Here is a 144,179-nt window from a genome sequence, read left to right as displayed (position 1 = left end):
TTTTTTTTTTTTTCCATTATGCAGCACTGCTGCAATCCTCTCCTGTAGATGTCATGACTCCTCCCATCCTGTTCCTGCACAGAGAGAGAGCTACCTGGGTGGCTGGCCACTATCCAATAACAGAGTGTGGGTGGGTCGCCAAGGGAAAGGGGCTGGACAGCTTCAGCACGTGTACTCCCAGTTGTATTCCCCCTAGCATGTATGATGCATGCATATTCTTAGCCCCCAAGTGCATAACTTTACATTTTTCAACATTAAACCCCATCTGCGACATAGTCGCCCAATTAGACAGAGCATTGAGGTCAGCTTGTAAATTGGAGACATCCTGTAAGGACGTTATTCCACTGCATAGCTTGGTGTCATCTCTAAACACGGAAATGTTACTTTTGATCCCAGACCCAATATCATTTATAAAGATATTAAAAAGTAAGGGTCCCAACACTGAACCTTGGGGTACACCACTGATAACCTTAGACCATTCAGAGTAAGAATCATTAACCACTACTCTCTGAATTCTGTCTTTTAGCCAGTTTTCTATCCATTTACAAACTGATATTTCCAAACCTGTAGACTTTACCTTACACATGAGCCATGTGTGCAGAACTGTATCGAACGCTTTTGCAAAATCCAAATATATCACGTCCACCGCCACCCCTCTGTCCAAGGTTTTACTTACCACCTCATAAAAAGAAATCAGGTTTGTCTGACAACTTCTGTCTTTCATGAATCCATGCTGTCTGTTGCTCAAAATATTTTTATCCTGCAAGAACTCATCTATGTGGTCTTTCATTAATCCCTCCAGTATCTTCCCAACTATAGAAGTTAAACTAACGGGTCTATAATTACTTGGTAAAGACTTTGTTCCCTTTTTAAATATAGGGACCACATTGTCCCTGCGCCAATCCAGTGGTACTATTCCTGTCATTAATGAGTCCCTAAAAAGTAGATACAATGGCTTTGAAATTACAGAGCTCAATTCTTTTAGGATTTGTGGGTGGATGCCATCAGGTCCAGGTGCTTTATCCACCTTTATTCTGTCCAAATATTTCTGGACCATATCACTTTTGAGCCAGAACTTTTAAAAAGTTGCCTACCTCTAAGGAACTGGCTTCCATTTTTGCTCCGGTTTTGCTTGGGCTACCCAAGGTGATTATCACGGACAGGGGCAGTCAGTTTGTCTCTCGATTCTGGTGAGCCTTTTGTGCACAGTTGGGAATCCAGCTTGCGTTCTCTTCTGCGTATCACCCACAGACTAATGGGGCCACAGAGCGAGCCAATCAGTCCTTGGAGCAATTCCTATGCTGCTATATTTCTGACCATCATAACAACTGGTCTGACCTATTACCATGGGCAGAGTTTGCTCAAAACAGTGCCTTGCATTCTGCCTCCCGATTGTCTCCATTTATAGCGAATTATGGTTTCCAACCTTCCATGTTGCCTGACTCGTTTGTTCCGCAGAGTATTCCTGCATTGCAGGAGCATCTCTGTGGTCTTCGTTCCACTTGAGTACAAGTCCAGGAGGCTTTGCATCATGCAAATGATAGGTACAGACTCCATGCTGACCGCAGACGCCTGCCTGCACCTTCCTACCACCAGGTTGGGGACAGGGTCTGGCTGTCATCTCGCAACCTCCGGCTTTGGATTCCCTCACTGAAGTTTGCAACTCGGTTTATTGGGCCTTTCCGTATCCTTTGCAGGATTAACCCAGTGGCTTACGCGTTGGACCTTCCTCCTAGTATGCGCATCTCAAATGTGTTTCATGTCTCCTTATTGAAACTATTGGTCTGTATCCGATTTACCACCTCAGTGCCACGTCCTCATCCTATTCTGGTTGAGAACCATGAGGAGTATCAGGTACAATCCATTGTTGACTCCCGTAGGTTCAGTGGGCGCATACAGTACCTGGTGCATTCAAAGGGGTACAGTCCGGAGGAACGCTCCTGGGTTTCATCCTCGGACGTACATGCCCCTGTCCTCCTCCGTGAGTTCCATAAATGTTTTCCCCTCAAGCCCGGTGGTCCTCTGAGGGAGAGGGGTCATTGAGGGGGTATTGTCAGGGCTGGCTTAGCCCTTCCTTCTCTGGGATGGCTGCTCAGCTGTCAGCTAATTACCAGCTCTCATCTCTCTCCACAGTTATCAGCTGTTCCTTATCCAGCTTGTCTGACCTGCCTACTTAAAGCTGTCCAGCTCACTTCATATCTGCCTTTGCCTTGGCCACATCACAAGAAACCATCTCCTGCGGTTCTGTTTAAGACTGGATTGCTGACATCCCTTCTGGCTCCTTATCCTGCTTGCTGTTGCTCCACTTGGATCCCTGACTTCTGGCCTGGCTGATTACCTGATCTGGTTATTGAACTCTGGACTGGCTGACTATTTGATCCGTTTACTGGACTCTGGCTATGCTTTGAATACACTTTCTCTATTTACCTTTTTATTTTTATTAATAAACAAGTGTGATTTAATTGTACTTCTGTCTCAGTCTGATTCATGGTTTCTGAAATAATACAGTGCAGGCGATGTACACAGTATATAATACAGTGCGTACAGTTTCTAATACACTTCAGATGGTGTACACAGCATATAATACACTGTAGCCGGTTCACAGTATATAATACAGAAAATGAATTGACTCTCATAGTTTGGCGTGTAAATTGCTATCATTCCTTACACATTTTAAAGAATAAAAACCTAAAAAATTGGATTTTTAAGGCAATTAAACAGAAAATATTTATATAGAAAAATTTAAAATGTGATTTTATAAATACACAAATTGTATAAAATTCTTATGGAAGAAACCACAAGAAAAACCATATGTACATATAGTACAATATTATACAAAAATGGACAGAAGTGGCAAAAAATCCTACTGCAATCATGAAACCATCCAAACCGATGACAGAAGATGAAAAGTAGTAGAAAAAATCCAATGCGTTTCGAAAAGTGCATACAAAATCTTCATCAGGGTCCGTAACCACCTCTGAAATTGTAAATTATAATATGAATATACAAGATAGACAGTTTTACAAATAAAACATAATGACAAAAAATCTATTACGACGTGTCATACCCACCTAACAATATCTTTAATGGACTTACATTACAGATCATCCTACAAGCCTGTATAGGCCCTTCATCACACATGGGGGCCAAAGGGTAAAAGACCCAACAAGGGCACACAAAAAGGAGTCCCATAAATATTCCCTCAGCCACTAATGGGAGAGCCTACAAAATGATATGTAATTACAATGTGCACATGATAGATTAATTGTAGTGATGTTATAAGGGGACAGAAACCAAGGATCCAAGCTGGGAAATCCAAGGAATACAGCCTACATATCCAAAGGGAGGCTGAATCCTCAAAAAATCCTTTGACCAAGGGCCAGCATCTGAACCCCCCCCCCCCCAAAATTATAATAGATAATGAGGACCGCACTTACACACTAAGGCAGGGTTGTCCAAACTTTTTTCAAAGAGGGCCAGATTTGATGAAGTGAACATGTGCGAGGGCCGACCATTTTGCCTGCCATTCTTTGAACCATTAAAATTTGGTCTAAGTGTGTGTGTTCGAGCACTAATACACTGACCAACAAGATTTCTCTTGCCTTTGTGGCTGTGTGTGGTGAAGAGATGAACTCAGGTGTATTATTTGGATATATCGTATTTATTGGTGTATAGCACGCACCTTCACTTTAAGAGGGAGGTTTCAGGGAAAAAAAACTAAACATTTTAAAAGAACTGTGAAGCAAAATAAGGGTCAGTGCCCATCTGCAGACCCACCATTTCTAGGAATGCAGCGCCCCCCATTTCTAGGAATGCACTCGCCATTGCCAACAATGCAGCCCCACCATTGCCAGGAATGCACTCGCCATTGCCAGGAATGCACTCACTCACCATTGCCAGGATGCAGCCACCATTGCCAGGAATGCAGCCCCACAATTGCCAGGAATGCACTCACCATTACCATCAATGCAGCCTTGGAGGGGACATGGAGGGGGCAGGGCGAGCACCAAAGACATCCTACAGGAGAATCTCCTGTTTACACAGCGGCCTCTTTAAGAGAAAATCCTGCCTCCTTTGATGGACAGAACAGTCGTCCAATGGCAGCGCCTGAGATGGGACTTCCTATTACAGAGGCTGCCGTTTAAACAGGAAATACTCTTCCTGTGTGCATGGCCCTCCTTCGAGACAGCCAGCCTATATATCTTTTGTGGCCCAGACACTGGGAGATTTGTCAGGGGCCACAAAAGATATACATGTTTAAATAACCAGGCGGGCCGTTCAAAACCGGACCTCGGGCAGCGATTGGCCCGCGGGCTGGACTTTGGATATGCCTGCACTAAGGTGATGGCAAATTCCAAATCCAAGGACGGAGTTTGCAAAGGAGCCCCCCCAAAGAAGACACAGGTGGTCCAAACAGCAAAGAGGCACACCTGAAAGTATGTTGGAAGGCTGGCCGCAGGCTAGCCTGAATTTGTAGGCGTCTGAGGGCTTTAAATCCCTCCTCCTCCTTCAGAGCCTTCGTCGGCTCATTTCTGGGTTGTGAGCCGGTTTCTCGCTCAGGCACCACTGGAGAGTCTGCCCATCCTCCATCACCCCGTTCCACGAGGGGGCCTCCTGCCTGTTCACGGGAGGGGGGGTTTCGGCCGCCCATCAGCTCTCTCTGCCGCATTGATCTGGCTCCCTGAGGGGGCCGCCCCATCCGCCCGCTTCTCCCACTGGGAGAGGGGGGTTTTGGCTGCCCGCCGGCTCCCCTGTCCTGGGGGGGAGGTCTGGCTCCACAAGGGGGCGGCCTGCCCTTTTCTCCCACTGTTCCGCTGGGAGAGGGGGGGTTTTGGCTGCCCGCCGGCTCCCCTGTCCTGGGGGAGTCTGGCTCCATGAGGGGGCCGCCCGCCCACTTCTCCCATTTTCCGCCGGGAGAGGGGGGGTGGGTGGTTTTTCGGCTGCCGCCAGCTCCCGATGTGTTCCGCCGGGAGAGAGGGGGGGTTGGCCGGCCGCCCGCCCGCTCCCCTGTCCTGGGAGGATCTGGTGGCAGGAGGGAGCCCCCTGGCCGCTTCTCCCCATATGTTCAGCCAGGTGAGGGGGGGGGGGGTAGTGGCCGCCGGCCAGCTCCACTTGCATGTAATTCTGGTTGGGGGGGGCTCCGTCCTCCCTGCCGCTCACCTGGGTTCAGGGGGGCGTCCCCCACTCATCCGGGCTCAGGCGGTCATTATGGAGGCTGGGTACACGTTTGTGTGTGTGTGTGTGTGTGTGTATGTATATGTATATATATATATATATAATATATATATATATATATATATATATATATATATATATATATATAATTTTTTTTTTGCATCGTGCAGATCTGAGAGCCATTCACAGAGGGGTATGGTACTCCCAGTGATCAGAGGCATGTGGGTGTAGCTGTTGTCTGGGAATGGATGGGGGGATGTTTGCATCACTGCAGGGAATGCTGGTATTCTCTGCGACTGGTGTTTTTTACATGTTGGTTTATGTGTCATGGCATGGCTCGGGAGCCTGGGAAGCAGGTGGTCGAGACTTGCTTGACATTTCTGACTACTTGGGGACACAGAGCTAGGGGTAGAGGGGGCAGCCGAGCAGGTGGGGGACGGTTCATGGGGTAGCTCCACTGCCATGGTCATTTTTTGTTTCATGCCTCACGTCTTTGGCGTGTTCTGTCACAACGGTTGTTCTGTGTTTTTAGTATGTTCTGTCTCAGCGGTTGTTCTGTGTTTTTAGCATGTTCTGTCGCAGCGGTTGTTCTGTCTTTAGCGTGTTCTGTCACAGCGGTTCTGTCATTTGCGTGTTCTGTCAACAGATCGGTTGAGCAGCGTGACCTGTTGTAACGGTTTCTGTCGTCTATGTGGGTCTTTTCAGCGGGTCTGTCACTATGGTGTTCCATCTGAGCTTTTCGTTCGTAGCATTCAGTTTTCCTGTCGCAGCATTTTCCTGTTGTCGTTTTTCATGTTTTTTTTTTATTTTTTTTTCCTGTTGTAGCTTTTCATTTCCCGGTTGTAGCGTTTTCCTTGCCTAGCATTTTCCCTGCTGTAGCATTGTCCTGTCACAGCGTTTTCATTCGTGGCTTTTCCTGTCGCTGCATTTCATTTTGCAGCATTTCCGGTCATAGCTTTTCTGTTGCCGTAGTTGTCGTAGGTTTCCTGTCATAGCTATTCTCATTCGTTGCTTTTCATTCACAGTTCTTTCCAGTCATAGGTTTTCTGTAAGCTAGTGCTCACATCAGGATCTGTCACGTCTGCGGATCCTTACGGGCTGTGGTTTGTTTATCTGTTTGTCGTCCCGCAATTTTCTCATCCGTGCGTCATACGGTACATGCTCATTTCGTTACACTTGTACGTCTACCCACCTCGGTCTGTGGGGATACTAGCCCTGAGGTTTGTCTTGCTACCTGTCGCTTTTTCTGCCGTTGTATTTCACTTATAGCATTTCCGTTAGCAGGGGTTACATCCAGGGTCTGTCACGCCTACCGACCCATACGGGCTGAGGTTTCGTTGTTAATTGATTGTCGTCCCACAATCTTCTCACCCATATACCGTACGTTGCACGCTTATTTCATCACTCTTGTACGTCTACCCACCACGGTCCGCGGGTACACCAGCCCGGAGGGTTTGTTTGCTATGTGTCTCTGTTGTTCTGTCATAGCTTTTCGTTCGTAACTTTCATGTCATAGCTTGTTGTTCGTAGCATGTCTGTTAGCTAGGGCTCACATCCAGGGTCCGTCACGTCCATGGACCCATACGGGCTGAGGTTTCGTTTTTAATTGATTGTCGTCCCACAATCTTCTCGCCCGTATACAATACGTCATACGTGCACGTTCACCATACCTTTACTACTACCCCAGCTCTGAGTGTTAGTTTTTAATTGCCTGTCTTGGCGCCGCAGGTTGCTCGGGCTCGCTCACTACATACACTAGGGTTGTGTCAGCATTAGGTTCACATTCACGTGCTGTTGGTCTTGTCATTTCTGCACTTACATCCTCATACTTGTTAGGTACGTAGGGCTGTTGTTGTTTTGTGGGTTGGTTGTCTGTTCTCATTTCCCCAGTTTTGTTTCTCTGTTAGGTCATGGGGTGGGTTGCAGAGGAGGCCGGTTCACATTTCATCACTCCACCGTCGCATGGGGGGTTCAGTGCATGGTAGCACCCCATCGTTGGGGATGGAACCATTCCAAACTCTTAGCTGAGTTTATTGCCGGGGTACCCCTTTCCCAGCCTCAGCTGGGGGGCAGTTTTTAGGTAGTTATTCCCAACTCTGTTACAACCTCTTCCATCCACCAGCACAGCGCATGTTTCTGTGCAGGATTCTTCAACCCAGTTCATGCGGTTCTCTATGTGCTTTGTATTTTTAATCAGGATGGTGGGGTTCATAGCCCGTTTGGCTTACACTGAGGTTCAGATGAGGTTCCTGTTCTTCTCAGTGCGCCTTCAGGTGATGTTGGAATTCCTCACGGTGGCATGCAGTACTGGGGGCAGTGTGGGCTCAGGTAATCGATCTGACCAATGGTTCTTATCCAAATTATTTCCGTGGGCTTCTCACAAAGGCGGGATGGTCTCATAGGTTCAGGTTTATGGCTTTTGCTGTTATTGCATTGGCAATTTGGCCTCATCTGCCAATTCCATGAAGTATCTGTCAGGTGACCAGTTTTCAGGACCTAAAAATTCCTGTCAGTCCATTTTTTTTGCGGCTCACCCTCTACCCGGCAAGGGGGGGAAGTCGGGGATGTTCTCTTTGGCATGGCTACCAGTTACCGGCCAGGTTTTCATGGTGTTTCAGACTTCCTGTCTCCTTCCCATGGCACAGTTCCCAGTTAGTTCTCTAGGCAGTTCTCTCTTACCACACTTACAACTTCCCCTTCGTTTGGTATTGATGGGGCTTGTGGTTATATTTCTGTACCATAAGTCATGATGTCGGGTAAAGTATGTTGGCCTTCTCTGCAACATACCTTGGGTCTGCTCTTTCTCCATCCTCTCACTACAACAGTTCGTTCTCATGTTCAGGTTTACTTGCCAAACCAGGCTTATATCCTAACCCCTTTTCTGCATATTCATCTGGTTCCTGGGAAACTCGTGTAGGTCCCACACAGGGGGTCTGCAGGAGTTAGTGGGTGTTTTGTGCCTCCAGCACAATATACACTACCCAATTGCTGGTTTTCCCATCTCCCTTAAGGCCATTACCATGTCTGGAGGCCAACAAGGAAAGGCAGACCGGCACGAGCCAATAAAAGAGGGCAAGCAGGCTCTGTCTAGAGTGCTGGTCGTGGATGCGCTGCATCATCAGCACGTGGCCATGGGACATGCTTATCCTTATTTTCGGCAGCTGGATGTGTTGAACTGCATCATGTCGAAGACTTGGTAGAGTGGATGATCAAGCCCTCTTCATCCTCCTCATCCTCTCACCCAGGCTCAGGGTACTAGCAAAGCCGCTGCCAACGCATCCTCTTCCCTCGTCTCAATGTCATCAGTGACTCCTTCCCTAGACCCACCACGTCCTCCTGAGGAGTCCCCCAACCTCATTGAGCACAGTTTTGTAGGCTCTGATGGTGATACTCAGCTAGAGGAAGGCAGTAGCGTGAGCGCAGAGAGAGGGTGCTCAAGAAGGACAGCAATTTAGCAGTCATGTTCCACAAGTTGCAGCATACTGCAGGGTTTGCTCCAGTGATGAAGAGGTAGGGGATGATGAGGGCACTGACTCCATGGGGTGCCTGGTAGGAGAGAGCAGGAGGAGGAGGAAGAGGAGGAGGCACATCTCCAACGAGGCAGGATGCCCTCCGGGGGCCAGCTTAGGGGCAGCACACCGAATGAATCACACCGCAGAGCTCCGCCTGTGCAGGGCGCTGCCTCTGTGCGTTATTCTAAAAGTTCTTTGGTGTGGGCCTTTTTTTGAGACCAGTGCATCAGATCGCACCGCTGCTATTTGCAACATATGCCTCAAGCGTATCTCGCATGGCCAAAACATCAGCCGCTTGGGCACCACATGCTTGACCAGACATATGTTGACCTGCCATGCAGCTCGTTGGCAAGCTTACCTCAAAGACCCACACCAAAGAACAAAGCAGACATTTCCTTGCTCCTCATCAGCTGGGATCTACAACCCCACTAGACCTTCAGTCCACTCTGAAACCTGCATTGAGAGGAATGAAGGTGTAGAATTAGGTGTGTCACAGCCAAGTGTTTGCGGGCACTCTGCTAGCAATACACCCACGTCCGATTGTAGCAGGCAAATTTCCCTGCCCCAGCTGCTGGACCGTAGAAAGAAATTCACTCCCAGCCATCCACATGCCCAGCGGTTGAATGCTAGCTTGGCTAAATTGCTAGCACTTCAACTGCTACCTTTTCAGTTGGTAGACTCGGCCCCCTTCTGTGAGTTTGTGCAATGTGCGGTTCCTCAGTGGCAGGTCCCCAAAACGCCACTTTTTCTCATGGAAGGCGATTCCGGCTCTCTACCGGCATGTGGAAGGCAATGTCCTTGCCTCGCTGGACAGGGCAGTCAGCGGTAAGGTGAATATTACCGCTGACTCATGGTCCAGCAGGCATGGACAGGGACGTTACCTGTCTTTCATGGCCCATTGGGCCACTCTTCTGGCAGCTGGGAAGGATGCAGGACAAGGTGCAGTAGTGTTGGAGGTTGTTCCACCACCACGCCTCCAAAATGCTACTACTGGTTGTGACACACCTCTCTCCTCCACCCTCTTCTTCTTCTTTCTCCATGGCCTCTTCCAGTGCTCTGTCCTCGGAATCAGCGGTGCTCCGTAAGCGTTCAAGGGGCTACGCAAGCACGCAGGCAAAAAAATGCCATGCTGTGCTTGCGCTGTTTTTTTTGGGGGACAGGAGTCACACTGGGGCATAGATTTTGTCAGCTCTGCAGGGGCAGGCAGAGAGGTGGTTGACACCATGCCAGCTTAAGCTAGAATTGGTGGTTTGCAACAATGGCACCAACCTCCTCCTCGCCCTCCGACAGGGACAACTAAACCATGTGCCCTGTCTCATGTCCTTAACCTGGTGGTGCAGTGGTTCTTGGGCAGGTACCCGGGCTTACAGGATGTCCCGAAGCAGGCCAGGAAAGTCTGTGTGCATTTCCGCAGATCATATAATGCCTGTGCTCGGCTGGCTGAGCTCCAAAAGGAGTTGAACCTACCCAAGAACCGCCTTATATCTGACATGCCCACCAGGTGGAACTCAACATTGGCCATGCTGCAGCGGCTGCACACACAGCAGAGGGCCATCAATGAGTACGACTACGGCACCAGGAAAGGGTCAGGGGAGCTAGATTTCTTCTCACCATGCCAGTGGGGCATGATCAAGGATGCATGCACTGTCCTGTCACCGTTTGAGGAGGCCACAAGGATGGTGAGCAGTGACAGTGTATGCATCAGTGACACTGTACCTCTTGTCCACCTGTTGGAGCATACGCTGCATGGAATAATGGACAGGGCACTTGAGGCAGAACAGAGGCAGGAAGAGGAGGATTTCCTTGCTTCTCAAGGCCCCCTTTATCCAGACAGTGTTCCTGCTGTCCCACCCATCACAGAGGAAGAAGACAAGGAGGAGGATGATTGTGTCAGCATGGAGGTGGAGCCTGGCACTCAGCATCAGCAGTCTTGTAGGGATGATTTACAGTCCCAAGAAACCCGTGGACTTGTACGTGGCTGGGAGGAGGTAGCTGTTGTCCTAAGTGACCCAGAGGACTCCGGACCGAATGCCTCAGCTAACCTATGCTGCATGGCCTCCCTGATCCCGCAAAGCCTGCGGAAGGATCCTCGTATTCTTCGGATCAAGGAGAGGGGCCATTACTGGCTGGCCCCTCTCCTTGATCCACGGTACAAAGGTAAGGTTGCGGACCTTACCTTGCTGTCGCAGAGGGAGCAGAGGATGAGACATCTCCGGGAGGCCTTGCAGAAAGGTCTGTGCAATGTGTTCCCAGAGACTGGGAGGTTACAAACTCCTGGTCCTGGACAACATGTTGCTGAGGCATCGGTCAGAAGGAGCGGTGGAGAAGGTGGCCGTCTGACCGATGCGTTCAGACAATTTTTTAGTCCGCAGCCCCAAGGTATGATCGGTTCCAGCAACCATCGCCAGCGTCTGATTTACATGGTGCAGGAATACCTAGGGGCACGGTCAGACTTGGACACCTTTCCCACCAAAAATCCTCTGGCTTACTGGGTCTTGAGGATGGATCACTGGCCAGAGCTTGCACGGTATGTAATTGAGCTACCGGCCTGTCCTGCATCCAGCTTTCTTTCGGAACGCACCTTCAGTGCTGCTGGTGGCTTTGTAACCAATCACAGGGTGCTCCTGTCCACTGACTCGGTTGATCGACTGACCTTCATAAAGATGAATCAGTCTTGGATCACCACCAGCTACCAAGCACCTGAAGCTGATGTAACCGAATCATTTTTTTTTAAATATCACATCCCTTCAACACTGTCTATGCTGAGTGACTGTCCTGTTATGTTGACTGTCTGTCCTCTTCCTCCTCCGCTGATATCTTGCAAGAACAGTTTTGGTTCTGGGTGATGCCACCAGCCCAATTTTTTAGCCCCTGTTTAACAGGGACATGTAATTACAATTTTTGATGCAATGCTTTGCAGCAGGGCTCATTCCTGCACTACAAATGGAGTATATGGGAGAGGTTGCAGTGTCGTGGCACCAGCACCAGTGCCTAAGGCCCAATTTTTCAGCCCCTGTTTAACAGGGGCATGTAATTACATTGATATAATATTTCACAGCAGGGCCCGTTCCTGTACTTACCGAGAGTAACTGTGAGGACTTACAGTGTTGTGGCACCAGCACCACTACCACAACCACCAAAGGCCCTATTTTTCTACCACTGTTCAACAATGGCATGTAATTACAATTCTTGATATAATTGTTCACAGCAGGGCTCTCCAGCGCCTACCAAGAGTCACTTTGAGGGCTTACAGTGTTGTGGCAACACCAACACCTTAGGCGCAAATTTCTGCAGAGCATATAGGGCAGGCCCCTACTTTCAAACATCCAACTTACAAACGTCTCCTACTTGCAAACGGAAGTGAGATGAAAGAAAGATGGACGGCAAAACAAATTATACAGGGGTGATAACCCTTCCCTATGTTTTCCAAAAAGCTTAAAAAATTTTTTGACTGGAGCTACACTTTAAAAATGTACCAGTTCAAAATTACAAACAGATTCTACTTAACACAATAAACTTACACAGTCCCTGTCTTGTTTGCACTGCCTGTATACTCCTGTTCTGAGTATATAGGGTCTGGGGGCACCACGTCTTTCCTTTTTTTTAATATGGGTATGGGGTTCCCCTTAATATCTGCACAAGACCCAAAGTGGCTGGTAATGGGCAGGGGGGCTACCTATGCCATTTTTCTCAATGATTTTCATCCATATTGCCAGAACCAGATATTACATTAAGGCTAGGTTCACATTGCTGCGATGCAGGAACGCCGCGAATCCGCAGCGTTTTCCCGCATCGCATAGCTCCCGCCGGCAGTTCACACTGCCCTATGCGGACGGCTGGGGGTGTCAATGTTATGTTAATGACACCCCCAGATCCGTCGGCATATCGCAGTGCGATCTGCCGACTCGCACAGGAATCGGATCGCATGGTGTGAACCCCCATGCGATCCGATTCCGTTGCGGACCCAAAAAAGGGTCCCGTGCGAGTTTGCTGCGGGACCGCTGCGAGTTCAGCCATACTATCTGTATGGCTGAACTCGCAGCGCTACGGAGATCGGATGTGATTTGCTGTGCGAATCACATCCGGTTCTCCCCCTGCAGCGGTGTGAACCCAGCCTAAAACCGCAAACTATTTTAAATGACTTTTTTTCTGTTAAATGTCATTTTGTGCAGGGACTGTTCTAAACACGGGAAACACGTGCCACTTTACATGCATACTATAGACACCCCCCAGGCATGATATTTAAAGGAATATTTCACCTTTTTTTTCAGACCAGACCAATTTTTGTGATTCGGCACTACCTCGCTTTAACTGTGGCTCCCAAACAAATTTGACGTCCTTTTTTCCCCACAAATAGAGCTTTCTTTTGGTGGTATTTGGGACCTGGCTCCTTCCCCAGGGAACATGAGTCAATGCCTAAAATGTTTTTAAAAATTGATGTTTTTCCGGGAGCACTGATTTTAACCGGTTCCCGACCAGTGCACGCCGATGTAGGCCGGCAGAATGGCACGGGCAGGCAAATGGGCGTACCTGTACATCCATTTAAATTTGCCGCCCTGCCATCATGAGCGCGCCGCCGGCAGTGCGCTCGCGTGCTGGTCAGGACCCTCGTGAGTCCAGTCGTTCGAGTTCCATAGACTTCAATGGGGTTCTAAAGTTCGCACAAATTTTTGGTCCGTTCAAAAGTTCTAAGGTGAACTGGGGGGGGAGGGGGGTGTTCGGCTCATCCCTATTGTTGGAATTCTTCTAAGGTGGTGCAAGTGTCTAAGTCTGAAATCCAGCTCCGTTTTTTTATGTCCTCCGCTAGGCAACTGATACCTGCCTATTGGAAGACGACGACCACCCCCCCATTGTCACGGTGGGTATCGATTATGAATGACACCATGAGAATGGAGGAGATGTTGGCACTGGACAATGACACTTACGCCAAATTTGTTTCTCAGTGGTCGATCTGGCTCCGCTTCTCTTCTTCTGACACTTTAATGAACCAAATCTTAAACGCATAAGGCCGCTGTGGGCTATCCCTTACCCTACCCCCCCTATCCAATTGCTTCCCCCTCCCCCCCTTCCTCCCCCTTTTCCTTCCTCTCCTCTTGCTATTTAGCTTTCCCCTATACTGCCTTGCTCCTCTTTACTTTGCTCTTTTCTCTTCTCTCTTCCTTTCTGTCTTTTCTTTTTTATGTTCTTATCTAAAAACTGCGTCATGTAGTAACCCATGGGTGCTTCTCCCCTACTGTGACCTTAGGGACCGGAGCACAGGCCGTCTTTTCTACCCTCCAAGCTTCCTGTCAGGGACCGGCTATGGTCGATTGTCGTTAGCCGATCTCCTGTAATTGTACCTCTGTCACTGTTCCTGTCTGTATATGCCTCATGATGGTTACTGTTTATTGTTTTTACTTGACATGTCTTAATAAAAATATTTTCAACACTAAATCTGAAATCCAGCATTTGGAGTATAAATTTGTTGAATTTCCACTCCGTTGTTGCCTTTTGTTGTGAAATGCGACTAACTGCAGCCACCCCCAAGTCGTGGGGAATGCTGTGGTACAGTGACTTGAGGTCTATTGTGACCAGAAATGCAGAGTTAGGAATCTCCATTTTTTTTCCAACATTTGCAGTAGGCGAATTATGTCTTTCGTATAAGACGCAAACTCAAGAACATGTGGTCTTAGATGTTGATCAATGACCTAACTGATGCCCTCTGTGATACTGCCATTTCCTGAGATAGTGGGTCTCCCCGGGGGTTCAGTAGGTCCTTGTGCACTTTGGGGAGCGCATACATTGTGGGAATACGGGGATGTAATATTTTTTCCAGATTGGATGAGCAAGATCACCGCATGGATCAGTTTGCCTTGGCATTACAAACGCTCCTGAATCGCACGGCTCACCTGGAATCCCCCACGGTGGCTGTTCCGGTACAACCTGAGTCGCAGGCTGTCCCTGCTGCTGCGCCAGTCTCTGTGCAGGCACCCGCCTCGAGTATTACCTCTATAAGAGGTATGTCTGGTTCTGCTCTGCTTCCCCAGCGATTTGGGGGCGATCCAGTTCAATGCAGAGGGTTTCTCAATCAGATTGAGATATACTTCAAAATTCTGCCCTAGGCGTTTCCCACAGACAGAAGCAAAGCAGGTTTTGTGATTTCTTTGCTTTCTGAGAGAGCCTTGGCCTGGGCTAACCCTCTATGGGAGATGCAAAAACCTGTTGTCTTGAGTTACCCTCAGTTTGTGGCCTCCTTTAAAGGGGTTTTTGACATTCCTGCACGCTCCGCTTCTGCTGCCAAGTGCCTCATGTCCATCAGAGTATGAGAACTGTTGCTGACTACGCCATTGAATTCCGTACTCTGGCAGCAGAGGTTGCTTAGAACAATGAGGCCCTCGTGGCTGCTTTTTCTCATGGTCTCTCGGATTCCATCAAGGATGCGATAGCAGCCCGAGATATATCCACTGAGCTGGAGAGCTTGATCTCATTTGCCATCCTCATTGACTCCAGACTCGGAGAAAGGCTTTCTCTTAAGGATCTCTTGCGGAAGCCTTCTGTACGTTTGCCTCCGAGCTTTGTAGTCCCACCCATGCCTCCCTCACCTCCCATGCCTCCTGGTACCAAGTTGGTCAGTGAAGATGAACCCATGCACCTGGGCTTCTAGTGCCTCTCTGTGGATGAGAGAGCCTTTAGGAGGAGGGAGAGATTGTGCCTTTATTGTGGTCAGGCAGGTCACTTTTTGAAGTCTTGTCCTACCCGTCCAGGAAATGCCCGAACCTTGAGGTCCTGTCATGGACAGACCTTAGGTGGCGTTGTTTCGTTATCCAGAAGGATAAGCCCCTGGTTTCGGTCACCCTTTCTTGGGCTGAGTCATCCATCAAGATACAGGCTCTAATCGACTCTGGGGCTGCAGGCCTGTTCATTGATGCTGCATTTGTTTCGCAGCACTCGATTCCGCTGCAGCTGCGTGACACTCCACTTGCCATTGAGGCTCTTGACGGGAGACCTTTACAGCCTGCCCATGTGACTCATGAGACGGTTCCGTTGTCCATGGCCGTGGGGGCTCTTCACCATGAGATAATCCTCATAATCCAAATTTTTTGTGTCTTTCAAGTAAGCCTTAGTAGACGTCACACTTGCCTGTAAAAAGGTGTCCAGATATTCACCCAACCTAGCCGAGACAGAACCAATCCCATTAACAATGGGGTTCTGGGGGTTTTTGTGTATTTTTGGGAGGGTATAAATAGTAGGTATCCGGCTGAAGCTGGGGGTTAGAGATCTTTTTTCCTTTACTGTCAACACATATGTCCGATATCCAACATCAATCAATGCTTCCAGTTCCATTCTGTATTGGTTAGTGGGGTCACCCTCCAATCTCTGAAAGGTGTCCTTATCTGATAATAGTTCAACTAACTGATCAATGTAATGGTGTTTAGACATAACCCCTACCCCTCCTCGTTTGTCTGCGGGTCTAATTATTAGTCCCTTTCTGGACTCAAGGTTTTCTATTCATTCTTTAATGTGCTTGGGGTTGACTTTTTTTTTTTTTTTTTTTTTTTTTAGGTTTTATTGTTTCTAGATCACGTAGGACCAGACTCTTAAAGACCTCCAGATGATATGTGGCAGTATTTGGTAGATTAAACAATGATTTATTTTTTAAACCACTGTTCACTGCCATGGACATACCCCCACTTTGACTTACTGGATTAGATGTTTTGTTCAAAAAAATTTTTATACTAATCTTTCTCATAAATTTGTGAACGTCAATATATGCATCAAACTTCCTCACCGGTCTTTTCAGCCCACATTTGACACCTTGATGCAATATATTGATTTCTTTATGAGAAAGTGTTTCACCACTAAGATTAAAGATCCCACTCATTCTGTTTCCCTCCTTCTTTTTTTGGGTCCGGGATCCTGCCCTACAGCCCCTAGTGTGTCTCCCTTTTGTCCTTGATCGGGTACTCGCTGCCAGTAAGGTTGTTCCCTCCACTGGGAGTCTACTGTAATTCGGGGTCCCTCGACCCCCCCCTCCATTGCCCCCCTCTGCCCCTCCCTAAAAAAGAATGAGGAATTAAATTTCCGTTGTCCACATTATAATCCCATAATGGTTCTTATCTATTGCTCGTAGAGACTGCATAGTTTATTGTTATGCATAGGGTTTTGTGAGTTTATTTGTCCCCCTCTCATTTTACCTCGAATATTAGTACCCCCTCTAGGTGTTCTAGGGGGATCCTGCTGAACTTTTTTCTTTACCTGGGGTCTTTGTTGAATTCTGGGGTTGAGGAGTGGGGTTAGTCGCTCTAGATGTTTTTTGTGATGGGTGTATACTACTATTCTCCATAACTTCTTCAGAAATCGCAGGTTCCACATGTTTTTGCCATGAATAGATAGAATCAGATTGAAAGTCCTTTATATCCCTAAAAAACTTTTTAACTTTTTTCTTTTGAGTATCTGTCTATCTTCTCTAGTTTTTTAGTAACTCTATTGTTAAAATCTGCAAACTGTTGAGTGTCCATAATGGGGTCGAGCTGCAGTCGCAGTTCTGTGATCAGAGTCTCCAATTTGGTCATTTTCAGCTTTTTTCTTTGTAATACTACCTCCTGCAACGTCAGTCTGATTCCATTAAAGAACCCTAACCATTCTCCCATGGATTCTCCGTCATCTAGTCCATCTTGGGGGGCAACATCCCACCTCAAACTCCGGACTACAACACGTATGGAGGATTTTGGTGTGGAGTGCACTTATTATTTATTAACATCCACGAAACTCACCTTTTTATAGCCTTCTCACAGACTTGTTCGATCTATTAGCACATGTGTTTTAAGCATATTAATTTTGTAGCAGCACTATTTGGAGTATATGGGAATATATACAGTTTAACTATGTATATGTATGTCAATGTGTTAAGTTGATTGGAGCGCTGCTTAGATTATTGAAATCTGATTGCCTTTTTATAAGTTGAAAAAGTTTTCTAATCATTTACATGTTCTTATTAAGATACTGTCTTTGAAGTAGCTGCTATTTAGGTACAAACCAACAATTATTATATGTTGAGTGTGAGTCTTGAACCTGTAGCGCTGAGGTGGGAGGAATCAAGTAGCAATTTTATTTATTTTTCTTCCCTTGTGTGTGTTTATATGCTCTGTATAACTTTTTGATTGTTAAAAATTACTTTTATATAAATTTTTCATTACTTTCGATTGACCTTTATTATTAAGTACCGAGATAGTCCAAAAACCTCCCATAAATCTTGTAGGTACAGCCTCAAACTGTCTGGGTGGTCCTATAACCTCTTGTCTTTAAAAATTGGCAGAGTGATTGACTGGTGCAGACATAGCCCCTGTACACACGGTCGGACATTCTGCCAACCAAATCCATCGGATTTTGTCCGACTGTGTCCGAAACTGTTGCATACACACGGTCGGACCAAGTTGTCTGATTTAGCGGTTGCCAAGAATGCGGTGACGTACGGCGGGACTAGAAAAGGGAAGTTCAGCACCACGTCCGGCACCCTTTGGGCTCCTTCTGCTGATCTCGGTGTCTATCGCGTGTTAGTAGAAGTTTGGTGAGAGACGATTCGCGCTTTTCAGATTTGTGATTCAGATCGCTATCGCTCTTCAGTTTTTGCTTGTCTTTGCGTATCTGATAATCAGTGCGTGCAGTCATTTAAGTATTTGTTTCTCATTGTGGACTATATCTTGGTATAGTACGCTTTGAAAGGCATTTTTTATTGTCTGCTTGCTTCTGCTATTCAGGTCGTTCTTTCAGGCCTTGCTGTTTATCGGTGCTTTCTGGTGAATGAATGAAATACTTGTATAGCGCACAATGCGAACTGAATCGCCTCTAGGCGCTGTGGCGAGCTTTGATTATCTGCTAAAAGAGGAAGGTCTTGAGTTTTTTCCTAAAAGCCAGGTGATTTTCTTCCAGGCGGATGTTGATTGGTAGAGCATTCCATAGCCAAGGCCCTTGGACAGTGAATCTCCGATCACCCTTGGATTTATACCGGGCTTTGGGCACGAGGAGGAGGTTTTTGTTGGCTGATCGAAGACTGCGGTTTGGTGTGTAATGATTTATTTTCTCCATTAGGTATTGCGGAGCTTCTCTATGCACGCATTTGTGGGTGAGGCAAAGGGTCTTGAACGTGATCCGATTTTTTTTTTTTTACGGTTAGCCAATGTAAGCTCCTCAGCGAAGGAGAGATGGATTCCCAGGGTTTTTTTCCTGTTATCAGCCTTGCCGCCGTGTTTTGGATCAGTTGTAATCGCACAAGTTGATATTGGGGTAATCCTATGAATTAATGATTGTTCCAACTACCACTGCTTTGTCATTCTATGGGATAAAAGGGATGAGTCTGCGAAGCATGCGCAGCAGATGGTGAGATCCACTGACAACAGATCCTATTTGCGCATCCATTGACATTTGTGCATCTAAAATAACCCCGAGACTCTTCGCTTTGGTCTTTGGGGAGATGGTCTGCCCAAAGACGGTTGGTGGAGACCAGGAGGTTTTGGTTGCGGGCTTATGATTTGGGTGTAAGATAAGAAGCTCTGTCTTTGATTCGTTCAGCTGGAGGGAGTTAGTGGTCATCCAGTCCTCTATTGATTTGAGGCAGTTTTCAAGCTGTTGTTGTTGGTGGTCTTTTTTTCCATTGATCCGGAAATAAAGTTGCGTGTCGTCAGCGTAAGAGCGGAAGCAGAGATCTGAGCATCTGATGATTTGAAGGAGTGGGCGAATGTAAATGTTGAAGAGAACGGGTGACAAAGGAGAGCCTTGAGGGACTCCGCAGGTGACTGCCCGAGTTTCAGAGAGGAATTTTCTTAGTTTCACTGTCTGTGACCGATTTCCTAGGAAGAACGCGAACCATTGGAGATCTATGTCTTGGACTCCGGCTACTTCTGTGAGGCGGACGAGTAGAGTATTGTGATCTACTGTATCAAACGCTGCACTTAAGTCTAGCAGTACGAGGAGACACGGCTCTTCATCATCTGTTGCTTTGAGGGCGTCATCCCAAATCTTGAGGAGAGCTGTTTCTGTTCCATGACCCGGGCGGAAGCCTGATTGCAGCGGGTCCAGGAGTTTGTGAGTATCCAGGTGAAGTTGTAGCTGATGTACTACAGCTTTCTCCATGATCTTTCGAAATGGTGTTGAGGCTCGTAATTGGCCTACGTTTTTTTGGATCCTGAGGGTCCAGGTTTGGTTTCTTGAGTAGAGGTTTGACGATGCCTTGTTTGAGAATGCTGGGAACAATCCCTTTGTGAAATGATCGGTTTATGAGGTGGGTTATGGTTGGTGCCACGATGTCGGAGCATTCTTTCAGTAGTTTTGTGGGGATGATGTCAATAGGTGAGGTACTGTCACGCAGTTTATTAATGTTTTTTGCGGTGTCTACGGTAATTGGGGATAGTGAAAATTTCGGCGGTTGCGGTATGTTTGTGCAGACATCCTCTTTATGTATTTGCTGGCTGAGGTTGGATGTTTTCTTCTGACAAATTGTTTCCCTGATGGTTTTGACTTTATTAATGAAAAAAATCCGACAGTTTGTCACAGTAATCCTGGGATTCACTTTCTGGGGGTTCTAGGCACACCGGATTCATTGATTGATTGATTAACCAGTTTAAACAGTTCCCGTGGTTGGTTTGCGGCCGTTGAGATTGTATATGAGAAGTGGTCCTTTTTGGCTTTGAAGATTGCTTTCTGATAATTCTCTGTGAGACCTTTGTAGTTAAAGTGGTTTTCCTCGTGGTATTTCTTCTCCGTTCTTTCCGCTCTTCTGCGTTCTTGCTTTAGTACGGCGAGGGAGCTATTAAACCATCTAGAGTTTTTCTTCCGGATGAGAGCCCTGCGTTTTGGTGCTACCGAGTCTGCTGATTGCAGCAATGCCCTGTTCAGGGAGTTGAGTGTTTCCTCCGTAGAGTGGTTTAAGGTTATTGTAGTTATCTTGTTGGACAGTGGATTTGAAGGATTCTGAGTACAGTTTTTTATGCGATCTGGTCCAGTGCGTTGTTACAGGATTCAGTTTTTCGTTGGTGATGTTGGTAGCGATTTTGAATTTGATGGCGTGGTGATCCGTCCATGGCAATGTTATGTTGTCGAGTATGTTGACGTCAATGTTCTGTTTGAAAATGAGGTCCAGGGTGTGTCCTGACCCATGCGTGGGAGTCTTTATCAGTTGCTGGAGACCCAGTTCTTCTAGTTGATTGATGCAGGCAGTCGCGATGGGGTCTTTGAGATTTCAACCTTTGGGCAAACGAGCCCAGAGTGCCAGAAGATTTTTGAATTTTAGGGTGTGCATTGCAAAGGATTCCGTGAGGGGTGAAAGAAGATTGGACTTTGGTCCCGGTGGTCTGTAGCACAGTAGAATATGAGTGGTGTCATGGGGTGTTGGTTGAAGATGTAGCGTCAGGGTTTCCATAAAAGGCACTGGGTTCTGAGATGATGGTTTAGTGAGATCCAGGTGACCTTTAAAGATCACTGCTAGGCCTCCTCCTTTTTTCCCTATCCGGTGTTCGGTTAGGATCCTGTAGTTTTCCGGCACCAATTCGGTGAGGATGGTGTTGCAGTCAGAGGTTATTCAGCTTTCGGTGATGAAGAGGCAGTCTACATTGTTCTCAATGATGAAGTCGTGTACTTCCAGTCTATGTTTGACTGCAGACCTGGCGTTAATCAAGGCGCAATCTAATTGTAGAGGTTGAGTAGTGGTGTCCGTTCTGACCAGCCGACCGTTTTCAAACCTTGTTTCGTCTACGTACTTGTCGTACAGTTTGTGCTGTGCAGGGGCTTCCTGCTAGGGTTCTTACTTTGACACAAGCCCAGTCCATGAACAGGGAGGGGAGGCGTTTGTGGACCAAGAATTGGTTGCACCAGCGTCACCAGTTCTCTCACATACCTTTGCTCCTTGAGATCCGCGAGAATAATCCTGATCATTTCAGGAATTTTCTCAGGATGACGGACCCCGTTTTTCACCGTCTGCTGGCTTTGCTGACCCCTTATATCAGTAGGCAGGATACCTGCATGTGGCAAGCCATCACTCCAGAGCAGAGGCTTATCGCCACGTTGCGCTACTTGGCAACAGGGAGAAGTCTACAGGCATCTCCCCCCAGGCTCTGGGGATCATTATTCCAGAGACATGTTCTGCCATCATTCAGCTCCTGCAGAAGGACTATATTATGCTAAGTTTTATCCTTAAACATCACATTCTCTGTATTTCATGATTGCTAATGTCTTGCATTTCTTTCCTCATTCCCTAATTACCATCATTGCAATATGCTCTAATTCATATACTCTGCCCCTTTGTCCTCATGCATATTTGCCTCACTAACTTCCCCATCATGCTCTTCTTGGCCCATAAAACTATAGTCTAGTCACTCAACAATGTCTTTTGGCAGCTCCATAGTATTGCTTTCCCCTAAACACCCCCTAAAATCTCTACAAATGTGATGTGTGTGCTTCAATTCATGCAAAGTGACCTTTTATTTTATTTTTGGAGTTGTGCCAAACTCATTAGTAACCCCCCTCTCCCCAACTGCTAGCTCAGCTGATAGCAATCTTCTATCTGATGACTTGACCAAACCCAATACACACTATACCTACCTTTTTCATGATCACATTTATGGACGAATTCACCAAAGCATGTAGTGTAAGGGCCTGCCTCAATACTTTCAAATGCTATTTTTAATTTTTTAACACATTAATTTTCTTGCTATGTACTAGCAGAATGTCAAAATGTGCTTCCATTTAGTTATTATGACACTTATTACCTGTCCGGTGGGCTGCCAATAGTGTAAGTAAGGAGGGGCTTCCCAAAGTATCACACATTATTTAGGCATTCAGCTCTCAATCAAGTGGAGAGGGTTACCTGGCCTAAACATCCCCCCTCATTTTTTAGCAAGGGCCCATCATATGGGGGGGGGGGGGGGTGGGGGGGGGTTATGACTCTCATAAGGGGACCTTATACTTTAGGCTTTAAATACTCAGTTCACAAAATGTTATACTAATTTTTACCAAAAATGTTGGTGTCTAATCTGCTTGCAATGTTGATTTGTCAAATTACTAGTTTTCGTTCTTGTTTCACTACAGTGTCCAACGCCATAGGAATGGCAGACTGTGGCCTCCCACTTTGCCAGTTTTTTTTAAGTTGTGCCTTTTTCACCAACAGTGCAAACCCAAGTTCAGAGCGAGATGAGGGGACAGTCTCTTGTTCAGATAATCTTATGTTGTGGGTCTGCTACACACACCTTGTTTTTGTTGACTAATGTATGTAGTGAATTACTGACCAAAATCGTGCTCATTTTCAGCACCATGGCAGGAAAATGGCATGATTGTCCAAATTTACACCTCACTGTGGGTGTTTTTTACTAAAGGCACATCCACTATGCACTACAAGTGCACTGCAAAAGTACACTTGAAACTGCACTTGGAGTGCAAAGTGGAGTTGCCTTTAGTAAATCACACTCCTTCTCAGCACAAACTAAAATTTTACTCCAAATACATTTTATGTGCAATGAAAAAGTAAGCCACACATTGTTGATAATTAAACTTTTTAATACAAGCACATTCACATGTGCGTTTTGAAAAGGTTTTTACAACAAACCAAGAGATTTTGTGTATCCAAAACAGAGTTTAATCAGATTTTTTTTCCCTTGTTGTTTTTGTGTAAACAGGCATGTATCAAAGCGTAAAATATAGAACACAGGAACTTACAAAGTTCAACTTTGAAAAGTGAAGACAATATCAGACTTGAGTATGTACAAACTGGGCTGATATTGCCTTCATCAAATGGGGTGTCACCCCTGAAAACTCCAAATTTGGAAGATGCACACAGTGTGTCAACATGTGCTATATCCCATCATGGGGATCAATGTACATGCTTAGGGGCTGCAACCCCTTCATCTCAGACACTTTACACAAAACATGTACATTGATCCCCCATGATGGGAGATAGCGCATGTTTACACACTCTGTGCATCTTCCAAATTTGGAATTTCGCAAAATACAACTTATTTTTGCTATTAAAAAAAAAAAAAAACCCTATCTAGTTTTTGTTGTTTCACACTCTCTCTCCAAAACATCAATGATATTCTTCATTTATTTTTAACCACTTCCCACCCGGCCAATGCACATATACGGCCGGGTGGGAGCCGTCTACTCCTGATAGGACGTTCAGGAACGTCCATCAGAAGGAGCGGGATCGCGCGCGTGCCCGCCTAGTGGCGCGATCCCGATGCACCCGTGTCATCCGGACACGACGCATCTCAGATCGGCAGGAGGGCTCTGTGATTGGCCCTCCTGATCACATGACGGCAGTGTCCAATCACGGCCGTCATGTGATGTAAACAAACAGCCGGTTGCTAGGCAATCGGCTCCTCCTCTCCTCACACAGAAGTCATCGCTGAGGAGAGGAGAGCAGATCGCTGCAGCCGGCTGATGATCAGTGAGTATGAGCTGTTTTTTACAGCTTTTTACTCACTGATCACCAGTCTAGTGTACACACAAATCACCACACAGTATAAACCCAATGTCCCCACACATGTCCCCAAAACATACATGTCCCTAATAATAAAAACATGTCCCACTAAAATCACATGTCCCAATGATTATCTGCACACATATGTACGTGATCACCTGCACACATATGTACATGATCATTTGTGTACATACAGTGGTGTGAAAAAGTGTTTGCCCCCTTCCTCATTTCCTGTTCCTTTGCATGTTTGTCACACTTAAGTGTTTCGGAACATCAAACCAATTTAAACAATAGTCAAGGACAACACAAGTAAACACAAAATGCAATTTGTAAATGAAGGTGTTTATTATTAAAGGTGAAAAAAAATCCAAACCATCATGGCCCTGTGTGAAAAAGTGATTGCCCCCTAAACCTAATAACTGGTTGGGCCACCCTTAGCGGCAACAACTGCAACCAAGCGTTTGCGATAACGTGCAATGAGTCTTTTACAGCGTCCTGGAGGAATTTTGGCCCACTCATCTTTGCAGAATTGTCCTAATTCAGTTACATTAGAGGGTTTTCGAGCATGAACGGCCTTTTTAAGGTCATACCACAACATCTCAATAGGATTCAGGTCAGGACTTTGGCTAGGCCACTCCAAAGTCTTCATTTTGTTTTTCTTCAGCCATTCGGTGGTGGACTTGCTGGTGTGTTTAGGATCATTGTCCTGCTGCAGAACCCAAGTTCGTTTCAGCTTGAGTACACGAACAGATGGTCGGACATTCTCCTTCAGGATCTCTTGGTAGACAGCAGAATTCATAGTTCCTTTTATCACGGCAAGTCTTCCAGGTCCTGAAGCAGCAAAACAGCCCCAGACCATCACACTACCACCACCATATTTTACTGTTGGTATAATGTTCTTTTTATGAAATGCAGTGTTCCTTCTACGCCAGATATACTTGGACACACACCTTCCAAAGAGTTCCACTTTTGTCTCATCGGTCCACAGAATGTGGTCCCAAAAGTCTTGGGGATCATCAAGATGTGTTGTGGAGAAATTGAGACGAGCTTTGATGTTGTTTTTGCTCAGCAGTGGTTTTCTCCTTGGAACTCTGCCATGCAGGCCATTTTTGCCCAGTCTTTTCCTGATGGTGGAGGCATGAACGCTGACCTTAACTGAGGCAAGTGAGGCCTGCAGTTCCTTGGACGTTGTTGTGGGGTCTTTTGTGACCTCTTGGATGAGTCATCGCTGCGCTCTTGGGGTAAATTTGGGCGGCCGGCCACTCCTGGGAAGGTTCACCACTGTTCCATGTCTTCGCCATTTGTGGATAATGGCTCTCACTGTGGTTCGCTGGATTCCCAAAGCTTTGGAAATGGCTTTATAACCCTTTCCAGACTAATAGATCTCAATTACTTTCTTTCTCAATTGGTCCTGAATTTCTTTGGGTCTCGGCATGTGTAGCTTTTAAGGATCTTCTGGTGGACCTTACTGTGTCAAGCAGCTCCTATTTAAGTGATGCCTTGATTGTGAACAGGTGTGGCAATAATCAGGCCTGGATGTGGCTAGAGAAATTGAACTCAGGTGTGGACAACCACAGTTATAATAGGTTTTAACAAGGGGGGCAATCACTTTTTCACACAGGGCCATGATGGTTTGGATTTTTTTTGTGTTTACTTGTGTTGTCCTTGACTATTGTTTAAATTGGTTTGATGTTCCGAAACACTTAAGTGTGACAAACATGCAAAGGAACAGGAAATGAGGAAGGGGGCAAACACTTTTTCACACCACTGTATGTCCGTGATCACACAAACCAATTATTATACACTTAACGGAATTTTTTTTACCAAAAACATGTAGCAGAATACATTTTGGCTTAAATTTATGACAAAATTAGATTTTATTGGATTTCTTTTAAAATAGAAAAAAGAAAATATTGTTTTTTTTTTCCAAATTTCCGCTTTTTTGCGCTTGTATCGCAAAAAATAAAAAACGGAGTCGTGAATAAATAACACCAAAATAAAGCTCTATTTGTGCGAACAAAATGATAAAAATTTCATTTGGGTACAGTGTAGCATGACTGCGCAATTGTCACTGAAAGCGCTAGAGCGCTGAAAGCTGAAAATTGGGCTGGGAAGGAAGGGGGCGAAAGTGCCCTGTATTGAAGTGGTTAACATCATTGATGATTTGTTGGACAATTTCCAAATCCCGATTGCACCCCATTATCTCCTCGATCAAGATCTTGGCACTTTCACTGGTAAAAGGGAATCTTCTTCCAAACAAACAAAGCAAACAAACACACCATGTAATCCAAATATGGTGATATACACTGATGAGCTTACCGGAAGCGGTGTTCTCCGACACTCACCTGTTGTGGTGACAATTTGTCCAACCTCCACGATCTCTCCCTCCTCCTCCTCCTCTGTTTCTGCTTTTGGAAGTTGCCCTTCTTTGGGAGGGGTGTGGTCCCTGGTGTCCTCATACTTGCCGAGTCTTCTCTCCCTATGAGAATGTAAACAAAGATTAATTGGCACACAGAGGGCCGAAATAGGAATCAGAAACATTGCTTGGAAGTGTTGTACAATTGTGTTTTTGGGCCGAGTTACAAGGTGAGAACATTATTGGGGACACTTTGTTAAGCTGGAATACTTCCCTGCAGAACAATGTTTCATACGAACGAAACCATGACCTTGAAAGTGGCCATTTTAAAATGCACAACATGAAATCAAAGCACATGGAGCAGTATGCAAGCAAGAATAATCATATGAACACACGACAACTACTTACTTTTTTAAGAACACGCTTGATCCTTAGGTACTGCTCGTGCTCCCTCAGTTTCAGGTCTGACCAGCGTTTTCTCAGTTGATCCTTGGATCGGTGTACCCCAAAATTCTTTAGAAGACTCTTCACAACTTTATTCATGATCTTGGCCTTTCTGATATTTGGGTTTGAGTAAGGTCCACACTTCCCATCATAGTCGGTCCTGTTCAATATGTCCACCATCTCCAGCATCTCTCCAAAAGACATATATTTGAGGCCTTAAATCTTGTCTTCCTGGATCGGGATGTTTCAGGCTCCGGGCTTTCCTCACCCTCCTCCTCGTTAGTGGAGCTATTATTAGTGCGCACCTGCGTTCTCTCCACCATGTGCTCTCCCCACTGCGCGGGAAGCGAAGGGGCGGGGCAAAGTCTGGAAAGAATGTCAGGGACGGGCGGAGTTTCACGCATGCGCACTGTATATAAAATGCAACACGCGTGTATCGTCCGTACGATCTGGGAAGAGAGTGAGGCGCGGACGCGACAAACGTGGAAACGAAGGCAACATTTTTAACTTGGTGCTTCACTAGACTGCTTCTATCTAGGCCGATGTTGGGACAAGATTAGGAGGGTTTTTAATGGCATTATTAGTATTTGAGGGTTTGTCTTGTGTTGTGTCTTGCAGACAATATGGATCCTTTCGCAAATGAAAACTTTATGGGGCTATTCATAGAACTGTACATGGAGATGCCCTGCCTGTGGCAGTTCCACAACAAGTTTTATACTGACAGAACAAAGAGGAACGCAGAACTGGAGAAACTGCTTGCTTTGTTGTGGATCATGGTCCCCACGGCAGACATGGCCTATCTGAATCGGAAAATTGGGGCCATGAAGCTTTGCATATCTCAGGGAGAGAAAGAAGCACCTGGAGTCCTTGAGAGCAGGAGATACAGATGCTGTTTATTACCCCAGGATGGTTCACTTTGACAGGCTGCATTTTCTGGTAGACCAAGGGGTATCCAGGCCACCACTCAAGCCACCACTCTCCAGGCTTCCTTCAAGGCATCCTTTACCCCCAGCTGAGGCTTCTGATGTCCAACCTGGGCCTTCCAGGCAGCAACATGTGGTGGGGCCCAGCTTGGGACAGGAATTGCATTGTTGAACATATTTCTTGTGTTACATTTAATGATGTTAAATAGATGTTCTTATTGATCAGTAAGTTGTGCTTTCTCAAAGTGGTTTACATCTCAATAGACAGTAGTGACCAAAAATGATTGGGACGGGAAAGAAAAATGCTGGTCTCAGAATGATAGTCTGTTCTATTTGGTAACATTCAATTTGCAAAAGCCAGGAGCACAAAATAGTGTGATGATCAAAAAATTAAAACTATGTCCCCTTTTCATACACAGGAAGACCTCAGTCGGGGGGAGGCTGTGGCAAGTGGCAGCCAGGAGGTCGACCAACACCCTCCTCCTCCTGCCCCAGCTACAGGAGCCCAGCCACAGCCTGGAAGGATGCCTGGTGGGAAGTGCCGAAGGAAGACGAGAGAGTGATGGCCTGGGTTGAGTCTGGTCTGCCAGAAGATGCAGCCTCTTGAAGGTCCACATCCTGGGGACAGAAATGGCATCTGAATTTCCTGCTCTCTAGGACTTTGGGACCAGGCTTCTCTCCCTGAGATATCTACTCCTCAGGCTACCAATTTTTTCAAATAGAATTTGTTCATGTCTGCCCTGGGGGGCCAAAGGCTGTACCAAAGTTAAGAAGTTTCTCCAGTGCTGCGTTCCTGTTTTTAGTTTCTAGCGACCAAAATAAAGGTTTTTTTTGTTTGATGAAATACTTGTGTAATGTGTTTTCCTTCCAAAAGGCCAGTTTATTTGTGAGTAGGCAGGTACATTTCAAAAATACAAAGTGAAATGAATAACAAGGGGTACCAACACTAAACAACCTCCTGTAGATTAAAAAAAAACAAAGATAAAAAATAAAATGTTGTTGTAAGTTTACACTCAAAAAAACACAAAAAAAGGAGAAATGAGCAAACTGTCTTTAAAGGAGATTTTTAGGGAATCCCCCCAAAAAAAATCAAAAAAAGAAAAAAACAAATCTAAAATTGTGTAGATGTGACGCAAACTAAAATTGTATTGCTGAAATGGTTAAAGGGTAATGAAATCCATTCGGGAGAAGTGTGTGTGTGTGTGTGACTATGAGCATCAAAATGACCAGTTACTTACCGGTAACGGCTTTTCTAGGAAATCTTCCAGGACGGCAGGCCTGAGAGATGACTGGTCCACCTGACAGGAAACACAATCAACAACAAGTTTAAAAGTCCCCACCCCTCCCTCAGACCCCCAGTTATGGTAAAGAAAAGCCCACACCGGTGTCAGAGGGAACATTCTGTGAGGAATCAATATACCACACCAATAAAACAAGGGTAGGGAAGTAGGCCTGCCGTCCTGGAAGATTTCCTAGAAAAGCCGTTACCGGTAAGTGTAACTGGTCATTTTCTCCAGTCATCTTCCAGGACGGCACACCTGAGACGATAAGCAAGAAGTTCAGGCCTACCTTTAGGGTGGGACAACCGCTTGTAGGACCTTCCTGCCAAATGCCAAATCCTGAGGGGACAACAGCTCCACTCTGTAGTGCCTCAGAAAAGTTCTATGGCTCGTCCATGTTGCTGCTCTGCAGATCTGGTCGATTGAGGCGCCTGCCCTTTCTGCCCAGGAGGTCGCCAGGGATCTGGTTGAATGCGCCTTAAGGCGGGTTGGTACTGGTTTACCTGCCTGCCTATAAGCAATAGATATGGTTTGTCTAACCCATCTAGCTATCGTTGTCTTAGAAGCTTGTAGACCCTTTCTCTTCCCTGAGAAGGTGATCAATAAGTGACTGGATCTCCTAAAGTCTTTCACTCTTTCCAAATAGACTAGGAGACAACGCCTGACATCTAAGAAATGGAACCTTTCCTCTTCCTTATTCTTGGGATTCTGGCAAAAAGACGGGAGAATAATCTCCTGTGTTCTGTGAAATAACGAAGCCACCTTTGGCAAATAAAGAGGATCCTGAGTGAGGATTACCCTATCCTCTAGGATGCGCAAAAACGGCTCTTTAATCGAAAGAGCCTGTATATCACCCACCCTTCTGGCCGTAGTGATAGCCAGAAGGAAGGCCAACTTAAATGATAAAAGTTTAACAGAAATTTGAGCCACTGGCTCAAAAGGCCCCTTTGTTAGGGCATCTAATACCAGGGACAGGTCCCATGGAGGGCAACTGACCGACCTGACTGGAACTACCCTTTCCCTGGCCAACAAAAATCTTTTTATCAGCGGCTCCTGTCCTAGCTTCCTATCAAAAAACACGGACAGGGCTGCCACCTGGACTTTGAGGGTGCTGACTGCCAAACCCTGGTCCACCCCCTCTTGAAGAAAGTCTAGGATGGTAGGTATCATCTGGAGAGCCCCCTCCTTAGACTGCAGCCAATGGGAGAAAACTTTCCAGACCTTTGCATAAATTTTTCTGGTGACGCCTTTCCTACTGAGGAGAAGAGTGTCTATCACTCTCTCCGAACAGCCCCTGTCACGGAGTATTTCCCTCTCAATAGCCATGCTGTCAGAGAGAGACGTCCCGGGTCGGGGTGAAAGACTGGACCCTGACTGAGCAGGTCTCGTTGCACCGGCAGATGCAGCGGGGGAGCTACCGAGAGACTCTGAATGGTGGGAAACCAAACCCTCTTGGGCCACCAGGGTGCTATTAGCACCAGGTCTGTCCCTGAGTAGGTTAACTTCTGTAGGACTCTGGGAAGGAGTACCAGTGGGGGAAAGGCATAAGCCAGCCTGAAATCCCACACCTGTACAAGAGCGTCTATCCCTTCTGCTTCTTGATCCTTGTAAAGGGAGAAAAACCTGAGGCCTTCGCATTCCTCCGGGAAGCGAACAAATCTATTTCTGGCTTGCCAAAATGTCTGCACACCAGGAAGATTTCTTTGCTCAATCCCCATTCCCCCTGAAGGATGGGCTGTCTGCTTAGGAAATCTGCCTGCAGATTGAGTGAGCCTTTTATATGAATCACTGACAGTGAAAGGACCTTCCTTTCTGCTTCCCCGAGGATTTGCTGTGCTAACTGCCTTAGTTTGCCCGACCTTGTCCCCCCTTGGTGGTTTAGGTATGCAACCGTGACCAGGTTGTCTGAGAGGACCTGAACCTCTCTGTCCTGCAGCTGCTCTTGGAAATAGTCTAGGGCTTTGCCTACTGCCAGAAGCTCCCTGAAATTGGAAGATTCCCTGGCTTGGCTGTGGTTCCAGGACCCCTGGGTATATCGGTCTCCCAGATGAGCCCCCCAACCCCAAGCGCTGGCGTCCGTGGTCAAGACCAATGGGTTTACCTGGGACCAGGGGCAACCTTTCAACAAATTGTGTGGGTCGAGCCACCACCGCAGAGAGAGAGAGACCTCCTCTGTGAGGGATACTCTGTTCTCCAATGTTTCTCTTTTTCCTCCCCACAGGTAGCCTAGGTATAGTTTGGACTGAGATGGTGTCAGTGAGGACTTCTCCCGACTGACCATCCAGCCCAAAGTCTCCAGAGTCTCTAACACGATGTCTCTGTCTATCACTGCTTGCCTCTGATCCACACTGTAGATCAGCAAGTCGTCCAGGTAGGGTATTAACCCTATCCCCTGCAGGTGTAGGTATGCTACGACTTCGGCCGTCACCTTTGTGAATACCCTTGGGCTTGCCGCCAGCCCAAAGGGAAGAGCTCTGAACTGCCAGTGTTGTACCTTCTGCTGTATGCAAACTGCGAAGCGTAGGTACTTCTGGTGTTCGGGAGCAATGGGTACGTGTAGATATGCGTCTTTTAGGTCCAGAGTGACCATAAAGACTTCTGTCTGAAGATGTTTTCTTACTGAGTAAATACTCTCCATCCTGAACCTCTTGTGAAGTAAGTAACGGTTGAGTCTTCTCAAATTTATTATCAACCGAAACCTGCCTGAGGGTTTTGGAACCACAAATACGTGTGAGTAAAAACCCTGGGCTAACTGGCTGGTACTGGAGCAATAACCCCTTGCTCTGCCAGCTCCTTTAAATTTCTCAGTAACCCCTCTGCCTTGGTTGGGTCCCTGGGAGGAAAGGTAATCAAACTCCTGTGGGGGAAGACTTTGAAATTCCAGTCTGTACCCCACTTCTAAGAGATTTAAAATATATGGATTCTGTGTAATCCTTTTCCACTGGGGAAGGAAGTCGCTGAGTCTTGCGCCTACCTTTTACGGTGGCGTCATTTGCCTTCTTTCTGAGAGGCTCCGGAACTGGAGAAAAGAATTGCACTTTTTTCTTTTCCTTTTCCAAGGTTCCACTTCTTCCTCTGTTCAACTTTCCCTTTATGATGAGTCTTTGAGTAGGGGCCTCGAAAAAATTTCTTACCCCTTTCCCTCTTAGGCCTCACCGGGAACTTCTTTCCCTTTTCAGTAGATCGGGACAAAACCTGATCTAAGCCTGACCCAAACAGCAGGGAACCCTCAAAGGGAATGCCGCATAAGCGAGACTTGGAAGTAAAATCTCCATCCCATGTTTTTACCCAAAGGGCCCTCCTGGCGGAGTTCAAATGTGCTGCTGCCTTAGCTGTGGTCCTAACAGTCTTCACAGCTGCATCTGCCACATATGCTACCATTCGACTGATTACCTCCAGCGAGTCTACAATTTCTTTAGTCTCCCTACCCCGGGAGACGTGATCCATTAATTTGCCAAGCCAGGTGTCTGCATTCCTGGCTACACAGGCGGAAGCTAGAGCCGGCGCCATTGCTGCCGCATTCGCCTCCCAGGCCCTTTTGAGTAAAGTCTCAGACTTTCTATCCATCTGATCCTGGATATTTCCAGAATCTTCGAAGGATAAATCGGATCTCTTAGACACCTGCGCTAGGGCTGCATCCAAACGAGGAGTTTTAAAAAAAAAAATTCCTCCTCCTCATCCTTAAAGGGACACCTTCTTTTCCAAGCTTTCAGTTTGAGGAGCTTACGTTCAGGTTCCTTCCATTCTCTGAGGACTATCTCCTTCAGAGACTGGTGGATGGGAAAGGTTCTGGCCTGCAACCTTCCTAGGCCCCTATACACTCTGTCCTGTGCTGAAACCTGAGCAGAGGGGACCTGGATATCTTCTGAGGTGTAAATGGCCTTTAATAGGCCTTCCATGTCCTCACTCGAGAACAAAAGTCCCCCAAGCTTAGCCTCCCCCTGGCTATCCTGGTCTGAATCTTCCTCCCCAGAACTAAATTCTGGGACCTGACCTTCCTCCACCTCAGACAATAGGGAGACCTGGCCCTGGGTACTCTCCGCATAAGATGTGGAAAAATTCTCTTGTGAATGAGGAGTCTCTCTCTCAGATGGACCCTCATCCAGACTCTTCACTAGAGTAGATTGAAAAGATTGAAGGGTGGCCAACATTTCTGCCTGTAAAGCCCTACATTCCTTCACGACCTGGGCGGTCTCCTTGCCTGCGAGCTTAAAGATAAATCTATCGCAGAAAGGCTTGCTGTGGTCTTGTGCTAACTTAGAATTACAATAACAACGCCTGGACTTTGAAGTAGCCTTTCCCTTAGACCTAGAGGCTGACCCCTGGGCAGAGCCTTCAGTCCCTGGAAATAGTAACAAAAAATAGACCATTAGCTACACATGTCCTAAAGGGGCAAGGGGGGTCTGCCTCAGAGTACCCTGCCCCTAAAACACAGCTGGATCACTCACCCCCTGTGGCGACCTCAATGGCTGTCTGCTCAGACGGATCTTCCACTTCCATGGCGATTTAGCTGCCCTGCAGGATCGCTGGATCAAGGTGCAATCCTGAGCGTCCCCGTTTGCCTTGGAGATGCTGCAAACACAAAGCACTTCACCAGAAAGTAGTCTGGGTGCTTGCACCGCACCCTCTGCTGTTTAAATAGACCGCCGATCGGCGCCATCTTTGGGAGGTCCGTTGCCCGTAAATGACGTACGGCCTCTTCCGGTCCTGCGCCGTGATGCTGGAACGCACGCCGGTGCGTCCAGACACCACAGAATCAACCAGGTCTCCGGAAACTCGATACCCGGAAGTGACGCCTCCGAACTTCCGGACATGCGCCGTAGTGCTGGAACGCACGCCATCCGCGTTCAGCACTCCTGGAAGGATGCAGCTCACCTCACTCCACCAACGAACCAAGTTCAAGGTAGGCAACGGCATAAATGGGGAGCAGCACTTCTGGGACAACTCCCCTGTCCCACGAGGCTGAGAACAAGGCTCACTAAAGAGACCTTGAGTGAGGACTATCTCCCCCAGGTGTCTCTGGGGGTTACAAGGGAGTATCGCAGACCCTGTCTGCTAAGCCCCAGGAAAAGATAATCCTCTCAGGGAAAAAACGGGGTCCCAGACCCCTCAACAAAAAATAAAAAAGGAGAAACTTGGTTTCGCTGCCATCCTGTGGGAAACACAATCAAGAACTGAGGGTCTGAGGGAGGGGTGGGGACTTTTAAACTTGTTGTTGATTGTGTTTCCTGTCAGGTGGACGATGACTGGAGAAAATAAGTTCATTCTTGCAGCATTGTAAAGAACAAGAGAATGCGCTTGATGAAAGAATTGTTAACATTGCAGCGTGACAAATGTGCTATATCGCTTACGAGCAGTAGTTTTACCTGAACGAGCACTTCCGTGTCGGAATTTGAATGTGAGCATGCGTGGCACCTTATCCGTCGGAGTAGGCTACACATGATCTGAGTATGTCCGACCAGCCCAGTTGGTCGGGAAATTTTTCCAACATGTTGGAAAATTGGGTCCGACGAATATTCAGACGGAATCAGTCCGACGGATTCTCCCACCGTGTGTACAAGGGCATAGAGATCTTAAACTTTGGATGGCCATTGAGCAACAGTTACTCATTTTTTGATTTCCTATACCTGGCCCACCGTCTCTACATTGATGCAATTAGGGGGCCGATATGGAATAAAGTTCTTGCAGGCACTGCAGCAATGCCCCCTTCTTAAATAAGAGCGCCCTCCCTACTTACATAAGAGCGCCCCCCTCCTTACATAAGAGTGCTTCCCCCCTTTACATTAGTGTGCCCCCCTCCTTCCCCCCCTTTACATTGGTGTGCCCTCTACCTTAAGCAGCATGACTGTGTGTAACATGGGATGTTCTGTCCTCCTCTGGGAGCTGAGGGTTAGGACCCCACAGTGGACTTAGCATCCAATAACTGGAGGGAGAAGGGGAGCACAGAGGTGTTCAGAATTTCAGAGCCCTATCTTAGGCAGTGCAGTAGTGATTACAGAGAAGGAATCTTTCAGCTGTTCTTGTGTCTGTCAGCTGCTGCTAAAAGATTGGTTCTCTGTAATCACTATTCACTGCTCAGGACTCCAGGAAAGCTCAGCTAGGATGGCATTCCTCCATGTGTGCAGTGTAGAAGCACACAGTGGGCATGGCACAGGCTATAGGAGACAGATTTATAATTGCACAGATAAGAGACTGAGAGATAAGGCAGAGTGACGATCCTTACAGTGCCGAGAATGAGGGAGAACAGTCACTAATGTCAATGAGGCAGGAGAACCATGGAAGCTACCAATGCGCCCCCTCACTGCATATTGGAAAACCACCCAGGGCAGGTGTCCCTTCCACCCACCCACCCCTTGCACCGGCCCTGCCTGTGTGGCTTACTGCAGCTCCTTGTCGGTGCCACTTGCTCTCGGTCTTAGCGGTGAAATGCAGGGAGGAGGAGTTCCGGGACTGGAGTCTGGATACTTTGTGCTCCTCTGGGGTCAGCCTGGCAGCCTCTGCCACTCCTGCTTCCTGGCACTGTCATCACTGGTAACCAGACCCACTGCCTGCCACCCCATCAGTAGCAGCAGTGGGGCAGGCTGACACACAGCAGGTGGGCTGGTCAGGGACTCGGGAGACACTGTTCTGACTCCCTGCTGCATGCCGCCGGGTGCCAGAGAAGGAAGAGGTGCCGACTGCCGAGGTGGGTGGAAAGAGCAGGGCAGCATTAGGCGCGGGCTTCGCTCCTGGCCTCACTGTGCTGACGTCACTGGTTACTAGATGCCAGGCCTAGCAACCAGTTCCACAAATTAAGTTAATAGGGTGGCTGCACTGACTGTGTCAACTATTTCATTCTGGGACACTGTATTGTCCTGGAATGAAGGTGCCCGGAACCAGGGACAGATGTCCATTGCGGGACAATCCCAGGCAATCCGGGACACGTGGGCACCCTACTACCAGTCCGTCGCTGGATTTCGGTTTATACTGGGATGATGCCTTCAGCTGTATTTTACAGCTGGTGGTTGGCTCTCATGTAAAAGCAGTCCTACCAGCTTACTAGCTGCTGGATTGCTTTTACAAGCAGTGGGGAGGGACATGCCCCGCCGCCTTCTGCGGTTTGCTCAGCCTCTCCCATCAAAATGGGAGACTCGAACTATCAGCCAGTGGATGAGCTGGCTGGTCGGAAAGTCACTATGGTAACCTGGAAGCGATGACCTGGCAGCACTTCCGGTTTACCTGGATGTCAACGGTGGCATTAAAAAAAAAAAAAAAAAAAAATCAAAGGCATTCTTAAAGTGGTTGTATGGTCAATTTTTTAACTTTTACCTACAGGAAAGCCTATAATAAGGCTTACCTGTAGGTAAAAAAAATATCTCCTAAACCTGTACGGTTTAGGAGATATTCCCCTCGGTATGCGCTGCTGACTGCAGCGGCGCATGCGCACAAGGGGGTTCTCGCCGTGAAAATCCGGCAGCGCTCGTCCGGCCGGACTGAAATCTCCCGCGCACATGCGCGGGAGTGACGATATCGCGGCTCCGGCCACTCACAGCGCCGGAGCCGCGATACCCGGAAGAGACGCCGAGGGAGCATGTCAGCTCCCTCGGCGTGGATCGGGCCAGATGCCGGGGCCTCGTTCTAAGGTAAGTATTTCATAATGAGCTAGTATGCGGTGCATACTAGCTCATTATGCCTTTTGCTTTGCAGGTTTAAAAAAAATAAAAAAAAATTGCGGGTTTACTACCGCTTTAAACACAGAACTTTGTGTTTTGAATGCTTTTAAGGGCAGAGGAGGGATTTGGGGTCTCATAGAGAGTACCTGTCACATGCCTATTGCTGTCACAAGGGTGTTTACATTCCTTGTGAAAGCAATAAAAGTGATGAAAAAAAATTAAAGCAACAGCATTAAATTAAAAATGTTTCATTAAACTTTTTTTTAAGTGTCCCCTTCCCCTTGTGCAAACAGCAATCGTCCCATACATGTGAGGTATTACCTTGAAAGTCCGATCGTGGGTAGGGATGAGCTCCCACATGCAGAGCCCGCCAGAAAGTCGGCTCAGCCCTGCGCTAATCACAGGCAGTGAGACGTTGCCCGATCTTTGCAGCCGCACATCGGGAAATGTCTCACTGCCTGTAATTAGCACAGTAGCGTCTTCCTGGCGGGCTCTGCATGAGTGTGCGAACACGCCGGAGCTCATTCTTAATCATGGGCAGTAAATCTAGCACTAGACATCCTCTGTAAATCTGTGGTAACCAGTAAAGGCTCTTCAAGTGCCAACTTTAGATTTACGTTGCTTGTCGCCGATGTAGGGGCGTGTGCAGTTTTAAAGCGGGACAGGTTTGGTATCTTTTATATTTTCACAAACAATTGGATTATGTATTTTTTTTTGCATTCAAACACAAATGTTTTCCAAAAAAAAAATGTGTTTGAAAAACTGCTATGCAAATACCGTGTGACATAAAAAAACTTGCAAAACCCACTAATTCATTCTCTAGTTCCTCTGCTTTAAAAAATAAATAAATAAATAATAAAAAAAAATATATATATATATATATATATATATATTAGTGTTTGGGGGTTCTAAGTAATTTTCTAGCAAGAAAAATATAGACCCCTTTAACACTGAGGGCCAGTTCACACCAGATGCAGGTCCGTTTTTTCAGAACCAATACAGTCAGGTGTGGTCAGTTTCTGCACCAGAAAGTGACTGCATGGTGTGAAGTAGAGCCATTGGAATTATATGCATTTTTAGTGCAGAAAAAAAGCACATGGAACTGAACGGAACTGGGTGTGGTGTGAACTGGCCCTGAGGCAGTTTTCAGGCGATTTAGCACTAAAAATAGCTGTAAACTTCCTCTCAAGCCTCCCCAGTGTGAAATGCGCTTGCGGGATGAGAAAAAAAGTCCTGCAAGGCGCATTTTCAGGCCAGCGTGGGAGCGGTGTATACAGCGATCCTACATCGACCCTGTCCATTGGAATGAATCGGCAGCGCTTCTGAAGTGCCAGCAAAGCTGCAACACCCCTTCTTAGCGGGGGTTAAAAGCGCCCACATACGGTCAAAAAAAACGCTAAAACTAACGGCGCTTTACCGCAAATGGACCCGCCGCCCCAATGTAAAAGCAGGTTTAGTTACATGTAAATAAAAAGTGCCAGAAAAAGGCCTGGAAGTGGGTAAACATATCAGTACGGAGGTTGTTACCTCTGTTCTTTTGAAAGTAAGAAATAATGAAAACGTCTATCCCTGGAGCTCCGCTTTAAGACAAAAACGTACGAAAGAGCCACTAGGTAAGACTGTGTGAGTGTGTGTCCTCTCCCCTCCATAAATAGCCCAGGATCCTCTCTAACCCAGAAAAGGTGAGTCAACCCGTCAATCATAAACACGGATGACGTCATCCCCTTGGCAACAAGGGTGCGCCCAGAGGAACGTCACTTCCGTCGGGACCGAACGGGACGAGTGTGAACCTGCTTTAACGTTGAGATGGTGAACAATCGCCTTATAGAGTGTGAGGGAGCACTGGAGAGCGACAGCCCTCGGTGAGCTGTGACAGAAAACCATACTGGGAGAGGGGAGAGGAGACGGCTGGAGGGGAGGGGGGTGGGCTCTTCTAAATGTCTCTTCTGCGCTATGTGTCACTGACTGGCCTTACAGATAAGGGCTGTGTGTTTGTCATTACTGCACAGAGGACTCCTGCTATTCTGTGGACCATTTGTGTAGCTTTAGCTCACTATAATGCTGTCTCTGCTCGGGTTTCTCTCTTTCTGACGTTATACACAGCAGACGTGTATATCAGCTGAGTAATCTGGTAATATGCCAACTGGCTGGGTTTGTCCTCCAAAGTGAAATGCCACTGTGCTTTTAAAGTCTTATTGTCTTTTTTTTTTTTTTTTTTTTGTGTGTGAGAGAGAGATATATATTATAAAATATCTTTTTCATTTTGGATAGAGTACAGGAGTTATAACCACTGCCATCTGTGTCCTGATATTTACCTTCACTTCCTGTCCCAGAGGTAAAACAGGAAATGAGAGGAAATCCCACCAAAGAGAACACTACTCAAATCCCCCCCATCAACAAAGTCATTGTTGATGGGGGAATCCCTCCTTCTGCACGTTGTTCTGCTGGCAGAAAGCAACGCTGCTGGCTGCTATAGCTGTCGGCAGCGATCACATGAAAAAATCAGACAGGCTGGTTGTACTGAAGTTGATCGATTTGACAACCTAGTTTAGTTATAGATAGAACAATTCTTGGCCGGTCCCTACTGAACCGGGCAAGGTTTGATCCATCCATGGCAAGCCTAAAGCGGAACTTCACCCAAAAGGGGAAGTTCTGCTTCTTTGCATGCTCATACCTGCAGTCTTTTGGGCCGTGTTCCCAGAATGCTGTGGGGGTGGGGGGTTGTAACCTCTGCTCAATCACTGCAGAAAGGAAGCACCTCCCAAAAAAGTGTCAATAATTTAAAAGGGGGGGGGGGGGCAGCCTTATTTTATATAGATGCAGTGCACACAGTGATATATTTCAAGCATTTCTTTCTTTCCATGTCCTCTGCTGGTGTTTGGTTCCCTGCGTTTTTATCAAGTTCAAAGACAGCCCAGCCCTCTACCAGGAAATTCTAGAGCACTTCATCCTTCTCTCTGCTGACCAGCTTTATGAAAATGCTGATTTCAGTTTCCAGCAGGACTTGGCATCTGCCAAAACTACCAATACCTGATTTAATGATCATGGTATCACTGTGCTTGATTGGCCAGACCTAATACCCATAGAGAATCTGTCTTGTATTGCTAAGCGGAAGATGACTCAACAATGCAGATGAGCCGAAGGCCACTATGAAAGCAACCATAGCTTCCATTACACCTCTGCATTGGCACAGGCTGATCACCTCCATGCAAAGCCGCATTGATGCAGTAATTTGTTCAAAAGGAGCCCCAACCAGGTATTGCGATTTATTGCAGCATTTTGTGAAACCTCAGTATCGGTTACAAACTGGACTGATTACTACTGCTATTGGTCTCTGCGGCCACCTTTTTGGGGCCCAGAAGCCTGCAGACCCAGTGCGCAGGGTTGCTCAGGACACCTACAAGGTCATTAAACCTCCACACACTAGGCCGTTCTGAGTCTGAAAGGCTTCCCTCTTCTCCTCCTTGGCACTCGGGCAGACGTGCTAGCTGGCCTTCCAGCTGCCAGCCCACCCACAGCAGGGTGCCTGCCGTTTTTAACATCAACAAAAAAAAATCTCTCCTGCGCTGTGCAGAGGGCCTAGGTAAAAATGTTGTACATCCGTTAGGTGCGAAATGGATGGATTCTGCGTGCCCCGCTGCCTTAGCCAACTTTTGGGAGTTCAAAGAACTAAAGCAAGGAAAGAAAAAAGGCATGTGGCCTGGTGCATTGTCCTTGATAAAAAGTTTTATTACAAAGCAGAAGTAAGTGGAGTACTCACATTTGGTATCTGGAATAACATCACACCATTCCTCTAAGATGTCATAAAACAATACCAATGGCTCATGGGAAAGTAAGATTGAGTAATCGTCTGAAGCGTTTTGAGGATTTTTCCTCTTCCTCAGAGCCTTATGAGCTTTATGGAACCTGAGTCTGGTCTGCATATTTTATATATAGTGGAATGGATGGATGGTATAGCCTTGGTGGGAATAGTCCTCCCTGTCAGGTCACCTGAGGCCAGGTGACAGATGCACACTGTTTGGGTCAGGAGTGCACCGCTAAGGTAGTGGATCCTATGGCTGACTGCTGCAGATGGAACTCTGGGTGGTTCAGAAAAGCAGGTCCACTGGAGCACCCACACAGATCCCACGGGGAGCTAGAGCATAAGATTCCCCAGGGCACGGAGTCTAAGAGCCAGCAGGTGTTCACCAGAGACTCTAGTGGCGAGGATGGACTGCCCTGCAACTAACTCCAGGTCGATGCCCCCAGGGTCTGGACATAAAATGCACACTTTTGCTCAGGCCAGCACAGTGTTAAATAGTGTATCCTGTAGAGGCTAGGATGGAGCCATGCTGAAGGAAGATTACTTAACCATGCAGATGTGAGAGTGCAGGCCCAGTGCTGACACACAAACCAGGTAAGCAGACAGGGCATGAAGGTATTACTGGCGATTCATGACACTCCTTTGCTGATGGAATAGTCTTTAGTCATCACAGCACACCAATAAATGGTTAGAGCAGGGATCCTCAAACTATGGCCCTCCAGCTGTTGCAAAACTACACATCCCATGAGGCATTGTAAAACTCTGCCATTCACAGACATGACTAGGCATGATGGGAATTGTAGTTCATCAACAACTGGAGGGCCATAGTTTGAAGACCCATGGGTTAGAGTATGGCCCTTCTACCAGATCCTGACCCGTTGATAGGCATCCAGATTTGCTCTGAACTGAACAGGCAGTGTCTTGGGGTCCCCTGGGTGGGTGTTGCACAGTATGCACAGAGGTGTTAAAGTGGTAAGGTTCCCAGAGGTCCGGGTTCAGCAGACAATGTGCATAAAGGCTGCATGCAGTGCCAGGGCGCCGTGTGTGGCAGTCTGGTGGAGAGGGCACACATCTGGATGCCTATTAACCGGTCAGGATCTAGTAGAAGGGCCATACTATCACCATTCATTGGTGTGTTGTGGTGATTAAAGACTATTCCATCAGCGAAGGACTATTCCTTGCCAAGCAGCTACTGAGATGCATTCAGGCAGACCTTGACCTACCCAAAAAACAGCCTAATTCAGGCTGTTCCAACACGTTTGAATTCAACACTACACATGCTGCAAAGAATGCTGGGAAAAGAAGCAAGCTCTGAACATCTATTCAGGCAAACATGAAGGATATTTTCCTACTGCTGATCAGTGGGACAATGTAGCCAATGTCATTGAGACCCTCCTCCCCATAGTGGAAATGACACTAGAGGTGAGTCATCCCATGTGTGAGAGTGCTGAAGATGCTGCTTCAAGAGAATGAAGGACCCAACACATGTGGTATTAAAACATTCAGGCAATTCATGAGGGACAGCCTCACCAAACGCTTTGAGAAGCAGAATAAAAATGTTGTGCTGGCATGTCTTTTGGATCCTCTATACAAGAATCATGCTTTCTCTTCTGATATTGGTCAAGGCAAAACCATGGCTAACAGAAGATCAATACGAGCTGCTGGAGGTTCCTGCAGATAGGTCAAGTTTGGAAGAGCAGGTTACTAATCTGGAACGGAATCAGGATGCTGCAAAAACAAACGTCAAAGGCAACGAGCAGAAGAGCATCTTCATTGTGGTTGATTGATGCCATGTTCAGCATTTGAGGTCTCACGCGGAGGAGTCTTCTGAATGTGTATCAATCAGCCTGGATGGTTAACTTCATCTCTCTTTTGGAGGAACCAGTAATTGACAGAAGTGGTGATCCTTTTTAGTGGTGGAAAGAAAATGAGTCGTGCTACAAAAGACTTGACTCTCATGCTAGAACATACCTCTCCGCTCCTCCTCCATCTGTACCAAGTGAGTTTTCAGTGAAGTGTCAGCAATATATGAAAAAAAAAAAAACAGAACCTGTTTAACAGGTGAACATGCTGAAATGTAATGCTTTTTGCACTATAATATTCAACTTAACTGGGAGTATTGAAGAAAGTGTAGTGTCAGTGTGTCCTGTCCACTGTCTAGCTTTTTGCATTGCAGTTGTGAATTTAAATCGGTGCAATGCACTAGTAACAGTTATACTTTTTTCTGTTTTGGGAAGCCATTTAAGAAGTTGTTTTTCAAGCACTTTTTTTTTTTTTTTTTCCCCCCCCCAGTTTACTTTTAGACTTCATTCATCACACCATAGTGCACTACAGACAGATGTCAGTTTTGAAATTCTTCCTTTTTTTTTTTTTTTCTCCCTTTTTAGGTTTCATGTCACTGATCGTCTGTTCCCTGTTATAGGGAAAGAGGATCAGTGACATCACACGCCAATCCATGCCCCCTTACAGTAAAAAAAAAAAAAAAAAAAAAAAAACACACACACTTAACCCATACACTGCCCCCTAGTGGCTAACCCCTTCACTGCCAGTGACATTTTTACAGTAATCGGTGCATTTTTAATCGCACTGATCGCTGTATTAATGCCAATGGTCCCAAAAATGTGTCAAATTGTCTGACGTGTCCACCATAACGTCAGTCACAATAAAAAATCGTTGATCACGCCATTACTAGTTAATCATTATTATTTTTTATTTTTTTTAATAAAAATGCCATAAAACTATCCCCTATTTTGTAGATGCTATAACTTTTGCGCAAACCAATCAAATGCTTATTGCCTTTTTTTTTTTTTATTATTATTATTTTTTTTTTTTTTGTAAAAAAAAAAAAAAAATATGTAGAAGAATACGTATCGGCCTAAACTGAGGAAAAAAGTATTTATATATATATATATATATATATATATATATATATATATATATATATATATATATATATATATATATATATATATATATATATATATATTAATTTTTTTTTTTTTTTTTTTGGGGGAATATTTATTGCATTTTTTAATTTTTTTTTCAAAATTGTCGCTCTTTTTGTTTATAGCGCAAAAAATAAAAACCACAGAGGTGATCAAATACCACCAAAAGAAAGCTCTTTGTGGGGGGGGGGGGAAGATGCCAATTTTGTTTGGGAGCCAAGTCGCAGGACCGTGCAATTGTCAGTTAAAGCAACGCAGTGCCGAATCGCAAAAAGGGGCTTGGTCCTTTAGCTGCAAAATGATCTGGGCTTAAGTGGCTAGAGTGCATACTATTCTGTGCATAGCCATACTTTTCAGTAAGCCAACATTTCTGTATTACAAATCCCCCCCCCCCCCCCCCCCCCCCCACTAGCTGTAAGCCATAATCGGCAAAAATTAAAATCAAGCAATGCTTGAAATATATCACTCTGTGCAATGCATGTATATAAAATGAGTTTCACTTTTTGAATGACCGAATTAAATTAACTTTATGGTATTCTAATTTTATGAGATACACTTGTATATTTGATTCTGCATTGCTGCTGGCGTGCCGCTTCTGCTGTGATAAGTCATAGAAAAAGCTGATCCTCGGGTGCAAGGCATATCTCTGTTCTGACAGGGGGGGAAGGGATGTATTCTGTGTCTTATTTGATTCCTTCCCCTAGTGAAAGCAACACACTGTGTACACAAACCACTGGCTAGGCACACGGTTTAATCCTTTGATCGCCTTCGATGTTTAACCCCTTCCTAGCCAGTGTTAGTACTGTATATTTATTTTTAGCAGTGGTCACTGTATTAGTGTCACTGGTTCCCACGAAGTGTTAGTTGGTGTCCGATTTGGCTGCCGCAATATTGCAGTCCCGCTATAAGTCACTGATCGCTGCCTTTTTCTATTATGGGGGGGAAAAAAAAATTTAATAGTTTTGTAGATGTTATGTTTGTGTAAACCAGGGATCCCCAAACTGTCTGTCAGTTAAACTAACACAGTGCCGCATCACAAAAAAAAAATTGCCTTGTCTAAATCTTCAGGAGGTCAAGTGGTTAAGGCAATGCATGTAAATAACTTTTAAAACAAACTTGGAGAAGGAGGTGTACAGATCTGTCGCAGCATAAAATAGTTTGTTCTGCCTAAAACAAGAATACCATTGCACATGCATTAAAACCATAGAAAATCTGGCTGTCCTCTTGCATAACCACAGGCCCCGGTTGCTGCATTATCCCTCCTCCCTGTGGCTTTGTACAACAACCCTATCTGTTGTTCTAATGCAAGTGCAACTATGTATAAATAACACTGCTCTAGGCAAACACATGAGCTGCTCATGACTGTATTTTTTGATCTCAGGATTATGATTAAGAAAATGGGGAAAAACGTCCCCAAAGTGGGTTTTTTAGGCCGCAAGATTGAAAATTGAATCGCTGATATACAGAAAATTCAATATTTTATTAATATAAAGGGGCATAACATAATGGTTAAGAGCTCCAGTAGGAAAATAATTATAAAAAGAAACGGAAATACACTTGCAGACAAAACTTTCATGCCAACATTATACAAACAATGTCAACAATATGCAAAATAGCTCAGAACGCGTTTCAACCCACACATCGGGGGTCTTCTTCAGAAGGACAGTCTGCTGAGAGAAATATGTCATAAATATGTGTCAACTATTATTTGTGCATAATCTATACAATTAGTAATTTCATAGAGTGCGAACATGTGATATAGTTTCCCAGTAGTGTATATCCAAAGAGGAGAAGAATGTGCCTACATGGAGATCATTTTAAAAGAAACCTTTTTCTCCCCACAAGATGTCCCAGAACCCTCCACGATCGGAGAGGGGCAGCAATCCAAAGGTATGGCTTACGAGAGATCACACTTGTAAAACCCCCGCCAATGGTCAGGGTATGGACAGGCTACACCTGTGGCAGAGATTCACAAGGGAAATTGTATTTAAAGGAACATGCTCAAAAAATGAGACGAGCAGTCAAACACACCATCCATACATAATGCATTGGAGTAACGTGTGGAAGTTATAGGCACACCTACATATATGTCCTCATTGGGGGGGGGGGGGGGGCGGTCAGAGAACACCAGGTACCCGATTGGTGTGTAAACAGTTAGCAATAACTGAAGTGTAAGTAATAGAGTAGTAAATGGTGAGGTGAAATGGAAAATGAGTGGAGAGATGCATCAGTGAAGAGTGCAATTAGGGGGATGAATGCAAAACCAAAAGTGGGAGAGGGGGCCCCAAGTGACGGCAGTGATAAAGGTGGGAAAGGAAGGGGAGCAGGGAAAGAGAGACAGAAGTGAAGTGTGAAGGGAATAAGGAAAGTTAAAAATATATCGTGGGGTAGGGTGAGGGGGATCAAAAAGAATGTGAGAATGAATGAATGGGGAAAAAAAAGTGATTATTTTTGTTCTAATGTATGAGAGTGTAAGTGATGAAAACGTGAGAGAATAAGTGAAGAGCAGTCAGCTAAAGCAATAAGTGAAAAGGAAGCTTGAAAAGAGGAAGAAAATTCATTGCCTGTAGATCTACATAGATAACATTACACCGAGAGAGTAGTGAAGTGACCGTGAATAGCGGGGAAACACAGCACAGCAATAATGACAGTGAAAATCGCAGAGGGGCCAATGTGCATATAGTGACAACATTATTACCTTGATGTTTAGGACATGTAATGGCATCACGCCATCCAGTAAAAAGGGACTGTAAATAGTGACCTAACCCGGTATTGGTCACAAGAAAAGTGACGCTCTAAGGATAAAAGTCCAAAAGAGAAGTCACCCAGTCTAGAGGTAAAAAATAATAAACCAAATTATATGATTGGTTTTGTAAACCTACAAGTAATATTGCATATAGAGTATTACTGGGACGTTGTAAAACCATAGTCCTAGGGCAAATACATACCATACGGGAGCTGAGTGTATATCTGACTCTCCAGCTGGAACTGTGGAGATAAACTAAACCACCGTTAGTCCAGATTTATATGAATGGAGTAAGTGTATCTAATTCCCAGACGTCTGCCACAGGTGTACCAAGCCTGAGCGCTAGCCTGACCCATCCTGGGGGTGCATGGCTGCCAAATGGCTAGCCTCGTGTGACTTCCCCGGCGTGCCAGAAGGCCAGAGCCGCCCCGAAATGACGTAATTCCTGCCGTAACGGTGCGACGTCCATATGTCATGCGCACTCGTGGGGCCCCGCGCATGCGCTGTGAGGGCTGGCATGCAGGAATGTCCAGGGACGCAGCTGGCAAGGAGATGATTAAGCCCATGAGGTGAAACGAGTTAGGAGGAGAAACAAGTCGGGGAGCAGTTACTTCTCATGTCTGTCTGTCTTAATCTGGCATCAATAAAGCCTTGTAGTTCACTAAAGCCTGTCACATAGTACATATTTACTTCTGTGAATTCTATGAACGTATTCACTATGCTCTGTGATTAGTCACTGCTGTCATAAATTTCACAGAGCCTGCCTTCTGAACTACAGGTGCAGAGAGTAGTATTGGGAGGAGGGGGTCATAGGAATCATTGTTTGCAGTCAGCAAGGTGGGAAAAGATGGCCAGCAGACGGGCTCAGTGTTTGAGAGCTCGTTCCTGTGAAGGTGAGCAGTAAAAGCCAGGAGTCTCTTATGCCGCGTACACACGACCAGACTTATGTCCGACAGACTTTCGAAGGAGTTCTGCCGGACTTTCCGAATGAGCGGACTTGGCCACACACAATCACACCAAACTCCGACGGATTCGAACGTGATGACGTACGACTGGACTCGAATAAGGAAGTTCATAGCCAGTAGCCAATAGCTGCCCTAGCGTCGGTTTTAGTCCGTCGGAATAGCATACACACGAGCAAATTTTTCGGTAGGAACTGGATCCGGCAGAGTTCTGGCGGAAAAATTTGAAGCATGTTCCATTTCTAAAGTCTGTCAGACTTTTGCGAATCAAAAGTCCGTTGCAGCCCACACACGATCGAATAGTGTGCCGGAATCATTCCGTCAGACTTTGGATGTTGAAAAGTCCGCTCGTGTGTACGGGGCTTTAATGTTCTAACAAGGCAGGAAGGAATGTTGCAGCCTCTGGGAGGGCTTTGGGTGGTACATAAATGGCCTACACCTATAGCAAGGGCATTATTCAACTTTAGTGAAAGCTTTGTTTTTATCTACGGGCTCCTCTTATATGCATAGGCAGCCCTGTAAAGAAAAAATTCGGTATACATGCCTTTTCTGCAGGCGATCCAACTCGATCTCCGGCGGCAGAAGCTCTGCGGATTACACATCTGACAATGGCTGTGAAATTATTAGGACGTGAAGCCACCCATAGACTTTTGGGGCTTCCGTTGTCGGATGTGTCCTCTGCACCTGCCCACACAGCGAAATCGCAGCTGACAGCTCAGCGTAGGATCAAAGCTAGCGCTGCTGGTGATCGGACTGGATCGCCTGCAGAAAATGGATGTATACTGATTTTATTTTATTTTTTTTTCTCTATCCAGTGCTAGATAGGCTAGTGTTAGAATGTTGGTGACTATAGATGCAGAGATTTTAGTTTTAGCGTGGACTTCCACTTTAAGTGCCAAACACTTGGTGCATTTGAGATTTTTTTTTTTTGTTTGGCTATTATTTCGTTTGTAAACTCAGTTGTGAAAACGAAGTACTTAATTCAAAGGAGGACATTGGGGGTTTGTTTACGAAAGGCAAATCCACTTTGCACTGCAAGTTCACTTGGAAGTGCAGTCACTCTAAATCTAAGGGGTAGATCTGAAATGAGTGGAAGCTCTACTGATTTTATCATCCAATCATATTCAAGCTAAAATTCTGTTTTTTATTTTCCTTGCATGTCCCCCTCTGACCTACAGCGACTTTACTTCTAAGTGCACTTTCAGTGCAAAGTGGATTTTCCTTTAGTAAATAACCCCCTTTGTGTGACACATTTGTAGAGCCTATATTTTATTGCCTTATATTTTTCTAACTGTGTAGAATCCTTTAAAGTGGTTTTAAACCCTTACAAACCACTTTGACCTACAGGTAAGCCTAGTTTAAGGCTTACCTGTAGATCCAATAAATATCTCCTAAACCTACATGGGGGACTACAGGGGACAGCGGTGACATCGCTGGCTCCTGTGTCAGGTAAGTGACACATAATGGGCTACTGTGCTATGCATAGTAGCCTATTATGCTTTACCTTTGCAGGGAGACAAAGAGGAAGTAAACCCATCAGTCTCCACAGTGATTTAATTAGGTATATTGGTATCTGGAGTTCCTGTTGATAGGAGTACATTTTATGTTGGTGTGGGTTTTAGTATCAGCTCTGCAGAAATACCAGGTGGTGAAATCCGGAATTCTTATTTGCCGGAGAAGGAGATAGATGTAGGCAATGTATTGTGTTATACAGGCAGGTGACAGTTCTCAGTTTTGTTGATTATGTGTACCAAAAAAAAAAAAACACACTTCAATGTATTCAGATCGCCGAAAATGGTGATACTGTATATTTTTTTAAAACCGGCGCCATTGGCAGCCAAGTAAACGGGAAGTGATGTCATGACGTCGCTTCCGTGTCTACTATTAGGAGACTGGAATGACGGCGTCATTTTAGTTCCTCCCCAGCAGCTGGAGGCATCATATTGTGAATCGGTGCTCCCGATTGAGCGGGAGCACCGGTAACAGCGGTGGGGGGGGGGACGGGACGTCCCCTCCCGCTCCTCCGGCATAACAGTTGAGCGGCTTTTAGCCTCTTCAGTTGTTATGGCTGGATAGCCAATCGCCCGCTGTAAAAAACGGTACCGCGATGCAGTACCATATCACAAAAAATGGCCTGGTCAGGAAGGGGATACATTCTTCCAGGGCTGAAGTGGTTAAAGCATGTTATACAGCACAGTGCTTGTGCTGTGTCATTTGGCATCCTGTATACCCTTTAAAAAAAAAAAACAAAAAAAAAAACCCTGGCTGATCCTGCCTGACTATACCCTCCCCTCTGCAAACAAACCACGATAATCATGGCTGCTGAGCCCTGACATTGTGGTCCATTTGCGTGAAGTAAGGGTGGCAATCTTCAGGTACAGTAAATGCCCTCCATTCAACACATTGGCAGAATGGGCATCCCCTTATGCCTAGACCAAGGTCTATATAGGGCACAACTCGGTGAGGATAATAGCCCCAAGCTTAGCACTCTGAGGATGCCTCCAAAAGTAGCCCTTTCACTGGTCTCCACTGTGGTGTCTCTCTGCCAGATGTTTCCTGAGTAAAGGGGAGGAGAATTTTCTCAGAGGTTCTGTCCTGAAAGATGCCTGAAAGGAAAATTATTTTGGGCGTGAATATTAGTTAAAACTTCCAAACGGTATTTTTGAAAGCTGAAACGCTGAAGAATAAAATGGTGTTAGTTAGTTATGTTTTTTTCCTTTTCGTCACACAATTTCAGTACAACTTTTTTTATCAAGTGCAAATTTTCAGTAAAAATACACCATTATTTTAGTGCACACAAATGCAACATAATAGATATATGGAAATGGATAAGAACAGCAGAAAAAAAATATATATATAATGTATATGGAAGGGGATAGGTGCTACTGCACAGAGAAAAGATATAAACAGGTTGCAGCCGCCCCTAAGTACATGGGCTTTTGTTAAGGTCCGTGTCTAAAAGTTAATATAAGTGGTTATTGGGGGCTATTGGCGCTACCTCAAAGTGATAATTATACTGTTAAACCTCCGGTAAGTGACCAATATCAGTACTCAAAGCTAATTTTGTAATATAGGTACAGAACTATCCTTATTGTCCGTGTGTGTGTATATATAATATATTGGTGACACCAATAGTGTACATCTGCCATACGTATATGATAGCCTCCACAAATGAATACAAAACTATATATGAAAAGCCTCAGTTCAGAAGTTATCCAAGCCTAAAAGATACACAGATATAGCGATAGAAAGATAAATGGAAAAATCAAGACTAGGAAGCCCTTAAAGTGCTATGTGGATAATTATGGTTAGTTCTACTACATGTAGAAATACAACATAAAGTATCCTTATAATTAATACTTACACCTATTCCCCCTATAGATAATAGTCAATAGTGCAGTGCAGACCCTATGTGAGCTTATCACTAAGAATACCAACTGATATGGGTTAAACCAAGGGTTGTATAAATCAACAGCCCCTACCTAGGTGATATCTATACAATCAGACAGTGTGTGTGTGTGTGTGTGTGTGTGTGTGTGTGTGTATGTATGTGTGTATATATATATATATATATATATATATATATATATATATTCTAAAAACAGAAAAAGAGGGTTTTGTACCACAAAAAATATATATGTGAACCTTATATAAATAATGAAAACTATACTGGGATTTACAACAACCTTCCCATCCACATGTAGCAGGTAGAAAAAAATATAAAAGATACACAAATATGGAAAAAATAAATAAAAAATGCAAAAAGTGCAATAGAACTATCAAAATAGAGCTAGAATAAAGTGAAATAAAGTAAAAATAGTCCACAATAATTCTGACAAACGTCCAACAATGTGCAAGATTCCAGCTCAGAAAAGACAGAAGGTGACTTTCGTGATATTATAAATTTCTTTAGTGACTTCCGTGCTTGTTTCCCCTTTTGGGTCCCCACTCACCAGATCCACGTACCCCCTAGGGGGTTACAAGCATATAGGTTCTGCTCCGCTATGCGCTGTTGAGGGTTCCACCGGCCAGCTCTAACCTCCACACTCTGCCGCAGGGTCTAGTTCTTCGTGCAGGAAAAGGTCTTTGCTAGGTGCGATAATTCCTCAGAAAGGAGAAAAACCAGCTCTCATGGTGTAGTATGTCATATACCCAGGAAACAGGCTATTTTTCAGGGCAAACCTTTTACCACATATACCATTTGAGTCTTTTTGAGGTTTGTTAGGTGGTATTAGAAAATCAAAAAAAGGCTCATCATAAAGGGTAAAAAAAAAAAATTATATATATATATATATATATATATATATATATATATATATATATATATATATATATATATATATATATATATATATATATATATATATATATATATATATATATATATATAATTACTTTATTGCAAAATTACAAAAAATATATTGTATAAAAAGTGTCACACATCAAAAATAGTAAAAAATAAATAAAAATAGAATAACAGTACCACACACTTCAGCCAATGGGGGACATAACACATATGCCTAAGGGCAAGATGGAAAATAAATCCCTATGAGGCAGATGTTAAAAGAGAGAGGCTAGTGTTAACACCTCTCTGGAGCCCCAGTGGAGGTGTACATAGATGGAGACTAGCCCTCCTGCTCTCTATATCAGTAAGACGTGTTTTGTCAGAGACGTCTTCAGCAGCCGCTGCTGAAGATGTCTCTGACGAAACGCATACAACATCATCACGCACATTACGTCACTTCCGGCTTGTCTTACCCGCTGAGGCGCAGCTGGAACGCACGCCGCTCGCCCGCAAGTTTTTTTGGAAGCCGGTGTATTCGCCTAACCAGTACTAAGGCTCATTGGAGACTGGGGTTTTTTCATATCCTCACATTGACCCTTACTGGTTGTTGCTTTTAATCCCATATATTTTTACTTATATGTACTTTATACCTACACTGATGCTTTGTATATAGCAAGTTCTTTTGGGGATACAGTGCATATAGAGAGCAGGAGGGCTAGTCTCCATCTATGAGGCCCATAGAGGTCGCCCCACACGTGCATTTGACCTAGCTAGCGATAGTTGGTCCACTACCAGGGGTGAGTGCACATCTAATAGGGAGGCAGCCCATTTAAAGCACTTAAAGTGGTTGTAAACCCTTACAAACCACTTTGACCTACAGGTAAGCCTAGATTAAGGCTTACCTGTAGGTCCAAGAAATATCTCCCAAACCTATACGGTTTAGGAGATATTTGCCCGAAGACAGCCACCGCTATCTACGGCGCATGCACCGTAGACACAGGCGCACTGAGCGAGGCATCGTCGATGGCGGCAATGCCGCGAGTCTCGGCTCCCATGCGCGGGAGTGACGTCATCGCTGCTCCAGCGAATCACCGCGCCGGAGCAGTGAGACCCATGGAGACCCACCAAGAAGATGGACGCTCGGACAAAGGTTATCATTAATTTCACGTTAACCTGGAGTTACAAAATACCCTGAAAGTGGACAGAGGTTCTTTGCTGGCAGATAACCCTTGCCAAAATTCTGACAAATCTTTCAAATGGTTAATGCTAACAACCTATTCTGTACAACATAAGCAAATTAAGTCCATATTTAATAAACAATGGCGTGTACTAAAAAGCGATCAGGTTTTAGGTGCCCTCATGCCAGACCGAGCTAAAGTTGTCTATAGGGGAGCCCCCTCTTTACAGGGTAAAATTGCTCCCAACATCAACTGGTCAGAGCATCCTTTTTCAATGTTTCAACTTGGTAGGTAGGCTACTACCCAGGTAAAAAATGTGGTGTTTGTCAGTAAAACGCACGTGGCAGAAGGAAAAACTAAAGACTAGGTCATTGATTACCAATTGAGTGTATCCAATCTAGCCTTTGTTCACTTGCACCACTAAGAATGTTGTCAAAAATGTAAAGTGTAAGCGCCGAATTTTTGACGTCTTCTGAGCTAAAAAGATCCCAGTTTTAGCGTTAGCAGCCTTGTTCTCAGTTTTCCTTTCTCAGCTTTCCTCTGTTGTTGACTATTGCGCAGTGTTATTGTGTACATCGAACCACTAAGAATGTTGTATAGTTGCTCACTTGCCCTTGTGGCAAACAATATGTGGGTCGTACCATTGGGTCATTTACAGCAACATTTAACTAGATGCTGACCGCCGGCCGTCAAATGACAGCCAGGCAGCGCACCTATTGTGGCGGGAGGCCGTCATATGATGGCCTCCCGTTTAAACAGGGAATGCGCGCGATCGTGCGCGCGCATCCCTGTTTCTTCGGTGGTGGCGTGTCACGGAGACACCGCTCGCCACCGAAAGGGGGTGAACAGCCATTGGTTATGGCTGTTTACCATGTGATCGGCCGTGATGAAGTCACGGCCGATCAGATGGTCACACCCCGACTGTGCACGGCGCATGCGCGCGATCGTGAGCGCACTGCACGTCGGTGGTGGCGTGTTCCTCCGGAACACTGCTCGTCACTGGCGCTGGTAAACAGCCATTGGCCGGCTGTTTACCCACGTGATCGGCTGTGATCCTTTCACAGCCGATCACTAAAATGTAAACAAACCGCGGTAACGAGATGTGTGAGGAGATTGCGGTAGGACATCTCGTTACCGCCTAGTGTACACCAATCACACTGATTGCCTGCCTGCCACCCACCCACCCCCCCCCCCCCAATAAAGAGGACCTGTCACCACCCCTCATAGTACCTGTCAATCACAGTCCATCAGAGTACCTGTCCCGGCCCATCAGGGTAACCGAGTACCTGTCCCGGCCCATCAGGGTACCCGAGTACCTATTTGCAGCCCATGTCTCATAGAATATACGTTGGGGTGTTTGCTTTCCAAAATGGGGTCATTTTGTGGGTAATTTCACTGTCCTGGTGGTCCAGGACCTTCAAAAGTTTTATGGGTAGGAATGAAATGAGATGTGTCATTTATGCTCCTAGAACGCCTGAACGTACTACTTCAATGTTCGGCCACACTATGTGGCCAGGCTGTGTAAAAGTCCTACACATGTAGTATCGCCATACTCGGGAGGAGTAGCAGAATGTATTTTGGGGTGTAATTTTTGCTATATACATGCTATGTGTTAGAAATATCTTATAAATTGACAATTTTGTGTTAAAAAAAAAAAATAAAATTTAAAAAAATAAATAAATAAATAAATGCGTTTTAATTTTTTTCCACGTATTCCAAAAACTTCTGGAAAAAAATTAACCATTCAAAAGACTCATTATGCCTCACAGATTATACGTTGGGGTGTTTGCTTTCCAAAATGGGGTCATTTTATGGGAAATTCCATTGTCCTGGTACTCCAGGGCCTTCAAAAGTGTAATAGGTGGTTGAGGAAATGAGATGCGTCATTTTTGCTCGTAGAACGTCTGAAGGTACTACATCAATGTTGGTGCTCTGTATGTGGCCAGGCTGTGTAAAAGTCTCACACATGTGGTATCGCCGTACTCGGGAAGAGTAGCAGAATGTATATTGGGATGTAATTTGTTGTATGCATATGCTGTGTGTGAGAAATAACCTGATAATATGACAATTTAGTAAAAAAAAAAAAAAAAAATCTTCATTTTGCAAAGAATTGTGGGAAGAAATGACAACTTAAAAAAACTCACCATGCTACTTACGTAATACCTTGGAATGTCTACTTTGTAAAAAGGGGTCATTTGGGGGGTATTTGTACTTTCCTGACTTGTTAGTGTCTCAAGAAATGAGATACACCTGATGTACTGAAGGCCTGATCAGAAGTGATCAATTTTCAGTGATTGGCACCATAGTTCGTAGACTCTAACTTTCACAAAGACCAAATAATATATACTAATGTGGGTTATTTTTACCAAAGCTATGTAGCAGTATAAATTTTGTCCAAAATTTATGAAGAAAAAATGCTAATTAGCAAAAATTTATGACAAACAAAGAAAAGGGCATTTTTTTTTCACAAAATTTACGTTTTTGTTTTATTTATAGCACAAAAAATAAAAAACCCACTAGTGATTAAATACCACTAAAAGAAAGCTCTATTTGTGTGGGAAAAAAGGACGCAAGTTTCATATGGATACAGTGTTGGATGACTGAGTAATTGTCATTCAAACTGTGAGAGCGCTGAAAGCTGAAAAATGGTCTGGTCAGGAAGGGGGTGTAACTGCACTGTATTGAGGTGGTTAAGCGAGCATGTTCGTTGTATTGTGGTTTCACAACAAGCCCTGATGACTCAGTAGGTGTATGCCTTGTTGAGTCCAATAGCTTTGGTAAGCCTTCGATATGTCTGTGGTGGTTTTGCTCCTATTATCCGCTCTTCACAACTGTCCTCCCATTGATGTCCTAAGTTGGTCACCCACTTATCCAAATCCAGAGCCTATTCCAGCTGCCATCCGTGGACTTTATTTATTCGTTATCACGTTGTGGACTCTTTCAAGTGTATATGTATTTACACGTTTGCTACTAAAGCCGCGTACACACGTAGCGCTATGTCCGACGTACTTAGTCTGGCGGACTTCCCGCCAGACTGTCCATCGGACTTTCCGAACGGGCTACTTGCCCACACACGGCACTTTTTGAGCGGACTAATACGGCGACTAAGTCCGCCGTACTATCCGCCCTACTTTTGAAATGAACGGACTCGCCCACACACGCGGAGGAAAGTCCGCTCATTTCGAGCGCGTCTCCAGGTAGGCGGGGCCCGCGAAGGCGACGTCGCTGGCCCCGCCGCCTGGTATGGACTTAAAGGGGAACCCCAACGCCGAAAAAAATCGGTGTGGGGGGCCCCCCCAAGTCCACAACAGACCCTTGTCCGAGCACGCTACCCTTCTGGCCAGGAAAGGGGGGGCGAGCGAGCGCCCCCCCCTCCTGAGCCGTACCAGGCTGCGCGCCCTCAACATGGGGGGTGCCTTGGGGAAGGGGGGGCCGCGCGGCCCCCCCACCCCAAAGCACCTTGTCCCCATGTTGATGAGGACAAGGGCCTCTTCCCGACAACCCTGGCCGTTGGTTGTCGGGGTCTGCGGGCGGGGGACTTATCGGAATCCGGGAGCCCCCTTTAATAAGGGGGCCCCCGGATACCGGCCCCCCCACCCTATGTGAATGAGTATGGGGTACAATGTACCCCTACCCATTCACCTGTAAAATAAAAGTACCAAAAAAAACACAACACACGAGATAAAATACTTTATTGCACAGCTCCGGGGGTCTTCCGTCTTCGGGGGTCTTCTCGCCGGACTCCTCCGCTATCTTCTTGTAGCTCTTTTGCTAGCGGAGGAGTCCGGCTTTCTTCCTCGCCGCCGGCCTCTTCTTCTGACTTCGGGGGTCTTGTCCCCCTCTTCGGTTCTTCTGCCGGGCCACCGCGCCTTCTTATAGCTCTTTTACAGGCGGTGGCCCGGTCTTCTGTCGCCGCCGCCCGTTCTCCTTCTCCTCCTTCTCCTTCTCCTTCTCCTTCTCCTTCTCCTCCAGGAGATGTTGACTCGACGATCTTTCCGGCCGCGATGCCAGGGACGCGCTGCGCTGCCACTTATATAGGGACAAGGGGCGGTGTCACATGGGTTTGTGTCACATGGTGACCCCGCCCCCTTACGATGTCACAGTCCCGGAGGATGCTGGGACTGTCGCCATGTGACATCAACCCATGTGACATAAACCCATGTGACACCGCCCCTTGTCCCTATATAAGTGGCAGCGCAGCGCGTCCCTGGCATTGCGGCCGGAAAGATCGTCGAGTCAACATCTCCTGAAGAAGAAGAAGAAGCCGGCGCCGGCGGCGAGGAAGAAAGCCGGACTCCTCCGCTAGCAAAAGAGCTACAAGAAGATAGCGGAGGAGTCCGGCGAGAAGACCCCCGAAAACGGAAGACCCCCGGAGCTGTGCAATAAAGTATTTTATCTCGTGTGTTGTGTGTTTTTTTTTGTTTTTTTTGTACTTTTATTTTACAGGTGAATGGGTAGGGGTACATTGTACCCCATACTCATTCACATAGGGTGGGGGGGGGCGCTATCCGGGGGCCCCCTTATTAAAGGGGGCTCCCGGATTCCGATAAGCCCCCCACCTCCCGCAGACCCCGACAACCAACGGCCAGGGTTGTCGGGAAGAGGCCCTTGTCCTCATCAACATGGGGACAAGGTGCTTTGGGGTGGGGGGGCTCGCGCGGCCCCCCCTTCCCCAAGGCACCCCCCATGTTGAGGGCACGCGGCCTGGTATGGCTCAGGAGGCGGGGGCGCTCGCCCGCCCCCCCTTTCCTGGCCGGCCTGGTAGCGTGCTCAGACAAGGGTCTGTTGTGGACTTGGGGGGGACCCCCACGCCGATTTTTTTTTTTTTTTTTTTTTTTTTTTTTTTTTTTTTTTTTTTCCGGCGTTGGGGTTCCCCTTTTTAGTCCATACCAGGCGGCGGGGCCAGCGAACTCTCCTTCGCGGGCCCCGCCTACCTGGAGACCCGCTCAAAATGAGCTGACTTTTCTCCGGGCGGGAAAAGTACGCTCATTTCAAAAGTACGGCGGACTGGCATACACGGCCGGATTGTCCGCCGAAATGCGATTCCGCCGGGAAGATTGGAGTGCAACACGGCATTCTAAGTCCGCCGTACTTTCGGGTCAAAAAAGTATGCCGGAGGCTACACACGGGGGGATTGTTTGGCGGACTTGAGTTTGCCGGACTTTTCCACCCGATTGTTTGATCGTGTGTACGCGGCATAAGAATGTTTTATGTTTACATGTGTGTGTTGTTTTTTTTTTTTATTTTATTTTTTACATTTTTTTTTTTTCACCCTTAATTTTTATTTCTTGTCAATCATACGGACTTATCTTATATAACCGTTTCTTCTTGGCACTACACACATCCCCGATATCATGTCAGTGATTCTATTGTTAACACAGGTGTCAGGGTTGAGGATAAGGCTGGAAATCCATAAGGCTGAGTTTGGATAACCGACTGGAAGCTTTAAAAGGAGGGTGGTGCTTGAAATCTTCTCAAACCCCCCTCCCCCCCCCCTTTTTTTTCCCCTCCTTTTAACCATGGTTACCTGCAAGGAAACCTGTGCAGTCATCATTACTTTAAAAAAAAAAAAGGATTACCAGGCAAGGGTATTGCTGTTACTAAGATTGCACCTAAATTAACCAACCATTTATTGGTTTATCAAGAACTTCAATGGGAGAGGTTCAATTGTTGTGAAGAAGGCTTTAGGGAGTCTAAGAAAGTCCAGCAAGCTCCAGGACCATCTCCTATAGTTGATTCCGGTCTGGGATCAGGGCACCACCAGGTGTGAGTGCATCTGCAAACAGAGTGAGGCAAAGACTTTTCGAGGATGGCCTGGTGTCAAGAAGTAAATGAGGGTGCCTTTTTAGTAAATGGGTGTAAGGTGCCGAGTGTCGCAGGGAGAGTTGGGAGTAGTGTGTAGGGGTACTAATAGCAAATCTTCATTACTATTCTCACTAGAATAGTGGGTAAAATGTCCAACAGGATTGGTGATGCCACTCACTGCACATCTTGCTACATGTATGCATTCCTTAAAGAGCCAATCAAGGGCAAGTACTGCTATGTGAGATGTGAGCAAGTTGTTTCTCTGGAAGTCCAGATCCTGGTTCTGGAGAGTCAGATGGCAACACGGAGAAGCATCAGCAACCTGGAAAGGAGCTTGAACATTACCTAGCAGGGGGCCAGTGAGGAGGAGCTTGGAGAGATGGAGGCACAAATATCAGAGGCAGGTATCTGGGTGACCTCCAGAAGGAGGTGTAGAGGAAAGAGCGCTAGGGAGGCCAGTCCTGAGTTGGTACACCCCAACAAATATGTCAAGTTACATGATGTTGGGTTTATCAGCTCGGGTGGCATTGCTTGAGCAGGCCCCTCTCCTAGCTGCCAGGGGAGCGACGGCTCCGGTAAGGTGGGGGCAGAGATACAGGAAAGGCTAGACAAGTGTTGGTAATAGGTGGCCCAATTTTTAGTTGGACAGAGGGCAATCTGGCAGACTGTAGTCACTGAACGGTATGTTGTCTACCGGGTGCTCAGGTTTAGCCCATTGCAGATATGGTGGACAAATTATTCAGCAGGGCTGGGAAGGACCCAGCGGTCATGGTACACATTTGCATTAATGACAAAGGGAGAGGAAGCTGGAGAGTGCTAAATTATTTCAGAGACTTTGAGAATAGATTTAGGACATCTAAGGTGGGTTTTCTCTGAAATGCTACCTGTACCTCAAGCCACACCTGGGGAACTGAACAAGTTGCCAGGAACTGGTGTAGCAAAGAGGGGTTCAGGTTCCTGGAAAACTGGGCTGACTTAGTAAGGATGGGTTGCACCTAAATGGGGATGCTGCAGCTCTATTGGGAAGAAAAATGGCTACAAAATTAGAGGCTTTTAAACTAGGCATTTGGGGGGGGGGGGGGGGGAGGGGGGAGGGGGCCGGCATTAAGCAAAGGACACAGGGTAATAGTGTAGTCGGTAGCGATATTACAGCCGTAATCTCTAATCCTGGGATGAATGAACAATTCAAAAATGAAGCCAGAGGAAACCTAAGGAGAAAACAATATGCACTCATACAACACAGAGAGGTGTATACACAAATTCTAGGAGCCTATCTAACAAAATAGAGGAGCTGGAGCTGCTATTACAAGAGAAGGTCTTAGACATTGGGGGGAACAACTGAAACTTGGTTTGACAGCTCACACGATTGGCTGGCAGATATCCAGGGGTATTCCTTGTATCGGAAGGTAGAAAGGGAGGGGTGTGTCTATGCCAAAAATGATGCAAGGCTGGTAGAGAGGAGAGATTTATTATGAATGGAGGGGGGGGGGGGGGGGGTGGTGAATTCAGTGTGGCAGGTAGAACTTCAAAGAGAAGAAGTAAATGGGGAAATTAGTAGTGGGGGTTTTTTTTTTTGGGCCACCCAATCTGAAGGAGGAGGAGGAGGAGGAGCTGGACTTACTATCACAATTAGAAATGGCAGCGAGACAGGGAAATGCCATCATGAGGGACTTCATTTATCCCGATTTATTGACTGGGCACAGGGGACTCAGGGAGCTCACTCATTAAAGGCCCGTTGTTTCATGAATGTCTTGCAGGATAACTTCATGTCCTAATTGGTGGATTCTCCAACTAGAAAGAATGCCCTACTAGATCTATTAATTCCGAACAATCCACATCTCATCTCTGAGATTCCAAAACGCCATCAGGGTGGCTAAAAAAAAAAAAATGCAAGAGACTCCTAGTGGAGGAGAGTAAAAAACAATCCAAATACATTTTTTAGATATATTAACAGTAAAATGGCAAAATTGGCGCACATTGCCCACATAAAAGATGATGGGAGGATGATTACAGGTGACTTGGAGAATGCAACTGTGTACTAAATGCCTTCTCAGTTTTTACGCAGAAAAAAGGAGGGGGTATACCAACTGCGACAGTACTGTTAGTGACACAACACAAGATGAACCTTCGTGGTTAACAGAGGCCGGAGTTGAGGAAAGACTAGATAAACTTAAAGGGATTGTAAAGGGAATTTTTATTTATTTATTTATTTAAAATAACAAACATGTTATACTTACCTCCACTGTGCAGCTCGTTTTGCACAGTGTCCCCGACCCTGCTCTTCTGGGGTCCCTCTGCGGCTGTCTCTGCTTCCTCCCGCAGATGTTTCTCACATTCATGCGAGCTCCCTCACATGGTGAGAAGCATCTGCGGGCGCGCTCCCATGATGCAGCCGGCGGCTATTGCCGCTCGCTCTATCACACGGCCCCGGCGCTCCGCGTCAGTGGATGTGATTGACAGCAGCGCGAGCCAATGGCTGCGCTGCTTTCCATCCATCCACTCCAGCCAATCAGCGGCCAGGCTGAATGGTGGAAAGGATGTCGGACGAGCGCGGGATTTTCGAGGGGTCAGGTAAGTAAAACGGGGGGGCTGGGGGCGCCGGGACTGTCAGATGTTTTTTCACCTTAATGCATAGAATGCATTAAGGTGAAAAAACATTTACCTTTACAACCCCTTTAATACAAATAAATCACCAGGACCAGATAGCTTACCCGAGAGTCCTCAGAGAACTCAGTTGTACCCAGGTTATTGTTCCTAATCTTTGCATACTGACTGGAATGGTACCAGCTGATTGGAAAAAAGCCAATGTGGTACCAATATTCAAAAAAGGGCAGTGACATTCCTGGAAACTACAGATCAGTAAGCCTAACGCCTGTAAATTATTGGAGGGGATAATGAGGGACTTTATCCAAAAATATAGTGATCGGCATGGGTTTACAAAAGGCCTTCTTGCCATACTAATCTGCTTCAAGAAAAAAAAGCTGCGCTAAAACCCACAAAATATATGTGAATGTATTTGAATAAAGTGCATAATAGAATATCAAAATACACTACTTAGAACAATAATAACAATAATTCTACTGTGCAATTAAATATCACCATAAATAAATATGCGTTGTATATAAAAAGATCAGTGTCCCACAAAATTCCTTAAATGTACTCAAACAAATAATAAAACTGTATATAATAATGTTAGCCCACAGCGAAGGATTGAAAGATGGTTCTTCAGCCCTCAGTAGACACCACACGACGCCCTTATAGATGTGATAGGGTACACATTAAAAAGTAAAATGACTGCCGCTTACCAGCTGGTCAGAGCTATTCAGGGTGGCTGCCAAACTTTCAACCTTTCACCACAGCGTAACTAAGTGCTCATTACCCATGTAAAAACAGAAAAGCTCCCATAGCGTAATTCAATAAAGCTATTTTAATTAAAAGAAAATGCGACAATCATGCATTTTTATACCGTATGTAATAAAAGCGTGTATATATGAGCCGACTGGCTCTCTACCACTGCCCGTCGCTTCCGGGACAATCGTAGAATAGTGATGACGTCAGCACACCACTCCTCCCTACGCCGTTTCATTAAAGGTGATGTCTTCCAGGGGCATATTAACCACTTTCAGACCGGACCATTTTGCTGGTCAATGACCAGAGGTCTTTTTACAATTTGCACTGCGCTGCTTTAACTGGTAATTGCGCGGTCATGCAATGTTGTACCCAAACAAAATTTGCGTCCTTTTTTTCCCCACAAATAGAGCTTTCTTTTAAAGGTATTTGACTGACTCTGCGATTTTTATTTTTTGCGATATAAACGTAAAAAGACTGCAAATTTTGAAAAAAAATATTTTCTACTTTTTGTTATTAGAAAAATCCAATAAACTCAATTTTAGTCATACATTTAGGCCAAAATGCATTCAGCCACATGTCTTTGGTAAAAAAAAGTCAATAACTGTATATTTATTGGTTTGCGCAAAAGTTGTCACATCTACAAACTAAGGTACGTTTTCTGGAATTTACGCAGCTTTTAGTTTATGACTGCCTATCTCATTTCTTGAGGTGCTAAAATGGCAGGGCAGTACAAAACCCCCCCCCCCCCAAATGACCCCATTTTGGAAAGTAGACACCCTAAGGAAATTGATAAGAGGCATGTTGAGCCCATTGAATATTTTTTTTTTTTTTTTACATTACACAAATTTGTCACTAAATGATATATTGCTCACACATGCCATGGTTATATGTGGAATTGTACCCCAAAATACATTCTGCTGCTTCTCCTGAGTACGGGGATACCACATGTGGTCGACTTTTTGGAAGCCTAGCCACGTACGGGGCCCCGCACACCAAGCACCGCCTTTAGGATTTCTAAGGGCATACATTTGTAATTTCACTCCTCACTACCTATCACAGTTTTGAAGGCCATAAAATGCCAAGATGGCACAAAACACCCACAAATTACCCCATTTTAGAAAGTAGACACCCCAAGCTATTTGCTGAGAGGCATGTTGAGTCCATGGAATATTTTATATTTTGCCACAAGTTGCGGGAATATTACAAACTTTTTTTTTTTTTTCACAAAGTTGTCACTAAATGATATATTGCTCACACATGCCATGGGCATATGTGAAATGACACCCGAAAATAAATTCTGCTGCTTCTCCTGAGTACGGGGATACCACATGTGTGGGATTTTTTGGGAGCCTAGCTGCGTACGGGGCCCCGAAAACTAAGCACTGCTTTCAGGATTTCTAAGGGTGTAAATTTTTGATTTTACTCCTCACTACCTATCGCAGTTTTGAAGGCCATAAAATGCCAAGATGGCACAAATCCCCCCCCCCAAATGACCCCATTTTGGAAAGTAGACACCCCTAAATTTAGGGGTACACTAGTGAGACTCACAGGTAAAAAAGCACCTAGGCTGTCAGCGACTGTATCAAAACGCTACAAAAAAAAACTGTTAGCGATCGCAGGGATCAGGCCTGACTCTGCAAACGCTGCAGTTATGTGTGTTGTGTTTTGTAAGTGACAGTGATCGAACGATACTGCACTTGGGTGGGCTGGTCTGGGCTTGGCGGAGGGGCTAAACGCAGGTGCTAGCAGGTATCTGGGCTGATCCTGCTAACAATGCGTTTTGGGAAACCTAAACTGCTGGCGACTCTAATATAGATCTGATCAGATACTATATTACTAAGGGAGGTGTATGCTTTGTGCGTGGGTGTTAGCGGTACTGGCACTAACCTGACGCTGCCTGGGGCGACGCAGACCTCATCTGACCCTCAAACTTATATCACCCGCCGGGTGATCAGGGGGTTAAACCTTTATTAGGTAATAAATGGCGGGTGCCCTGAAACTTTAAAAAAATAACTAACCAACCAGCGTCACCTGTAACAGTTATATGGTGATCACTGGTGAAAGGGTTAACTAGGGGGCAATCAGGGGGCTTTATGCGGTAGTATATGGGGGTCCCTGGCGCTATAAAAAGCTGCGGCGAACCTAAATACCTACCTGCCTAACTAGCGTCACCTGTCACACTAATACAGCGATCAGAAAAACGATTGCTTATTGGGCTGGGTTCACACTGGAGTGATGCGGGAACGCCACGAATCTGCGGCGGGTTCCCGCATCACACTGCCCTATGCGAACTGCTGGGAGTGTCAGTGAAATGTTAATGACACCCCCAGATCAGTTCGCATATCGCAGTGCGATCTGCAAACTCGGACAGGAATCGGATCGCATGGGTGTTCACACCATGCGATCCGATTCTGCTGCGGACCAAAAAAAGGGTCCCGTGCGAGTTTGCGGCGGGTGCGACGCGAATTCAGTCATACTATCTGTATGGCTGAACTCGAATCGCACAGAGATCGGATGTGATTTGCACTGCAGTGCGGTGCGAATCACATCCGTTCTCATAAACCGCTGCAATGTGAACCCAGCCTTAGTGACACTGGCGACGGGGGGTGATCACGGGGTTAAACCTTTATTGGGGGGGTTAGGGGGGTACCTTAGAACTAAAGGGGGCTAACCCTAACTGCCCTAACAGTTATTACAGTCACAAATGACACCAATGCAAAAAAAAATTAAAAAATGCAATTGGTGTCTGGGGGTGCAGGGGTGATTGGGGGGGTGATCGGGGGGTGAAGGGTGGGTGAGAGTGTGCCTGGCATGTTCTACTGTGTAGTGTAGGTGCAACTCACCGATCCTCTCTCCTCGGTGCCGGAACGAAAAATACCAACACGGAGGAGAGATTACATCACTTCATCTGCCTGTGTTTACATTACAGGAGAGGAAGTGATGTCATGCTGCACTTCCATTCGTCAGGAGCGATTGCGAGGGGGTGGCCATGAACGAATGGCCGCCCCCTCATCCCGGATCGCTCCTGAACGGATTCCGACCGCCGCTGGCACCGGGGGGGGCCCGATCGGGCCCCCCACCCGCGCAAAGGCAGGGACGTACAGGTACGCCCATATGCCTGCCCGTGCCATTCTGTCGACGTATATCGTCGTGCGGTGGTTGGCAACTGGTTAATCTGCTAACTAGAGGTCAACCAATATGGGTTTTTCCTCTGGCCGATGCTGATATTTAGAAATCGCAGCGGCTGACATATGATGCCGTATGTGAGTTTTTTTTTTTTTTTTTGGGGTCGATATGTTTGAAAGACTCCTGCGCAAATACCGTGAGACATACTGCTATTTTATTGTCAAGGGGTCTCTGCTGTGTGTGTGTGTGTGTGTGTGTGTGTGTGTGTGTGTGTGTGTGTTTCGGGGTTCTAAGTGATTTTCTAGCAGAAAACACTGGATTTTTACCTGTAAGTAACACATGTCAGAAAAGTCTTTTATAACTGGTTAAACTGAGATCTTCTACACACCAGAGTTCATTCCTTTTTTGATTAAGTAGAAATGTTGGGGGTGATTTACAAAAGGCAGATCCACTTTGCAATGCAAGTGCAATCACTCTAGATCTAAGGGGTAGATCTGAAACGAGTGGAAGCTCTGCTGATTTTTTTTTTTTTTTCATCTAATCGTGTGCAATCTAAAATGCTGTTTATTTTCCTTGCATGTCCCCCTCGGATCTACAGCGACTTTACTTCCAAGTGTACTTGCAGTGCAAAGTGGATTTTCCTTTTAGTAAATAACCCCCTTTGTTTCTCTTTACTTCTTTTATCAGCAATGTTCTCAAACTTGGCTGCCCAGATAGGAGAGACTTCAGGTGACTTGCATTGACTTCTATTACAGAAGTAATTTGTGGGTTGTGCTGAGTTGCCTCGCAAGTCGGATCTAGTGCAAAAATTAATCAGCCTAATTTGCAGCACAATCGGGCGATGCCGATTGATTAAAAAAAATGCCAAAAATCGGTTGACCTCTACTGCTAACATTCTATGAGGCAGTGAGCTGCCATCTAGACAGGGGAATGCCTGTAAATTTAGTGTCTGGTTTTTTCAAAGGCATTTGGTACAGTCCCCCATAAATGCTTAATTTACAAGCTGAAATCTACAGGCATGGACCATAAGGTTTGTGCTTGGGTAAAAAATTGGTTAAAGGAACGTGTTCAAAGGGTGGAGATAACGTATTCTGTCTGGATTGGTAAGTGGGATACCCCCAGATTCTGTCTTGGGACCAATTCTATTCAATGCAGTAAGATAAAAAAAAAAAAAAACCTTCTGCCTTTACAACTCCTTTAATTTACAAAGGAGAAGGCAGCAGGGGGAGGAGGGGCCAGAAATTGCGTAGTTCGCCGTGCAGCTATCCTTCCTTCAGTTCCACCCCATAGCGGTTTTACTGCTACAGGGTGGTGCCTGTGCACTAGATCACGTGTGTGTGTGTGTGTGTGTGTGTATATCTATTTGTATGATCGGGCTCTTCTGGGTAGGGCGCATGCATGCCGCCGGTGCATTGCTCCTGCTGTGATCCCACACAGCAGGAACCATGAACTTTGTCCGCTGGCACCCGCTGATTGTTCAGTACACGGGCAGAACCACCATCTGCCTATGTAAACAAGGCAGATAACCGTTCTTTCAGTATTGAAGGCATGGGTCCTGTGTTCCATGCCTTCCCTTAGTAAAAGCACCTCCCACAGTACACAAAATCACAGTTAACCCTTTGATCACCCTTGATGTTCACCCCTTCCCAACCAGTGTCGGTATAGTGACCATGCTTCAAATTTTTGGTTAAAAAAAAAAAAAGTAGCAGGCTACCCATTGGCCTAAACTGATGAAGAAATGTATTATTATTTTTTTTTTTTTTTTTTTTTTATTGGCTATGTTTTTTCAGAAATTGTCAGTCTTTGGTTTATAGTGCAAAAAATAAAAACATAGAGGTGTTCTTCCCCCGCACCCCTCTTTTTTTTTTTTTTTTTTTTTTTCCTGAGTTTATTTTATGTGCCCTATAATTTGGGTGTCTGCCTTAAATACAGTATGCCATTCATTTTTGTAACCGATCCATGGGGAAACCGTTGCATGAATTTTAGTTTTCCTGTACTCATTGTAGGAAAACTTAGGTGGGAACTCGCCATTTGCTCGCAGCTTTAGATAAGCAATTACTGTGAAAATGAGCTTGCGGTAGCTTGAAACATCATAGTTGTTCTTAAAGCTATTTAAACCACAGAGAGCTTGACAGAAAACATGTAATAAGGATACGCATTGCTGAGCCCACACAATAAGTGGTCACCATGGTACTCCTTGAGAAACGGTCAGTAATTATTAGTCATTAAAGCGTAGGTTTGCCTTTGCAGTGGGGGAAAAAAGTGGTATGAAGAGAGGACCAACAAAGTGCAGCACTTTTGATCGGATATATTCTGAAATGCAGATTCTATTTTATCCCCCATTTTACTAAAAGATGGCTTTTGTTCAATTACCATGTGGTTGGCAAATAGAAGAAAGCTTCCCTGTGTGCACTGGTTCCCTTCTGTGTTTTTTTTTATTTTATTATTATTAATTATATATATATATATATATATATATATATATATATATATATATATATATATATATATATATATATATATATATATATATATATATATATATATATATAATGTGTGTATGTATATGTATGTGTGTGTGTGTATATATATATATATATATGTGATATATATATATATATATATTATGGTATATGCCTCAGGATGGTTGGATTTGTATAGAGGGGTACCATCACCCTATTGGAAACGATATTGATGTAGCTAGGGGGTTATGCCCACTAAAACCCTCAGCATGTGGAAATGTACACTCTGCCCACAGCATCAAATATATAATTTTTTTTTTTTACATATTAATTTGTGTGATTCTCTGGGTACCGAGAGTCCATTTTCTACATTCTGAGGGATTTGGTGGGGCTAGCCCCTAGCTACATCAATAGTATGTACTAGAGCTGCACGATTAATCGAGATTGCGATTCTTTCCCCCTGGTGATCTTAACAAAGCATGTTCCCGATTCTATGCAGAGTTCTCTGCTCAAGCCGATGGCTGTCAAACCAGACAATCTACCAAGTTTCACAACATTCCTCAGCCGCTGAGCCAACTATAAACATTTTGTTCTTTAGATCAAAGGAATGAACTTCGGTCTGTAAAGGATGGCAGTTTAACCACTTAAAGGCTAAACCTTTTTCTGGCACTTGTTAGTTGCAAGTTAAAAACTATATTTTTTGCTAGAACATTACTTAGAACCCCCAAACATTATATATTTTTAGCAGATGATGGTTACATAGTAGGTTAGGTTGAAAAAAGACACAAGTCCATCAAGTCCAACCTATGTGTGTGATTTATATGTCAGTATTGCGTTGTATATCCCTGTATGTTGTGGTCGTTCAGGTGCTTATCTAATAGTTTCAAGAAACTATCAATGCCCCCTGCTGAGACCACTGCCTGTGTAAGGGAATTCCACATCCTTGCTGCTCTTGCACTAAAGAAACCTCTACATAGTTTAAGGTTAAACCTCTTTTCTTCTAATTTTAATGAGTGGCCATGAGTCTTGTTAAATTCCCTTCCACAAAAAAGTTTTTTTTTATCCCTATTGTGGGGTCACCAGTATGGTATTTGTATATTGAAATCATACCCCCTTCTCAAGCGTCTCTTCTCCAAAGAGAATAAGTGCTCGCAACCTTTCCTCATAACCAGAGACCTTCAAATGCCGCATTGAGAAGGCACCATACTAAAATGCCACATTTTGCCCATTTTTCTGTGAAATGCCATATTTCACAGATTTTCGGAGCAATGCCGCATTTTGTGCCATATTTTGCCTTATTTGGGCCAAGAAAAAATAAAAATATTCTAATATTCTTTAAGTGGGACAGTTATATTTGTCAGCAATGTCTTCATATATATATAGAAATATAAATATGAAGATTTAATACCACATTATACAGTGTATTCCATGTGCTTGTCTGTGAGATAGACAAAAAGACTGTCATTGGCAGACTTGCCTATTGTTTGTGTATTGGGAGGAAATGTGGATTGTGCCTGTCTAATTGTTAAATGTTAATGACCTTACATTGTTCTGCCTGCCTTAAGATAAACTTATGGGATGTATATGTGGATTGGCTGCTAAGGGGGAGGGGGGATTGTCCCACAGTGTATATCTTTGTGTACACTGTAAAAATCCATTAGCGGGGGGGTTGGGGACCGTAGGGAAATGCGTACCGTATTTATCGGCGTATAACACGCACTTTTTCCCCCTTAAAATCGGGGGAAAGTCGTGGGTCCGTGTTTGCGAGTCAAAAATACAGAGCGCCACCAAAAAAAAATACCGAGCCGATTGCTTGGCGTCCCCGCCTCCCTGCTGTTTCTCTAGTGAGCGCTGCCGAAAAAGACCGAGCTGACTGTACTGTGTACTCGGCTCGGCACGGCTTACAGTCCCGCCCATACTGGGCGGGATTGCGAGTGGAGCCCAGCCGAATACACAGTACAGACGGCTCAGTCTTTTTCGGCAGCGCTCGCTAGAGAAACAGCAGGGAGGCGGGACTACGAGTGGAGCCGAGCAAGTCGGCTCTGTCTTTTTCGGCGGCGCTCGCTCGGTCTGTCTCGGCGTCGGGAAATTTAAACATGGGCAAGGCTGCAAACGGCGCTGGCCAAGCTGCAAATGACACTGCAAAGCTGCAAATGACACTGATCATTCTGCAATGATAGACCAGGCTGCAGATGCACACTGATAAGGCTGCATTGACTGCCATTTAAATGTAAGTTGTTTTTTTTTTTTTTCCTTAAACTTCCCTCCTAAAACTTTTTTCCTTTAAAATGCCCTCCTAAACTTGGGGTGCGTGTTATACCCCGATAAATACGTTATAATACAGTATATGGGCTCCATTTCCCACGTCCTTCATACCAAGCTGAAGTGTATTACTGAAGTCATCGCTGGTGTTTTACATTTTCGTGTTTTCCTAATTCAATATTCCTAAAGTTGCTAGTTCAAATGTAACCCTTTTCAAGAAGTGGATTAATGGTGACAGCAGTTTCGCCGTGGAAGGTGGGAAGATATTCTGCAAGTTGTTGCGCAAGAAATCGGTAAGTTTTTTTTAATTAAGTTTTCTTTGAGAACTCTTCTTATACCTATATCATATCATATCATATCATATCATATCTCTCACTTTTTCCATTTTTCGAGAGAATGTCATCTCTTTCTATTACTTCCTCAAGCACTGTATATTTTGAAGTTATGGCCACTAATGTTCGTTTTATGGTACCCAACAGCCTTGTACCCCAAGTAGCCTTGAAATGCGCCTTAAGTGTCAAAATCTTCTATAGTTGAAAACTGTTTTCTGTCCTCACCTTAGTCCCCGTTCCTAAACTGATCTATTCTGGCCTGTGTAGAAAACTGACTTTTGCTGGAGAATTTTTACCGGTACTGAATACAAAACTTTTTCTTGGCTTTAATTTACAGTATGAGTTTAAGAAGTGGCAGTTCGACGTGCACAAGGAAAGCGAGCAGCACCTGACGGGGGACAAAGCTCCAAGTACTGCCCGGAAGCAGCAGCAGCAGCTCCTCAGAGATGTGGTGTCATGAGAAATTCGGCAAGAGGTCCAGGAATTTTCCAGAGACGTCACCATGGCCTTCTTTAAAGAAGGCATTCTATTACACAAACTGCAGAAGGGTCCCCTGCGCAAAATTTTTGACAAGTACTGTAGCGTCAAATTGCCAAGCGTGAGCACCCTAAGACGAATAGTACGTCAATTGTGTGAAAAGGTAAGCAACGTTCAATGATAGTTTATGTTCAAATTACGCATAGGTACCTTTTTGGTTGATCAACAATACCATCTGCAAAAATTAAGATCAACAAGTAAAAATGTACAAACATGGATACGTGTAGGTATGAAAAAAACAAACAAATGTTCATGTTTTAAATGGTGCCAACTATATACGTGTATATATTTTTCTTTCTTAGAACTTGAAGGAAATTCGCAAGGACATTGGTGACTCAAAGATCTGGGTCAGCGTAGACGAAGCAACGGACTCACTCTGACTACATCGCCAATGTCGTTGTGGGAAAATTTGATCCTGACAATGCCCAAAAATGTCATCTTATCCACGTGGTTCAGTTGGGGGAAAAAAACAATGCTTCAAGCATTGTCCAAACTGTCCAGAAAGCCCTGAGAGTAAGTGCCTTTTTTTTTTTTTTTTTTTTTTTTTTACTACTGCTACTACTACTGCTGCTGCACCCTTCAGGCTATAATTTTAGCTTTTGTCTGTCACGGTGGCATTTTTAGTGCTTATATACAACATGCTAATATTTCATTTACTTGTTTCAGGACTGCTGTGGCAAGGAGCCCCCAACACGGCAGGGCGCTTGCTACTACTTGTCACGGATAGTGTAGCATACATGCTGAGCGCAGGGAGGACCCTTAAGGCTAGCTACCCAAAAATTATCTACGAGACATGTCTGGCGCATGTACTACATCGTGTTTCGAAGGCCATACGGGAAGAGAACCCCAAAGTCAATAAACTCATCTCGGCGGGGAAAAAAATATTCCTGAAGGTAACAAAGAGGGTCGAGGTATTCAGGAAACATTTGCCTGACATGCCACTACCTCCGGAGCCTGTTGTCACTAGGTGGGGCACCTGGTTGTCTGCAGTATCGTGGTATGTGAAACAATTTGAAAGTTTCAAAACCGCGATGAATGAGCTGGAAGACTATTCTGGTGCGATGAAAAAGACCTCATAGATGACCCGGCCCTCTTCCCGCAGCTTCTCTTTATGGAGGCCAATTTCAAGTCCATTCCAGAAGTCATCAAGCAGCTTCAGTCTCGGAAGATTCTCCTGACAACTTCTGTGGTGAAGATGGAGTAAATTGCCAACACAGATTACCCAGGAGCCATTGGAAAGAGGATTAAGGCCAAAGTACAGGCCGTCCTGACCAGGAATTGTGGCTGGGAGGAAGTCTGGAGCGTGGCCGCGAACCTCGAAGGAAAGAAATCCCCGCTAAAAGAAGATTGGGCCGCTGCAGACGTGCTGGCAATGACATACGCGCCTGGAACATCAGCCGACGTAGAGAGGACTTTTTCAAAATGAAAGTACATCCTTAGCGACCATCTCCTCAATTTTTCTGTGGAGAGCATAGTCGCTCACGTAAAATTGTTGTAAATACTAATAAGTAGTTAATGTGATTCAAGTTGCACGATTTAATATCCCTTTTGCGATGGGAAGGAGGGGGGGGGAGGAGTTGAAAAATGCCACATTTGGCCAAAATAAGTGCCATATTGCCACTTTTTTTATTTTATTATTATTATTATTATTATTATTATTTTTTGTGCCACATCCAGACCCTTCTATTAGCTTTGTTGCCCTTCTTTGTACTTGCTCCTTTTCCAGTACATCCTTCCTGAGGACTGGTGCCCAGAACTGGACAGCATGCTCTAGGTGTGGCCGGACCAGTCTTGTAGAGTTGGAAAATTATTGTTTTATCTCTTGAATTAATCCGCTTTTTAATGCATGCCAATATTCTGTTTGTTTTGTTGGCAGCAGCTTGGCATTGCATGCCATTGCTGATCATCTACTAGGACCCCCAGGTCCTCTTCCATCCTAGATTCCCCCAGACCCCCCCCCCCCCAGTGTATAGATTGCATTCATATTTTAGCCACCCAAATGCATTTTTACATTTTTACATTTTTCTACACTGAACTTCATTTGCCATGTAGTTGCCCACCCCATTCATTTGTTCAGATCTTTTTGCAAGGTTTCCACATTTTGCGGAGAAGTTATTGCCCTGCTTAGCTTAGTACCGTCTGCAAATACAGAGATTGAACTGTTTACTCCATCCTCCAGGTTGTTTATGAACAAATTAAACAAGATTGACCATTCCGAGTACTTCCCATTTATCACCACCCTCTGAACTTGCTCTTGTAGCCAGTTTTCAAGCCATGCGCTCACCCATGCCAACGGACCTTATTTTGTACAGTAAATGTTTATGGGAAACTCCCATGTTTTTGCAAAATCCCAGATACACCACATCTATGGACCTTCCTTTATCTAGATGGAAGGTTAATTGGTTTAGTTTGGCAAGAACGATTCTTCATGAAACCATGCTGATTACTGCTAATGATACCGTTCTCGTTACTAAAATCTTGTATATAGCCTCTTATCATTCCCTCCAAGAGTTTACATACTAATGATGTTAGGCTAACTGGTCTGTAATTCCCAGGGATGTATTTTGGGCTTTTTTTAAATATTGGTGCTACATTGGCTTTTCTCCAATCCTTCAAATCTTCTTCCGCTACCAAATGTTTCAGCTCCTTCATACTTTCACCTAACGCCAAACAAACGTTAAAATGTTCACAAAATATTCAGCTATCTGGCTATATCTTTTCAGTTTGATATCTTTTACAGTTTTTGTGAAAAAGCTGTTTAGATTTAGTGATCATTTCAGAAAATGTCATTAAATTTAGGGCATCTAGGCTTTTGTTGACTGTTTTGTTTCCATGGTTACCAAAGCTTCTTATACACAGTGATGGGCAGTGGGGGGGAGGTGGCTGGAGCATCTCAGATTGGAGCCCGGGGATAGCACAGACACACCATGTACTGATTTATAATAGAGGAATATAATGGGGCAGCCAAATAATTTATGACCTCCCCATTATCAGCCAAAACATTATGACCACCCCATGAAAAAATACTAATAATAATAAAAAATAAAGTTTTGAAAAAAAATAAAATAATTTTGTTGGCAATATGATGGGGTAGTTTTGATGCTATTCAGCATCGCCACACATTTTCTCCAGGAAATGCATTTTCTAGTTAATGTTAAGTTTCCAAAGGTCTAATTTTAATTCTGTCCTCTGTTAACCATGGTGGTGCTTCCTGTGATATCATGAGGCTAAACACTGCAGTTTTGGTTACTGAAGCCCCCAGATTCCCTCGTGAAGACTCCCAAGAGCACTTATCTAGCCAGCAGAAAAAAATCTCACAATTTGTTAAATTGCAGATCATAGAGAATAAAATGGTTGTTGCATAATTTTATGTCACACTATATTTGCGCAGAGGTCTTTCAAATGCAATTTTTTGGGGAAAAACCCTTTAATGAAGTAAAAAACGAAACCGTAAAGTATATGTGAATGATGTTATGCCTTGAGAATCGTGAGAGAATCGTGATCTTTATTCTAAGTTAAAAAAAAAAAAAAATCTTGGTTCTCACTTTTTCCCAGAATTGTGCAGCTCTAGTATGTACTAAGCCAGACATTCCACTTTCATACTGGGCCTATTTTGGCACTCCTCTCCTACATGTAAAAATTATCACTTTTTTGCTAGAAAATTATTCAGTACCCCCTAACATTATATATGTTTTTTAGCAGACACCCTAGGGCAGTGATGGCGAACCTTGGCACCCCAGATGTTTTGGAACTACATTTCCCATGATGCTCTTGCACTCTGCAGTGTAGTTGAGCATCATGGGAAAGGTAGTTCCAAAACATCTGGGGTGCCAAGGTTCGCCATCGCTGCCCTAGGGAATAAATTTCGGCGTTGTTGCAACTTTTTATGTCTCGCGGTATTTGCTTTTTCCCATGAAAAAAAAAATTCATGAGTTAAATAACAAAACGGCAAAGTTAGCCCAATATTTTTACTTTTTTTTTTTTTTTTTAACACTTTTATTCCTTTTACAAGGATTGTAAACATCCCTTGTAATAGGAATGGTGTTTGACAGGTCCTCTTTATAGAGAGATATAGGGTCTATAAGACACCTTATCTCTCCTCCAGGCAGGAAAGCATGAGATAAAAACACTTTCCAGCCACGATCGCAGCTTTGTTTACAATCGCAACCCAGACGTGATGTCATACCGTCGTGCCGGGCCTCTGGTCAAAGATGACTGGTGCCATCTGGTCATTGGAAATATCTATGCTCGTCATCTGGAGGCAACGTATTCTTTCTACGGGTTCCCGATAGCACGGGGGAGCCTGGAGAACCACCAGATGGCGTCAGGAGGGAGTGCCTCGCCTGTAAGAATGATCAAGCGGCAGAACTGCCGATATGATCGTTCTTATGGTGCACAGAATCGCTTGAACTAAAAGCTATCTGGATGATGCCTGTAGATGCAAGCATCATTCAGATATCCCCACTGAAAGTCAAGGACATCATCTGATGTCCTTGGGCTGAAGGTGGTTAACCAGAGGCGGAACTGGTACCAAAGCATCCCACACTGCTGCTATGGGGCTTGGACAGGAGGGGAGTCTAAAGGATGGGGCCCCAGGCATCAAGCCAGATTGGACCAAGCAGCAAATGCAGCCAGCATCCCCAGTAGTTTGCTGGGGCTTTCTGTCTATTCAGCCTCTACTGCCCAACGTGCTGCTTCCTATAACCCCACTCCAGGTGCTGGAAAACTAGTTCCAGACCAGTGCAGCTATAAGCACAGCAGAGTAGAAGGATCTAAACCCATTTCCTGTTTCTGGTCACGTGGAAAAGCATCACATGTTGGTCGCAACAAAACCCTATGATAGACTTGGTGTGCTTTGTGGTTTCCAGTGCAGAGGTTTGATGAAGTTGTAGAGACGGTAAGGAGAAATGGAGTCTAATCTAAGCTCAGAAGGGGTTAAAGTGGTTGTAAACCCTTACAAACCACTTTGCCCTACAGGTAAGCCTAGATTACGGCTTATCTGTAGGTCCAAGAAATATCTCCTAAACCTATATGGTTTAGGAGATATTTACAAAAAGACATGCACCGCTGTCTACGGCTCCTGTGCATATATACGGGAGTGACATCATCTCTGCTCCGGCGCGGTGAGTGGCCGGAGCAGCGATACCCGGAAGAAGCTGGACGCTCCGTGCTACAGGGGACAGCGGTGACATTGCTGGCTCCTGTGCCAGGTAAGTGACACATAATGGGCTACTGTGCGATGCATAGTAGTCCATTATGCTTTACCTTTGCAGGGAGACGAAGGGGAAGTAAACCCGTTAGGGTTTACTTCCTATTTAAGTGGGAAAGGGTGGGGGACTGGTCTGAAGCCGTTAAGGAGAGAAGGGGTTTGGTCTGAGGTCTGAAGTGCTTAAAAAGGAGGTCTGCCCACCTCTGCAAAAATTTAAAGCCAGCAGCTACAAATGATGCAGCTGCAGACTTTTAATAATAGGACACTTACTCGTTTGTTTTTTTGTTTTTTTCAATGACCAGCTTCTGTGGAACAGAGAGATCTACAGTACATACAGATGGGAATTGCTTCATGCTGAACCAGAATAAATTCAACCTGTGTATGGCCAGCTCAGACTATACATTGTTGCTTTGTAGCAAGTCACAAAGTGAGAGGAGTCAACAGATGGCTGTCAGACATTGGTAAATGCTGCCAAGAACGGCAGGAGGATTTACATAATTTTGTCACCTCTGAGCCTGCATCTCAGTCCTGGAAATGCTAAAAAAAAAAAAAATAAAAAAAATAAAAAAAAAATACCTGTAAGTGTTGCACTTAATAAATCTATTAGTATCTATGCACCTGACGTAAAAACCCTGATTTCCAAGATAGAAATGTGTCATGGTGATTAGGTCTGCACCATGATATATTTAGAAAGCAAAAACTCAATGCAGCTGAACAGAAATATCAGGCCAGAGGCAGTGCCATTAAAGTAATGCTTTGATGGCATTCATCTTTAGGACATTAAATTACAATTGTATATAAAATGGCACAATTTTCAAACTCATTATTAAGCCAGCTATGTACTGAAATAAAAAAAGGTACCCTAATAAATAGGACTGTTCATTTCCCAAGGTTAATGCTTGATGACATTTTGAAAGCCTACATTATGACTATAGCTATGAAAATGTTTCACATGGGGTATATCGTTTTAGGCTTACAGTCTAGAATCTCTAACACTTATAGCTGCTTTATATTTTGGGAAACTAAGGCTCATTTATGTTGTCTTGAATGTGCTAAAATCTTTACTCTGTGAAAATTGTATGCACATTTACAGACCACATCCCAAATACAATTTACTTTGTGTGTGCAGTTATTGTTATGATATAGAAATACTTGGGCTTATAGGGATACACCAATAAAATTATTATATTTTTAGGTGGTAGCCACAAGAAAAAAAAATGCACTTCCATTAATGGTTCTGGACAAACCATAACTCCCTTTTGAAAAACAAAAAAACAAAACTTGGATAATGGCTCATTTAACTTGGTACAAACAAAAAATGGAGGAAAAAAAATTGCAAACCTGGACTCTAATAATACAAAATTCTTATGAATAACTGTTGTTCAATGATTGTTGACTTGGTGTTTTCATTTATGAATGATAGTTGAGACAAGAATTGAATATGAAGGAAAAAATAATTGTTTTGTTAAGGTGTGTGTGTATATACCACTATCCTGCTCTGGGGGAGAGAGAAAAATATGAGGGAGGACAGGAAAATGGGATTAAATACATTTCTTTTGCTTCAATTTACAAAGCACTAAAGTGGAACTATAGGCAAAATTGACTTGCTGTATACATTGCAGTCCGTGACTATTAACACAGACATTTTCATTTTATTTGCCCCCTGTGGAATAGACAAGCAGAGTCAAGCCTATAGAATCATACCCACAGATGACGGGATGAACAAATGAGCTTTAGCGTTTAGAAACGTATCTAGCTATAAAGAGAGGATCTTTTGTTTTTAGTGGTGTGACTGTAATGTTCGAAAATCAATTGAAAATATCTGTCACTTTTCTTCAATTTCAATAGTATTTTTTTTTTTTTTTTTTTCAGTCACAGCATATAAAAACTAAGACACAATATTATATAGGGAAAACATCATCAATGTACGTTTGAAATGGATGCTATGGGTCAGTGGATATCCTTTTTGTAATTAAAATAATGTTCATGCTCCTGGTGTCTGTTTTATTTTGTTTGATGCATAACTCCCCAGCATGTTATCGTATGGGGTTTATTTACTAGATGCAAATAGACTGTGCACTTTGCAAAGTGCAGTTTTACTCTGCATGAGCAGTTGCTCCACAGCTTAGTAAATGAGGGGAAGCTCTGCCTGACTCAAACATCCAATCGTGCAAACAAAAATGCGTTTTTTTTTGTTTTTTTTTTCCCCTTGCATGTGATTGGGTATTCCTTGCAAAGTGAGGCTTTACCTCATTTACTAAGCTCTAGAGCAACTGCACTTGCAGAGTACAAGTGCGCAGCCCATTTGCCCTTTTGTAAATCAACACTATGGGGTTTATTTACTAAGTGCAAATCCACTGTGCACTACAAGTGCGCTTGTACGTGATTGGATGATCTAAATCGGCAGAGTTTCCCCTCATTTCGATCTCCTTCCCCCTCAGATCTACAGTGACTGCACTTCCAGTGCAAAGTGGATTTGCCTTTAGTAAATCAACTCCTATGCGTCAATGCACAGAGAGGCTTTTATCAGCATTTTTTGGCAGGGGCGTTTTCTGGTTGGAAAAAAAACCCCAGAACTAGTGGGTTTGAAGAGGCGTTTTTCAGCTGTAAATACTCTAATGCTGAAAAACTCTCAATCCTAAAAAACAACAACTTTGAGCCACAAGCTTTTGTGGGAGTATAGTTTTGCTGTAAAACACTACTGCAAAAAACTCATTCTACTGCTAACACTACTGGCATTTTTAGACCAGTGTGCATGAGGCCTTCCATAATGTCTGACTTTTAGAGTACAGTATATGGTGATGATTATTTATTGTCAGATGCGGATCAAAAGCTTGTTTGAAAACAATATTTGACAACATTTTTGTATGTGCCTTTTTATGACTTCATATATTATTTTTATGGCTCTTGTTATTGCTGATAATGTCTTTTTTGATCTAGCTTGCTTTTTCAGTATGGATACAAATGTTTAGATATAAACAAGCAGGCAAATTTATTAGCCATCGTTTTACATAACTATATGTAAAGTTGAGGGCTAACTTATCAAATGGCCCTTTAACCACTTTCAGACCGAACCATTTTGCTGGTCAATGACCAGAGGTCTTTTTACAATTCGGCACTGCACTGTTTTAACTGGTAATTGCGCGGTCATGCAATGTTGTACCCAAACAAAATTTGCGTCCTTTTCTTCCCACAAATAGAGCTTTCTTTTGATGGTATTTGATTGCCTCTGCGATTTTTATTTTTTGCGATATAAACGTAAAAAGACCGCAAATTTTGAAAAAAAAATGATATTTTCTACTTTTTGTTATTAGAAAAATCCAATAAACTCAATTTTAGTCATACATTTAGGCCAAAATGTATTCAGCCACATGTCTTTGGTAAAAAAAAAAAGTCAATAACTGTATATTTATTGGTTTGCGCAAAAGTTGTCACATCTACAAACTAAGGTACGTTTTCTGGAATTTACGCAGCTTTTAGTTTACGACTGCCTATCTCATTTCTTGAGGTGCTAAATTGGCAGGGCAGTACAAAACCCCCCCAAATGACCCCATTTTGGAAAGTAGATACCCTAAGGAAATTGATAAGTTTTTTGCCTCAAGCGATTGAATAATGACAAAAAAAATTTTTTTTTTTTTTTTTTATTTTTTTTTTACACAAAGTTGTCACTAAATGATATATTGCTCACACATGCTATGGGCATATGTGAAATGACACCCCAAAATAAATTCTGCTGCTTCTCCTGAGTACGGGGATACCACATATGTGGGACTTTTTGGGAGCCTAGCCGCGTACGGGGCCCCGAAAACCAAGCACCGCCATCAGGCTTTCTAAGGGCGTAAATTTTTTATTTCACTTCTAACTACCTATTACAGTTTTGAAGGCCATAAAATGCCAAGATGGCACAAAACCCCCACAAATGACCCAATTTTAGAAAGTAGACACCCCAAGCTATTTGCTGAGAGGCATGTTGAGTCCATGGAATATTTTATATTTTGCCACAAGTTGCGGGAAAAGTACAAACTTTTTATTTTTATTTTATTTTTTCACAAAGTTGTCACTAAATGATATATTGCTCACGCATGCCATGGGCATATGTGAAATGACACCCCAAAATAAATTCTGCTGCTTCTCCTGAGTACGGGGATACCACATATGTGGGACTTTTTGGGAGCCTAGCCGTGTACGGGGCCCCGAAATCCAAGCACCACCTTCAGGCTTTCTAAGGGCGTTACAGTTTTGAAGGCCATAAAATGCCAAGATGGCACAAACCCCCCCCAAATGACCCCATTTTGGAAAGTAGACACCCCTAAATTTAGGGGTACACTAGTGAGACTAGGTAATAAATGGCGGGTGCCCTGAAACTATAAAAAAATAACTAACCAACCAGCGTCACCTGTAACAGTTATATGGTGATCACTGGTGAAAGGGTTAACTAGGGGGCAATCAGGGGGCTTTATGCGGTAGTATATGGGGGTCCCTGGCGCTATAAAAAGCTGCGGCGAACCTAAATACCTACCTGCCTAACTAGCGTCACCTGTGACACTAATACAGCGATCAGAAAAATGATCGCTTATTAGGCTGGGTTCACACTGGAGCGATGCAGGAACGCCACGAATCCGCGGCGGGTTCCCGCATCGCATGCCTCCCGGCGGCAGTTCACACTGCCCTATGCGAACTGCTGGGAGTGTCAGTGAAATGTTAATGACACCCCCAGATCAGTTTGCAGATCGCACTGCGATCTGCAAACTCGGATCGCATGGTGTGAACACCCATGCGATCCGATTCTGCTGCGGACCAAAAAAAAGTGTCCCGTGCGAATTTGCGGCGGGTGCGGCGAATGGCTGAACTCGAATCGCACAGAGATCGGATGTGATTTGCACTGCAGTGCGGTGCGAATCACATCCGTTCTCATAAACCGCTGCAATGTGAACCCAGCCTTGGTGACACTGGCGACGGGGGGTGATCACGGGGTAAACCTTTATTGGGGGGGTTAGGGGGGTACATTAGAACTAAAGGGGGCTAACCCTAACTGCCCTAACAGTTATTACAGTCACAAATGACACCAATGCAAAAAAAAAAATGCAATTGGTGTCACTGTGACTGGGGGGGCAGGGGTAATTGGGGGGGTGATCGGGGGGTAAAGGGGGGGTGTGAGTGTGCCTGGCATGTTCTACTGTGAAGTGTTGTGTTGGTGCAACTCACCGATCCTCTCTCCTCGGTGCCGGAACGAAAAATACCGACATGGAGGAGAGATTACATCACTTCCTCTCCTGTGTTTACATTACAGGAGAGGAAGTGATGCAATGCTTCACTCCCATTCGTCAGGAGCGATCGCGAGGGGGTGGCCATGAATGGCCGCCCCCTCATCCCGGATCGCTCCTGCACGGATACCGACCGCCGCTGGCACCGGGGGGGGGGCCCGATCGGGCCCCCCACCCGCGGGAAGGCAGGGACGTACAGGTATGCCCATATGCCTGCCCGTGCCATTCTGTCGACATACATCGTCGTGCGGCGGTCGGCAAGTGGTTAAAGAGGAGCTCCAGGCCCCCCCCCCCCAAAAAAAAATTACGTCAGCAGCTACAAATACTGTAACTGCTGAATCTTATAACAAGGACACTTGCCTGTCCCAGGGATCCAACAATGTCCTCACCTGAGTTGATTCTTCAATTGGCTTTGGGTGCAGGCATCTCAAGTAAGGGAAACGGGTTTCCTACTGCGTAAGCATGAGCCGTGCTGTGCCAGTGGAATGGTCCCTAAGGCCTCTTTCACACTGGGGCGATGGGGTCTCTCTTTTGTTCATTGACACACAGCTCCATTATTCTTGACCATAGGGTTATTACGGCACCTTCAGGAGAGAACTAGGCAGAACCTGTAATACCTGTATGGTTCTGCCCAGGGGGCGGTCCCTCTGGCAATAAACCCTCAGCCTGCTTCCTGCAGCTCAGTTTTTTTTCTGCCTAGTGAAGGAGAAGGGTCTAGGCTCCCTGCGGGACCATCGGTCCTGGGTTTTTTTCTGGATTTTTGCCAGCTGGCTGGGTGACAGGCTGGATAATATAGATCCTTGTAGTCTCCCCAGCCTGGTCATTGTGTGCAGGCCCTAGCTGCACGCTGGGTCGGTCATGACATGCCCCTCAGGCTCCAGGGGCGTCCCCCCCCCCCATGGGGGATGCTGCATGACTGGCCTGTAGTGCAGTGTGTGTGTGTACCTGGGCCGGGGGTCCTGTGGGGGGCTCTGATCCTTGATTGGGGGCTGCGCTGGCTGTATGTCTCCCTGGGCTGTCATCTGTCTCTTGCTGGTGTCTGTGGGCTCTTCATGTGCTGCCGCCATAGCGCTGACTGCTGCCATTTTCAGTGTACTCTGTGTACAGCATGATCGTCTGCCATTTTCTGTTGGCCTCTGTGAGAAGCATGGTCATCAGCCATTTTCTCTGAGTCCGGCGGCCATTTTCCCTGTGCTTTTTTCTATATAAGAACGGCCATTTTCTTGTAGCCTCAGCATAGTATTTCTCCCCATTGCTGGTTCTTATGCCTCAGAACAGTGCGGTTTTTGTTCCTGGACACTTGTGAGCTGACAGAGGACACAGCGATCAGCGACACTATGGTGCAGCACTCGGTCAGGATGATGAGTCCTGCGGTGGGGCCCCTCAGTCTGTAGCAGCTAGGAGGGTGGGATTGGGCACTTTGTCCTAAGTCCTCAAAGGTGGCAGACAGGGTGGGTCAGCATGGCGTCAGAAGCTGGCATTTCTTCCCCAGATCTGCCTGCAATTGCAACCTGGTCACCTGCAAACAGTGCAGTGCTTTTGGACACTCTGTCGACGATCCTTGAAACGTTCATTGCCAGGGTGGAGGCGGGTGCAAGGGGGTAAAAAACGGGCCCTCCCCCCCCCCCCATCCTCCGGGGAGAGCTCTGATTCAGACTCGGAGCCCCCACGGTGACTGGCGGCCCCTGTTCTGATGTCAGAGGATGCTGACTAGGACCGTTTGGACAGTGAGGATGATTCCGGGTCCACGCAGGAAAAATCACTAGTTGGAGCACTTGTCACCGCTGTGTGAGTTACTCTGAAAATACAGGATGCAGCAGGATCCTCTGCTGAGGGGGCGGTCCCTTTTGGGTCCTGTAATGCCCCGTACACACGACCAGACTTTTCAACATCAAAAGTCTGACGGAATGATTCCGGCAGACTATTCGAACGTGTGTGGGCTGCAGCGGACTTTTGATTTGCAAAAGTCTGACAGACTTTAGAAATGGAACATGTTTCAAATTTTTCCGACAGAACTCTGCCGGACCCAGAAATCCGCTCGTGTGTGTGCTAGTCTGACGGACTAAAACCGACGCTAGGGCAGCTATTGGCTACTGGCTATGAACTTCCTTATTCTAGTCCAGTCATACGTCATCACGTTCGAATCTGTCGGACTTTGGTGTGATTGCGTGTGGCCAAGTCCGTTCATTTGTAAAGTCCGTCAGAAATCTGTCAGAACTCCGGCGAAAGTCTGCCGGACTTAAGTCCTGTCGTGTGTACGCGGCATAAGCCAGCCTGTACACCTAAGGTGTTTCCATATCTGACTTATTTTGATAAATTCATATACAAGAAATGGGGAACCCGCAACTGACCTTTTCGGGCCCAAAAAGAATGGCAGTGCGGTACCCCTTTTGAAGAGGGCCTCCTTTAAAAAATGGTCGGCTTCCCTGGTCGTGGACCCCCCCCCCAGTATCCAGGTTAAATAAAGTAACTATGATTCCGGTAGAAGGGGCTCCGGCATTTAAGGACCCTACCAACAGGCGGGCCGAGGCAGTTGCCCAGGCCTTGTTTAAAGTGGTGGGGTCAGCGTTACGACCGGTACTGGCCATGGCATTAGTGTCGCAGACCCTTCCTGAGTGGGCAAAATGATCGCACCGTTAATTGGAGAAGCAACAGTCCCCTCCAGTCTGCATAGAACTAGCAGACCAGTTGGTGAACGGTGAAGTATGTCTGTGATTCGGCCCTGGATACACTCCCACTGCTCTCCAGAGCATCGATATCAGCAGTGGTGCTACGGCGCCTAATCTGGCTGAAATGCGGACCAGGCATTGCCCTTCTTTGGTGAGCGGCTATTTGGAGCTTCGCTGAATGACATTAAGAATGTCACAGGTGGGAAGAGCATGTTGCTCCCCCAGTCCAAGAAAGTTTGCCCCTGCCCAACACACCGGTGGGGGGTCGCCTTCGGGAGTTTGCAGCTCGGTGGGCCTCCCAGCTGTCTGACCAATGGGTCTGTGAATTGATTTCATCGGGCTACAAGATAGAGTTCCTCTCTTGGCCACCAAACAGATTTTATTTTAATTTTTTTCCCTCCAGCATACCCTCACTCCTGGCTCGCCTGGAGGCCCTGTTTGGGGCAGTAAGGAATCCGCTCAGCCGCAGGGCGATAGTGCCTGTTCCAAAACCGGAAAGGTTTCAGGGATTCTAAGCCAATCTGCAGTCCCCAAAAAGTAAGGGTCCAATCCTGGACCTAAAAGCCCTCAATTGCTTTGTGAAAGTACAAAAGTTCAGAATGGAATCGGTTTGCTCCGTAGTTGCTGCACTCCATCAGGGGGACTCCCTGGTGTCTTTGGACATCCAGGACACGTACTTGCATATACCCATGTACCTCAGGCATCAGAAGTTTCTGCAATTTGCAGTGGGGGAAGAGCACTACCAGTTTGTGGCTCTCCCCTTTTTGGCCTGGCTTCGGGCACTCAGAGTTTTTACCAAGGTATTTGCTCCAATTTTGGCGTTGTTGCGACAACGTGGGATCGCGGGGTCTCTGGACGATCTCCTTCTGAGAGCAGCTTCTGCCTCAGACTTAAGGGAGGATATGGCGATCACCATGCAAACTCCTACAGGAGTTTGGGTGGGTGTTGAACCTCAAGGTCGGTACTAGTGCTGACTCAGCGCCTGGAGTACGTACCTAGGCTCACTGCTGGACTCCCGTGGAGGCGAGAGTGTTTCTCCCTTCAGACAAACTGCAGACTCTCAGAGCCACGGTGAAGCTGTTGATGAATCGCAGGTGGCTGTCGCTTTGTTTCTGCATGTGGGTTCTGGGCCTCATGGTAGCCTCCTTCAAGGTGGTACCGTACACCCAATTTCACACCAGAGTCTTTCAGAGGGAGATATTGTCCCAAGTGGGACAAATCTCCGTTCTCCCTGGATCGGTAGATTCGGGTGAGCCAGTTACTCGGGGACTCTCTTTGGTGGCTGAGATCTCCGGCCCTTCGGTCCGGGAAATTGTTACTGCCTCTTCATTGGATGGTGATCACAACGGACGCCGGCCTGACCGAATGGGATGGAGTACTGGGAGTACAATCGACCCAGGGACTCTGGTCGAGGGAGGAATCCCAGTTACCGATCAATGTGCTTGAGCTTCAAGCAATTGGCTATGTCTCTCCACATGGTCAATGAGACTACGAGGGCGTGCGATCAGAATCCAGTCCGACAACACCACGGTGGTGGCGTATGTCAACCATCAAGGAGGAGCAAGAAGCTCGGCTGCAGCACAAGAGGTCACTCGCATCCTTCGGTGGGCAGAGCGACAGGTACCGGCCCTGACGGCCATATAAATCCCGGGAGTAGAAAACTGGCGGGCTGACTATAAGTAGCCAGATGCTGGACCCAGGAGAATGGTCATTGCATCCGGAGGTGTTCAGGCTTCTTTGCCTGTGGTGGGGCACACCAGATGTGAATCTTCTGGCCTCTTGGCTCAATCAAAAGGTGCAGAGGGTCTTGTCCAGGACAAGAGATCCTTGGGCGGGCACGTTGGTGGCTCCATGGGCGCAGTACCGGCTGATTTACACCTTCCCTTCGCTCAAACTGTTACCACGTCTGCTCCGCAGAGTGGAGGCCGAGGGGATTCTAGTAATACTGATTGGCGTTGGCGCCCTTGGTACGACGACCTAGTACGCCTGGTGATGGATGCTCCTTTATGGTTGCCAATGTGAGACCACCTCTTATCGCAAGGTCTGCTACTCCATCCTGCTTTACCGTCGCTGGTTTTAAGGCATGGCTGCTGAAAGCCAGGTGCTAAAGATCCAAGGTCTGTCGGACTCTGTAATCTCCACTATGCTGAGGGCACAAATCTTCTTCTCGGAAGATATACCATCGTACGTGGAAGGCTTATATCTCGATGTGTGAGGAGATGGGGTGGCATCCGCATCTATTCCATTTCCAGGATCCTGCTGTTCTTACAGCGAGGAGTGGACCAGAAGCTGGCTTTGAGCACCATCAAGGGACAAATAACAGCCTTGGCTCCCCCCCCCCCCCAACGACCCCTGGCATCTCGCTCATTAGTGAGCACCTTTTTGTGCAAGGGGTTCGGCATGTAGTCCCTCCTGGTGCGACCACCCCTACCTCCCTGGGATCTGAACCTGGTGCTATCGGCTCTTCAGAAGCCGCCGTTTTGAGAACATCAGGGAAATCCCCTTGTTGACTCTTTCTCAGAAAGTGGTCTTCCTAGTGGCTATTACATTACAAGGATAAGGTAACCTTCTTTTCTGCCGAAGGGGGTTTCAGCCTTCCATCTCAATGAGGACGTTGTGTTACCATCTCTGTGTCCTAAACCAACACACCCTAAGGAGGTGGCCCTCCATTCCCTAGACGTGGTCCAGGCCCTAAGGGCATACCTGTCTGCCACGGCTCCTTTCCGGAAGTCAGACTCTGTTTGTTTCGGTAGCTGGTCCGAAAAAAGGGCTGTCTGTCTCGTCGACCACCATCTCACGGTGGATCAGACAGATCGTGGTCCAGGCTTATGCCCTGAAGGGGCAGGTGCCCCCCTTTCCTGTCACAGCCTATTCCACCAGGGCAATTGGGACCTCTTGGGCTTTGCGACATCAAGCGTCAGTCTCCCAGATGTGTAAGGTGGCGAATTGGTCGTCCGTTCACACCTTTGCTTTGGCCGCAAAGTTTTGCAGGCGGCCGTGTAATGTTGCAATTTACACTCTTCTTGTTTAAAGAAAGTTACATTTTGGTTGTCAATGCATTCTGATGCATATGTTGGCCGCAAGTTCTGATGTGGTTGATTCAGATGGTGTCTCCTCCGTTGGGGAGTACCTCTAGTTGTGGGTGAAGTTATGTTTGCTGTTCCCACCTCTCGTTATGACACTGCTTGAGGACGTCCCTACGGTCAAGATTGATGGACAGAGCTCCATTAATGAACAAAAGAGAAAATAGGATTTTTGTACTCGCTGTAAAATCCTTTTTCTCTGAAGTTCAGTGACGAATGCAGCACCCACCCCTCCTCCTATTTACGTTATTCTGCTTGTTGACGTACTGGGCTGCAGGAAGCAGGCTGAGGGGTTCTTGCCAGAGGGACCGCCCCCCGAGCCGAACTGTACAGTTCTGTTTGCCACATGTATTACATGTTCTGCCTCGTCCTCTCCTGAAGGTGGCGTAATAACCCTACGGTCAAGAGTAATGGAGCTGTCCATCAATGAACTTCAGAGAAAAGGATTTTATGGTGACTACAAAAATCCTATTTTTTTAGCGGTGCTTTACGGTAAATTTTCGCCACCCTATTTGGCTGCTAGCGGGGTGCTTTTACCCTCCCCCCCCCAGCAGCTGAGAGAGGGTTAAAACCACCGCAAAATACTGCTGCAGCCATATGCTGGAAGTATTGCCACGCTGACCCTTTGATTTCAATGGGCAGGAGCGGTTTAGGAGCAGGGTTGACGTTTTTAACGTCCTGCAAGTGCACAGCTCCAGTGTGAAAGCACTCAGCTTTCACACTGGAGACAGGTGCATCTCTTTACGGGCGCTATTTTTAACACTGTAGAGCCTGTAAAGCGCCTCGGTGTGAAAGGGGTCTCTGTCTTCTGGGACTCGTGATGTGTCCCAGATGACTGCGGGTGAAGGAGAAGTGCCGAACTTTCGGCTCACATCAGGTGGCGCCTCTGACTGGAAGTCTTCTCCAGCCTGCTCTGTTGTCGCGGGAGAGAGTAGTCTCCTCCCAACAGTAGAAGCCGCAACAGCATCAGAAGGGTAGAAGACCCAGGGCTCTGCGGCCACATGATTGCACGTGCAAAACGCTGATCTAAGATGTTGTGTTTTACATTGCTCTTTATGCCCTTGGTCACAAATTGCTATGAGAAGATAAGTCAGTTAATAATAATCGTTTTTCCTTCTCCTTTAACATTGGCTTTATATCCATCAGTTTTTTTGTATTTTTTACATTTTATGACATGTGATCCTAGATTCCAGCTAATTCTCTGTATTTTGTTTTTCACAGGTTAATAGAGGACTGCCTCCCACCACTGCCAAGTTCTCCTAAGAAAGTCTGTGCTGCTAAACGGAAGCAGTACTATATAAATCGTGCCATCCGCAACTCTGACCTTACTCCAAAGGCTAAAGGGAGGAAGAATCTACGCCGCCTAGAAAACAGTGAGACAAATTAAGGGGAGAGGACACTCACAGATATGGAATCTGGGGCACCTCTTCTCTTCAAAATTGCTTGCAGCATGTGGCACTTCAACAGTGTTCCTCTGCATATTCCATAATATTGCCATTGTTGAATATTTTTTTTTTTTAAAGCAGTAGCACTGTCAAATTTTGACAGTTCTAGCACATAGATATGTAACACTGGTTCCAGCTAGTTCCTATATACTCATGATTTACTTTGACTAAAGATCTTGCTGGGGTCTATGAGGGTAAGTATAATCAGTGCACATAAGAGTAAGCCACCTTGAATGAACAGTAGCTCAGAATGCCAACATACTCTATTCTGTGTCAGGTGCTCGCCCACAAGCGTATCCTTGCTTTGAGTGGTGTAGCTGAGATGACCAACGGGTTTAAAGCGGTTGTAACCCCAAAAAAAAAAACATGCCCCTATCCCTTTAAGGCACGAGATATAGCACAATGCTTTTGCCATGTCATTTCTCCCTCTGTTGTACAATGCCTGGTTGATCCTGCCTATTCCTGTGTTCCTTTATGTTTATACTGACCACGCTTATGGCTGCTGATCCCTGATAGCATGGTCAGATTACGTGCTTCCATCATCCTGCTCTTTCCTCAGTGTCTCCTGCATCTCCCCTCCCTCTTGCCCTGTCATTTCTGAAGCTGATCTGCTCCCCTCCCCTCTCCTCCTGCCTTTGAGTATTCTGCTGCAGCTACTCCTTTCCTTTGGTAAAGTGGTTGTAAAGTAACATCTATACACGTATCCTCACTGTTTCAGGAGCATATTAAAGAGGAGGTCCAGGCCCCCCACTAAAAATTAAGTCAGCAGCTACAACTACTGCAGCTGCTGACTTTCAACCACTTCCAGCTCAAGGACGTCATGACATCCTTCACTTTCAGTGGGGATATCTGGATGATGCCCACTTTCAGTTGGGATATCTGAATAAAGCCAGCGATTCTGTGCACCATAAGAACGATCATAGCGCCCCGCTATGGTGTTTTTTTGTTTTTTTTAATCCCATGCTTTCCATCCTGGAGGAGAGATGTGGGGTCTTATAGACCCCATATCTCTCCATAAAGAGGACCTGTCGCGCACCATTCCTATTACAAGGGATGTTTACAATCCTTGTAAAAGGAATAAAAGTGTTAAAAAAAAAAAAAATTGAAGAGAAAGTGTAAAAATAAAGTAAAAAATGTAAAACATGCCCCTGCAAGTGAACACACACATCGTTCAAACCACACATGAGGTATTGCCACGTGCATTAGAGTGAGAGCAAAAATTCTAGCACTAGACTTCCTCTATAACTCTAAACTGGTAACCTGTGAGTGTGCGCAAATTAAAAGAAACATAAACCTGTAAACATATAACCTGTAACCATTCCATGAGTGTGTGTAATTTTAAACTGTGACATGTTGGGTATCTATTTACCCGGCGTAACATCTTTCACATTATACAAAAAAATTGGGCTAACTTTACTGTTTTTTGTTATTTATGAAACTGTTTTGTTTCCCAAAAATACACGTTTGAAAAACCGGTGCACAAATACCCCGGTATAAAAAGTTGCATTGACCGCCATTTTATTCCCTAGGGTGTCTGCTAAAAAAAAAACAATGTTTGGGGGTTCTGAGTAATTTTTCTAGCAAAAAAGTGATGATTTTTACATGTAGGAGAAGAGTGCCAAAATAGGCCCAGTTTGGAAGTGGTTAATATATGGACAGTTGTCCAGGGAGCCCGCGATGTCGGCACCCCAGCAGATCTTCAGACTTCCGGGAAATGGGACGCCCCCCTGAAAGGTGCCAAATGTGGCACCGGGGGGGGGGAGATGAGCGGAAGTTCACTTCTGAGTGGAACTCCGCTGTAAGCACGGTGTGGTGTGTGTTGTGTTTTTTTTTTTTTTTTTTTTTTTTATTATGCTAAATATCTTCTTTGCCCAGCTCTGTGGTCATATGTTCTCCCTCTGCTAGCTTGCATGTCAGAGGGGTACCTCGGCCCCTCCCATTGTACTCCTTAGATCAAGAAGAAGAGCAGGGGAAGGACATGTGACAACACAGCAGAGCTGGGCAAAGAAGGCATTAAAAAGAAGAAAAAAAATAAAAATACACACGCTATAATGTGTTCCTAAAACAGAGGATAAAAGAATATAATAGATGTGACTTTACCCCTATTTTAATCGTAAGCCCATAAGGGTGAACTGCATCATAGTCTTAAGGCAGGACTTTTACAACATGTTTGTGTGACTGCAATAAAGTTGATATAACACCAGTGATGTCATCACTGTGCAGCCTGCTGTTCTTTTGGTTTTGTTTAGTACTATTCTGAGCTAAAAGTAACTTTTGTAAACCTTTTTAGTCAAGTAATTATCTTATCTAATGGCTTCAATGCTTACCAAGTCACTAACCTGGAACAAGTATTAAAACAAAAATGTCTAAAGTCAATCTGACTTTGAGGTAACATTCATGTTACAAGTTAGTGACTTCTTTAAAGAGGAATTGCAGTGCTCACATAATTAGTAATAAAAACATCTTTGCCATTCTGAAGCTTCCCTCCAACCACTTTGCATGTTTTTTATATACACACACACATATATATATATATATATATATATATATATATATATATATATATATATATATATATATATATATATATATATATATATAATTTTTTTATATATATATACACACACACACACTGTGATCCTTTACTTGCCAAATATCCTGCAGAAATCTCCCTCCATTAGTCTGGCTGCAACCATTTTAACTGTGGGCACGTGAAGCTGCTGCCTGTTTGCTTCCTGGATTTACACAGACACACACCTCCAGCTCTTGTCCCTCTTATGTCTCCCCCTCCCCCTCCCTTCCTGGCAAACTCTGAGGAGAGTGAGAGAGAGGGCTGTGCCTCAGAAGTGGGCTGTATAAGGCTCGGTTCACACAGGGGCGATGCGACTTCAGGTCGACTTTGTGAGGCAACTTGGAGACGACTTTTAGACACGACCTGGGGCGACTTTTGCCGCGGCCAATGAGCCCTGAAGGGGGAACTCCACGGCAAATTTCTGAAAAAAATTTGGCGTGGGTTCCCCCTCCGAGAGCATACCAGGCCCTTAGGTCTGGTATGGATTCCAAGGGGAACCCCCTACGCCGAAAAAAACAGCGTGAGGTCCCCCCAGATCCACACCAGACCCTTAGCCGAGCACGCTACCCGGCTGGCCAGGAAAGGGGGTGGGACGAGCCGTACCAGGCCGCGTGCCCTCAACATGGGGGGGTGCCTTGGGGGAGGGGGGGCGTGCGGCCCCCCCACCCCAAAGCACCTTGTCCCCATGTTGATGAGGACAAGGGCCTCTTCCCGACAACCCTGGCCGTTGGTTGTCGGGGTCTGCGGGCGGGGGGCTTATCGGAATCCGGGAGCCCCGTTTAATAAGGGAGCCCCCGGATACCGGCCCCCCACCCTATGTGAAGGAGTATGGGGTACAATGTACCCCTACCCAGTCACCTGTAAAATAAAGTACAAAAAAAACACAACACACAAGATAAAATAGTTTATTGCATAGCTCTGGGGGTCTTCCGTCTTCGGGGGTCTTGTCGCCGGACTCCTCCGCTATCTTCTTGTAGCTCTTTTACTAGCGGAGGAGCCCGGCTTTCTTCCTCGCCGCCGCCCTCTTCTTCCGACTTCGGGGGTCTTGTCCCCCTCTTCGGTTCTTCTGCCAGGCCACCGCGCCTTCTTATAGCTCTTTTACAGGCGGTGGCCCGGTCTTCTGTCGCCGCCGCCGCTTTCCGTTCTTCTCCAGCAGATGTTGACTTGACGCTCTCTCCGGCCGCAATGCCAGGGGCGCGCTGCGCGGCGACTTGTATAGGGACAAGGGGCGGGGTCATCGATTGATGTCACATGGGGTTGATGTCACATGGTGACCCCGCCCCCTTACGATGCCACAGTCCCGGAGGATGCTGGCACTGTCAACATGTGACATCAACCCATGTGACATCAACCCATGACCCCGCCCCTTGTCCTTATATAAGTCGCCACGCAGCGCGTCCCTGGCATTGCGGCCGGAGAGAGCGTCGAGTCAACATCTCCAGGAGAAGAAGAACGGAAGGCGGCGGCGACAGAAGACCGGGCCACTGCCTGTAAAAGAGCTATAAGAAGGCGCGGTGGCCCGGCAGAAGAACCGAAGAGGGGGACAAGACCCCCGAAGTCGGAAGAAGAGGGCGGCGGCGAGGAAGAAAGCCGGGCTCCTCCGCTAGTAAAAGAGCTACAAGAAGATAGCGGAGGAGTCCAGCGAGAAGACCCCCGGAGACGGAAGACCCCCGGAGCTGTGCAATAAACTATTTTATCTTGTGTGTTGTGTTTTTTTTTTGTACTTTATTTTACAGGTGAATGGGTAGGGGTACATTGTACCCCATACTCATTCACATAGGGTGGGGGGCCCCCTTATTAAAGGGGGCTCCTGGATTCCGATAAGCCCCCCGCCCGCAGACCCCGACAACCAACGGCCAGGGTTGTCGGGAAGAGGCCCTTGTCCTCATCAACATGGGGACAAGGCACCCCCCCATGTTGAGGGCACGCGGCCTGGTACGGCTCAGGAGGGGGGCCGCCTCCTCGTCCCCACCCCCTTTCCTGGCCGGCCGGGGAGCGTGCTCGGATAAGGGTCTGGTGTGGATCTGGGGGGACCCCCACGCCGTTTTTTTCAGCGTAGGGGGTTCCCCTTGGAATCCATACCAGACCTAAGGGCCTGGTATGCTCTCGGAGGAGGAACCCACGCCAATTTTTTTTCAGAAATTTGGCGTGGAGTTCCCCCTTCAGAGCTAATAATTCTGTTAAAGTCGCCTCCGTATAGACAGAGATCCGATGAAATCAATGGGTACAAGTTGCCTACAAGTCGGATTCGAGTAGTACAGGAACTTCTTTTGAAGTCGGAGCGACTGTCAGTAGTGTGCATTAAGACGGCTCTCATTCACTTACATTGATTTTTAAATGTTGTCCGACCTGAGACGACTAGGGGCGACCTGAAGTCGGATCGGAGTCGCCCCTGTGTGAACCGAGCCTAAGGTATTTACTGGCAGAAAAAAAAAATTATTTACTATCCCAAGTTAAAACAACAAGAGCAGAAGATTTAATAGATGTAAAGTTGAAAAAAAATGACCACCCGCTCACAATCTGCATGCTATCCATCCTCAATACCTCGCATTAAGAATATACCCCTCCCACTGCTTGCTAAAAGCAATCTAGCTAATTCGACGCCAGGATTGCTTTTACATGAAAGCCAACCATTGGCTAAAAAAAAAAACTAACAAGAGGATGCCTGCACTAGCAGGCATCATCCTGGTATAACCACTCAGTCCAGCGACATACCAGTACGTTGCTGGTCCTTGTTGGGCGTATACAGTGAGGAGGGGGGGAAAGAATTTGATCCCCTGCTGATTTTGTACGTCTGTCCACTGACAAATGATCAGTCTATAATTTTAATGGTAGGTTTATTTTAACAGTGAGAGACAGAATAACAAAAAAAATATACATAAAAATGCATTTCAGAAGTTATAAATTGATTTGCATTTTAATGAGTGAAATAAGTATTTGATCCCCTATCAATCGGCAATATTTTTGGCTTCCAGGTGTCTTCTATACAGGTAATGAGCTGAGATTAGGAGCACACTCTTATAGTGAGTGCTCCTAATCTCAGCTTGTTACCTGTATAAAAGACACATGTCCACAGAAGCAATCAATCCAATTCTAATCTCTCCACCATGACCAAGACCAAATAGCTGTCCAAGGATGTCAGTCAAGATTGTAGACCTGCACAAGGCTGGAATGGGCTACAAGACAATCGCCAAGCAGGCTTGTGGGAGGGTGACAACGGTGTGATTTTTCGCAAATAGAAGAAACACAAAATAACACTCAATCTTCCCTGGTCTGGGACTCCATGCACGATCTCACCTCGTGACATTTCAGTGATCATTGAGGAGATTCTTCCGTGCAGTTCTGGGCTGATTCTCATGATCTCAAGGCAGCTGGGACCATAGTCACTAAGAAAACAATTTGTAACTACACCGTGAAGGACTGAAATCCTGCAGCACCCCCAAGGTCCCTCTGCTCAAGAAAGCACAAGTACAGGCCCATCTGAAGTTTGCTAATGAACATCTCATTCAGAGGAGAGCTGGGTGAAAGTGTTGTGGTCAGATGAGACCACAATCTCAAGCTCTTTGGCATCAACTCAACTCGCCATGTTTGGAGGAGGAGGAATGCTGCCTATGACCCCAAGAACACCATCCCCACCGTCAAACATGGACGTGAAAACTTCATGCTTTTGGGTTGTTTCTCTGCTAAGGCGACAGGACAATTTCACCACGTCAAAAGAACAATGGACGTGGCCATTTATTGCCAAGTCTTGGGTGAGAAACAGGGCATGGAAAATGGGTCATGGATGGGTATTCCAGCATGACCATGACCCAAAACACATGGCCAAGGCAACAAAGGAGTGGCTCAAGAAGCACGCTGAGGTACCGGAGTGGCCTAGCCAGTCTCCAGACCTTAATCCCATAGAAAATATGTGGAGGGAGCTTAAGGTTCAAGTTTCCAAATGTCAGCCTCAAAACCTTAGTGACTTGGAGAGGATCTGCAAAGCGGAATGGGACAAAATACCTCCTGAGAGGTGTGCAAACCTGGTGGCCAACTACAAGAAATGTCTGACCGCTGTGATTAACAACAAGGGTTTTGCCACCAATTAAGTCATGTTTTGTGAAGGGGTGTCATTTTTATTTATTTTTTCTCTCTATCTTACTGTGTGCGGGTGTGGATAGATGGAGATGGGGGGGGGGGGGGGAGAGAGAGATGGAGATATATAGATATAGAGAGGGATGGATTGAGATAGATAGATAGATGGATATCTATCTCACAAAAGTGCACCTCGCCTATTACTTTTCATGTGACAACACTGCAGAAATTATACTTTGCTACAATGTAAATTAGTGAGTGTACAGCTTGTATAACAGTGTACATTTGCCGTCTCCTCAAAATAATTCAACACACAGCCATTAATGTCTAAACTGCTGGCAACAAAAGTGAGTACACCCCTAAGTGAAAATGTCCAAATTGGGCCCAATTAGCCATTTTCCCTCCCGGTCTCTTGTGACTCATTGTTACAAGGTCTCAGGTGTAAATAGGGGGCCAATATGTTGAATTTGGTGTTATCGCTATCGCTCTCACGAAATGGCACCTCATGGCAAAGAACTCTCTGAGGATCTGAAAAAAAAAGATTTGTTGCTCTATATAAAGATTGCTTAGGCAATAACAAGATTGTCAAGACCTTGAAATTGAGCCACAGCGCGGTGGCCAAGACCATACAGCAGTTTAACAGGACGGGTTCCACGGAGAACAGGCCTCGCCATGGTTGACCAAAGAAGTTGCGTGCATGTGCTCCGCGTCAAATACAGAGGTTGTCTTTGGGAAATGGACACGTAGTGGTTGAAGGGGTGGGGGGGCCAGCCTGTCAGTGCTCAGACCATACTGCATCAAATTGGTCGTCCCAGAAGGAAGCCTCTTCTAAAGATGATGCACAAGAAAGCCTGCAAACCGTTTTTACTGAAGACGAGCAGACTAAGGACATGGATTACTAGAACCAAGTCATGTGGTCTGAGGCGACCAGGATAAATTTATTTGGTTCAGATGATGTCAAGCTTGTGTGGCGGTAACCAGGTGAATAGTACAAAGGCAAATGTGTCTTGCCTACAGTCGAGCATGGTGATGGGAGTGTCATGGTCTGGGGCTGCATGAGGGCTGCTGGTACTGAGGAGCTACAGTTCATAGAGGGAACCATGAATGCCAACATGTACTGTGACATACTGAAGCGGAGCATGATCTCCTCCCTTCAAAGACTGGGCCGCAGGGCATTGTTCCAACATAACGACCCCCAAACACACCTCCAAGACCACTTCCTTGCTAAAGAAGCTGAGGGTAAAGGTCGCGGACTGACCAAGCAGCTCTCCAGACCTAAACCCTATTGAGCTTCTGTGGCGCATCCTCAAACGGAAGGTGGAGGAGCTCAAGGTCTGTCGTCATGGAGGAGTGGAAGAAGACTCCAGTGGCAACCTGTGAAGCTCTGGTGAACTCCATGCTCAAGAGGGTTAAGGCAGTACTGGAAAATAATGGTGGCCACACAAAATATTGACATTTTGGGCCCAATTTGGATATTTTTACTTAGGGGTGAACTCACAGTTGTTGCCAACTGTTTAGACATTAATGGCTGTGTGTTGAGTTATTTTGAGGGGGACAGCAAATTTACATTGTTAAACAAGCTGTACACTCACTACTTTACATTGTAGCAAAGTGTCCAGTTCTTCAGTGTTGTCACATGTAAAAATATATAATAAAATATTTTCAAAAATGTGAGGGGTGTACTCTTTTGTGAGATACTGTATATATTTGAAAAGTTCAAAGCATTCCTGCCCAAAACCCTTATTTTAAATCAAATCAAAAAAATTAAAAAACCTAGCAAGATCCATTAAAGGTATTCCATAATTTACAGTTTCAGCCTATTTAGATAGCGCCCTTCCTCAGACAGGAAGACATCAAAATTTTAAAAACGCATAACCATATTTATATATACATATTGTGACGGATCCGATCCCACTCTCCCATTGAGTGCTTCCGTCAGTATATCCCGCTTCCTCCAATCTGACTATCGAAAAGATATATTATCATAGCTGCACTGTATACAAGTCTAGCCAAAAATTAGCTTGTAGAATCTTGAATGCCTTTATTGGACAGAATCCAGTGCCTTTTATACACATTTTACACAACCGCAACAACAACAACTTAAAAGACAATTACACAATTAACATGTTTAATTAAGCCAACACTTAAGGCAGCCTAGGTGACCAGACAGTCCGTCTCCGGAGGTCAATGTGATCAGCTCTTTTAAGGATTGTGTATTGTTCAAAATTAACATTCAAGAGAACGGTCTCGCAAAAATGTAACAAAAGAAAGATTAATATATCCATACCAAAAAAACAGGGTGAATGTGGACAGAAAAGGGTCCTTGCAGCCAGTGTCTGCGACACATCATGAGCACCTGCAATCAATTAGGTTACATAAATGACTAGCCACACAGCATAAATGTCTTCAATCAAAATTACTGAAATGACTGAAAGCTGGATACAATCCCCGACATCACTTTCCAAGAATCGTAATCGCTTCCCGGCGCACAACGATGTACGTTGGCAGAATGGCACGGGCAGGCAAATTGGTGTACAGGTACGTCCATTTGTATTTGCTGCCCTGCCATTGCGCGTGCCAGTTGGGACCCCCGTGAGTCCGGTCGCAGGTCCTGCAGACTCGATCGCTGCGGGGATACCCGTGATTGTCTCACAGTTAGGGGCACACTTAACCCCTACACTGCCACCCCTGGTTAACCCCTTCACTGCCAGTGTCATTTACACAGGAATCGGTGCATTTGTATAGCACTGATTGCTGTATAAATGACACTGGTCCAAAAAATGTGTCAAAGATGTCCGACATGTCCGCCATAATGTCGCAGTAACAATAAAAATCGCTGATCGCCGCCATTACTAGTAAAAAAAAAAATGATTAATAAAAATGCCATAAAACTATCCCCTATTTGGTATTTAACCAAAAACGGTCCGGTCTGAAAGTGGTTAATACCAACCTAATATAGAAAAAAATGACCACATAATCTGTTTCCAGCGATGTATCTATACAGGGTGGATTTGATTTAAATCAAGTTGCTTTAAATCAGTAGTAAAAAGGCTTGATTTAAAGCAAATCTATTTTAAAGTGGAGGGCCACCCAAAAAAATGCATTAATAAAATGAAAAAAAATAAAAATGCATTTTTTCCCTTACCTGAAACGCTGTTTAAAGACAGTCTTCCTAATCTGCCTCTTCCTATTCCGCTGCGCTTCCTCCTCTTCGGTGAGCAGCCCCGTTGCCTTCTGGGACAGAGGCTCCTCTCCATTCATAAACAAAAGAATCGTAAACACAGTTTACAATGCTCAGTTATGAATGGACAGAGTCGGTGATCGCGAATCACGGCTGTTCATTTGGAAAAGGAAGGAGCCGGTAAATGGCAGATTTACCGGCTCCTTCTTCTGCTCTCCATCTTGACAGATCGAGGACAAAGGGGCTGGAGCATGGAGGGGGGCAGGAGGAGCACAGAGGAGGACTGGAGGAGGATACAGGGACAGTCGGGTTTATCATCTCCCTGTATAGATTTCAATAAAGCAGCTGAAAACCGTGGGAGGGAGAGGAGAAGCGGCTGTCGGCTGCTCTATTACAAGAAGATCGGTGCTTGTAACTCCTCCAATCACCCCTGACCGTCCAGGTATCGGATCAAGCATAAGAGCATTTGCCCGAGTACAAGTATGCTCAGTATCGGCACTGGTGCAACCCGAGTTCTGAATAATTTTCTAGAGGGAAAAAAAAATATTTTTACATGTAGAAGTGAAGTGCCAGAATTGGCCTGGGTGGGAAATGGTTAAAATTCATGGGTACTACCACTCCTATTGGATTAATACATTTTTAACTGAGATCGCATGTCCTTTGTCAATGAAATGCCTAGCCAGTGGCAATTGGAAGGAACCATTGCAAGGAATCTCATGCAATGGTTAGTATATATACGATATACGTCGGCAGAAAGGTACGTACAGGCATATTAACGTACCTGTACGTTGCCCTTTAAGAAGCAGCTTGCGGGCGCGTGTGCTAGAGCTGCACAATTAATAGTCAATTAATCGTAATCGCAATCTTGACTAAGCAAAGAAATTGTGATTCTCATTTTGGCCAGAATCGTGCAGCTCTAGCACGCGCCCACCGCGAGCTCCGTGAGTGTGAGTTCGTGGGGATACCCACAATCAGCTCATGGAGAGGAAGAATGGGGAAATGCTGATGTAAACAAGCATTTCCCCGTTCTGCCTAGTGAAACTGACACTGATCATCGGGAGCGGCGATCAGTGTCATGTCACACATAGCCCCTCCCCCCACAGTTATAATCACTCCCTAGGACACACATAACTCCTACAGCGCCCCTAGTGGTTAACCCCTTCACTGCCAGTCATATTTACACAGTAATCAATGCATTTTGTAATCGCAGTATAAATGTGACTGGTCCCAAAATGGCGCCAAAAGCGTCTGATCTGTCCATCCATAATGTTGCAGTTCATAATCGCCACCATTACTAATAAAAAAAAAAAAAGTATAAAAATGCCATAAAACTATCCCCTATTTTGTAGACGCTATAACTTTTGCGCAAACCAATCAATAAACGCTTATTTAATAAAAAAATTTTACCAAAAATATGTAGAAGAATACGTATCGGCCTAAACTGTGGGGAAAAAACATTTTTGTTTTTATATATTTTTCTGGGGATATTATAGCAAAAAGTAAAAAATAATGCAATTTTTTTTGTTTATAGTGCAAAAAATAAAAACCGCAGAGGTGATCAAATGCCACCAAAAAGCTCTATTTGTGGGGGGAAAATGGACGTCAAATATGTTTGGGAATTGTCAGTTAAAGCAACGCAGTGTCGAATCGCAAAAAGTGCAAAAGGTCTTTTGCCAGCCAAATGGTCCGGGGCTGAAGTGGTTAAGGATCCAAAAGGTTTGGCTGTGAAGAGGAGGGTACCACCCTCGAAACTCCTTTTCACAGAGCCTGCCTTCTGAACTAAAAAGGTGCTGAAGGGGCAAGTTTCAGAAGGCAGAGTCAGTACAGCAATAAATGTATACATACATCAATGTACCATGGAATATGTTGCCCCTTGAAATTGAAAGAAACTGAAAGTAAACCAAAGGAATGAGCAGAGGAGAAGCTGCAAAGCATGCAGAAAATTGTTGAGACATACACACACCTCCATGTTATTCATGTATAACATCACATTTGGGCTGCTCTACGCCGCTTATTTTAATGGCTTCTCCTGGTGGACACCTACCCCTGCATCCACAACACACGTGAATGAAGAAAATGCTAGTGAGGCGTTTACAGTTTGTCACCATTTAGGATGTCTGGTAGACAATGAAAATTGCCTTAAAATTCTATATATCCCTAAAAGAAGAGTCCTTTAACCACTTCAGCCCCGGAAGAATTTACCCCTTTCCTGACCAGAGCACTTTGCGGTTCGGCGCTGCGTCGCTTTAACTGCCAATTGTGCGGTTGTGCGACGTGGCTCCCAAACAAAATGGACGTCCTTTTTTTCCTCAAATAGCGCTTTCTTTTGGTGGTATTTGATCACCCCTGCGGTTTTTATATTTTGCGCTATAAACAAAAAGCATACATTTTGAAAAAAAATTTTTTTACATTTTGCTATAATAAATATCCCTCAAAAATGTATAAAAAATAAAAAAAAATTATTCAGTTTAGGCCGATACGTATGCTACATATTTTTGGTAAGACAATCGCAATAAGCGTCTATTGATTGGTTTGTGCAAAAGTTAAGGCGTTTACAAAATAGGGGATAGTTTTATGGCATTTTTATAAATAATTTATTTATTTTTTTAAATGGTGGCGATCAGCAATTTTTATCGCTACTGCGACATTATGGAGGACACATCGGACATTTTTGACACATTTTTGGGATCATTGTCATTTTAATCAGTGCTATACAAATGTACTGATTCCCGTGTAAATGACACTGGCAGTGAAGGGGTTAACCACTAGGTGGCAGTGTAGGGGTTAAGTGTGTCCTGGGGCATGTTTCTAACTGTGGGGGGCGTGGCTGTGTGTGACACATCACTGATCTCTGCTCCCGAACACAGGGAGCAGAGATCAGTGACACTGTCACTAGGCAGAACATGAAGATGCTTGTTTACACTAGCATCTCCCCGTTCTTCCTCCCGTGAGGCGATCACGGGTATCCTCGAGTTGGCAGGACCCGTGATCCGACTCACGGAGCTTGCCGCGGGCGTGCGCTCACTGGCCGCCTCTTTAAGGGCCACATACAGGTACATTATTCTGCCTGTAGAAGCCCTTCTGCCGACATATCGGCATGAGGCAGTCAGCAAACGGGTAAGCCCCATACACACTATCAGATTTTCTGCTGATTTTTGTCTTCAGATTTACCACAACCATGTAGTGCAAGGGCCTGCCTGATTGCATACAAATTGAAACTCCTAATGTTTGACCTCATATTATATGGTTTTGGGAAAGCTGAAGGAAAAAATCAGCAGAAAATCTGATAGGGTGTATGGGGCTTTTAGTGGCTACACACAGGGTCAGAGAGGATCCACTGACTGTAGGAGATCGATACTTTCACAAATGTCAAGTTGTCAGCAGACCTCATAGGAAGATTTTTATTTAACAAAGCACTGCAGGCAGCGGGAAAGGTAAGTATTTTACTCTCTTTTTTTACAGGGATATATTTCTGGCCAATTTTATCTTCCTGACAGGATGCTTTTAGGAAATGAATAATAAAACAAAAATGCAACTTGGCTACTGCCGATGTGAATGTGCATTATATGTGTAAAATAGTTGCGTAAATTGACAACGCTATACAAGTACCTGTAGAAAATAAATACAGGGCCAGTCATGTGAACAGATTACTTGGTGATAGGTATCTCAGTGTTTTCTTTTCATTATAGATCGCTATTTGATGACTTTGCTGGATAAGGATGAATGTGTGACAGAAGAATATGAAACCTGCCCTTGTTCTTCCCCCAGCATATTTACAGAGGCCTGTAATAATGAGACCTACATTGAGGTAAACCTATATGAAATTGTAATTATGGAGTCTTATTTTTATTTTTTTTTGCATTCATTAACCACTCAAGGACTGAGCCTCTTTCTGAGATTTGTTGTTTACATGTTAAAAACAGTTTTTTTTTTTGCTAGAAAATTACTTAGAACCCCCAAACATTATACATATTACATTATGCACCCTAGAGAATAAAATGACGGTTGTTGCAATACTTTCTGTCACACCATGTTTGCGCAGCAGTCATTCAATAAAAATAAAAATAAGACAACCGTAAAGTTAGCCCAATTTTTATTATATTGTGAAAGATAATTTGGTGACAAACTTTTACCCTTAAACATCTCCATAAGCAACGTTTAAAAAATTCTACAGGTTGAATATTTTTTGTTTTAGAGGAAATCTAGGGCTATAATTATTGCTCTCGCTGTACCGATCGTGGTGATACCTCACGTGTGGTTTGAACACCATTTTCATATGCGGGCGCTGCTCATGCTTGCCTTCGCTTCTGCCCGCGAGGGCGCGTTTAAAATGTTTTTAATTTTTTTTCCTTATTTATTTTACCTTTTTATTTTTACATTGTCACCTTTATTCCTATTACAAGGAATGTAAACATCCTTTGTCATAGAAAAACATGAAAGGACCTCTTAAATATGAGATCTGGGGTCAAAAAGACCTCAGATCTCATATTTACACTAAAATGTAATAAAAAATGTTTTAAGAGCTATGGGCGGAAGTGATGTTTTGACGCTGATTCCACCCTGCGATGATATGGTGTCAGGTGGTTGCCATCTCCCCTTTACTCGTCTCCATACCAAGCCGGGAAGAGGACCCTACCGGCACCGGAGAGTGGCAGGAGGGGAGGGACCTCTCCCATCGGCAATAAGTGACCTTGCGGCGAATCCGCTGCAGAGACTACTTTTATCAGAAACCTGACCACTCACTGAAGAAGAGGATACCGAGGTTATGGCAGCTAGCTGCTGCCATAACAAAGATATCCCTTTTCAAAGTGCCGATGTATATCGTTGTGAGCCGGTCCGGAAGTGGTTAACCCCTTCAAAACTGGGCCAATTCTGACATTTTTCACATGCAGGTAAAGAATCTGTATTTCTCTTTCGTTCATTGACGGACAAAGCACCTTTAAACTTGACCTTAGGGTTATATCGCAACCCTCAGAAGAGGACTAGGCAGAACATGTAAAAACAGAAAAACTGCACAGTACCGCCCAGGGGGTGGTCCTACTGGCTATAACCCCTCACTCTGCTTCCAGCAGCTCAGTTTTTTTCTGCCTAGTGTAGAAGGACCTGGCTTCCAGCGGGGACCATTAGTCCTGGGAACTTTTTTTCTTTTTTCTGCTTTTTGATTCCTGTGATCTACAATCAACAGCGGGGCTGGGTGACAGGCTGGATGATATAGATGCTGGTAGTCTCCCCAGCCTGGCCGTCGAGCGTGAGCAGACCTTAGTCGGCCACGTCATGTCCCATCTGATCCAGGGGCGGCCAGTGAGCTATATGCTTTGGGGCACACATATGAGCGGGCTACTGCTGTCTGTGTCACAATGTGCCATGGCCGACAGCCACCCCGTACTGCTCGGGTGATGGGTCTATCTGTGGAATGTGTCCAGCAGTCCCTGCACGCGGGGTAAGTATGGTTCCACCTGTCTCGGCAGGATGGAGCAGCTGGGTATTCCCTTGGAGCTTGACTAGGGAGTCTCTCACTCTCCCTTTCTTCTCTCCCTTTCCCTTTTCCCCATGCTATGGGCTGCTGTTTGACTGACTGGGCATAGAGGGTGCGGGGTAAATACCTGCCAGGGGTCCTCTGGGGGGGGGGGGGGGGCTCTGGATCCTGGCAGGGGGCTGCACTGGGCGGTTGGTGGTCCACTTGTCCTTTTCCCTGTTTTTAGGACATGCTGGGGGATCTGTGTGTATGCCATGTGGGCTGGCCGCCGTGCGAACTGCAGACAATTTTCTGTCGCCACAGACGAGTTTTTCTTAATCGGCCATTTTCTGGAAGTCCGGCTGCCGTTTTCCATTTATAATAAATATATTATTATATTTTGCAAAAAAAAAGTATGTGAACCCTTTTTGAATTAAATGGATTTCTGCACAAATAGGTCATAAAATGTGATCTGATCTTGATCTAAGTCACAACAATAGACAATCACAGTCTGCTTAAACTAATGACGCACAAAGAATTAAAGCAATAACTTCATCCAAACGTTTCCTGTAGTTGCAGATCAGATGTGTACAATGGTCAGGAGTAATTCTTGACCTTCCTCTTTACAGAACTGTTTCAGCAATATTCTTGGGATGTCTGGTGTGAATCGCTTTCTTGAGGTCATGTCACAGCATCTCAATCGGGTTGAGATCAGGACTCTGGGCCACTCCAGAAGGCGTATTTTCTTTTGTTTAAGCCATTCTGTTGTTGATTTACTTCTATGCTTTGGGTCGTTGTCCTGTTGCAACACCCATCTTCTGTTGAGATGGCCTTAAGTTCTCCTGCAAAATGTCTTGATAAACTTGGGAATTAATTTTTCCTTCGATGATAGCAATCCGTCCAGGCCCTGATGCAACAAAACAGCCCCAAACGATGATGCTGGTGTGCTGTGCCTCTTTTTCTCCACACATAGTGTTGTGTGTTTCTTCCAAACAACTCAACTTTGGTTTCATCTGTCCACAGAATATTTTGCATGTACTGCTGTGGAACATCCAGGTGCTCTTGTGCAAACTGTAAACGTGCAGCAATGTGTTTTTTTTTTTTTTTTGACAGCAGTGGCTTCCTCTTTGGTATCCTCCCATGAAATCCATTTTTGCTTAGTGTTTTACGTATCGTAGATTCGGTAACAGGGATGTTAGCATATGCCAGAGACTTTTGTAAGCCTTTAGCTGACACTCTAGGATTCTTCTTCACCTCATTGAGCAATCTGCGCTGTGCTCTTGCAGTCATCTTTACAGGACGCCCACTACTAGGGAGTAGCAGCAGTGCTGAACTTTCTCCATTTATAGACAATTTGTCTTACCATGGACTGATGAACAGCAGGGCTTTTGGAGATACTTTTATAACTCTTTCCAGCTTTATGCAAGTCAACAATTCTTAATCGTAGGTCTTCTGTGCGAGGCATCATTCACATCAGGAAATACTTCTTGTGAAAAGCAAACCCAGAACCAGTGTGTGTTTTTTATAGGTCAGGGCAGCTGTAACCAACACCTCCAATCTCATCTCATTGCTTGGACTCCAGTTGGCCGACACCTCACTCCAATTAGCTCTTGGAGATCTCATTAGTCTGTGGGTTCACATACTTTTTCCACCTGCACTGTGAATGTTTACATGGTGTGTTCAATAAAAAACATGGTAACATTTAATTATTTATGTGTCATTAGTTTAAGCAGACTGTGAATGTCTTAGATGAAGATCAGATCAGATTTTATGACCTATTTGTGCAGAAATCCATATAATTCCAAAAGGGTTCACATACTTTTTTTGTAACTGTATATATAATATTTTTTAGCAGAGACCCTAGAGAATAAAATGGTGGTTGTTGCAATATTTTATGTCGCACTGTATTTGCGCAGCGGTCTTTCGAGCGCATTAATTTTATTTTTTTTATTACATTTTTTTAATGAATGGGGAAAAAACAAAAAAACTTAAAGTTAGCCCAATTTTTTTGTATAATGTGAAAGATGTTTGGCCACGAGAATCGTAATCTTTATTCTAAGCAAAAAAATAGTGATTCTCATTTTAGCCAGAATCGTGCACCTCTAGCGTGTGTATGTATATACAGTTGTGCTCATAAGTTTACATACCCTGGCATCATTTATGATTTCTTGGCAATTTTCTGAGAATATGAACGATTACACAAAAAACTTTTCTTTCACTCATGGTTAGTGTTTGGCTGAAGCCATTTATTATCAATCAACTGTGTTTAAATCATAATGGCAACAAGCTACCCAAATGACCCTGATCAACAGTTTACATACTCCAGTTCTTAATACCGTGTATTGCCCCCTTTAACATCAATGACCGATTGATGTCTTTTGTGGTATTTGTGGATGAGGCTCTTTATCGTCTCAGATGGTAAAGCTGTGCATTCCTCTTGGCAAAAAGCCTCAAGTTCCTGTAAATTATTGCATGAACTTGTATGTTTGAGTGCTCCCCAGAATGACTCAATAATATTGAGGTCAGGAGACTGAGATGGCCTCTCCCAGAACCTTCGCTTATAGCTGCTGTTGTCATGTTGGAATGTCCAAGTATGTCCCATGCTTCCTGGCTGATGAATGCAAACGTTCCTCCAGTATTTTTTGCCAACAATTTTGACCAAAATATGTGTGCCTTTTTGTAGCTCACACATCCCCATAATATCAGCTATCCACCTCCGTACCTTTTATCATAGGCCTTGTTGACTCCTCTTCAAATGTAGCATTTATGGTTGTGGCCAAAAAATAAAAAAATTTGGTCTCGTCACAAATTACTCTGTGCCAGACGGTTGAGGCTTGTCTCTGTGCCGTTTGGCGTATTGTAAGCGGGATACTTTGTGTCATTTGCATAGTAATGGCTTTCTTCTGGCGATTCGACCATGCAGCCCACCTTTCTTCAAGTGCCTCCTTATTGTGCATCTTGAAACAGCTACACCACATGTTTTCAGTCCTGTATTTCATCTGACATTATTTGTGGGTTTTTTGTTGCATCCCAAACTATTTTTCTGGCAGTTGTGGCTGAAATTTTAGTTGGTCTACCTGACCGTGGTTTGGTTTCAACAAAACCCCTAATTTTCCACTTCTTGATTAGTTTGAACACTGCTGATTGGCATTCCCAATTCCTTTGATATTTTGTTTATATCCCTTTTTCCTTTTTTATACAGTTTACCTTTTCCTGCAGATCCTTTGACAATTCTTTTGCTTTCCTCATGACTCAGAATCCAGAAACGTCAGTGCAGCACTGGATGAATAATGCAAGGGTCTGTCAGGAGTCCAGAAACTCATTGACCTTTTATACACACACACCACACACACACACACACACACTAATTACAAGCAAACATATCACAGATGAGGATAGTTACCTTTAATAGCCATTCAAACCCCTTTGTGTCAACTTGTGTGCATGTTATCAGGCTATTATCTCTGAAAAATGGCCAAGAAATCCTAACTTCTGCCAGGGCATTTTTATCATTTTTTCCAGTGCTGATATTCTGTAGATTTAAAAGTTTTATTGTTACTGTCCTTTAAAAAAATGTTTTACATCACTTTTATTGCTGTCGCAAGAAATATAAACATCCCTTGTGACCGTAATAGGCAGCGACAGGCATTCTTAATGGAAGGTTCTGGGGTCTGGAGATGGTTTTGTAACCTTGAGATTGCCCATGCTTTTCCACAATTTTTGTTCTCAAATCCTCAGACAATTTTTTGCCACTCTTTCTCTGTGTGGCACACAGAGGCACACCATAGAAAGGTTGAGTCAATTTTTCACCATTTTAACTGGTTGCTGGTGTGATTTCTATGTGGTCAGCACCTGTTAATTGATATAGGTGTATACAAATTACAGGAGTATCACAAACTTGGAATGCAATTATTTCTTATAATTTTGAGACGGTGCCAATCATTTTTGCCCAGTTCATTGTTGGAATTTTGCATGGAAAGAGTCAAATTCTGGCTTTTTTTGTTTCCACTTTTTTGTGTCATACCAATACAAACAATAAACAAACATGAGAAGGCCTAAACATCTCTAATTGCAACCATTTTCTGGGTGAAGTGGCGAATTATCTGACAAATGCATGGGTGCCAATATTTTTGTCCACTTTGTGTTCTGTGTGTGTATCTATCTATCCAGCACTCAGCATAAATAAGTACACCCCTTTTGAAAAGTATGATTTTATCGCTATCTCAATGAATGCAAGAACAATTTCCAAAATCTTGACAAAACAGATTATTTTAGCTCCATTACATGAAAGTAAGGTTAATAATATAACTTACAATATTACAAAATCGTCAGTTGCTCAAATTAGATGATGCAAATATTAATACACCTCACAACAAAAACTACTACATCTAGTATTTTGTATGACCTCAATGATTTGTAAGGACAGCACCAAGTCTTTTAGGCATGGAATGAACAAGTTAGCGACTTCCTATCTTTTTCCATTCTTCAAGAATGACCTCTTTTAGAGGTTGGATGGAGAATAATGCTCAAATTGTGTCTTCAGAATTCCCCATAGGTGTTCGATTGGGTTCTGATTAGGAGACATACTTGGCCACTGAATCACGTTCACCTTGTTCTTCAGAAATGCAACAGTGGTGTGTGTTTTGGATCATTTTCATATTGTAAATGGGCACGGTGTGATGGTAGCTTCTACTTTCAATATAGAGCAGTACATCTGTGAATTCATGATACCATCAGTGAAATGCAGCTCCCTGACACCAGCAGCACTCATGCAGCCCCACAGAAGGACACTGCCCTCGCAATGTTCCACTGTAGACACCATGCATTTTTCTTTGTACTCCTTGCCTTTGCGACGCCACCCAGTTTTGAAGCCATCTGTTCCAAAAACATTTATCTTGGTCTCATCACTCCAGAGTACAGAGTCCCAGTAGTCTTTTTTTCTTTTTCAGCATGGGCCCTGGCAAATTCTAAGTGGGCTTTTTTTGTGCATGGGCTTTAGGAGAGGCTTCTCTCTGTGGACAACACCCATGCATGCCATTCCTCTGCAGTGTACGCTGTATTGTCATGTGAAACAATCACCCCAGTTTGGCTTTCTACTTTTTAGCTAACTGCAGTGAACTTTTATGGTGATTTTTCTTCAACCTTTCTCATCAGAAGATGCTCCTGTCAAGGTGTTAACTTCCGTGGAGGGCATGGATGTCTTTGTGAGATGGTTGCAGTTCCATCTTTGTTAAATTTTTATATCCATTTTGCTACAGTATTCTAACTGATAAGTAAAGCTTTGCTGATCTTCTTGTAGCCTTAACCTTTCTTGTGTAAATAAATTCTCGGGCCTTGTGACATTTCTCTTCCATGTGGTGCCATTGCTGACAACATGAAATGGGAAAGGGTTTTATTTAACCACTTTCAGACCGGACCATTTTGCTGGTCAATGAGGTCTTTTTACAATTTGGCACTGCGCTGCTTTAACTGGTAATTGCGCGGTCATGCAATGTTGCACCCAAACAAAATTTGCGTCCTTTTCTTCCCACAAATAGAGCTTTCTTTTAAAGGTATTTGACTGACTCTGCGATTTTTATTTTTTGCGATATAAACGTAAAAAGACCGCAAATTTTGAAAAAAAATGATATTTTCTACTTTTTGTTATTAGAAAAATCCAATAAACTCAATTTTAGTCATACATTTAGGCCAAAATGTATTCAGCCACATGTCTTTGGTAAAAAAAAAAGTCAATAACTGTATATTTATTGGTTTGCGCAAAAGTTGTCACATCTACAAACTAAAGTACGTTTTCTGGAATTTACGCAGCTTTTAGTTTATGACTGCCTATCTCATTTCTTGAGGTGCTAAAATGGCAGGGCAGTACAAAACCCCCCCAAATGACCCCATTTTGGAAAGTAGATACCCTAAGGAAATTGATAAGAGGCATGTTGAGCCCATTGAATATTTTTTTTTTTTGCCTCAAGCGATTGAATAATGACCAAAAAATTTTTTTTTTTTTTTTTTTTTTACACAAAGTTGTCACTAAATGATATATTGCTCACACATGCCATGGTTATATGTGGAATTGTACCCCAAAATACATTCTGCTGCTTCTCCTGAGTACGGGGATACCACATGTGGTCGACTTTTTGGAAGCCTAGCCGCGTACGGGGCCCCGAAAGCCAAGCACCGCCTTCAGGATTTCTAAGGGCATACATTTGTAATTTCACTCCTCACTACCTATTACAGTTTTGAAGGCCATAAAATGCCAATATGGCACAAAACCCCCACAAATGACCCCATTTTAGAAAGTAGACACCCCAAGCTATTTGCTGAGAGGCATGTTGAGTCCATGGAATATTTTATATTTGGCACAAGTTGCGGGAAAATTACAAACTTTTATTTATTTATTTATTTTTTTCACAAAGTTGTCACTAAATGATATATTGCTCACGCATGCTATGGGCATATGTGAAATGACACCCCAAAATAAGTTCTGCTGCTTCTCCTGAGTACGGGGATACCACATATGTGGGACTTTTTGGGAGCCTAGCCGCGTACGGGGCCCCGAAAACCAAGCACTGCTTTCAGGCTTTCTAAGGGCGTTACAGTTTTGAAGGCCATAAAATGCCAAGATGGCACAAACCCCCCCCCCAAATGACCCCATTTTGGAAAGTAGACACCCCTAAATTTAGGGGTACACTAGTGAGACTAGGTAATAAATGGCGGGTGCCCTTAAACTATAAAAAAATAACTAACCAACCAGCGTCACCTGTAACAGTTATATGGTGATCACTGGTGAAAGGGTTAACTAGGGGGCAATCAGGGGGCTTTATGCGGTAGTTTATGGGGGTCCCTGGCGCTATAAAAAGCTGCGGCGAACCTAAATACCTACCTGCCTAACTAGCGTCACCTGTGACACTAATACAGCGATCAGAAAAACGATCGCTTATTAGGCTGGGTTCACACTGGAGCGATGCGGGAACGCCACGAATCTGCGGCGGGTTCCCGCATCGCATGCCTCCCGGCGGCAGTTCACACTGCCCTATGCGAACTGCTGGGAGTGTCAGTGAAATGTTAATGACACCCCCAGATCAGTTTGCATATCGCAGTGCGATCTGCAAACTCGGATCGCATGGTGTGAACACCCATGCGATCCGATTCTGCTGCGGACCAAAAAAAGGGTCCCGTGCGAATTTGCGGCGGGTGCGGCGCGAGTTCAGCCATACTATCTGTATGGCTGAACTCGAATCGCAGAGATCGGATGTGATTTGCACTGCAGTGCGGTGCGAATCACATCCGTTCTCATAAACCGCTGCAATGTGAACCCAGCCTTAGTGACACTGGCGACGGGGGTGATCACGGGGTTAAACCTTTATTGGGGGGGTTAGGGGGTACATTAGAACTAAAGGGGGCTAACCCTAACTGCCCTAACAGTTATTACAGTCACAAATGACACCAATGCAAAAAAAATAAAATGCAATTGGTGTCACTGTGACTGGGGGGGCAGGGGTAATTGGGGGGGTGATCGGGGGGTGAAGGGAGGGTGTGAGTGTGCCTGGCATGTTCTACTGTGTAGTGTCGTGTTGGTGCAACTCACCGATCCTCTCTCCTCGGTGCCGGAACGAAAAATACCGACACAGAGGAGAGATTACATCACTTCCTCTGCCTGTGTTTACATTACAGGAGAGGAAGTGATGCAATGCTTCACTTCCATTCGTCAGGAGCGATCGCGAGGGGGTGGCCATGAATGAATGGCCGCCCCCTCATCCCGGATCGCTCCTGCACGGATACCGACTGCCGCTGGCACCGGGGGGGCAGGGACGTACAGGTACGCCCATATGCCTGCCCGTGCCATTCTGTCGACGTATATCGTCGTGCGGCGGTCGGCAAGTGGTTAAGTAATGCCCTTTTATAATCAACTGTCTGCTGGACACCTGTTTAATGAATAATTAGACTCACCTGTAGTTTAATTCTTGTTACCGTATATACTCGAGTATAGGCCGACCCGAGTATAAGCCGAGGCCCCCAATTTACCCCCAAAAAACTGGGAAACCTATTGACTCGTGTATAAGCCGAGGGTGAGATATGCCTGTCCATCCCTGTGTGTGTGTCCATCCATCCATCCATCCCTGTGTGTGTGTCCATCCATCCATCCATCCCTGTGTGTGTGTGTGTCCATCCATCCATCCATCCCTGTGTGTGTGTGTGTGTGTCCATCCATCCATCCATCCCTGTGTGTGTGTCCGTCCATCCATCCATCCATCCATCCATCCCTGTGTGTGTGTCCGTCCATCCATCCATCCATCCATCCCTGTGTGTGTGTCCATCCCTGTGTGTATGTCCATCCATGTGTGTGTGTGTGTGTGTGTGTGAGGCCTTGTGTGTCCAGCCTACCTGTGTCCCCAGCCTCCGTCCGGTCCCGAGCCTCCGTCCGGTCCCGTCCTGTCCCGAGCCGAGCCTCCGTCCGGTCCGGTCCCGTCCCGTCCCGAGACTCCGTCCGGTCCCGTCCCGTCCCGAGCCGAGCCGAGCCTCCGTCCGGTCCCGTCCCAGGATCACCGCTCTTCGTCGGCGCCCATTTTCCTGTTCAAATGCCGCGCCTCCCTGTCTGTGATAGGCGGAACACAATTTCCCAGCAGTCTGTGTTCCGCCTATCACGGCCATCCTTTCATCCTCGTCCGTAGTACGAGGATGAGCGGATGTCCGTGATAGGCGGAACACAGGCTGCTGGGAAATTCAGTGTTCCGCCTATCACAGGCGAAGGCGGAGCCGGAGGCGCGGCTTTTGAATTAGAATAGAATGGCCGCTGTCTGTCTGCTCGACACGCTGATCGAGCAGGCAGACAGCGATGACTCGAATATAAGCCGAGGGGGGCACTTTCAGCCTCAAAAAAGAGGCTGAAAATCTCGGCTTATACTCGAGTATATACGGTAATTAGAATTTTGTCTAAGGGCTAGTTCACACCAGACGCCGTTCTGTGTGCTTTTTTTCTGCACTAAAAATGCATGCACAGTGTTTTCCATGTATTCCAATGGCTCTAGTTCACACCATGCAGTCTGTTTCTGGTCAGTTTCTGGTGCAGAAACTGACCGGAACTGACTGTATTGGTACAGAAAAAACAGAACTGCATTGAACTGCATCTGGTGTGGACTGGCCCTAAAATTTAGCTTTGCTCCTCAGACTTTCCTTGGGGTGTACAGTGGAATGTTGGATTACGTTCATAACCCATTCCAGGAGAATGCTTGTAATCCAAAGCACTCCCATATCAATGCGAGTTTCCCCATAGAAGTCAATGGAAATGAAAATGATTAGTTCCACATTGACTACTATTGTATGCAGTACCGCATGTGGCCAGAGGTGGGGGGGGGGGTCGTCGGAGAGACTCGGAAATACTTGGAGACGGCTCAGATGCACTCAGAAACCCCTCGGGAAACTGTAGCTCCCCAGACCATGACACTCACACCACCATGCTTGACTGTAGGCAAGACACACTTGTCTTTGAACTCCTCACCTGGTTGCCGCCACATATGCTTGACACCATCTGAACCAAATAAGTTTATCTTGGTTTCATCAGACCACAGGACATGGTTCCAGTAATCCTTGTCCTTAGTCTGCTTGTCTTTGACAAACTGCTGGCTTTCTTGTGCATCATCTTTAGAAGAGGCTTCCTTCAGGGACGACAGCCATTCAGACCAATTTGATGCAGTGTGCAACATATGGTCTGAGCACTGACAGGCTGACCCCCCCATTCCTTCAACCTCTGCAGCAATGCTGGCAACACTCATTGGAGTGGAACCTGTCAAACCGCTGTATGGTCTTGGCCACCATGCTACAGCTCACTTTCAGTGTCTTGGCAGTCTTTTTATAGCCTAGGCCATCTTTATATAGAGGAACAATTCTTTTTTTTCAGATCCACAGAGTTCTTTGCAATGAGGTGCCATATTGAACTTCCAGTGACCAGTATGAGAGAGTGAGCGCAATAACACCAAATTTAACACACCTGCTCCTAATTCACACCTGAGACCTTGTAACACTGTCGGGGCTGGGCTCAGCCTTTCCTTCTCTGAGCTGGCCACTCAGCTCCCAGCTAATTTCCAGCTCCTATTTCTCGACAGTGACTCACCTGTTGATGATGTCCTGCCTACTTAAGCCGTCCAGCCCAGATGATCTCTGCCTTTGCCATGGTCTCATTTCTAGAGATGCTCTCCTGTGTTCCTGTTAAATGCCTTGCTTGGCTGACGTTCCTACTGGCTCCAGATCCTGCTTGCTGTTCTACTACGCTCATATCTGGCTCCCTGACATTTTGGCTGGTCTGACTATCCGTTCCCGTTCCTGAACTCCTGACTCTGTTTTGACTACGTTTACTCTGTTTAGCTTTTTTTTTATTATTATTAAACAAGTGAGATTTAACTGTACTTCTGTCTCGATCTGATTCATGGTTTCCGACAGTCAGATGACACCAGGGAGGGAAAATTACTAATTTGGACATTTTTCATTTAGGGTGTACTCACTTTTATTGCCAGCGGTTTAGACATCTTGTTGTCAGAGTGTGTGTGTGTGTGTGTGTGTGTGTGTGTATGTGTGATATATATATATATATATATATATATATATATATATATATATATATATATATATATATATATATATATATAAAATATAATATAAATTAATTTACCAAAAGTATTGGAAGGCCTGTCTTTACACGCACATGAACTTTGATGGCATCCCTGTCCTAGTCAATAGTGTTCAATATTGAGTTACCCTACCCTTTGCCACTATAATAGCTTCAACTCTTCTGGGAAGGCTGTTCACAAGGTTTAGGAGTGTGTCTATGGGAATGTTTGACCATTCTTCTGAAAGCACATTTGTGAGGTCAGGCAAGCAGTAAATGACATATAGTAAGGGAAAAAAGTATTTGATTCCCTGCTGATTTTGTACTTTTGCCCGCTGATGAAGAAATTATCATTCTATAATTTTAATGGTAGGTGTATTTTAACAGTGAGAGACAGAATAACAAAAAATCCAGAAAAAAGCATTTAAAAAAAGTTATAAATTTGATTGGCATTTTAATGAGTGAAATAGGTATTTGACCCCTTCGCAAAACATAACTTACATACTTGGTGGCATTTTTTGGCAATCAGAGGTCAGACGTTTCTTGTAGTTGGCCACCAGGTTTTCACGCCTCTCAGGAGGGTTTTTGTTTTACTCCTCTCCAAGTCATTAAGGTTTCAAGGCTGACGTTTGGTAACTCGAACCTTCAGCTCCCTCTGCATATTTTCTATGGAATTAAGGTCTGGTGACTGGCTAGGCCACTCCAGGACCTTAATGTGCTTATTGAGCAACTCCTTTTGTTTTCTTGGCCTTTTGTTTTCCTGGCTGAGGGAAGGCGGCACTCACCCAAGATTTGACAGTATGTAGCCCTGTCCACTGTCCCTTCTGATGTGGTGAAGTTGTCCTGTCCCCTTAGCAAAAAAAAATGCCCCCAAAGTATAATGCTTTCACCTCCATGTTTGATGGTGGGGATGGTGTTCTTGGGGTCGTAGGTAGCATTGCTTCTCCTCCAAACCCAGCAATTTGTTGATGCCAAATGGCTTGATTTTTGATCTCATCTGACCACAACACTTTCACCTAGTTCTCCTCTGAATCCTTCAGATGTTCATTAGCAAACTTCACATGGGCCTGTACATATGCCTTCTTGAGCAGGGGGACATTGCTGGCACTGCAGGATTTCAGTCCTTCAAGGCGTAGTGTGTTACCAATTGTTTTGCTGGTGACCATGCTCCCAGCTGCCTTGAGGTCATTGACCAGATTCTCCCATGTAGTTCTGAGCTGATTCTCATGGTCAATGAAACTTCACAAGGTGAGATCTTGCATGGAGCCCCAGACTGAGGGAGATTGACAGTTATTTTGTATTTCTTCCACTTGTAAATAATTGCACCAACTGTTATTGCCCTCTAACCCAAGCTGCTTGGCGATGCTCTTGTAGCCCATTCCAGCCTTGTGTAGGTCTACAATCTTGTACTTGACATCCGTGGACAGCTATTTGGTTTTAGCCATGGCGGATAAATTGGAATCTGATTGCTTCTGTGGACATGTGTCTTTTACAGCGTTAACGAGCTGAGTTTAGGAGCACTCCCTTTTTGAGAGTGCTCCTAATCTCAGCTTGTTGCCTGTATAGAAGACCTCTGGGAGCCAGAAATCTTGGTGATTGATGGGGAATTTCACTCCTTAAAAAGCAAATTAATGTATTTTTTTAAATGCATTTTTCTGGATTTTTTTGTTCTGTCCCTTACTGTTAAAATAAACCTACCATTAAAATTAGACTGATCATTTCTTTGTCAGTGGGCAAACATACAAAATCAGCAGGGGATCAAATACTTTTTTTCCTCACTGTATCTGAGGGGTTGTACAAAACTCTTCAAGGTAGCTTTGCATTGCATTTTACAGAAAATTACAGGAAAGGTGTGTTGTTTTTTTTTTTTTATACCATTCAATTACAATTTCACTTGTGTCACAATTGTATACGCTATAATTTTTTTTTAATTTGCTAATTTTTTTCCCCCACAAAAGTGGAGTTGCCCTTTTTTAATGTTTTATTATTAAATGTAGAGTATAAGCAGGAAATCTTTTTTGTTTTTAAGTTTGTCAAAGCAGGGAGACTTTTGTCAGAGTTCTGGTCACAGAAATCTCAGATATCTGGGTCCTGACTCTGTTCTAGGGGCTACAAACTGGATTTGCAGACCCTGCCTCTTCCCCACTTCATGCTCTCAAATTTACTACTCACCTTGCAATGGCGGGCAGATCTTTGTTTGTATATTTAAATCTTCTAGTACATTTAACAATCCCCTCCCACCCAGGCTGTTGCTGTTTGCTGTGCCCTCTCTGGCCATTTATGCAGAATGAAGGCATTCCAATATCGGAGGTTTGTTACTGGCCAGATCACCAGTTGAAAACTTATAAAAGAAAACAAATGTAGCCACCACATCTAATGATTGGTAAGCAGCAATATATTACATATTTTGGTTTTGGGCTTAATGCTGTTTTAAGCAGTCCAGTGCTTCCAATGCGATAACAACAAAAACCTTTCTCTTTAGATTCAACTTTTGGGAGTAAGGCTTTTTCCAATCGATTTGTTTTTACGTAATTTGTATTTTAGCCATTTCCAAAACCCCTTCTAATCCATTTAGCAGTAATTGGACACTCTCTGTCTTTTTATGACCGTGACTTGTCGTACAAAGTGATTTATTTTTTTTGTTAATGCTGTAAGAATAGGCACCGTTTTATCATCTCTCACTGCTTCATGACGTGCTTCAGATGAAAAAGTATATGGATTGTAAAGTATTATTAGAATGCTAAACCTGCAAACTAGACTACATTATGCAAAAGTACTTACCTCCTGAAGATCACATCTAACTGTCTTATGCAAAGTTTTTGCGCTGTGCTTTTATGTTTTGAAGTAGTGTCCTGCTACATAACTCTTCTTAAAAATCTATTTTTTTTTTTGCAGATATGGAATGAGTTTATGAACCGCTCTGGGGAAGAACAAGAGAAGGTTCTTCTGTACTTGGAGCAGGAAGTGAGGAGACCTAGGGAAAGAATTAATAAACTAAAGGATAAGAGGACAGGTACCTTACTAAACCATTTTGCCGCAATGTGTGGTACTTTGAGGATTTATTTTAATTATATCATGATCTGTTATAGCAAGCAAATACAGAGAAGTTCTTCACTTATAAGAATATGGTTGATTCCAAAACCGTTGTCAAATTGAGTTTTTTCAGTTTAATAGAGAAGGGAACCACTTCTAGACCAGTCGGCTTCCTACGCATTTCTAATTGGTTAAGCACTGGTGATGATTTCTGCACCTGCCATGGTGTAGCGGGGAAGGTTATGGGGCTTAATGGTGAAGGGACAGGATTTTGTCTCAACACAATTTTTGTCATGTATTTGTGCTTGAGTCTAGCCACCCACCACAGGCTTCCATAATGTAGATGCACATTGGTATCTGTTGTAATTTGATTCTTGCTATATTAAAAGTCCTACTGTTCAGACTAGGAGGATTTCATCTCTTTCAGAATTGAAATATCATATAGTACACAGCACAATGGGAAACAGATGCAAAATTACCTACTTTTACTATTCTGAAGAGACAGAATTAAAGCTTTGCTTTCCTATTAGCCCCTTTCACACATATGGGACCATTCATTACATCAGTTCAGTCACGTCAAAATGGATGACGTAGTCATCCGTTTTTCATCCAAAAGAAAGTGACTGAACTTCAAACACTGTATATAGCTGGTGGCTAAGGAGGGGGCCGGGAACCTGGCTGTCGCGTCCCTAACAGCCGATGAGTGATGACTCATGAACTCGCCAGCAATTTTTTTTATTTTAACATTTAGCTGTCAGCTAAATGTTAAAATAAAAAAAAATTGCCGGTGAAAAAAATGGCTTGGTGCCCTTGCCAAGCCCTTCAGGTCTAGTATGGATTCTAGTATGGATTCGGAGGCAAAAAATGGCCCAATCCATTTCAGACCTTTATCAGAGCATGCAACCATACCAGGCCACATGCCCTCAACATGGGGGGATGGGTTCTTTGGGGGGGTTCCCCCCCATATGTATGGGTAATTGTACCCATACCAATTCACCCCAAAAAGCAGTGATATGTAAAAAAAGACAAGAGATGGTTTTTGACAAGTCCTTTATTAAACAAATAGCTCTGAGCGTCTTCTCCCAGAGAGAATATGGAGAAATATCTGTATGCGAGTGACCAGGCCCGAAGAGCCATATTGGATGCCTGTGATCTTCAGGCCCTCAGATGGCACTGCATTAAAAACGGGCATGATTCTGTGATGGACCTCAATGCATGGGCCCAGGGATACTTTCAAAAATCACTGTCTGTGAGTACAGTGGGCATAAAATGTCTATACACCCCTTTTTAAAATGTCAGGTTTCTATGATGTAAAAAAAAAAAAAAAAAAAGAGAGAAAGAGTAATCATTTCAAAACTTTTTCCACCTTTTAAATGTGACCTATAAACTGTACAAATCAATTGACAAACAAACTGAAATCTTTTAAGGGTTGGAGGGAGTAAAAATAAAATAACGTGATTGCATAAATGTGCAACACCCTCTTATAACTGGGGATGTAGCTATGCTCAGAATTGAGCAATCCCATTCAAACTCATGTTGCATAGGAGTCAGTACACACCTGCCATCATTTTGAAGTGCCTCTGATTAACCCCAAATAAAGTTCAGCTGTTCTAGTAGTTCTTTCCTGACATTTTCTTAGTCTCATCCTACAGCAAAAGCCACGGGATCTCATTGTTAAAAGGTACCCTTCCCCTGACTGATACAAAAGAATTTCCAAGGGATTAGATATACTATGAAACACAGTGAAGACCGTCATTGTTAAGTGGAGAAAATATGGCACAACAGTGACATTACCAAAAACTGTATGTCCCTCCAAAATTGATGAAAAAAACTAGAAGAAAACTCGTCAGGGAGGCTGCCAAGAGGCCTGCAGCAACATTTAAAGGAGCTACCGGAGTATCTGGCAAGTACTGGCTGTGTGGTACACATGACAACAATCTCCTGTATTTTTTCATATGTCTGGGGTAGAGTGGCAAGACGGAAGCCTTTTCTTACCAAAAATAAAACATCCAAGCCCAGCTAAATTTAGCAAAAACACATCTGAAGTCTCCCAAAAGCAGGGAAAATGTGTTCTGGTCTGATGAAACCAAGGTTGAACTTTTTGGCCATAATTCCAAAAGATATGTTGGGAGCAAAAACGATGTACCGTATTTATTGGCGTATAACACGCACTTTTTTCCCCTTAAAATCACCAGAAAAACAGCATACCCACAGTGAAGCATGGTGGTGGCAGCATAATGCTTTTGAGCTGTTTTTCTTCAGCTGGAACAAGGGCCTTAGTCAAGGTAGAGGGCATTATAAACAGTTCCAAATACCAGTCAATATTGGCACAAAACCTTACGGCTTCTGCTAGAAAGCTGAACCTGAAGAGTTACTTCATCTTTTAGCATGACAAGGAGCCAAGCATACATCCACATCAACAAAGGAATGGCTTCACCAGAAGAAGATGATTAAAGTTTTGGAATGGCCCAGACCTGAATCCGATTGAAAATCTGTGCGGTGATCTGAAGAGGGCTGTGCACAGGGGATGCCCTCGTAATCTGACAGATTTGGAGTGTTTTTGCAAAGAGTTAGCAAATATTGCCAAGTCGAGATGGGTCATACTGAGAGACTCGTACGTGCTGTATTAAAATCAAAGGTGCTTCAACAAAGTATTCGTTTAAGGGTGTGCACACTTATGCAACCATATTATTTTAGTTTATTTTTACTTCCCTCCACATAAAAAATTTCAGTTTGCTGTTAAACCGAGTTGTACAGTTTATAGGTCACATTAAAGGTGGGAAAAGTTCTGAAATATTTTATCTTTCGTATATATATATATATTTTTTTACATCACAGAAACTTGACATTTTAACAGTGGTGTGTAGATTTTTATATCCACTGTACATTTTGTAATTACATTACAATCCATAAATGCAAGGTAAAGCTCTATCATGCAAAGAAGAAGCCATATCTGAACATGATCCAGAAATGCCGCCGTCCGAACTCCAGCAACTGGTCTCCCCAGTTCCCTAATGTTTACAACATTTACATGGCCCTGTACCAACTTTTTTGAGTGCTGTCATCAATTTTAAAATGTAACACTTATTTTTTTTCTTAACCACTTGCTTACTGGGCACTTACCCTGCCCAGACCAATTTTTAGCTTTCAGGGCTGTCGCACTTTGATAATTGCGCAGTCATGTAACACTGTACTCAGATTACATTTTTATAATTTTTGTCACACAAATATAGCTTTCTTTTGGTGGTATTTTATTTTTTGCTAAACAAAAAGACAGACAGATTTTTTGGGGGGAAAAAAAAGCATGTTTCATAGTTTGTTATAACATTTTTCAAACTTGTAATTTTTGCACAGATCAGGCAACACTGATAGGCACTGATAAGACTGCGATGATGAGGCAGCACTGATGAACCCTGATGGGTGGCACTGGTAGTTGTCACTGATGGGCACTGGCAGGTGGCATTGATAGGCAGCACTGGTGATGATGCACCGATTGATGACATTTATAGGTGCCACTGTGGGCACTGGTAGGTGGCACAGGTGGGTACAGATGACTCTGCAGAGCTTCTCCACGATCAGGACTGATGTCCCTCTCACAGGCGCCGGTGATCGGCTTTTTTTTTTCTCCTCGCACTATCAGCGCAAGGAGAAAAAATTGCAGATTACCGGTCTGTTTACATCACATGATAAGTTGTCATTGGCTGACAGCTGATTACATGGCAATGGGTCGGGATTAACCCCTTATTACAATCTGTGATCAGCCGAGTTTCATAGACTCGCTGATCACAGGGTGCGCACAGGCTGCTCGAGCACGGGAGGATTTCTACTGACGCCCTCCCGGCAAAGTAGGTCCACGCTGTAGCCACCATTCGGCTGTAGCACAGACAGGAAGAGGTTAAATGGTTAATTTTCTCAGTTTAAAACATTTAATGTTTCTTTTCTTTTGTTGGTTAACTATATGGATCTATGAGAGGTGCAAATAATTGCATTCTGTTTTTATGATTTTAACCACTTTCAGACCGGACCATTTTGCTGGCTTAAGACCAGACCACTGTTTGCGATTTGGCACTACGTCGCTTTAACTGACAATTGTGCGGTCGTGCGACGTGGCTCCCAAAATAAATTGACGTCCTTTTTTTTTGATCACCTCTGCGTTGTTTTTTTTGTGCTATAAACAAATATAGAGCGAGAATTTAAAAAAAAACGCATTATTTTTTTACTTTCTGTTATAATAAATATCCCCAAAAATAGATATAATAAAAAAATTTCCCTCAGTTTAGGCCGATACGTATTCTTCTACATATTTTTGGTAAAAAAAATCTCAATAAGCGATTATTGATTGGTTTGCGCAAAAGTTATAGCGTTTACAAAATAGGGGATAGTTTTATGGCATTTTTATTAATAATTTTTTTTTACTAGTAATGGCGGTGATCAGCGATTTTTATTGTGACTGCGACATTATGGCGGACACATCGGACATTTTTGACACATTTTTGGGGACAATTGTCATTTATACAGAAATCACTGCTATGCAAATGCAGTGATTCCTGTGTAAATGACACTGGCAGTGAAGAGGTTAACCAGTGGGTGGCAGTGTAGGGGTTAAGTGTTCCTAGGGGCGTGTTACTAACTGTGGGGGGCTAGGCTTTGTTTTAGTGAACACTGATCTCTGCTCCAATCACATGGAGCAGAGATCAGCGTCACTTGTTGCTAGGCAGAATGGGGAGATGCTGTTTACAACGGCATCTCCTTGTTCAGCCACCCCGTGAGACGATCGCGGGTATGCCCGCGGCGATCGAGTCCGCGGGACCCGCGACTGGACTCACAGGGGTCCTGACCGGCACGCGAGCGTGCCGCCAGCGCGGTGCTTGCGATGGCAGGGCGGCATTTAAAATGGGACATACCTGTATGCCAATATGCCTGCCCGTGCCATTCTGCTGTACATCGGCGTGCGCCGGTCGGGAAGGGGTTAAACAGTGTCCCAACTTTTTTTTCCGAATTGGAGTTGTATTGCAGATCAGTTATGTGACTAAAGCTGTAGCCAAATTTATTTATTTTTTTAACTAGACTTCAGTTTTAACCTCGTGCCGACTGGACCATAGCTTAAAGACAGCTACAGCACGGTCGACTTATTCTGGGAGGGAGTCCTCCCACAATCTTGCTCCAGCGCCCCTGAAAAGATACGTGACGGAAGACCCGGCGCATCACGTTTCACAATCGCTCTGTCAAATGACGGAGCGACCACAACAACAAACCGGCGTCATGTCTGGTTCCTCTCTCCCCTCTCTGTACTGATCGGTACAGTGTGAGGGGAGAGGGGGAGGGATCGTTTGCAGCAGCGCTGTGGGCTGGATGTGTAGTGTCCACAGCGCTGCTCAGTGCCCATTCCAACCACATCCATATTCTGCCCATACACATCCATCCATCCATCCATACTCTGCCTATACACATATCCATCCGTCCATCCATACTCTGCCCATATTCGTCAATCCGTCCATCCATACTCGTCCATCCATACTCGTCCATCCATACTCGTTCATCCGTCCATCCATACTTGTCCATCCAAACCCGTCCATCCATCCTTCCATACTCTGCCCATACTCATCCATCCGTCCAGCCATACTCTGCCCATACACGTCCATCCATCCAGCCATACTCTGCCCATACACGTCCATCCGTCCAGCCATACTCTGCCCATACTCGTCCAGCCATACTCTGCCCATACTCTGCCCATACTCGTCCAGCCATACTCTGCCCATACTCGTCCATCCGTCCAGCCATACTCTGCCCATACTCGGCAATCCATCCAGCCATACTCTGGCCATACTCGTCCATCCATCCAGCCATACTCTGCCCATACTCGTCCATCCGTCCAGCCATACTCTGCCCATACTCGTCCATCCGACCAGCCATACTCTGCCCAGACTCGTCCATCCATCCAGCCATACTCTGCCCAAACTCGTCCATCCATCCAGCCATACTCTGCCCATACTCGTCCAGCCATACTCTGCCCAGACTCGTCCATCCGTCCAGCCATACTCTGCCCATACTCGGCCATCCGTCCAGCCATACTCTGCCCATACTCGTCCATCCATCCAGCCATACTCTGCCCATACTCGTCCATCCGTCCAGCCATACTCTGCCCATACTCGTCCATCCGACCAGCCATACTCTGCCCAGACTCGTCCATCCGTCCAGCCATACTCTGCCCAGACTCGTCCATCCATCCAGCCATACTCTGCCCATACTCGTCCATCCGTCCAGCCATACTCTGCCCATACTCGGCCATCCGTCCAGCCATACTCTGCCCATACTCGGCCATCCATCCAGCCATACTCTGCCCATACTCGTCCATCCATCCAGCCATACTCTGCCCATACTTGTCCATCCGTCCAGCCATACTCTGCCCAGACTCGTCCATCCGTCCAGCCATACTCTGCCCAGACTCGTCCATCCGTCCAGCCATACTCTGCCCAGACTCGTCCATCCGTCCAGCCATACTCTGCCCAGACTCGTCCATCCGTCCAGCCATACTCTGGCCAGACTCGTCCATCCGTCCAGCCATACTCTGGCCAGACTCGTCCATCCGTCCAGCCATACTCTGCCCAGACTCGTCCATCCGTCCAGCCATACTCTGCCCAGACTCGTCCATCCGTCCAGCCATACTCTGCCCATACTTGTCCATCCATACTCTGCCCAGACTCATCCATCCGTCCATCCATACTCTGCCCAGACTCGTCCATCCGTCCAGCCATACTCTGCCCAGACTCGTCCATCCGTCCAGCCATACTCTGCCCAGACTCGTCCGTCCATCCATACTCTGCCCATACTCATCCATCCATCCAGCCATGCTCTGCCCATACTCATCCATCCGTCCAGCCATGCTCTGCCCGTACTCATCCATCCGTCCAGCCATACTCTGCCCATACTCATCCATCCATCCAGCCATGCTCTGCCCATACTCATCCATCCGTCCAGCCATGCTCTGCCCATACTTATCCATCCGTCCATCCATACTCTGCCCAAACACATCCATCCAGCCATACTCTGCCCATACTCATCCATCCGTCCATCCATACTGTGCCGATACTCGTCCATCCATACTCTGCCCATACACATCCATCTGTCCATCCATACTCTGCCCATACACATCCATCCAGCCATACTCTGCCCATACTCATCCATCCGTCCATCCATATTCTGCCCATACACATCCATCCATCCATCCATACTCTGCCTATACACATATCCATCCGTCCATCCATACTCTGCCCATATTCGTCAATCTGTCCATCCATACTCGTCCATCCATACTCGTCCATCCATACTCGTCCATCCATACTCGTTCATCCGTCCATCCATACTTGTCCATCCAAACCCGTCCATCCATCCTTCCATACTCTGCCCATACTCATCCATCCGTCCATCCATACTCTGCCCATACACGTCCATCCGTCCAGCCATACTCTGCCCATACACGTCCATCCGTCCAGCCATACTCTGCCCATACACGTCCATCCATCCAGCCATACTCTGCCCATACTCGTCCAGCCATACTCTGCCCATACTCGTCCAGCCATACTCTGCCCATACTCTGCCCATACTCGTCCAGCCATACTCTGCCCATACTCGTCCATCCGTCCAGCCATACTCTGCCCATACTCGGCAATCCATCCAGCCATACTCTGCCCATACTCTTCAATCCATCCAGCCATACTCTGCCCATACTCGTCCATCCGTCCAGCCATACTCTGCCCATACTCGTCCATCCGTCCAGCCATACTCTGCCCATACTCGTCCATCCGACCAGCCATACTTTGCCCAGACTCGTCCATCCGTCCAGCCATACTCTGCCCAGACTCGTCCATCCATCCAGCCATACTCTGCCCATACTCGTCCAGCCATACTCTGCCCAGACTCGTCCATCCGTCCAGCCATACTCTGCCCATACTCGGCCATCCATCCAGCCATACTCTGGCCAGACTCGTCCATCCGTCCAGCCATACTCTGGCCAGACTCGTCCATCCGTCCAGCCATACTCTGGCCAGACTCGTCCATCCGTCCAGCCATACTCTGGCCAGACTCGTCCATCCGTCCAGCCATACTCTGGCCAGACTCGTCCATCCGTCCAGCCATACTCTGGCCAGACTCGTCCATCCGTCCAGCCATACTCTGGCCAGACTCGTCCATCCGTCCAGCCATACTCTGCCCAGACTCGTCCATCCGTCCAGCCATACTCTGCCCATACTTGTCCATCCATACTCTGCCCAGACTCGTCCATCCGTCCATCCATACTCTGCCCAGACTCGTCCATCCGTCCATCCATACTCTGCCCAGACTCATCCATCCGTCCAGCCATACTCTGCCCAGACTCGTCCATCCGTCCAGCCATACTCTGCCCAGACTCGTCCATCCGTCCAGCCATACTCTGCCCAGACTCGTCCATCCGTCCAGCCATACTCTGCCCAGACTCGTCCATCCGTCCAGCCATACTCTGCCCAGACTCGTCCATCCGTCCAGCCATACTCTGCCCAGACTCGTCCATCCGTCCAGCCATACTCTGCCCAGACTCGTCCATCCGTCCAGCCATACTCTGCCCAGACTCGTCCATCCGTCCAGCCATACTCTGCCCAGACTCGTCCATCCGTCCAGCCATACTCTGCCCAGACTCGTCCATCCGTCCAGCCATACTCTGCCCAGACTCGTCCATCCGTCCAGCCATACTCTGCCCAGACTCGTCCATCCGTCCAGCCATACTCTGCCCATACTCATTCATCCATCCATACTCTGCCCATACTCATCCATCCATCCATACTCTGCCCATACTCATCCATCCATCCATACTCTGCCCATACTCATCCGTCCATCCATACTGTGCCCATACTCATCCGTCCATCCATACTGTGCCCATACTCATCCGTCCATCCATACTGTGCCCATACTCATCCGTCCATCCATACTCTGCCCATACTCATCCGTCCATCCATACTCTGCCCATACTCATCCGTCCATCCATACTCTGCCCATACTCATCCGTCCATCCATACTCTGCCCATACTCATCCGTCCATCCATACTCTGCCCATACTCATCCGTCCATCCATACTCTGCCCATACTCATCCGTCCATACTCTGCCCACGCTCATCCATCCATCCTCTGCCCATACTCATCCATCCATCCATACTCTGCCCATACTCATCCATCCATCCTTCCGTCCATCCGTACTCTGCCCATACTCATCCATCCATCCGTCCTTCCATCCGTACTTAGCCATACCCAGCCATCCACATCAATGGCTCATCCATGCCACATCAGTTTGCATCCATGCTACTACAGTGCCTCAAAGTGTAATTGGATAGTCAAATTAGACTTGAAATGTATTCTCCTATAACGCCTGATGGTGCTCCCTGCATGTTGGGCCTCTGTATGTGGCCAGGCTGTGTAAAAGTCTCACACGTGGTATCGCCATACTCAGGAGGAGTAGCAGAATGTATTTTGGGGTGTAATTTGTGGTATGCATATGCTGTGTGTGAGAAATAACCTGATAATATGACAAAAAAAGAAAATAACTTGATTTTGCAAAGAATTGTGGGAAAAAAATTACAACTTCAAAAACCTCACCGTGCTTTTTTCTAAATACCTTGGAATGTCTACTTTCCAAAAAGGGGTCATTTGGGGGGCATTTGTACTTTCCTGGCATGTTGGGGTCTGAGGGAATGAGATAGCCCATCAGTACTTCAGGTGTGATCAATTTTCAGAGATTAGCACCATAGCTTGTGGACTCTATAGCTTTCATAAAGACCAAATAGTATACACCAATTTTGATTATTTTTACCAAAGATATGTAGCAGCATAAATTTTGCCCAAAATATATGCAGAAAAATCACTAATTTGCGAAGTTTAAACAAACAACATCATTCAAAGTGTGAGAGCACCAAAAGCTGAAAATTGGTCTGGTTAGGAAGGGGGTTGAAGTGCCTAGTGGTGAAATGGATAAGTGGAACTATTTTGCATCTAAGCACCACAAAATTAAATTTCTATTTAATTCAAACCAAAGTCTTCCATCCATCCACATCTCCATGCTTATTTTGCTGAGAAATCACTTTAAAAAAACACACATTTACTTCCTGCCCTCAGCCCAATCTTGCAGGTGTTTCATCAGATTAGGTGACCTTTCAGAATGTGAAGAAAAGTGACTTTTCTTCGCCGCCATCTTGCTACATACCCCACACTCCTCCACAGTAAGGATTCAGGGGGCAAGCGGACAACTTGTTACACCCAACTGCGTTTTTTCATCCTATCCAAAAGAAAGTTGGGGGCGGGGCGGGGCTGGGAGTTTTGTTTGGCATTACACTTCATTTAAACAGCGCTAGAACATTGTACAGAAAGATGAATAAGAAACCATATTATTTCAGAACAACATAAATGTACAATCAGATTTTGGATGCTATTTTCATTTTAAAGAAATCCATTCACTGTATCCAAAGTCCAGCGTTGACTCCCACTAAAAATGTGATGTGAAAACACAATGTGATGTTTAATCCGCTTGTTCAGTGGAAGGATCGTCATTTTCTGTTGATGCGTTGCTAAATTTTATTTATGTGTATTTGTTTTTGCTCAAGAGCACCCTGCTTACACCGCCGAGGAGTGTTACCAGAGGATTAACCGTAGTCTACGTTGTACCCTTAAAAGACGTCAAATTCCAATGGTTAAGTACTGTTTATTAACATACTAAATGGCTTGCTGCAAACCCACAACCTTAACACTATGATTCATCCAAAGTATATGTTAAAGCAGTATAACCAAGGCAAAATTGTGTTACATTGCAGCTTAGCAATTCTTGGCTGTGGTCTTTCTTTCTTCCTTTCTTAACCATTTAATATGGATAGGGGGTTTTCTTCCGAAAGGGAAAAAAAAACAATTACCATTGTAACTGCTTATAAAGGGTTAGCTGGAATGAGAAAAAAAAAAACATATACATACATACATACATACACATATATATATATATATATATATATATATATATATATAATAAAAACATTTTCTACCAATAAAAGGATTTATTATGCATATTTAAGCAACATATATAAAGTGAGTAAATCGTAAGCAAAGTACATCTACATGAGTAAGGCTGGTTACAGTTTCAGCTTGGCATCAATTAAACATGTAATTCAAAATGATCAAACGCAATCTTTTGCAAATGTAAAGTACTTACAATTCTTTGTAAAGTTAAATGATGACCACCACTTCTAGCAAATACGAAGGAAGGAAGTAGAAGGCATCATCCAAAACAAGAAAGGGAAGGGTTTAAAGAGAATAATAAGATCAAGAACGAATAGTCAGCGTTTGTATTGCTGTCAGACAAACCTTCCTTCACTTTCTCAATTACGCTACTCACTCTTACTTCCGTAGGTTATAGACATGAAACAACAAACACAAGTGCCATAGTGTACTGTTTGCATGTTTATTAAAAACCCCCAAAACAAATCCACTTACAAGATAAAAACTTTAAAACGGCATGTCTCAAATCATCACTTCGTTCACCGCAAATCTACACTCACGATGCTTCGCAGATTCGGCCCCTCCCCTCTAAATGCATGTCGGCATCTCATTGGCCTTCATCAGTAGAACCTACAGGGGATATCTCCTAAACCGTGCAGGTTTAGGAGATATCCAGTGTAGCTACAGGTAAGCCTTATTATAGGCTTACCTGTAGCAAAAAGTGGTTGTACAGGGTTTACAACCACTTTAATGATGGTTAACATTTGGAAATGTTTTATTTCCCAGAACTCAAGGGGTTTCAATAACATGTTGACTGCTGAAGCCACATTCAACAAAGATGTTTTTAATATACAAGCCTATAGTTTTAGACATAAGCATGGAGAGCAGCACAGCCCAGCACAATACACAGTGTTGATTTGAAAAACATTTATCCTCTGCCTAGCACAAATTGATATGTCTTACAAAAAGAGTGGGAACTAGCTAGCTAAAGGGTCTTTGAAGTCAAATCTTGATTGAAATGCAAAATACTTTACTTTACTTTACATGTCAATGCCAAGGCTCCTTGTCCTTTGGGCATGAGGACAATTGTTACACAATATGACTTCTAACAGAATATACAACCAAAAATATATATAATAACATCAGAAATACATGTTTTGATAATCCATAAATAAATGTTTGCTAGGGTAAATGGAATAGCCATTTTATTTATCAGTCAATTTCACAAAAATCAACTGCCCACCCTTCGTCGCCCCCCCATTCCCCCCCACAAAATTGCCAGTCTGGGGTTTTATTAGCTGCATTTGGCAACATTTCAATAATGTGGCTACATCTATAAAAGTTAGTCCAGCTGTTTTTCGTGCTATTAAGCTTTTGAAGCAAGCTAAATGCAAAGAAGTTATTTGCAAAGCAGCACAATTCATGGTAAAAGCAACAATACACATGCAAATCCATTTTACTCCATGAGGGCGTATTGAAAATGTAAATGCATCATTTCACATCTGAAAAAAAAACATAATCTTAAACTCCTGTCAGAAGTAAAATGCAAAGGCCCTTATATGTGTGGTTAAGCTGTTGCTGAGATTGCTATGTAACAGCTTTCCTTTTTTTTCCCATTTCCTCCAGGGTACCCTTGAATGCTTGGAGGAAGAGATGCTCTCGTTCTTCTCCGTCAGTCCAGAATCCGTGTATACTGCCATGATGGAAAACAGGTACTTATGCTATATTTTTCCTTACTGCGTTTTTAGTAGCATTTAATGAACAAATCCGCAATAAAGTAAAAAAAAAAAAAAAAAATCTGTTATTGTTTCTATCTGTGTGTTTAGTAATTATAATATTGTCAGGGTATTTATGGTGTTAAACTCGTGACAACATTGGTCCCTTCCAAGCCTGTTGACCCAGGCCTTTTGTGTTTTTTTTTCTTTGTTTGCCTCTGTTTACGAAAACGAGAGCAGACCTAAATGGATGTCAATGGACGATCTGTTTTTGCATCGGTTGTTAGGAGCTGGCACCCGCTAGTGTCTTAACAACTGACGACTCATCAGCTGCCAATGGGGTTCCCCGCTGACAGCTGAATGTAAAAACAATTGCCAGCTGCATTTCAGTGTGAACAGAACACATAGAAAACAATTGTTTTCATGTGCCATAGCTGTGGCTGGAGTTAATCCAGTGTGGGAAAATGCCAGTCACTGCAATATATGTGAACAAGCCCTTTACCACTTAAGCCCCGTAAGAATTTACCCCCTTCCTGACCAAAGCACTTTTTGCGATTCGGCACTGCGTCGCTTTAACTGACAATTGCATGGTGGTACGACGTGGCTCCCAAGCAAAATTGACGTCATTTTTCTCCCACAAACGGGGCTTTCTTTTGGTAGTATTTGACCACCCCTGCGTTTTTTTTTTTTTTGTTTTTTTTTGTGCTATAAACAAAAAAGAGCGTCAATTTTGAAAAAAAAACGCATTATTTTTTACATTTTGCTATAATAAATAGCCCCCAAAAATATGTAAAAAAAAATTTTTTTCCATGAGTTTAGGCCGATATGTATTCATCTACATATTTTTGGTTAAAAAAAATTCGCAATAATTGATTATTGATTGGTTTGGGCAAAAGTTATAGCGTTTACAAAATAGGGGCTAGTTTTATGGCATTTTTATAAAAAAAATTTTTTTTTTAAATGGCGGCAATCAGCGTTTTTTTTTTTTTTTTTATCATGACTGTGACATTATGACGGACACATCGGACATTTTTTACACATTTTTGGGACCATTGTCATTTATACAGCAATCAGTGCTATGCAAATACACTGATTCCTGTGTAAATGACGTTGGCAGTGAAGGAGTTGACCAGGAGGTGGCAGTGTAGGGGTTAAGTGTGTCCTAGGGATGTGTTGCTAACTGTGGAGACCATGGCTGTGTTGTGCACATCACTGATCTCTGCTCCAATCACAGGGAACAGAGATAAGTGTCACTTGTTACCTGGCAGAATGGGGAGATGTTGTTTACTATAGCATCTCCCCATTTCTTCCTCTCCATGAGGCGATCACAGGTATCCACGCGGCAATCGAGTCCGCGGAGCTTCCTGCGAGAGCAACCCCTCCGCCTCTTAACCACTTGCCGACCGCCGCACGACGATATACGTCGACAGAATGGCACGGGCAGGCATATGGGCGTACCTGTACGTCCCTGCCTTCCCGCGGGTGGGGGGCCCGATCGGGCCCCCCCCCGGTGCCAGCGGCGGTCGGTATCCGTTCAGGAGCGATCCGGGATGAGGGGGCGGCCATTCATTCATGGCCACCCCCTCGCAATCGCTCCTGACGAATGGAAGTGAAGCGTGACATCACTTCCTCTCCTGTAATGTAAACACAGGCAGAGGAAGTGATGTAATCTCTCCTCCGTGTCGGTATTTTTCGTTCCGGCACCGAGGAGAGAGGATCGGTGAGTTGCACCAACACGACACTACACAGTAGAACATGCCAGGCACACTCTCACCCCCCCTTCACCCCCCGATCACCCCCCCCCAATCACCCCTGCCCCCCCAGTCACAGTGACACCAATTGCATTTTTTTTTTGCATTGGTGTCATTTGTGACTGTAATAACTGTTAGGGCAGTTAGGGTTAGCCCCCTTTAGTTCTAAGGTACCCCCCTAACCCCCCCAATAAAGGTTTAACCCAGTGATCACCCCCCGTCGCCAGTGTCACTAAGGCTGGGTTCACATTGCAGCGGTTTATGAGAACGGATGTGATTCGCACCGCACTGCAGTGCAAATCACATCCGATCTCTGTGCGATTCGAGTTCAGCCATACAGATAGTATGGCTGAATTCGCGTCGCACCCGCCGCAAACTCGCACGGGACCCTTTTTTTGGTCCGCAGCAGAATCGGATCGCATGGGTGTTCACACCATGCGATCCGAGTTTGCAGATCGCACTGCGATATGCGAACTGATCTGGGGGTGTCATTAACATTTCACTGACACTCCCAGCAGTTCGCATAGGGCAGTGTGAACTGCCGCCGGGAGGCATGCGATGCGGGAACCCGCCGCGGATTCGTGGCATTCCCACATCGCTCCAGTGTGAACCCAGCCTAATAAGCGATCGTTTTTCTGATCGCTGTATTAGTGTCACAGGTGACGCTAGTTAGGCAGGTAGGTATTTAGGTTCGCCGCAGCTTTTTATAGCGCCAGGGACCCCCATATACTACCGCATAAAGCCCCCTGATTGCCCCCTAGTTAACCCTTTCACCAGTGATCACCATATAACTGTTACAGGTGACGCTGGTTGGTTAGTTATTTTTTTATAGTTTCACGGCACCCGCCATTTATTACCTAATAAAGGTTTAACCCCCTGATCACCCGGCGGGTGATATAGGTTTGAGGGTCAGATAAGGTCTGCGTCGCCCCAGGCAGCGTCAGGTTAGTGCCAGTACCGCTAACACCCACGCACGCAGCATACACCTCCCTTAGTAATATAGTATCTGATCAGATCTATATTAGCGTCACCAGCAGTTTAGGTTTCCCAAAACGCATTGTTAGCGGGATCAGCCCAGATACCTGCTAGCACCTGAGTTTAGCCCCTCCGCCAAGCCCAGACCAGCCCACCCAAGTGCAGTATCGATCGATCACTGTCACTTACAAAACACAACACACATAACTGCAGCGTTTGCAGAGTCAGACCTGATCCCTGCGATCGCTAACAGTTTTTCTTGTAGCGTTTTGATACAGTCGCTGACAGCCTAGGTGCTTTTTTACCTGTGAGTCTCACTAGTGTACCCCTAAATTTAGGGGTGTCTACTTTCCAAAATGGGGTCATTTGGGGGGGGGGGGGGTTGTGCCATCTTGGCATTTTATGGCCTTCAAAACTGTAATAGGTAGTGAGGAGTGAAGTCAAATATTTACGCCCTTAGAAAGCCTGAAGGCGGTGCTTGGTTTTCGGGGCCCCGTACGCGGCTAGGCTCCCAAAAAGTCCCACATATGTGGTATCCCCGTACTCAGGAGAAGCAGCAGAACTTATTTTGGGGTGTCATTTCACATATGCCCATAGCATGTGTGAGCAATATATCATTTAGTGACAACTTTGTGAAAAAAATAAATAAATAAAAGTTTGTATTTTTCCCGCAACTTGTGCCAGATATAAAATATTCCATGGACTCAACATGCCTCTCAGCAAATAGCTTGGGGTGTCTACTTTCTAAAATGGGGTAATTTGTGGGGGTTTTGTGCCATCTTGGCATTTTATGGCCTTCAAAACTGTAATAGGTAGTGAGGAGTGAAGTCAAAAATTTACACCCTTAGAAAGCCTGAAGGCGGTTCTTGGCTTTCGGGGCCCCGTACGCGGCTAGGCTCCCAAAAAATCCCACACATGTGGTATCCCCGTACTCAGGAGAAGCAGCAGAATTTATTTTGGGGTGTCATTTCACATATGCCCATGGCATGCGTGAGCAATATATCATTTAGTGACAACTTTGTGAAAAAAATAAATAAAAATAAAAAGTTTGTAATTTTCCCGCAACTTGTGGCAAAATATAAAATATTCCTTGGACTCAACATGCCTCTCAGCAAATAGCTTGGGGTGTCTACTTTCTAAAATGGGGTAATTTGTGGGGGTTTTGTGCCATCTTGGCATTTTATGGCCTTCAAAACTGTAATAGGTAGTGAGGAGTGAAGTCAAAAATTTACGCCCTTAGAAAGCCTGAAGGCGGTGCTTGGTTTTCGGGGCCCCGTACGTGGCTAGGCTCCCAAAAAGTCCCACATATGTGGTATCCCCGTACTCAGGAGAAGCAGCAGAACTTATTTTGGGGTGTCATTTCACATATGCCCATAGCATGTGTGAGCAATATATCATTTAGTGACAACTTTGTGAAAAAAATAAATAAATAAATAAAAGTTTGTAATTTTCCCGCAACTTGTGCCAAATATAAAATATTCCATGGACTCAACATGCCTCTCAGCAAATAGCTTGGGGTGTCTACTTTCTAAAATGGGGTAATTTGTGGGGGTTTTGTGCCATCTTGGCATTTTATGGCCTTCAAAACTGTGATAGGTAGTGAGGAGTGAAATTACAAATGTATGCCCTTAGAAATCCTGAAGGCGGTGCTTGGCTTTCGGGGCCCCGTACGCGGCTAGGCTTCCAAAAAGTCGACCACATGTGGTATCCCCGTACTCAGGAGAAGCAGCAGAATGTATTTTGGGGTACAATTCCACATATAACCATGGCATGTGTGAGCAATATATCATTTAGTGACAACTTTGTGTAAAAAAAAAATTTTTTTGTCATTATTCAATCGCTTGAGGCAAAAAAATAAAATATTCAATGGGCTTAACATGCCTCTTATCAATTTCCTTAGGGTGTCTTCTTTCCAAAATGGGGTCATTTGGGGGGGTTTTGTACTGCCCTGCCATTTTAGCACCTCAAGAAATGAGATAGGCAGTCATAAACTAAAAGCTGCGTAAATTCCAGAAAACGTACCTTAGTTTGTAGATGTGACAACTTTTGCGCAAACCAATAAATATACAGTTATTGACTTTTTTTTTACCAAAGACATGTGGCTGAATACATTTTGGCCTAAATGTATGACTAAAATTGAGTTTATTGGATTTTTCTAATAACAAAAAGTAGAAAATATCATTTTTTTTCAAAATTTGCGGTCTTTTTACGTTTATATCGCAAAAAATAAAAATCGCAGAGTCAGTCAAATACCTTTTAAAAGAAAGCTCTATTTGTGGGATAAAAAGGATGCAAATTTTGTTTGGGTACAACATTGCATGACCGCGCAATTACCAGTTAAAGCAGCGCAGTGCCAAATTGTAAAAAGACCTCTGGTCATTGACCAGCAAAATGGTCCGGTCTGAAAGTGGTTAAAGGGCAACATACAGGTACGTTAGTTTGCCTGTACGTGCCCTTCTGCCAATGTATATCAGTGTGAGGTGGTCAGGAAGCAGTTAAAGCACCTACAGCAGTGATGGCGAACCTTGGCACCCCAGATGTTTTGGAACTACATTTCCCATGATGCTCATGCACTCTTCAGTTTAGTGGAGCATCATGGGAAATGTAGTTTCAAAACATCTGGGGTGCCAAGGTTCGCCATCACTGACCTACAGTGTAAGTAGAAAAGCCTGACCCCCGATGGCAAAGTGGAACACCCTTGCTCTCTGTGGAGAAGTGGCCTTGTTACAGTGGTCTGACATGGTCCCCTACTGAGTCAGAGCCATAACTCCGATTGGAGAGCTCTGACTCAGCAGGGGGCATTGTGAGACCACTGCAACCAGATCGCTGCTTCCCCACAGAGAGCAAGGGTCCCACTCTGCAGCATGCAGGTGGGACACAGGCATGTCTTCTCAGGCTATGGCTGATTATACAATATTTTGCTTACATTTTGTTTTGATGATCCTAGAATGTATTTAACTAATTTAAACGGCAAGTTCAGTTGGGCTTCAAAGATTTTGGATGATTGGCAGTATTTAATAATTGTATATATGATCGCCCCCTAATTGATGTCTATAGTTACTGATTGTTTCTGGTTAATCCCATTGTTTTATACTGGATGCAATGCTAGTAGGATTTGCATGCTGCAGAGTGGGACCCTTGACCACTTAAAGACCGCCCACCGCAGTTGTACTGTGGCAGGTTGGCTCCCCTGCGCGAATCCCCGTCGTTGTACGTCGGCCCACGCAGTGGGTCGCGGGTCTTTCCCCCGGCGACCCACGGTCATCTAGTACAGAGGCAGAATGGGGATCTGCCTTTGTAAACAAGGCAGATCCCCATTCTGACAGATCTACTGTTCCCAGTCATCGGGAACAGTGATCGCTGTCATGTCCCTGGCAGCCCATCCCCCCTACAGTTAGAACTCACCTAGGCTGGTGGTCAAAATTTTTGAGGGGCGTAAACAAACGAAAAAAAAGCCCCATCAATTGCAGCCTCACTGTGCCCCATATCAAATGCAGGCCTCACTGTGCCCCAGAGCTGCACAATTAATTGTTAAAAAATTGTGATCTCGATTCATCCCCTCCTGCAGAGGTTGCAGATTCTTTCATATAAACAATTGGAGAAACTGCTCACTCAGCTGTCAAAAGAAAACATCTGGGCAGTCTGCTAAGTTTTTTTAACTTGCAACATTGTAACTATGCTTCCTTCTTAGATCAAAGGGCTTGAACTTCTGTGTAAATAAATAATCTGGGCAGACTGACAAATTTTCCAGGAAGTTTAACCACTTAGTTAAGTCTAAATCTTTTTCTGACACTTCTTTAAGTTAAAATCCATATTTTTTGCTAGAAAATTACTTGGAACCCCCAAACATATAAATTTTAGCAGAGACCCTAGGGAATAAAATGGTAATTGCTGCAATATTTTATGTCGCACTGTATTTGCCCAGTGGTCTTTCAAATGCAATTTTCACTTCAATTAATAAAAAAAAAAAAGAGAGAAACCGTAAAGTTAGCCCAATTTTTTTTTTTTGTTTTAATGTGAAAGATGATGTTGCGCTGCGAGAAAAAAAATTGTGATTCTCATTTTAGCCAGAATCGTGCAGCTCTACTGTGCACTTATATCAAAAGCTGCTCTCACTGTGCCCCATATGAAATGCAGCCCTCACTGCGCCATATGAAATGCTGTCAGCGTACCCCCTCCCCGCCATCTGTACTTGCCCTGTGGCGGTGGGACAGCTCCTTAAAGTCTTCTCCCGTCCTCTGCTATGATTGGATGCCTGATAGGCATCTAATCACAGCGCCTGTCATTTCAGCCAATCAGGTGACCAGTAACAGATCCGAGCACCTGATTGGCGGATTTAGTGGCAGTTTAGTGCTAGGAAAGGGAATATTCACTTTTTTAACACAGCTGAGTGACCTGCGAGCACCTAGCATGGGTGCCAGCCGCTGTAATTAAGGCGCCCGAATAGGCAGTGGCAGCGGCTATACATAAATCTATCTATTGGTGTTAGAGGAGTGGCTGGAGAGAGGGGGTGGTGCCCGTGCACACTCTTATGGACACGCCACCACTGAGTTAAACCCTAGATAGCCCCTAGTGCTAACCCCTTCCCTGCCAGTGTCCTTTTACATTGATCAGTGCAAAAAATGTCATTTTGGGGTCAGATTGTTCTGCCGCAATGTCGCAGTCTCGCTAAAAGACACAGATCACTGCCATTACCAGTAAAAACAATGAAAAAAAAGTCCCTAAATCTATCCCATAGTTTGTAGACATGATAACTTTTGCACAAACCAATCAATATACGACTATTTTTGGTAACAAAAAAAAGGTAGAAGAATATTTATCAGCCTAAACTGATGAATACATTTTTTTTATATTTTTGTTGGGATAAGTATTATAGCAAAAAGTAAAAGAATTTATCTATTTTTTTCAAAATTGTCGCTCTTTGTTTATAGAGCAAAAAATAAAAACTGCATAGGTGATTAAATACCACCAAAAGGGTACACATAAATTCAAATTTATATGAAATGTATGCTCTGTAAAATAGGAAACTGGTTTCAATGTATAATTTTAAATCTTTTTCCTTTGTGTTTTTTTTTTTTTTTTAAGTCATAATTGTTATCCTGTTAAATGCCATTCAATAATTTATACTGGTCATGAATTGTAGATAACCTGTACATGTCAAATATATAATTTCATCTGGTTTTCTCGCAGTTACCAGCGCCTCCTGCTGCACGCTGTGTGTCAGTACATGGATCTGGCCTCTGCTAGTAAGAATTCTGGGATTTGTATTGGGATGGGGTAGTGCAGGAAGGTCTGTAGTATATTATATGGATTGTTAAAGTGCTTGAAGTTTTTTTTTTTTTTTTTTTTTTTTTTTTTTTTTTTTTAGCTTTTTCAAGAATGTATGTATGTATGTATGTATAGGTATAAAACTATAGGTGTTTGTCTATTTACTATATGAATTTAGCTTCTTTCTTCGCTACTTAGAAATATGTATAAATAGTGGAACAAATTGCACACTTAAAGCTGAGCTGCAGACATACTGCTAAATATGCAGTTATAATACTTATGTGATTTGTTTCACTAAGGCCCCTTTCACACTGTTCTGTAGCAAAATCGTGGTAAAAATGCATATGCGTTTTTACCACAATTTTACTGTTTCAAATGCATTTTCCCTGTGATTATGGTGTGTATTTGGGCTGCCTGCTCCTGTGAAAAATGGACGTGACTCAAAAACGCAAATTGTGGGTGCAGTTTTACCACGATTTCTATTAATTTTCATTGTAAGCTGCGTTTTTGGTGCAGTTTTCAAAACTGCACCAAAGTTGCTGCATGCAGGACTTTTCGAAATGCACTGCATCCACAGTGCAGTGCTGTGAAAAGTCCAATAGGATTTTAAGGGGAAAAAATGCATCAGTGTGAAAAGGGCCCTTATTCGTAGAGTTGGAATTCTGCTCTTACACTCTCGTGAGGAAGGCTAGCAGGCTTGTTGGACAATGCAATAGCATCATCACTGTGATTAGGTCATCTCTCTGCTCCATCCTGTCTGCAAACTTCCTGAGTTCAGTTGGGGGCAATTGGCTCACAGTCCCATTTTTTTTTTCCTACCCTCCTGTATTTAAAGAATAAAATATTGTAATAGGAATACATAAATTAAATGGTGATCTTTTTATACATGCTTGAAGTTCAGCTTTAAAGAGGAACTCCACTTTTGTGGGAAGAAAATAGCAAATAAAAAAAAAAAATAGCATATATAATTGCGACTCAAGCCCTGTTGTAATTACATTTTTATTAAGATTCACCTTTCCTTTTCAATCTGCAGCTCTGTAATTTTTTAATTTTGCAATGTGGCTACCTTGAGGAGTTGTGTACCCAGAATGTGTACAGAACGCCCCCCCAGAAACATAATTTCCTGCTTGTGTGATTGACTTACTGATTTTCTACACTAAAATGAAAGTCAGATTTCAGGCATCCCCTGCAACAAAAATGTAATTTTTGGTGAGATACTCCTAATAGGAAATCGCCACTAAAGGAATGCAGACCCTGCAGTTTTCCTCATTAGAGCCCTGCATGTGTAGCAGCTGATTGCAAATTATGAAACCACTCCCATACAGATTCACTTTGCCACATAGATACAGAAAAACACAGTGATTTCTTCAGAAAAAGAAAGGTAGGAATTTGCATCAAAGTTTGTTTAAAAACCTTGTAATGTACATAGATCACCCAGAGGGGTATTCATTTTTTTCTCAACAAAAGTGGGGAGTTACTCCTTAAATATGAACAATTATAATTTTTAGTAGCATGTTTGCTTGTACAGCTAATGTTCAAATGATTTTGTAAACCGTTTTTGTGACACTTGTAATTTAGAAGAGAATAAATGCTGTCAGTACTGTCATCCTCATTTCCATTCTACTTTTTCTTATAGGTTCCGACTTCCAAGGCAAACGTCAGATGCGTGTGGTGAACAGGAACAGAGATTTTTGCCCCCCAGAATTACTTCTCTCCGCTTATCTGCAAATGAAATTCTGACCCATAAATAAAGTGGTGGCTGCTCGACAATGTGTTTTAAACTACAGGTCTTAATAACAGGGTACAAAAAACAGCTCAGTGCAATAATTCACAGTAACTTTAGCACAAAAGCTGACCCCTCAGAAGCTACTGTTTGGTTTCTATGAGTTATTGCACACTAGTGCTCTAATCCCTCCAGGGGGTTAAGCAGCCAATAGATGATTTAGTTTTTTCTTTGTTCTTTTTCTTTTTTTCAACCAGTGGGTTGAATGCAAAAAACTGACCAGATTCCCCATCCACACATTAATGGTGGATGGGGGAACCCCTCCCGCTGAGCGATTGTGTTCAGAATACAGTGATCAGCACTGCTGGCTATAGCAGTAGATCGAGCAGCATTTATCTGGCAGGCTGGTTGTATAGCAGTCGATTGATAGATCAACTTCTGTACAATCACTGTCCCAATAGACGGATTGAAATTCTGCAGTTCCTGCTGAAATTTGATCCATGTATGGCCGGCTTTATTTACATATATTGCATTTACTTCTAAATTTGTTTACAAACCATATAAGATGTACTAGTTGCATTAGAACCATTGACTGGTTGCTATGATTAAGGGTCTGTTCACACTAGTCCAGTCCGCTGCAATGCTTTAACGTATGTACGTTAAAATTTGTTGGTTTGTATGTTGGTGTTCGGTCACCCCATTCAGTTAAAAGGGATTCCCAACACGTCACAACAGACCGAAAATCATGCACGAAGTGTTTTGGTAGTGCACTGAGAAGGTGTATAGGGATGCTATTCAGAATAAATGGCATTGTATCAATGCACGTAATGCATTTTATTGTGCATGTTACCACATTGAAATGGTGTGAAAATGCCCCAAGTCGAATTTGTTGCTAAATGCACTATTTGTAAATAACACTCCTGGCAGCCTTTTTGCTATTACTTTGCACATGGTAGGCGTATCTTTCTTTGTATTGCTCTTGTTTCGTTCTGGGTCTAAAGCTGCTTTCTATTTATTCTTAATGCTCTTTCAGAACTTGGTATAGTCACATTTATTTATATCATGTTAAGAATTCTTTCTGACAGATGGGCCTAAAGTGGAATGTATTAATGTAAAATTGTACATATTTAATTGTATAGATGGCTACACAAACAGGCCAAAATCTCATAGTCCAGAAGATTGCATATGCTGAGACATACTAGATTAGTAACCATGTCACTGCCTAGGCTTTTTTTCTATGGATTACATGATTATGCCTTTTCATGACCTTTTACATCAGGGTTCACAATCTGTAAAATGGTATACTTGGCTCTTGATGCAGAATATGGTGCTATTTTGTAATACAAATACAAGTAGGGAGACACTGTCATGTATTTCCTGTTATCCTTACCACATTGTGGTATCTTAATCAAACTAATATTTTTTTTATAAATCTAGGCTATATTTTCAGATGTTAGGACTGAGTCTGTTTCCTTTTTCACGGTGCCAAAACATGTTTGGATGTGAATGCAGCTTTGAGACATTTTTTATATGATTTTGTTAAAACCTTTCAGACTTTGTAAGGATTGCATGCAGCCACCTGGTTTTAAATTACTTCTGTGGGTCGTGAAAATGGAGTGAAATCTATGTTTATGTTACCAATCAGTGTAATACATATGCCAAGACAATATCAACTGGAGTTTCTTGTGTCTGTGTCTTATTTATCATAACAATATCTATTCTATCTTGCTGTGCTCTCTATCTTTATTCCCCCCATTTGATATTTCTTATGTATTTACCTGGTACAGAACTTAGGGTTACTAAGGGCAATTTTTTGTTCCTGCCTGCTCCCGAGTTGTGTCTGTGGAGCTGCGCTCCAGAGACATACACAGCGCCTCTTGGCCCCACCAATAGCTACTGCTGCTGCCTGAGTCCCTGTGTGAAGAGGAAGAGAGTACAGTGCTGGATTGAGGACTGGTAAGTATTTAGGGAGCTGGGAGAGGACAGCAAGTTCTAAACGTAGTTTTTTTTTGTTTTGTTTTTTTACCTCGATGCAGGGAAAGTATAGGTGGGGTGCAGCGAAATACCACACTTGGTCCCACTGCAATGAAAAAACTTCTGTTGAAGGAATGCAGAAATAATTCACAAATAACCCAGTGAGATGGCAGCCCAGCTGGGAAAACTCACAGTTCCAACAGTGTGTAGAGAGCAGAGAGTAGCCAGATTGTCAGCATCTGTAGAGAGGGGAAAAATGTGGCCTGGCCTTGTGCACACCAGGCAGGTGTCTAGAGAAGCTGCAAGCCCTACACTTTCACTCCTCCTCAGGAACCTTTTCCTGCCACTAGTACTGTCCCTTGCAAATTCCCCACCTTTGACAGATGACATCCTCTGCATCTCAACAACATGGAAACAACAACATTGGAGTGAAAACACGGTATGATTACGGCTGAACAATAAACAATTCTTGTTCTCTCGATATCTTCCAAGGAGCTGCCCGTGGTTGGTCCACAAAGGGCAATGGCTCTCTTGATTCTTCGTAGAGTCATTTGGTAAAGGTTCAGTTGCAGACAGTGACTCGGGGGGGGGAGGCCTCAGATAGCAGGGGATCAGGTATGTCTTACAAACCCCCCTCCCACCTGAGCCCAAGATTGAATATGTGGGTGCATCAGTAAAGTCTGTGGTACTCGATGGGCCTCGACTTCAATGTCACCAGGCTCAGAACTGTGATAGACAGGTACCAGTCAGTTGGAGCTTCACACACTGGGGGGAAGATCTGCAGCTTCAAATGCCATTGAGGAGTCTCCTGGTGCAGTTCTCACCTAGCACACAGGGTCTCAGCATATTTTGATGCAGTCACTTCTTTGCGGGATCAGGCCTCTCTGAGACCAGATTATAGACAGGAGTATGTACACCATCACGCAATACGGAGTGCTTTCTCACTTGGGCTCTAGCTTGCTTCCTTGGGTGTGCTTGGCATTCTTTACCAACTCCCAGTCCAGATGTTTTCATGTGTTCTTCAAATGTCTTAAGAACTTTAATTTCAAAACTGTATTTGTTTATCTCAGTGACCTCATCATCTTTTCCAAGACCTCTCTCCATTAAGCGCTGGAAGGTACTAGGAACATTACGAAGGCTGGAGGGCATACAGTTAAATTTGAATAGTCTCAATGCCGTGATAAAGGCTGTTTTTTTCTTGGTCCTGGTCCCACACTGGCATCTGCTAGCAGTCAGGATCAGGAACCAGAAGCGACATCAGCCAGGCCAGTCTTCAACAGGAACACAGCAGAGAGTCTCCAGATATGTTTGACCAAGGCGAAGATCACCAGGTGAGCCATTCTGGAATGATGACTGCTGGCAATTAACCCACAGGTGAGCAATGAGAAGGGAGGGCTGAGAGCCCACCCCTGACAATACCCCCTCCTCAACAAACCCCCCGGAGGACCACCACGTTTGAGGGGGAAACATCTATGGAAAACACGGAGGACGACAAGAGCACGTATGTCCGAGGATGAGACCCAAGAGCGTTCCTCCGCACCACACCCTTTCCAATGAATTGGGTACTGTATGCGTCCACGGAACCTACGTTTGTAATAGTCAATTGTATCTCGTACTCCTCATGGTTCGCCACCTAAACAGGGTGAGGACATGGTACCAAGGTGGTGAAGCAGTGGCACCCCAAAGGTTTTAGGAAACATGGAATACATGTTGAAAGGTCAAGTGCGTAAGCCATTGGGTTGATCCTACAGAGAATACAGAAAGGCCAAATAAACTGTGGTGCCAGTTTCAGTGAGGGAACACTGAGTCGGAGGTTATGAGATGACACCCAAGACCCTCTCCGCAACCTGGTAGGAAGGAGCAGGTAGGCATCTGCGGGCAGCATGGAGTCTGTACCCATCACTGGCACGTCACAAGGACTCTTGGACCTGCAACCAAGTGGAACAGGGATGCTCCTCTAATGCTGGAATTCTTTGGGGAACAAAGGAGTCAGGCAACATGGATGGTTGGAAACCATAATTAGCCATAAGCTGAGACAGTCGGGAAGCGATATTGACAGCACTTTTATGAGCAAACTCCACCCAAGGCAAGAGGTCTGACCAGTTATGGTCATCAGAAATATAGCTACATAGAAACTACCCCAAGGCTTGGTTGGCTCATTCTGTGGCCCCATTGGACTGTGGGTGATACACAGAGGACAAGTAAAGCTGCATTCCCAACTGTGCACAAAAGGCTAAGAGGAGATAACCTTGGGTTGGTTGCCCATGTAACCGAAAGATCTCTCAAGCAAAAATGGATACAAGTTATTTGGATGTGGGCAATTTCTTGAGTGGAATAGTGGAATATAATGGGACATTTTTGAGAACCAGTCAGCCACCATAAGAATAATTGTGTTGCCCTGGGAGTTGGGTAACTCCAAAAAAAATCCATAGGCAGGTGGGTCCGAGGCCTCTCTCCATTGGAAATAAGTGGTGTCTTACTCTGAGCAGTCATGGAACAGATGGCTACGAAGGCGGTTACATCAGCGCGAGACTAGGCCACCAGAATTGTTGAGAAATAGCAGATTCTTCCCTGGGTGGCCAGCTGCCTTGGGAGAATGGTAAGTCT

At 44.8% G+C, this 144,179-nt stretch overlaps 1 protein-coding gene across 2 annotated transcripts; it reads left to right on the top strand.

Annotated features, from left to right (window-relative positions):
• The first annotated feature begins 38,486 nt into the window (after nt 1-38,486).
• On the top strand, nt 38,487-141,276 carry R3HDM4 (R3H domain containing 4). Of its 2 annotated transcripts, XM_077475648.1 has the most exons (8): nt 38,487-38,649; nt 88,027-88,178; nt 101,767-101,885; nt 117,025-117,142; nt 127,785-127,870; nt 129,793-129,878; nt 137,798-137,853; nt 139,512-141,276. In XM_077475648.1, exons 1-8 carry the CDS (start codon nt 38,594-38,596, stop codon nt 139,613-139,615), a joined length of 777 nt encoding a protein of 258 aa, XP_077331774.1. In that variant the 5' UTR covers nt 38,487-38,593; the 3' UTR covers nt 139,616-141,276. The 2 variants fall into 2 exon arrangements, with proteins under 2 accessions (XP_077331774.1, XP_077331775.1); XM_077475649.1 differs by lacking the exon at nt 137,798-137,853.
• Nucleotides 141,277-144,179: the final 2,903 nt, after the last annotated feature.

This window comes from Lithobates pipiens, unplaced genomic scaffold (assembly GCF_037356315.1).
Source record: "Lithobates pipiens isolate NorthernLeopardFrog02 unplaced genomic scaffold, aLitPip1_a1.2 Scaffold_13, whole genome shotgun sequence".
NCBI lineage: Eukaryota > Metazoa > Chordata > Amphibia > Anura > Ranidae > Lithobates > Lithobates pipiens.
The sequence above is the reverse complement of the archived record's forward strand: the minus strand, read 5'-3'. Positions and strand labels throughout refer to the sequence as shown.

Coding starts and splice junctions, on each gene's coding strand:
- R3HDM4 (XM_077475648.1), top strand. CDS start 38,594: ATGGTGAACAATCGCCTTATAGAGTGTGAGGGAGCACTGGAGAGCGAC. Junction 117,143..127,784: donor ACTAAAGGATAAGAGGACAG/GTACCTTACTAA, acceptor TTTTTGCTCAAG/AGCACCCTGCTTACACCGCC. Junction 127,871..129,792: donor AAAGACGTCAAATTCCAATG/GTTAAGTACTGT, acceptor CATTTCCTCCAG/GGTACCCTTGAATGCTTGGA.